Below are 144,179 nucleotides of genomic sequence, written 5' to 3'. Positions count from 1 at the left end.
TAACTTTTGCTTGGACCAGTCTCTTGCATTTCCCTTGGATTGATAATCTATATGGACCACACACATCCTAGCCTTACACATAACCATTTTTGGTTTAGATAAATGGCATTCGCCATTGGTAACAATTTTTGGTTTAGATAAATGGCATTCGCCATTGGTAACAATTTTTGGTTTAGATAAATGGCATTCGCCATTGGTATTGAGATGAGATTTTAGAGTTTAAGGTTATGTGTTTTTATGCTTTTAGAACTAGTTGCAAGAAATTTTGTGTAACAATGGTAGTTGTAATAGACGTTTTTGTGGTATATTTTCACAAACACACTTTTTCATTTTTCATGCGTCCATCTAGTATTGACATATTTTTTTAAATATACTCACTTCGTTTTTTGCTTGAAGAATAAGTTGTATAGATGATAAGTCTTTTGAACAGAAACCTGGTAGCCTAGAATAATTCTTGTTAATTAATGGTCAACTTCAGGGGATTCAGGGGAACTTCTATTATTAGACTACCAAACAGGTTCATAAGAATATGATTATGAGTTTGGATTACAGTGAAGTTGAGCATTTAAGTTAGGCATCAATCTCTGCAAATGGACATCGTGTATATAACTCTGAATGCTTTACACTAATTTCATAGTCATATACTATTTTGCAGACAACACTATTCTCTCGCGTTTTTGGAAAAATGTTCAAAGCCTTATGGTTATGCTACATAATGGTGGTACCAACATTTTTCATGGTGGAAATATCATGCTACTCTGCAACCGGGCAATTGGAAACATATTCAACAACTTTGCCCTTATTGGAGAGCCTCTCTTGTTCCTAATTGGATGCTCTTCACAACCAATGTTTGCATTCTCTTCCAATTATTTGCAATTGCCTTGGTATATAACATTCTATCTATTAATTTACACTTCTAATCAAAATTCAATGAGAATCCCATGTTTCAGGTATATTTGCATTTCACATTTGAAGTTTTGGAGGGGAAATAGGGAGGTGTGAGAAATGGAAGTTTTTCTCCATGTAATCTCATATCATAATTATTGTTACGCTTAGTATAAGTAAGCGTTGGCTACTGTGATTGTAGCAATGCCACCATTTTTGGAACACATAGGAGGTTGATCATGGGATGGATCCTCCTACTACTATACTCACTGGGGTTATTAATCTCCATTGCCAACCATCCATGTCAGCTGAGGTTTCAGGTAAGGAGCTTTCTACTCTCCTTCTATGTCGTTCGGCATGTTAGGTTTTGCTTACATGCTTGGTGTACTGGCTCATTATTTCATTTGGGCAGGTGAGATTTGTTTTCGTACTTTTGTTAATGTTGCTTGTTTGTGCTGTGTGTTTTCGGTTTTAGGATTTGTTCCACTTCGAAATCTATCTAGCAGGCTTGATACCTTGAATTGTTTTGCATTGTGGTGAATTGGTTTGTGTTTGGAGGCCAATTTAGTCTACTATTGTAACTGGGTTGTTTTGTTTCTTTTTCATTTTGTCTTCTTCATTCCATTTTACTACCAAGACTATTGGATTTTCTTGGATTTACCTTTTAGCCTTTTTGGGTTCCATTGTGCGGAAAAGATTTATTAAACTCTAAAAATGAAAAGTTAAAACCACTTCATTCTGGAGCAACTAGATCCAGTATTCCTGTTTTTCTTTGATTTTGAGTGGGCTTTGTCTATTTTGGCATTCAGTTGCTTGTATTTTTGGCTTCTCTTGAGAATAAATATCTACAAGAAGAAAAAAAGGAAGACTCTTTTATTCCATTGCAGCACCAAGGCTATTGTTTTTCACATTTGATATTTTAAATGATTCACAGGGATTCTTTATGTAGTTGTTCTAGGTTTTTATATTACTCTTTGTAATTAGGTCCATATTTACCATTTCTCCCATTATCTAATTGGTTTATTTTGGTTTAGGTTCCCCTATTTAGTTCATGTGGGCGATTAGTTTCTTGTGCCATTTATTGCACTTGTGCTACTATTTTATTCATTTTAGGATGGTCCTGCAGTAAGGATACCGAGACTTAAATGCCATCTCTAATTCAATACCCAAACTACTCTCTTTTTTAGACAACTTGACTCGCCGAAAGAGAATGAAATTAAGGATTCTAATCAATGTTCACTGCTAATAAGCATTGTATGAAACAAGTGGTGACAAGCTACCAGGTGGGTCAAGGGACTGACCTTGTAGCCACCACATTTGTGGCAGTGCTTCTTCCATTCCAAGGGTTCTTATTACTGTAACTCCTAGCTAATTGACTTAGACAAAACCTAGGAAGAAAAGGCTTCTCTTACATTACGATAAAACAAAATGAGTTTTGCAAGCAACTTGTCATCTTCTGGATTCATTTTATCTACTGTATTAACAGTTCCAGAAACAATTCCTATGCTTCAGTCTATTGGAATCAAAGTGTCTGCGTTTGATGCTCTAATTTGCAGCAGTGGGAGCCAAGAAGCATCTAATTTCCACTGCTTGGCATATCATGGCATATCAAGTCAAGAAGATATCCACTAAGTGTCAAATGTAGATATCATTTTCAACGACTGGTATATGTTCTATATCCAGAAAAACAATGGTTTTTTATTTAGGCACTTCTTTACTGCTTCCAATTGCATACGAGTTTATGAAATGTATCTATATAGATTTTTAACATTTTACTTGGGTATTGTTTTGCCAGGCTCCCAAAGCAAACTAGTTTATGAAATTTATTTGTATAAACTGCAGCATATAATGTTCTTTTACATGCGCTGAGAGACTCTGGATACTTTCTGCTCAAGGCAAGGACTAGCTGCCATGCAGCCTCTCTTGTTCTTTCTACATCTTTCCAAGCATTCTTGGTAAATGAACCTTCCAAGATGATATGCTACATAATTTCTTTTGCTAGATTATATGAATTACTCCATCCATACCCAATGAAATTTCTTTAAGGAGGCCTCTCATGTCAATGTGGTTTTATATGTGTGTATATGCCATGTGTTACTTCCAAGTTGAGTTAAAAGAAGTTACACATCTAGAAATGTTCACTTTTAATTATTATATTTATATAATATGTAAAATATTGATAAAAGAAATATTTTGTTGAAAATGAATATTAAAGTTTTTCAATTAATAATTAATTTTAAATGCAACATATTAATTTCATATGACAAAATTCTATTATATTAATATGGTGGAAAAAATGATGAATAAATTATATATATAAACTTAATGTTGATTCTTATCCGGAAAAAGTGGGGATTTTTTTGTTAGTGATTTTTATTCTAGAGATGTTAATGATCTTCTAGCTTTGATTTCTTCGAACCATGATTAATATAGTGGTTTCGGATCTTTTTGACAATGCCACTTGGTTCTCTAGATTTTGGGTGGCACTTTGGATGTTAGTTTTTATGCATTTTACATCGATCATGTTCTGGGTGACTCTTGCGGGTGTTTATTTTGGTTACCTTTCTCTCGGATATGGTGGACTGGTAATTGGCTCTATGGTTGTAGGTGGTTGTTGGAGTTTTTTTTGGGTACCATTCTCTCATGCACGATGGACTGTTGCTTGGTTCTATGGTTCTTGCAGCCATTGAGGTGTTTCAACATTTCTCAATTGTGGTGAAGCACCAAGATCGTTCTTGTTCTTCTAGCATATGATGCCAATGCACTGTCGAATGCCTATGGATTTTTCTCTTTACCTTTTTATGCTCTCCTTTGGGTCGACAGGGATTTGGATGCCTACATTTGATTGTCTTATGGGACTTTGGTATTAAATTGAATATCTTTGTATTACAGTGGTTTTGTATGGGTAAGGGTTGTTATGTATTTCCAAATTTATGATGGTATCTTGTTTTCTCTGGTGATAAGATTGGGACACTGGAAATTATCCTAGAATCATGGTTTTAATCCAGAGCTTGAATGTTTTTTGTTCACATGGGTGATGTCTTTTGTTGTCTAGAGGTTTTGGTGATTATAGTTTACATGGCATTCTCTAGGCCAATGCTACTTATGTAATCTTCAGTGTTTTGGAATGATATATAAAGTATTCATATTTACAAAATGGAAAAACTTAATGTAGATTTTAAATTTATCTTTTGTTTATTGATATTTTTAAAAGATTAAGTATTTAGTGGAATTATATATATTACATATATTGGATTGTAACACATACATTTCAGGATAATAAAAAAATCTTTTATTAAAAAAAATTAAATACTAATTTTTAATTAAAGAAAATAAATATGAAAAATGTGTGTAATATTCCAAAGCAGAAATTAGTAGTAAATAATAGAAAATTTAACTAGGAACAACAATAAAAATTTAAAACCAAAGTACACATATTGCAACACCAATGAAATATAGCAAAACAATTGAGAAATTTTATTAATGATGGAAATCTAGGTACAAAATGCATAATGTCAAGAGAACCTAGCCTTGTTATGTAAACTATGCAAAACCCAGGTGGAATTTTGCTGACTCAAATGTGGAAATGGCCCCAAACTGGAAATAGGCAGTGTTATCACTCTAGGAAGCTCTCCTAGGTTGTAGCTCGGAGATTCCCGATAACATATAATCTTCAATATTGTTCTCTGAACTATTGGAATGGATGAATGTTTGGATCAAGCCAGATAACCATTTCAACTCTGTTTTCACTCCAGGCATGCATGAACACCCTCAGCTTTACAAGGCTTTAGACCACTAATGCTCAATAGCTTGTAGATTCAATGGATAGATGGAGAATACTGACTGTACCAACAGATGCATATATAAACACATATGAATGGCTAGCTACAGGCAGTAAAAGAAGCTTGCAAATCTAATTTATCAACGCAGAGATAAGATGATAGTTATCTGGCATTAGACATAGAAGAAATATGAACAACCTATTCAATTAAAAATTCAATTTATCAATGCAGAGATAAGATGACAATTATCTGGCATTAGACACAAAAGAAATCATGAATAAACTATCTAAGTGAAAACTTAGAACATAAGAGAAATGGGTATTGAACATGTAACAACAAAAGAATCTTGTATTACTGGAATGAAGATGAGACGCTGCAAGGAACAGAGTATCAACAGGCTCCAGAAGTTGAAACCTTGTTACATTTAACTTTTAGCCATTTATAGGCCCTTTACAATTCTCCTGAGCTCTCAAAGGCTCGGAGGGTCTTAATCTATCCTCTCTATTCTTTCAACAACTTGATGCCATGACTAGGCACGCATGGGCTTGGAGGTTTCTTCTTCCAACAGAAGAGTAACCTCATTTTGATATGTTGCTGCACTAGAAGGGAGATCTCTTGTGCCAGAGATGCCCCACAATCGATTCTGTTGTTTTTGGCTGCGCTGCGCTATCGATGCCCATGATGTTTCTGTTTCGGGCTACCGAAAATGAAGCATTCGATACCCATCGTGTTGTGATGCTCCATGATCACTTTCCGTCCTCTATCTCTTGGAAACTGTTTCCCAGCCTCTGCTCTATGATGGAATGGCTATCGGGCCTCTGTAATCCCTTTAAAACGTGAACAGTGTCTATTTTCTGTTTAATACAGAAAAACATTGCAACTATAAAATCCCGCCCATCTCAGTTTATTTCGGACTTCAAAAGTCCTCAGATATGGCCTATTCATCTATCGGGTCTGCCCTTAGGGTCGCTATCGCATGTCGAAGACAACCTGTCCCTGTGTATTTTCTTTGTATTCTGAAATATGTAAAAAACACTTAAAATACATGAAAAATGGCATTGGCGGACTTGAAAATATTATAAATTTTCATTCTCAAACCCTTTCGGGTCTGGGTCTTATCACATCGGTGCCACCCTAAGGTTCCCTTTGTATTTTGTTAAATAAAGAAAAACTACGAAAATGCATTAAAAACGTCCTTTTTGTAGACTTCAAATTTTATGAAATTTCATATATAACTGTCGGGTCCGGTTAATCGCATTGCACATATGACTGTATAATGGCCCCACTCCATGGCATTTCCCCAATTGTGATCCACCAATGCGATTGATCGCAATCGCATATCGCTCGTGCCCCGGGCCCATGGTTAGTGCTCCTTGATTATCTCCGATAGTGATCCTGCGACGCGATGTGGGCCGTCGATCTACACGCTTGATCGACGGTCCACATTGCATCGCTGATCACAATCGCAAGTTCCATTGGTCTTCCCTTACTCCACCGGCTTGCCTCTGCTGATTGTGACCTACCGATCCGATCATCGGAGATCGCTGATTAGGGGTGTCTTCCACCCAAACTTAAGTCCTCTGTGTTGGCCGATTGCAATTTTCCTCTTATATTTGGGCCACTGATCGGCCAAATCTGATGGCTGCTATGCGTTTGACTATGTATGCCTCTGATACATGGTTTTTTCACTGTTTTCATGTGTTTTAGCCTCCCAATAGTGTTTTTCTGCCCTTTTTAGGGCTCTTCTCCTGCGTTCGTTTTCATCTCTGGTAGGATTTTGCTGTCTTTTGAAGGCTTAAAGGGCATATTTGGATCCATTTTTGGGCCATTTGCCAATAAGGCTAACACTAGCTCCTTTTGGGGATGAAATCCTTCCCGTGAGGTTTCAAGAGTCACAGAACAATGCCTTTCCTGTAAAAACAAAATCAAATCTTCCTCCTAGTGTTCCATTGGGCATGGAATCTATTTTGCAATGAAATAAAAACTAGAAAAAACGTATTTACAATACCAAGGCTTTAAAGCCTTAAATGAAATAAAGTTTCAAGAACAGTCCATTGACAGGGCTACCAAAAACACCTTCCCCCTCTAAATTGTGCAGAATGAAAATGTTGCTCATCTAATCTTGAGCAATGAAAAGTGGTCTTATCCATAAGGCATCAAATTTACCATGGTTACCCTTCTCTTCCTTCAACGCATCTCATTTGAGAACCGAGTCACCAAACTAAAAATTGTCCCATTTTACCTTTCTATCAAAGGTTTCTTTGATCTTCTTCTGATGACTTTCAGCAAATTCATCAAAGACTTGTAAAAGCCTATTAATTTCATCATCCTCCTTGAAAAATTTCCAGTATTTGACATTGCCAGGCAGCGATGGTCTATATTTTACCTCATCTTTGTATGCTTTTAGCCTTGGATGCTTTGCTTGGAAAGTTTTCTTGACCTGTAAAGTTAATATTAAAGATAAATGAATGCATTCCTATGTGGGGGACACAAGGACTACACCTGCCCTTGCAGCTTTCTTAGAGCAAGCCCCATTAAAGAACATATCCCAAATCTGTGGGCTTTCTTCCTCTGCAATCTGGAAAACTAGTTTTTTAAGCTACGTGGAGGCCAACTTAGATTCTTTGATCTAAAGAAAATAAGCTCCAAAATCAGTGTTGACAGCGTAGATGGGATGATTAGTGGGATTCCTTTCATCGCTAATAATATAATCCAACTGAGCTTCTCTGTACAATCTCCTATTTTCACCTCCAAAAACTGGGATAGTAGCATAGGACAGATCATTTTGCAATGTTCCACCTAATCTCTTGATCCAGCCTTTGGAAAGAAACATGCCAAACTTGGGGGGTACATCTGCTACCACAATATCCATCATCATAATTTTCATGGGCAGTTGAGACAAAGTGATGGCTAGGTCCTTGATTAATCCCAGACATTTCACTTTTATAGAGTCAAAAGAAAATAGGTCATGATAAGGCTTGGTAATGTGAAGACCCAATTTATCCATGACAGCCTTGGGCATTAGTTTATGGCTGGCTCCAGTGTCCAAAAGGCAGTTGTGAAGGATTTTGTCATGAATAGTCAGAGAGACATAGAATGATGGGGAGCTTTCTTCACAATTTGCAATCATTGGGCTGAGAATAACAGTTGGCTTTTCATCTTACAAATATACATAATCGGTGGAGGCTTGGATGGCTTTAGCCTGAAGGGCCTCGAGGATGGATGTTTTGAAGGACTTATTCTTCACTAGTTTAATCAGAGGCATAGGCATTCTTAGCTTCTGGATTTTTGATTCAAAACTGAAAGGAGAAGGAGACTTGTCAGGGCCTCTTACCTTGTGGGCTGGAGTTTTGAGGATGATAGGATCAACTGCTGGTCACTTCTGCTTATTAACTTGCTATACTGCAAGGACAACAGCTCTTTGAACAGGAGTTTCCTTGGCATTATTGATCTTCAACCTCAGGTTATATCTTTGCTGATCTTCAGTTTGTAGAACAGCTTCACCGTCCCACTCTTGGCTGAATAATGACTTTTCATAGGCATCCAAGGTCAAAAAAGGGGCACTACCTTTGTCTTCCATACAATGGATCTCATCATCTTCTTCAAACTACTCCTCTTCTATGACTACATTTTGAAAAAGTGTCTTCACCCTTTGGTCTTCATTGGCATCTTTGCTTCTTTGCAAAATCTGCAATTTCTCATTAGCTCTTCTATATGGATTTGGATTTTAGGGAGTAAAGGTATTAGGAACTCTTCCTTTCCCAGAGAGTTGCTCAACTTTTAAATTGGAGATTTCAGAGGCTAATGACTTTATCATCTTAGTCATTTTATTGATCTTGGGATATGAAGATGATAAAGACTCGCCCCTTTGTCTTCTTCTATCAAAATTTCCCTTGAGCTTCTCTACAGCCATGATGTTTTATTCTACTTCCAATGCTGCATCCTGCATATCAGCCAAAGTAGCACATCGCCTCTCCCTCATTAGTAGGAAGAAGTCAGAATCAAAGGCACTGGCATAGATGAGTTTAGCAGAGGTAGTGGTGGGTTTTACTTTAGCTGTATCTTGTTGTACATGCGGTTAAACCTCTTATTAAAATCAGACAAAACCTCACCATTTAGAATCTTTAAGTTCCCAAACTCGGTGTGGTAGTAGAGTAGATCCTCCTTATTCCCCCAATGCTTTAGGAATGCATCATCTAAAGCCTCAATATCTACTATAGATCTTGGGGTCAATTCTCTGAACCATTTTCTAGCTTCCCCATCTAGGCTTTGGACAAATACTCTCATCCAGAAATCATCTTCACTAATGTACAAGTTATCAGCATAGCTATAGAATGACTCAAGATGTTCCTTACCTGTAACACCTTTAGTCCTAGTGAACTTAGGCCTACATTTATGATATTCTCCAGTAGGCATGGCATTCAAAGGAGTGGGCAGTACTAGAGGCCCATACCTAGCAGCTATGATTCTTTCCATTTTGGTAGGTGCTTATGGACCTGCCATAGTTGTGGTGGCTATATGAGTACTGGCAGTCTGAATGATAGAGGGTTGAGGAGTGACTGATAAGACTAAAGAGGTATGATGGATAGGAGGTGAGGTTTCCTTTGGGCATACAACAAAAGGAGAACATAAAGAATAAGGAGCTTTATGAATTTCTGAGATTTTTTCTTCACTTCTAGTATTAGAAGCTATACTCTCAACATGTATTTGTTCTATTACAGGATTTTCTTGAAGAGATATAGAATATTGTTTAGATTTACCTGAACCTGATGCTCCTTTCTGCAATACCTTTCTTTCTTTGATGATTTTTTCAGGGTCAGGTACTGGGTTAGCTTGTGGCTTCTAAGGATTTCTCTGAGTATGCCTCACAAACTGAGCTAGAACTATGAAGTGGAGTCACCAAAAAGGTTCGTCCTTCAGTAGAGTCTGTTAGCACCCAGGTTGTTCCCTTTGACTCCCAAGGGAATACGGCCGGGGTAACCACTAACCAAGCTTTGGATTACAGATCCTAGCCAAACTATAATCAGAGAGGGCTCTCTCTTTAAGATTTATCTATTTTTTGTGAAGATTTTAGGCTAGTTATGAGTTCAGTTTTTGTTTGAGGTTTTGGTTGTGAACTGTTGATTTGAGAAGGGCATGAAATGTTTGAGGGATTTCTAGTCCATTGGGCTTATGGAGTCAGAGTGTGAGCAGGTCCTGATGTCTGTGATGGAGAAGGATTTACTGTAGAGCTAGACAGCTATTCATGATACAAATTTTTGGTTGATAAATGAAACAAAGTGAAATGGAAACTTATATATAGTGTGACTGTATGCCGAGGAAGGGCAGAATGTGTTCAGTAGCATCTAATAATTACTGCACATATTCTGTCAAAGATTTATAGTAATTTGGAGCATTTAAGAATTCCAATTTAACAGATAAACCTGAAGAAAACATTTATAACAACGAAAGATTGAATTCAGGGTGCCTCCATGGACAAATCCTGAGTTATTCTTCTACTTTCTTGTTAAGATTAGATCACATAAATGAGAAATGAAATACAAAAATAACACATAGACAGAGGTAGAGAAACTTATTGTATCAAAATATAGCACTAGAATTCTGCAGCATTCAATGGTTCCAACACAGTATACACCAGAAAAAGACATTCTCTGAAATTCCAAAAGCTCCTTTGTATTATCTCTCCAAAATACAGCCGAGTTCTCTTTCTGAACGAGTAACAACCACCTGCAAGCTTATGCGAGGGGGAATATATACAATCGGTTCGGTTCTACAAATATCTGAACCGCATGAGTCACTATGATAATTAAATACGCTCTTCAACTTTACAAAACAGCAGATAAGGAAGTTATTGCTGCTATGAATACAAAATGAATGCTCTTTAATACTGTCAGAAGACTTTTTGACCTTTGGAGGCCACTGAGTCGGTTTAGCGTTCTGAATAAATGCTGAATGATGTGTCTTTATGCTCTGTCATCCTGTAGCTTTCTCGACCCTGTCATTTGCAGCTGTCAGTATTGCTTTGGTGGCCGAATCTCTCTGCTGAGTTGGCTCAGTCCACTATTCTATAATCATACTGTGTGCATCACTTTTTCTGAAGGTGATGACTTATGTTTTTTTTTATGAAAAAACTTGATGAAAGGCTTATGATTACAATATCATCTATATCATTTTGGTCCACCATTCCTGTGTGGGTAGTTGATGTCTCAAAATTGCATCCAGGGTCTCATCTGCCTCTGTATATTTGTAGAAGTTTGGAGGCACTTCAAACAAATGCTTGATCTCATTCATAATAAAAAAAAAATTCTCTACTCTATCATAGAGATTTTGCCCCGATGCTGGCCCTGTTTCTTCTGAAGTACTTGGTGTTACAGTGATCTGATTTGAAGCAAATGTGTTGACCCTCTTTGCATAGTTCTCATGCGAAAGTAGCCTACCTGCGCTGTTCAGTAAGCCAGGAAGACCTCTGCCTTTTAGTACTGCAAATTTGTCCATGAACCTGTTTACTTCTGTCTGCGTGTCCTGGCTTCTTCTTTCCAGTGTTTGTACCAGGCTTCTTAATGTAAGGACCCTCTTTATCAACAAAATGGTTTCAGTTCTATTGGGAATTCCCATTGTTGCCAGCTGAGGACCTGTACGGTTGTTGAGCACATTAATCATTCTATTGGCTACCTCAGGCATGTTGCCTAGAGATGCCCTTGATCTCTGGACTTCTCTATGTGCTTTTCCTATGAGCTCTATTTGCTCATGAATAGTCTCAATATATTGCCACTGATCTATGATTGATTGGCCAATGTTGGCACATAAAACTGTCTTAAGCTCATCCACCACTTTGTCAAGGGTGAGCTCCTTCTCCAGCTCCTTTATCTTCTCCTTAAGGGCTTTTATTTCCCTTCCTTTTTCTGCTACATTCTGCTTGGATTTGTCATATCTTTCATTGAGCTTAGCTAGAATCTCCCTGGCCTCATTTAGTTCTGCCATTTGGGCTTCTAAGGCCTGAATTTCATTCTTGAGCTTCTGCATATCTAGGCTTGGAGCCTACTCTGTTGTTGGTGCAGTTGCTGATGTAGATGGTGCTGTCTGTTCAGTAGGAGGAGCAGTAGTCTGAGGAGGTTCCTCCAGATTGATTATTTCTGGAGGGGGCTGAGAAGTTTGGCCTCCTTCCCTCTATTGTAGTGCTGCCTGCAGTGCAGCCTCTGATTCTCCCAATTTTTCTTGTGTCTGGATCAGCTGTTTATATAATGATACCAGCATAGCTGCTGCATCTTGATCATGCCTCATCTGGGAAACTTCTTCAGTTTTTGGGTGAATGGTTGCTGGGATCTTAATCATTTTCTTCAATGCTGCCATATCTGCATCCCTCAATTTCAACAGTGCTTGTACGGCCTTGATGTCCTTGGGATCATGCCCAAGTTCTATGATGACATCCTCCAATGCTTTGATTCGGTTGTCTTTTGCCTGGGAGGATGCTCTCTCCAACTCAAGTTGGGCAGTTGTGTTGTTTAGGCTATTTTCCAGCCTGTAGTTCACTAATGTTTTGTCTGCCAAGGAGGCATACACCATCTCACCCGTTTGCTTGTGCAATTCAATCTGATCCATCGGGTGGATGTCCTTGGCAAGGACCTCAAGATTGGTCCTTAAATAATCTACAGGTGACTGTGGCTGCAACGCGGTTGGCATAAAGTGGCTCATGATCATTTTGCCCTCCTGGACATCATATGCAGACATTAATCTCTGCTGGTTAGTGGGAGCCATATTTAACAAATGATTGTACAGTTGTATTCTTATTGGCTCATTCCTCTTCTTTATATCAATAAACTGTTGTTTGATGCCTAGTTCACCTCCCCTTTGCTGGCTTGAGGAGCTGACTTCTCCTCCCACTGTCCTTTCTTGTTCCTGCTGGAAGGAACTTGCCGAGGCTTCCATGCTTGGTGGGCCCATGCCCAAAGATTGCCCTATAGGCATTTCTTCTTTTGAGAGGGGATTTAACCTTTGACTTTTCTCCCCTTGAGTTGTGGAGGTAGTGAGGGGAGTCTCCAGCTCTCTGTCCCTCTTTCTATTTATGTCTTCTTTTTGTGGGGTTTGGAGGACTGAGGCCTCCACTATTGTCTCCTGCCTAGGAGGCAGAGTGTCCTGAGCCTGCTGCCCGGTGGACATTGGGGCCTCTGATGTATGCTCTTGTTGCACTGGCTGCTCTTTTCCTTGCTGCCCCCCTTGTTGCTGTTGTACCTATTGCTGTTGCTGCACTTCCTGCTGTTGTACCTCCTCATGAGGTGGCTGCTCTGGCTCCATATCTTTCTCTTTGCCTTTGCTAGAAGTTTGATCAGTAGCTTTGGCTGCTTGCTGATGTGTTGTAGAGGATGAGGCAGCTGCTCTCACTTGAGTGCCTGGAAGAGCAAATACCTGTGAACAAAGCTCTAAGTCAGCCAACTTTTGGAGATTTTTTACTGCTCTTTGACTTAGTTCTTCTTGTGTGGCAGCCTCCTCTAAGGTGCCTTTCCTCCACTTTATTTGATTTGCATATTTTTCTATGTGAGGCAAACTTAAGTGGTCATAACTGGCCAGCCTATATCTGATCCTTCTTAAACTTATGAAATGATTGGGGTCGTATGGTTTCCAAAGGAAGCTGGTCTGTAAGCCAAGGGCTTCTAGCATGCTATCTGCCTCTTTCCAGCCTTCCTCCCTTTTATTGTAAATGAAGTGGCCTAATTGGTTTCTGACTTTGAGCTGTGCTTTCTTGCCTTTTCCTGAAAAATGGAGTACATCAGCATTCCCAAATTGCCTGAAGTATTCAAGGGCAAACAATCTCATAGGCACATATTTGGGTAATCTGTATGGGGGAAACTCACACCCATATATTCTGATAACTGTGTGGTTTTGGTAATAGTACCAATCCCCAATGCTGTATACCTTAGACAACTGAAGAATCCTCTGCATCTCATCAGTTAGTCTAGGAGGAGGTGAGCTCAGAAGCAGAGACATGGCTGGGTGGATGAAAAGGTCTATAAACTCACAATAAGTGTATGGAGAACAAGATCTGCAGTGGAAAACAGAGGACCAATAGACTACTGACCTTGGATTGCCTTGTGCATCCACTCTTTTCACAACAAAAGGAAATTTCTCATGTTGATAATATAGGATTAAGTGGTAGATATAGGAGGTGTATCTGAACACCCTTTCTCTTGACAAGTTCATCAATTGCTCATGTATTTTATCGGATATGTAAGTGGCATAGTCATAACAGATTGGGGACTTGCCAGGGGAAAACATGAGCATCATCACCAGCACAGTTTCATCAACAAACTCAATTGAATTATAGCCCAATATGGGACTAATCATGTCTACAAGGTCTCTGCCCAATTGGTTGAGGTATACATGAGAAATGGGAGGACACTTCATGGTGTCAGAGTCAATGTACAATTGATTCAACTTGGTGACCTGAGCATCTGTCAGTTTAGCTCCTTGCTTTATCAGATCTATCAATGATAAAGGAACTAATTTCTTAACAGTATTGAAGTGTAGCATCTCTCTGATGGCTTCAGGGGTGACATAAAAAACAATTGAGCCTGAAGGGTCAAGCACAGCTCTCTGAGTGGGGTCATAGCAGTCAGCACATCGGTGGATTAGGTCAGGAAACTGGTTGACCTGAGGGAGCTTGAAGATTGGGAGGAAAGAGTCCCAAATGCCCAATACATCCGTTCCACTCTCATGCTTAATCTTCAATTCATTTAGCAAGTGGATGTGGTACTTGCTATGCATTAGCATTTCCTCTGATATTTGATAATCTAGGTCTGCTAATGGTTTCCACTCCAATTCTCTTTGAGGGGCATTTAATGGAGCAATATTCAAGGCCACAGGTGCTACCGGTGCATCCATGGTTACTTTAGGACTCTATTTGTATGTGAACTGGTGTTACTGAACAGAGCGACACAGAGGAGTATTTTTTGGACCAGAGAAGTGACTTACTGAGGAACAGAGGGTAGAATGGCAGTGGCAGCAATTGAAATAGTGCACAAAGCACTGCTAGAGTAAATGCTTGGCCTTAAAAACTCTCTTCACAGTGAATTATAGCAGCTTGGGTTTTAAGTCCCCGAATGCGCGGACAGATTGCAGGTTTGGTGAAAACTTGGATAAACAAGGCTCTGCAGGTGAATTTCGATTCAACAGTTAAAAATGGAGGCTAAACACCGGGATTTGCTGGTAAATGCTGTGTTTTTTCACTCTTTTAAACTATCTTTGGAGATTTATGGACAAAACCAGGCGCAGGAGGAATAATTCGGATAAATACCTCGTGAATTGCCGGCAATGGTGACAAATGCAGGTGGATTTGGCGCGCCAACTGTCTTCAGGTCGATTCTTGCAGGTTGGCAACAGATTGGTCGTAAAATACATGCAGAGGTGAGAAACAGTCGTTTTTTGCAAAAGTGACAAAAACGACAATTTTAGGCAAAAATATGGACTTTTGGGTTATTTGGCGCTTTTTTTTGGATGACGTCAGCATGACGTCATCAAGTGGGATCAAGGTCGGATGACGTCAGCATGACGTCATTAGCTGGCGTGGCAGCCTGTGAGTGGTCCACGGGGGTGGTGAGGTGGCGGGCAGGTTGGAGCAGTGGCGGACAGGGGCGCTGCCGCGGAGGTGATGTAGCAATGACGTGGGCCTGACGTGGTAGTGACGTTGGCATGGCGGGTTCACACAAAACCAGAAACGGTAAGCGGTATGATATCACACCGCTCTTTATACGGAAGCGGGATTGTCAGAGGGCGACCCGATACAATTTGGGGGTGATGCGTGGCAGAGGCCTGACGTCACCCTCTGACAGATTTCGGAAGCTAACTTACGGACGTCGGGCCCGACCCGATATGCATGTGGGCCGTTTGATGAAAAGATCCAGATCTGACGGTCGACGGATCGCCAAGGTGCCAGGACAATACGGAAGGGGGCGGGGAATAAAATAATATTTTCTTTGGAATACACGCCCGGCGGGGACCTTTGGAGTTTGACGAATTTATATGGTTTCTCACTGTATTTTTATGAAAATATGTATTGCGCCCATACTTTGGGTAAGACGGAAAAGTGGGTTTTTTATCTATTTTTGCGAATAAAACGGGTTAGGGGTGAAAATGGGTTTTTTTACAAGGTTCTTTTGCAAATGAAAGGTTAAATGGTTTAAATGACTTCTGAAGGGGGAAGAGGGGTAGGGTTTGGGTTCTTAAACTAACCAGATGTCACTTTAATCCCTGACTATAAACATATGGCTATAATGCCAAAGGGGGAGGGATATTTATAGAATGCTTGGGGTTTATACACCATAGTGTTTATAATAGTGAGGGAAAAGGGTAACATAGGGGATTTAGATAATAAGAAGTTAGGGGTTAATATGAATGGGAGAAGTGAATGAGAAGGGATAACACTGAGTTTTGTATGGAATTAACTTAGTTTAGGGAGTAGATCAAAATGAAAAGAATTTTAGACAAGAAATGTGGCTCTTAAAGAACCAAGAACCAACACAAGACCTTGACTTCTTTCATGAACACAACTGGTGTAGGGGTGTTAGCAATGAATGTGGAGGGGGAAAATGGGAAGTTAGACATGCTCCATTGTGTTGCTGCAAAATGATAGAGAAGAGGAGCTTTTCTATCCATTGATGCTTCCTTTATGTTAGACCAGCAAGATTCAGTTGAAATGAATGACATTTCTGCAACCCCATCTACTTGTCTAGCAGTTTTTGTTTCTTCATGGAGGGTGCACTTAGACTTGCAGACCCTTATGTGCCTTTTCTTTTCTTTTGGCTTTTTCTTTTGATTTTCTATCTAAGGCTACCCTTATTGCTTCCAAGGTCCCAGATTAAGCAGTTGGGAACCTTAATTCTCTACCTAACGACTGGTCTGCCAAGATTAAACAGTTTGGACAGACTTCTTTCTCTATTCTACAACAAAAAATTGAAACATGGCATGATCCAGATTAGGCTGTTGGACCATCCATCCAAAATTGAGTCAACATCAAGCTTATGTACACACCTTTCTTCTCATGGAAATATGGGATCTTTGAATCACCAAAGCAGAGCATATTTGGAACTTTTATTTGCCAATCATGAAATATGAAACCTATTGATATAGGTAGCTAACAGTGGCTCCACATGGGGATGGTTTTTCCATTTGAAAGACCAAGAAAAGCAGGTCAGAATGCCTTGGTCCATGAGTTCTCTTACCAAACTTGGAGTACTTCTCTTTGAAATCTCAAAATTGTGCTCTTCCCCTCTTGGTGCATCTCTGAACTTATTTGCCTTTTGCTGATAATTCACAAAACTCGAAAAACTGCATTCTTTTACATGTTAACAGAAAGTAATATATACACCTGAAAGAAAGTAATATATACACCTGAGTATGTACAAGGGAGAATTAGGCTACACTCATGGATAGTAGTCAAAATAGTGCTTCAACATCCTGCCATTCACAGGACCTTCATCCAAATCAGTTTCATCAAGATTCCTAAGGAAGTAAGTATTATTTCCTTGCACTGCTTGAACAGCAAATGGTCCTCTCCAAAGGGAATCAAATTTTCCATGTTTTCCTTTATCTTCCCTTCTTGAATCCCACTTGAGGACTTTATCACCAATATTGAAATCTTCAGCCTTAGTCCTTCTATCAAAAGCTTTCTTTAACTTTTCTTGTAAAACTTGAACTCTGTGATAGACTTGGTCTCTAGTTTGCTGCAAACATATAATTTGATTTACCCTTCTTTGCACATCATTTGGTTCAGCCTGGCTTTCTTGAAGAATTTCATGACAGGGATCCCTAGTGATGAAGGAAATTTGGCTTCTAATCCATAAACTAACTCATATGGGCTAACCCCAATTGATCTCCTGGTTGTTAGTCTATCTGCCCATAGGGCATTGACAAGCTTCTTATGCCAATTATTCTTATTTTCTTCCAACACCTTCTTTATGATGTTCACAAGGCTTTTATTTGATGATTCAGCTAGGCCATTTCCTTGGGGATAGTATGCAGTAGAATGGCCCAAGGTAATGTGAAATTTGTGGCAGAAATTCACCATCTTCTTAGATCTGAAAGCAGCAGCATTGTCTGTTATTATCTTATCAGGACAACCAAATCTAGAAAGGATATTGGTCTCAAGGAACTGAATGATAGTGGAATCATTTGCTTGTCTACATGGGATGGCCTCAATCCATTTGGTGAAGTAGTCTGTGGCTGTGAGGATCCATCTATGTTGGCCTGAAGATGAGGGATGAATTTCCCCAATGAAATCCAAGCCCCATTGTTGAAAAGGTCTCTCTGTAGCAATAGGCCTCAGAGGAAGTGGCAGTAACTTTCTCTTTCCCTCAAACACTTGGCATTTATGACATGAGGTAGTAAATTTCTTGACATCAGAGAAAACAGTGGGCCAATAGTAACCAGCCCTCAGTATCTTATCCACAGTGGACTTCCAATACAAGTGTCCACCACAGTCACCTGCATGAAATTCCTTCATAACATTGTTAGTCTCATTCTCAATCAAGCAGTTTAACAATATACCCTCATGGTTTTTCCAAAGTAAATTGCCATCCATGACACAAAATCTTGAAGCTTTCATTTTTAAGAACCTACATTTAGTTCTGGACAATCCTGGGGGAGCACACAGGTTTTGCAATATATAACAGATGTCAGAATACCAGGGAGATTGTTCAAAGGCTACATTGATCTTTGGAGTCGCCAGCTCCGGTTCACTGTCCAGTTGGTTGATGTCTAAAGCTTGAAAGTTTGCCTCTGTCATTAATTTGGCCAAACCTTGCCCTTTTATCAGTTTTGTAGGTTTTATTTCAATATCAAATTCCAAGATGTTGGCAATCCATTTGCCTCTTCTGCCCTCTAGGTTTTCTTGGGTGAGTATGTCTTTCACAATGGGACTTGGCACATAAGCTATAACATGGGAGTACAGGATGTAAATCCTAAAGTCTTTAATGGCCTTGACCAAAGCATAAGCTTGTTTCTCCATGATTTGATATTTCATAGGTGCATCTCTAAGAGCTCTACTAAAGAAAGCAATGGGTTTTTCATTTCCTTGGTCATCTTTCTGTAATAAGACAGCAGCAATGGTATGCTGGGAGGCAAAGGAGAAAATGATAAATTCTCTGTCAAATTGAGGATTTGTTAAGACTGGTGTTTGGGTAAGGGCCAACTTTATGCCTTCAAAAGCTTGATTTGCTTCTACTGTCCATTTCACTTTTGAATCCTTCTTTAGCATGTTATTTAGTAATCTGATCAATTCTGCTAAGTTTGGGATAAACCTCCTTAAAAAGTTAATCTTACCTAAGAAGGCTTGCAATTCTTTGATGTTTCTAGGGTGGGGCATTTGTAAGATAGCTTGTATCCTGTCTGGGTCAATTCTAATGCCATCCTTTGAAATGATGTGACCTAACAGCTTACCTTCTTCCAATCCAAACAGGGATTTCTTGGGATTTAAGGAAATTCCATATTTCCTACAGGTTATGAATATTTGTCTCAAATGCTTCAAGTGTTCTTGGTCAGATTTTGAGAATGGTGTGAGGTCATCTAAATAAATGACAAGGAAGTCATGGATCTCTTTGGCAAAAGCAATATCCATTGCTCTTTGAAATGTAGCCCCTGCATTTTTTAACCCAAAAGGAATTTTGACATATTTGAAGGTTCCCCATGGGGTTGTAAATGCTGTTTTGTCCTGATCATCAGGGTGAACTAGGATCTGGTTGAAACCTGAGAATCCATCAAGTAAAGAAATTCTTGAGGCCCCCACTACTCTTTGCAAGATGTGATCCATCTTGGGTAAGGGGTAATTATCTTTCAAGGACACTTGATTCAAGTTCCTTAGATCAACACAAAGTCTTATCTCACAGGTTTTCTTTCTTGTGGGCACCAAATTTGAAATCCAGTCTGAAAACCTGATAGGTGCTATGATACCCGCTTTAAACATTTTTTGCAGCTCTTTTTCAATTGAAGGGAGAAGCATGGGATTGATCCTTCTCAATTTCTGCTTAAATGGCTTTTGATTAGGCTTGAGAGGGATAGTATGTTGGATAACAGAGGTGTCATAGGATTTTAAATCCTCATAACCCCATGCAAAGACATCTTGAAACTCTTTGAAGAGGTCAATGTATTTAGGTTTTTGATCGGGAGGTAAGGATGCAGACAATTTTATTATCTTGGGCTTTTCAACAGTTCCAATGTTGCATTCTTCAATGGCAGCATTAAGGGGCTGCATTTTTTGTTTTCTAGGGATATCATTTGAATAAAAAATGTCCTCCAATGGAGTTAGGCCTGTTGGAAGAAAATTGTCTTTCAGCTCTATGATTTCAGCCTCTGTACCAGTTATTTCTTCACAACTGATTTGTTGAATTTCTTGTATGTTGTCTTTGTTAAAAATTGTTGGATATAGCATTTGGTTAGCTGTTTTGGGTGATATTGCCTTATGGTTCTGTTCACTTAGTATTTGTGATTGACTTGCTCCCTCAGTGTCAATGTTTAGTCCTGCAAATTCTTGTTGCAAGGTCAAGGAATTATTTATTTGTGTATCATCTTCAAACACTTGCCAGTCTTTAACATTGTTTGGGAGAGAGGGTCTGTATTTTATCTCAGCTGTGAAGCAATGGCTAGGTTCAAAGGGTAGTTTACAGGTGCTTGCAAATGTGGCCAAACTATGAGCATGCAGGTTATGGGTTCTACGAATTTTGGTAATTTGAAATTCAGTGAAGGACTTTAGTAGTTCAGCAGCAGCAGATCTATAAGATCTCAGTCTTTTGTCATTGGTGACAAAATTACCCTTTACTTGTTGGACAACTAGGTCTGAGTCTCCTAGTATTGAAACTTTTATGGCTTGTAAGGATTTTACTAGTTTGAGGGCTAGTAAGAGAGCTTCGTATTCTGCCATATTGTTGGTGCACCTGAAGTTTAACCTATAGGCTCGGCCTTCTGCATGACTGTTTTGTTTATTATGTATCCAAACCCCTGCTCCTGCCCCTAATTTGTTGACTGACCCATCGAATTCAAGAGACCAGAGGACTTCTTGGTTAAGGGAAGAATTGTCAACTGTTGTGGGAGTTAGCATCAACAACTTGGGATCTTGGGTTACATTTGGTTTTGCTTCTTGAACAGTTTTGTTTATTGATTTCTCAATCATTATTTCTTGAACATCAGCTTCTTCATTCATATGTTGATCTTGTTTGAGTGTCTAGTTTTCTTCATCATTTGTGGGACCTGCATTATCATTGAAGAGAATATAGGAGTCTATGTCAGAATGGACAGCATATATGGGAAAGTTTTGAGGTTTTTCTTCACTGCTGACCATGTATTTCATAAGTGACTCTCTATATAACCTCTTGGGTTGACCAAAGACTGAGATGGTGGCATATGACATGTCTAATTGTAGGGAACCTTGGAGTTTAGCCCCCCATGATCTTGATAACAGCATCCCATATTTGGGTGGGATATCAGCAACTACAACGTCCATTAGAATTGTTTTATTTGGGTACTGAACAAGGGACACACATAAGTCTTTTATTAAGCCTAAACACTTAACTTGGCTGGAGTCAAATGAGAATAGGTCCTTATATGGTCTTGTAATATCTAGATTCAATCTTTCCGTGACTGATTTAGGCATCAAGTTGTGAGAGGCACCTGAGTCAAACATTGCATTGTGTAGTATCTTATCATGAACATGCAGGCTGACATAGAAAGGTAAGATCCCTGTAACTGCTGTCTTTCCATCAACCTCTGGACCGAAAAGCAATTCTGGGGTGTCATCCAACACATTGAAATTATCTTTATTACGAGTAAGTTGAAGGGACTTCTTGATTTGTTGTCTATAAATGTCATGCTTGGCTAGTTCTGAAAGAGGAATAGCTACCTTCAATTTGCCAATTTCAGCTTCTAAGTCAAAGAGTCTTTCAGATGGGCTCTTGGTGTTGTGGGTGACAGCCTTTTCCTTGTTCACTAAGTCTTCTTCTTGATTCTTTTCTTGATCTTGAGGCTTGTCCTTCTTACTCATCTCTTGAGGAGTGTTACTTAGATTAGGGTGCAAGGGTGATGTAGCCATAGGCTATTGTTTTGAGGGCAATGGTTCAGTGATTTCTTGAACGGTTACTTCATTTGTAACTGAATCAGTTGTGTCATTTGGCTCTGTGACAATGGCTCTTTTGGGCTGCTGGCTATCCTTTGTTTTTTCAGGCTGTGTTACATTTATAGTTCTGCTTCTTAGTTTGTATTGCTTATGAACTTCATAAACAGCTGTGTCATATCCTTGTTTAAATTCAAATGACTCACTTGACCTGGTTTGGAATTGCTGAATGTCATCATCCTTATGATCTTCTTGACTCAGAAAAACTTGTTGCTCATCATTCAGGCCCATCAGGTTAATGTGGGTTTCATTTGTTTGCTCATTCGAAGTGGATGCCTCAGTATAGTTTTCCTGGAAAGGAGGTCTTATGTTTGGATCAGAACCGGCCTTGCCAACGTTTGGGTTTTGATTTCTCCTAAAATTGGGATTCCTGATAGGGTTATTTTGTGGTGCTTCCCATGATGACTTTCTCTCAACTGATTCTACTCTATCACCCAATCTCTTCATACCAGTGAGTATTGCATCCAGTTTTTGATCAAAGGCTGAGGGTTCTTCTTTGAAGGTGGTTCTCTTTTCCAATCTTGCCCTGTTTCTTTTGGCAATCAGGTTAGCCTCTACTGTGACAGCAACCTTTTGGGCATCTTCAAGGGTTTCAGGGGCTCTTTCCTTCAACTGATATGCCATTTCAGGGTCAAAACCATCAGGAAATTTGTACAAGGCTAAATTAGGAGGAGGTCTTAAATTCTGTGGTATTGCGTTATATACGTTGTTGAATCTTACACAATACTCCAAAACGGTCTCTTGAGGACCTCGTTTGATTGTATCATATTCACCAAGTATGTGCAGGGGATCTTTCTTTTTCTCCCATCTGTTAGTAAAGGCTTGATAAAGCTCATCAGGAGTTGTGATGGTATTTACAGCCAGTGATCTAAACCAAGTTCTTACATCCCCTGTCAGGCTCTGAACAAAGATTCTCATTCTCACACTATCATCATCTATTTCATAGTTCTCAAAATGGTCTTGCATCCTTTTGGCATGCTGAATTGCTGTGAAATGGCCAGTGGAGTCAAAATATGAGATCTTGGATTGGTAGTCCTGAGGTAGAGCTGCAGCATTAGCAGTCAACTGCAGGGGTGCATATCTGTTAGCCATGTTTGCAGGATTTATAGGGTTGACAGGGATAATTGGGATAACATGAACGACTAGTACAATAGGGGTAGTGGGAACGGTAGAAACTAGAGTGTTGGTCAAGGGAATATGTGCAGTGGATGGAGGTGTGAAAGGAGGGCTTTGAGATGTGGATGGTGAACTGGGGGAATCAAGGGTAGACCGAAATAGAACCTTGATTGGAGTTGGAACAGGGTTTGGATAAGCTGTCTCAGGACTTAAATCAGCAAGAGTTTCCTGTCCTTCCTACTTCCTAATGATTTTAGGGATTGTATTAGGATTTTCAAAAATAGTTGGTCGATTGGGGTCAGGGTTTGACCTTGTATATCACGGATTCTTCTTGGGAGCCAGCTTCTGAACTTGTTTTTGAGTATGTTTTTGGAATATTTTTGTGTCTACAAGGGCCAGACAAGATTTTGGAGTCACTGTGTATATCTTAAAGCTAGCATGAAAATTGACTGAAGCAGCTTTAAGAAATATACAGAAATTAGAAAATCCTGAGGAACTCCCTAGTGGAGTCGCCTATTATGTTAGCACCCAGGTTGTTCCCTTTGACTCCCAAGGGAATACGGCCGGGGTAACCACTAACCAAGCTTTGGATTACAGATCCTAGCCAAACTATAATCAGAGAGGGCTCTCTCTTTAAGATTTATCTCTTTTTTGTGAAGATTTTAGGCTAGTTATGAGTTCAGTTTTTGTTTGAGGTTTTGGTTGTGAACTGTTGATTTGAGAAGGGCATGAAATGTTTGAGGGATTTCTAGTCCATTGGGCTTATGGAGTCAGAGTTTGAGTAGGTCCTGATGTCTGTGATGGAGAAGGATTTACTGTAGAGCTAGACAGCTATTCATGATACAAATTTTTGGTTGATAAATGAAACAGAGTGAAATGGAAACTTATATATAGTGTGACTGTATGCCGAGGAAGGGCAGAATGTGTTCAGTAGCATCTAAGAATTACTGCACATATTCTGTCAAAGATTTATAGTAATTTGGAGCATTTAAGAATTCCAATTTAACAGATAAACCTGAAGAAAACATTTATAACAATGAAAGATTGAATTCAGGGTGCCTCCATGAACAAATCCTGAGTTATTCTTCTACTTTCTTATTAAGATTAGATCACATAAATGAGAAATGAAATACAAAAATAACACATAGACAGAGGTAGAGAAACTTATTGTATCAAAATATAGCACTAGAATTCTGCAGCATTCAATGGTTCCAACACAGTATACACCAGAAAAAGACAATCTCTGAAATTCCAAAAGCTCCTTTGTATTATCTCTCCAAAATACAGCCGATTTCTCTTTCTGAACGAGTAACAACCACCTGCAAGCTTATGCGAGGGGGAATATATACAATCGGTTCGGTTCTACAAATATCTGAACCGCATGAGTCACTATGATAATTAAATACGCTCATCAACTTTACAAAACAACAGATAAGGAAGTTATTGCTGCTCTGAATACAAAATGAATGCTCTTTAATACTGTCAGAAGACTTTTTGACCTTTGGAGGCCACTGAGTCGGTTTAGCATTCTGAATAAATGTTGAATGATGTGTCTTTATGCTCTGTCATCCTGTAGCTTTCTCGACCCTGTCATTTGCAGCTGTCAGTATTGCTTTGGTGGCCGAATCTCTTTGCTGAGTTGGCTCAGTCCACTATTCTATAATCATACTGTGTGCATCACTTTTTCTGAAGGTGATGACTTATGTTTTTTTTTATGAAAAAACTTGATGAAAGGCTTATGATTACAATATCATCTATATCATTTTGGTCCACCATTCCTGTGTGGGCAGTTGATGTCTCAAAATTGCATCCAGGGTCTCATCTGCCTCTGTATATTTGTAGAAGTTTGGAGGCACTTCAAACAAATGCTTGATCTCATTCATAATAAAAAATAAATTCTCTACTCTATCATAGAGATTTTGCCCCGATGCTGGCCCTGTTTCTTCTGAAGTACTTGGTGTTATAGTGATCTGATTTGAAGCAAATGTGTTGACCCTCTTTGCATAGTTCTCATGCGAAAGTAGCCTACCTGCGCTGTTCAGTAAGCCAGGAAGACCTCTGCCTTGTAGTACTGCAAATTTGTCCATGAACCTGTTTACTTCTGTTTGCATGTCCTGGCTTCTTCTTTCCAGTGTTTGTACCAGGCTTCTTAATGTAAGGACCCTCTTTATCAACAAAATGGTTTCAGTTCTGTTGGGAATTCCCATTGCTACCAGCTGAGGACTTGTACGGTTGTTGAGAACATTAATCATTCTATTGGCTACCTCAGGCATGTTGCCTAGAGATGCCCTTGATCTCTGGACTTCTCTGTGTGCTTTTCCTATGAGCTCTATTTGCTCATGAATAGTCTCAATATATTTCCACTGATCTGTGATTGATTGGCCAATGTTGGCCCATAAAACTGTCTTAAGCTCAGCCACCACTTCAAGGGTGAGCTCCTTCTCCAGCTCCTTTATCTTCTCCTTAAGGGCTTTTATTTCCCTTCCTTTTTCTGCTACATTCTGCTTGGATTTGTCATATCTTTCATTGAGCTTAGCTAGACTCTCCCTGGCCTCATTTAGTTCTGCCATTTGGGCTTCTAAGGCCTGAATTTCATTCTTGAGCTTCTGCATATCCAGGCTTGGAGCCTGCTCTGTTGTTGGTGCAGTTGCTGATGTAGATGGTGCTGTCTGTTCAGTAGGAGGAGCAGTAGTCTGAGGAGGTTCCTCCAGATTGATTATTTCTGGAGGGGGCTGAGAAGTTTGGCCTCCTTCCTTCTGTTGTAGTGCTGCCTGCAGTGCAGCCTCTGATTCTCCCAATTTTTCTTGTGTCTGGATCAGTTGTTTATATAATGATACCAGCATAGCTGCTGCATCTTGATCATGCCTCAGCTGGGCAACTTCTTCAGTTTGTGGGTGAATGGTTGCTGGGATCTTAATCATTTTCTTCAATGCTGCCATATCTGCATCCCTCAATTTCAACAGTGCTTGTACGGCCTTGATGTCCTTGGGATCATGCCCAAGTTCTATGATGATATCCTCCAATGCTTTGATTCGGTTGTCTTTGGCCTGGGAGGATGCTCTCTCCAACTCAAGTTGGGCAGTTGTGTTGTTTAGGCTATTTTCCAGCCTGTAGTTCACTAATGTTTTGTCTGCCAAGGAGGCATACACCATCTCACCCGTTTGCTTGTGCAATTCAATCTGATCCATTGGGTGGATGTCCTTGGCAAGGACCTCAAGATTGGTCCTTAAATAGTCTGCAGGTGACTGTGGCTGCAACGCGGTTGGCATAAAGTGGCTCATGATCATTTTTCCCTCCTGGACATCATATGCAGACATTAATCTCTGCTGGTTAGTGGGAGCCATCTTTAACAAATGATTGTACAACTGTATTCTTATTGGCTCATTCCTCTTCTTTATATCAATAAACTGTTGTTTGATGCCTAGTTCACCTCCTCTTTGCTGGCTTGAGGAGCTGACTTCTCCTCCCACTGTCCTTTCTTGTTCCTGCTGGAAGGAACTTGCCGAGGCTTCCATGCTTGGTGGGCCCATGCCCAAAGATTGCCCTATAGGCATTTCTTATTCTGAGAGGGGTTTTAACGTTTGTCTTTTCTCCCCTTGAGTTGTGGAGGTAGTGAGGGGAGTCTCCAGCTCTCTGTCCCTCTTTCTATTTATGTCTTCTTTTTGTGGGGTTTGGAGGACTGAGGCCTCCACTGTTGTCTCTTGCCTAGGAGGCAGAGTGTCCTGAGCCTGCTGCCCGGTGGACATTGGGGCCTCTGATGTATGCTCTTGTTGCACTGGCTGCTCTTTTCCTTGCTACCCCCCTTGTTGCTATTGTACCTGTTGCTGTTGCTGCACTTCCTGCTGCTGTACCTCCTCATGAGGTGGCTGCTCTGGCTCCATATCTTTCTCTTTGCCTTTGCTGGAAGTTTGATCAGTAGCTTTGGCTGCTTGCTGATGTGCTGTAGAGGATGAGGCAGCTGCTCCCACTTGAGTGCCTGGAAGAGCAAATACCTGTGAACAAAGCTCTAAGTCAGCCAACTTTTGGAGATTTTTTACTGCTCTTTGACTTAGTTCTTCTTGTGTGGTAGCCTCCTCTAAGGTGCCTTTCCTCCACTTTATTTGATTTGCATACTTTTCTATGTGAGGCAAACTTAAGTGGTCATATCTGGCCAGCCTATATCTGATCCTTCTTAAACTTATGAAATGATTGGGGTCGTATGGTTTCCAAAGGAAGCTGGTCTGTAAGCCAAGGGCTTCTAGCATGCTATCTGCCTCTTGCCAGCCTTCCTCCCTTTTATTGTAAATGAAGTGGCCTAATTGGTTTCTGACTTTGAGCTGTGCTTTCTTGCCTTTGCCTGAAAAATGGAGTACATCAGCATTCCCAAATTGCCTGAAGTATTCAAGGGCAAACAATCTCATAGGCACATATTTGGGTAATCTGTATGGGGGCAACTCACACCCATATATTCTGATAACTGTGTGGTTTTGGTAATAGTACCAATCCCCAATGCTGTATACCTTAGACAACTGAAGAATCCTCTGAATCTCATCAGTTAGTCTAGGAGGAGGTGAGCTCAGAAGCAGAGACATGGCTGGGTGGATGAAAAGGTCTATAAACTCACAATAAGTGTATGGAGAACAAGATCTGCAGTGGAAAACAGAGGACCAATAGACTACTGACCTTGGATCGCCTTGTGTATCCACTCTTTTCACAACAAAAGGAAATTTCTCATGTTGATAATATAAGATTAAGTTGTAGATATAGGAGGTGTATCTGAACACCCTTTCTCTTGACAAGTTCATCAATTTCTCATGTATTTTATCGGATATGTAAGTGGCATAGTCATAACAGATTGGGGACTTGCCAGGGGAAAACATGAGCATCATCACCGGCACAGTTTCATCAACAAACTCAATTGAATTATAGCCCAATATGGGACTAATCATGTCTACAAGGTCTCTGCCCAATTGGTTGAGGTATACATGAGAAATGGGAGGATACTTCACGGTGTCAGAGTCAATGTACAATTGATTCAACTTGGTGACCTGAGCATCTGTCAGTTTAGTTCCTTGCTTTATCAGATCTATCAATGATAAAGGAACTAATTTCTTATCAGTATTGAAGTGTAGCATCTCTCTGATGGCTTCAGGGGTGACATAAAAAACAACTGAGCCTGAAAGGTCAAGCACAACCCTCTGAGTGGGGTCATAGCAGTCAGCACATCGGTGGATTAGGTCAGGAAACTAGTTGACCTGAGGGAGCTTGAAGATTGGGAGGAAAGAGTCCCAAATGCCTGTTAACACCCCAAGAAACTCACCTAGGTTGTAAATCAGTGATGCTCAGGAACATTAAAAATTTAACAGTTTTTGTTGGATAAAATGATGGATAAATGGAAGATGTGCAACACCTTTAAGCTGAATAACCACTCCTACTATGATTTACCCCAGGCATGGGTGAAGACCCCCAAACTACAAGGCTTTCAACCACCAACTACTCACAATTTAAGATAAAAGTGATAATGGAGAAGACTGATTGCACCAGCAGATGCACTGAACTCTGTGCTGGCCAGTTACAATCAGTTAGAGGATCTGCACGACTGTTATTTGATAGACAGTGAGGATGACAGCTCTCTGCTATTTGAACAACAACAACCTGCAAACAATTTCAACGAGCCACTAAATCATAATACAGAGGTGGGATGACAGCCCCTCTGATATCAAACATTCACAGCACATCAATAAATGCAAGCAGACACAGCCCAGAACAAGAAGCAGAAGTGAAAAGTGAGCAAGTGACAGCAAAAGAAGCTTGTATTAATGGAAATCAAGACCAGAAGCTGCAGGTCTCATAGTATTAACAGTCTCCAGGAGTTAAAAGGCTACAGTAAGCTCTCATTCATCAAACACTCATCAATCCATTACATCTCTGTTCTGGGTATATATACTGTTACAATACAAAATATCTCTGCTGAACAATGCGTGGAGGAGCCTATAAATGCCCACCAACCATATTTACATTCAAGAATGGGCCTCTGGTACAAATCTGGCAGTGCTTTGAATAGGTTTGTCCCTCTCTGGTGCTCTGCGATCCTTCTAGGGCAGGTGAGACGAAGTATGGGAAAATCCCATAACCACTGAATGCTTTGACTGGATCTGTGGCGTCCTATTTCCTCCTCGGCCATACTGCTGATTAAATGCTGCTGTTGAATTATTGAACGGCTCTAATATGACTGCCTGGCTTGGCGACACTGAAACACTGCTACACTGTTCATTCCCACCCACAATGCTTTATCTGGACTTGAAAGTCCCAACCACAGGTCAATCATGACTGATAAATGTTGATCTGTTTTGGGCACATCTTCTTTCCTGCTAGGCCATACTGTCGATTGAAGACAGCTACCTACTGCGCTGTACTGCTGCATGCTTGCATTAATCATTTACGCGCCATTTATAAATACTGCCCACCTTACTATTTTTTAAATGTCAAAGGCCCTCACACATATATCTTTTCTATCGGGTCCGCCCCTTGTATTTTTATATTTCATTAAACACAGAAAATGCGCCCAAAATCATTAAAAGTGGCTTAAGTGCGGATTTGAAATTTATAAAAAAGGACCTCAGTACACCCATCGGATCCGGCCCATCGCATCGGCAGATAACTGAAGGTAAAGACCTTGTCCACTTTGGCATCCCGACAGCGAAATGCCGATGCGATATCAGCGAACATTACGGATCCGAAAACACTATAGAAGACAACGCTGTATGGTCGCCGGGTCCGGCCCATCGGCGGTCACTCATATATGCCCAGGCCATGCTCCATTGTAATGCCGATAGCGATATGCCAATGCGATATCGACGATCGCTCATTGGTGATACCACATCACTGCCGCTGCCGCTTCCGATTGCAACCCGCCGATGCGATCTGGACCGATGATCGGCCGGATCAAACGGCTGTCGCTCATTTGAACTGCTAGGCCTGCGATTTTAAATTTTTGCTTGTCTCGAAGTGTTTCAGGCCTCCCGATAGATCATTTTGGCCCAACAATGAGGATTTTGACAGCATCGATGGTTCCTTGGGGATGATTATGAAGGTATTTGCAGCCTTCGAGAGTGTTTAAATTCATTTTTTATGCCTTTTGCATAGCAGCGCTAACACTGGCTCCTTCTGGGGATGAGATCCTCCCTGTGAGGTCTCAAGAACCTGCAGATCAATGCCTTTTCAGCAGCAAACAAATTAGCCAAAATCCCTAGTGTTCCATTGGGCATGGAGTCTATTACAGCTACACTAAAAACTGATAAAAGCAGAATATTTACATTTTTTTTTTTTTTTAAGGCCAAAAGACCTTAAATCACATAGTTCTTCAGAAATCGCCCATTAACTGGGCCATCAAAGACTCTGTCTTCTCCCATACTTTTCAGTATGAAGGTATTGTTCCCTTGAATCTTTGAAATGATGAAAGGACCTGTCCAGAGAGCATCAAACTTCCCATGATTGCCTTTCTTTTCTTTAAAAGCATCCCATTTCATGACCAAATCCCCAACCTGAAAGTTGTTACTTTTTGTGTTCTTGTCAAAGGCTTCCTTGACCTTTTGTTGATGTGATGTAGCCTTTTCAATCAGCTGCTCTCTGATCTGATATAATTCTGTTAAATCAGTGATTCTATTGGCCATGTTATCTTCCTCATTATGCGCTGTTTGGAGCAACTTTGCCACAGGGAGGGTAAGTTGAATGGGAAAAACGACATCAGTACCATATACCAGCTTGAAGGGAGAGCAACCTGTGGATCTTTTGATAGTCACTCTGTCTGCCCAAAGTGCATATTTGAGCTTGGCATCCCAATTCTTCTTATTTTCCTCTAACAGCTTCTTTATAATCCTAATCAGACTTTTATTAGAGGATTCTGCTAGACCATTCCCTTGGGGGTAATAGGGGGTGGAATGAACAAGTTTAATGCCCATTGAATCACACATTTCCACCAATTCTTTTGCCTTGAAGGCTGCTGCATTATCTGTTATAAGCTTATGTGGGCAACCAAATCTGCTGAAAATGTTTTCTGATAAAAATTTCATTACCACATTATGATCAGCCTTCCTTGTTGGGATTGCTTCAATCCATTTTGTAAAATAATCAGTGGCGACTAATATCCACCTGTGCTGGCCACTGGAATGTGGGTTGATTTCACCAATGAAATCCAAGCCCCACTGCTGAAAAGGTCCTTTCGCAATGATTGGCTTTAGGGGTAGGGATTTCAGCTGCTGCTTACCTTCAAATCTCTGGCACCTATCACAAGATTTAACAGAAGCAAATACATCAGAAAATAGAGAGGGCCAATAGTACCCGGCTCTGAGAATCTTTTGGGCTGTAGTCCTCCAATAATGATGTCCTCCACACATGCTGTCATGGAACTGCTGCATAGCTTCTATTGACTGTTGTTTATCCAGGCATCTTAAAAGCACTCCAGATGGATCCCTCCAATAAAGCAAGCTACCATTGATGCAATATTTCGTTGCCTTGAGCTTTAACGTTCTTGCTTGACTTTGAGAAAATTCTGAAGGAACTTCTAGCTTTAGCAGGAAATTAATTATTGCAGCATACCAGCTACATGAGGCTATGTTCTTGGCCACTGACTGTCCTTTCTGTGCTTCGGTTGTTTCATGTTCTTCTATTTGGCCAATTTCTGCTATATTGAACAAGAAATCAATGTCCAGAGATCTGCAATTTTCTTCAGCCAACAGCTTAGCAAGCCCCTGACCTCTTACCAGCTTGGTGGGCTTCAGCTCTATGTTGAATTCTATTATTTTTGCAATCCACTTCGCTCTTCTTCCATCGGCATCAGGTTGCGTTAAAACATCCTTTATTGCGGCAGAAGGGACATATGCAACTATTTTGGAATGCAATATGTATACTCTGAAAGCCTTTAAAGATTTGATAAGCGCATAAGCCTGCTTTTCAATAATATCATACCTTAGTTCAGCATCCCTCAGATTTTTGCTGAAAAAGGCAACTGGATGCTCTTGACCTGCTTCATCTTGCTGCAACAGGACAACTGCAATGGTATCCTTGGAGGCAAATGAAAACAGGTGAAACTCCTTGCTATAATCAGGGCTTATTAAAGTGGGAGCTTCCACAATAGCCATCTTAATGGACTCAAAAGATCTTCTGGCCGCATCAGTCCACTTTACCTCTGCTCCTTTTTTTAACATGGAGGTTATGTGCTTGACTAGCTCTGCAAAATTAGGAATGAACCTCCTTACAAAGTTGATTTTGCCAAGAAAAGACTGTATATATTTCTTTGATCGTGGAAGAGTCAAGGCCTGAATTGCTTTTACCCTTTCTGGGTCGATCTGAACACCTGCAGCAGACACTACATGCCCCAACAGTTTGCCTTCTTCTAAAGCGAAATGAGACTTTTTGGGATTGAGTGAGATCCCAAACCTTCTGCACTTCAAAAACACCTTTCTCAAATGCTGTAAATGATCATGGTGGCTGCCAGAATAAACAGTTATGTCATCAAGATAAATCAACACGAATTTATACTTTTCACCCACAAAAGCAATATCCATAGCGCGTTGAAAGGTGGCTCCAGCATTCATTAGCCCAAACGGCATTTTTGCATACATGAACGTGCCCCAAGGAGTAGTAAATGCTGTCTTTTCTTGATCGTCTGGATGCACAGCGATTTGATTGAAGCCTGAAAACCCATCTAATAAAGACATCACTTTGGCACCTGAGACCTGCTGCAACAAATGCTCCATTTTGGGCAAGGGATAATTATCTTTTTTGGAGCACTTATTTAGATTCCTGAAATCAACACACAGTCTGATTTCTCCATTCTTCTTCCTCACAACAACCAGATTGGCCACCCATTTAGAATATCTGAGAGGCACTATAATTTTGGCCGCCAACAACTTCTTAATTTCTTTCTCGACCAGAGGAAGGAGCATAGGGTTCATTGGCCTCAGCTTCTGTTTGAAAGGAATAGTGCCTTTTTCAAGCGGAATTTTATGCTGTATTATACTCCTGTCATAGGTTTTCAGATCACTGTACTCCCAAGCGAACACATCAGCAAATTGCCTCATTAATTTGCAATATTCACCATTCTGATCAGCAGATAGCTTAGTGGACAAATTTATGAATTTGGGCTGACCTGGACCTCCTATATCATGCTTGCATGCTTGAGACTGATCTTCTTTTTGGGCAGCTCTGTAAGGCACATCATTGTGGTCAAAAAATTTCTCCAGAGGAATTAGACCCTTAGGAATATGGTTACTAGGAAGCTGGACTATGCTATTCTTGCCAATTTTATTTCTAAGCTGGGACTTGGGATCTTCTAACAAAGCATCATCGTTTCGGTCAATTTGCATTTCAGAGAACTCATCAATGACTTGAAGGAAACTACTTAACTCATTATCATCATCAAAAACCTTCCAATGGTGGACATTATCAGGCACAGAGGGCCTATACTTCATTTGTACCTCATAAACTAGTTTGGGAGGCGATGGAGGGATGAACCAACTAGCAGAGACAGCAAGGGAATCAGCAAGCTGATTTTGGGCTCTAGGAATATATGAAATGCAGAAAAAATCAAAGAACTCTTTGACTCTCCATACCTCATCTCTATAAGCTTTCAGCCTTGGGTGCTTTGCTTGGAACGTTCTGTTTACTTGCTGAATTATCAGATCAGCATCTCCAAAAACCTTCAGATTTTTTATTCCTCTATCTTTGGCTTCATAAAGGCCCAGCAGCAGTGCTTCATATTCTGCTACGTTGTTTGTCACCTGAAAAACCAGCTTTAGAGATAACTGAACTGTTTCTTATTGTGGAGATACTAGCACCACCCCTGCTCCTGCAGTCTCCTTGGTACATGCTCCATCAAAAAACATTTCCCAAATCTGACCACCCATATCATGTTCAGCCTGAGCTGCCGGTTTCCGGATATGCAATGCAGCCTTTTGAGATTCTTCTATTTGGAGGATGCAAGCCCCAAAATCAGTGTCCACTGCATATATGGGATGGTTTGTAGGATTCTTCTCATCACTAATAACATATGCCAGCTGTGCTTCTCTATATAACCTCCTGCTTTCTCCTCCAAACACTGGGACAGTTGCATAAGATAGATCATTCTGTAATGTCCCTCCTAGTCTCTTAATCCACCCTCTAGACAACAGCATACCAAACTTAGGAGGAACATCGGCCACCACTATATCCATCATCATACTTTTCATGGGCAACTGGGTTAGGGAAATGGCCAGATCCTTAATTAATCCAAGGCATTTCACCTTCCTTGAATCAAATGAGAACAAATCATGATAGGGTCTGGTGATATCAAGGCCTAGCTCTTCCATGACAGTTTTAGGCATTAAATTGTGACTGGCCCCTGTGTCTAGCAGGCAATTGTGGAGGATTTTATCATGGATAGTTAATGAAACATAAAAAGATGGAGAAGTATCATCTGCAGGTTCAATCATGGGGCTAAGCACAATAGCAGGCTTGTCGTCTTGCAAATTGACAGAGTCAATGGAGGATTGGTTAGGCTCTAGCTCAAGGGCTTCAAGGATGGGCTTTCTAAACAATTCGCTCTTGACCAACTCAGCCAGAGGGACAGCTATTTTCAATTTCTGAATTTCTGACTCAAAACTAAAAGAAGAGGATACTTTATCAGCAGTTTTTACCTCTTGAACTGGAGCTCTGAGGGTGACAGGATCAGCTGCTGGTCTTGTTTGCCTACTATTTTGTGGCACTGTTCGAGCAGCTGCTTCTTGCGCAGTATTTTCTTTGACATTCTTTGCATTGGATCTTAGATTATATCTTTGCTGCTGTTCATCAGATTGCAGAATAGCACCACTGTCCCACCTCTGGCTGTTTTGCCCTTGCAGCAATGACTCTTCATATTCGGCCAATGTTAAAAATGCAGCATTCCCTTTATCCTCCAAGCAGTGAATTTCATCCTCGTCTTCTTCGGATCGTTCACCCTCCATGACTGCATTCTGAAAGGGAGCTTTTACTTTATGATCTTCTCTTGCTTCTTCACCCCTTTGCATAACTGCAGCTGTTCATTTGCTTTTCTGAAGGGGTTTGGATTTCTTGGGACAAATGTGTTTTGCTGCCTTGTTTTGCCTGAGGTCTGATCAACCTTTAACTTAGAAATTTCAGCAGCCAATGACTCTATCATTTTGGTCATTTTGTCTAACTTAGGCTCAGAAGTTGATGCAGTGGAAGAAGAAGCCTCAGCTCTAGGCCTTCTTCTGTCACCTTGACTCTTTAACTTTTCAGCTGCCATAATATTTGATTCCACCTCCAAGGCTGCCTCTTGCATATCACCCAGCGTAGCACATCGTCTTTCTCTCAATAATAAGCAAAAGTCAGAATCAAAAGCATTGGCATATGTGAGTTTGGCAGCAGTAGGGGTAGGCTTTACCTCAGCTGGTATTTTACTATACATTCTATTAAATCTTTTATTGAAGTCAGGCAAAGACTCACCTTTTTCTCTTTTCAAGTTTCCAAACTCTGTATGATAATACAGCAAGTCCTTCTTATCTCCCCATTGCTTCAAAAATGCATCATCTAATGCTTCTATATCTGTTATAGATCTCTGGGGTAGTTCTCTAAACCATTTCCTAGCCTCTCCATCAAGACTCTGAACAAAAACTCTCATCCATACATCATTCTCACTTATGTCTAAATTATCAGCATAACTATAAAAAGCTTCAAGATGTTCTTCTGCTGTAACTCCTTCTGTTCCAGTGAATTTGGGCATATATTTTTGATATTCTCCTGTAGGCATGGCATTTAAAGGTGTAGGCAATATCAAAGGTCCATATCTAGCAGCAACAATCCTTTCAATCCTAGTAGGTGCTTGCTGTCCTGCCATGTTTGGAATATGCGGAAGAATACTAATAGATGGAGCAGTAGGAGATAATGTAATGGATGGGAATGATATTGGGATGTTTTGGACAGTATGGGAAACTTTCTTCGGACTCAGATTCAAATGGGAACTAAATGGAGAAGGAGCTTTATGAATCTCTGTATGTATTTCTCCCTTAATAGTACTAGGCTCTAAATCCTCAGACTGTGTATCTTCAACTAAAAACTCCTCATACAGAGATAAATTAGATTTCTTGGGCTTACCTGATCCCGATGCTCCTTTCTGCAATTTTTTCTTCGGGTTAACAATCTTTTCAGGGTCAGGCACTGGAACAGCTGGAGACTTCTGCGGATTTCTTCTAGTATGCCTCACAAACTGCGCTAGAACTTCAATATGGAGTCGCCAAAGGATGGCCTTCCTCCAGTGGAGTCGCCAGACAGATGATTACAACCAAAATCTGTGTTCAAACCTTGTCTGTCATCAAAGTTTGAAGCTGTGTCGTCTCCCAGGGAAGTTGAGCTTCGATTCTCCTCTCCCCGGCAACGTCGCCAATTAATGTTAACACCCCAAGAAACTCACCTAGGTTGTAAATCAGTGATGCTCAGGAACATTAAAAATTTAACAGTTTTTGTTGGATAAAATGATGGATAAATGGAAGATGTGCAACACCTTTAAGCTGAATAACGACTCCTACTATGATTTACCCCAGGCATGGGTGAAGACCCCCAAACTACAAGGCTTTCAACCACCAACTACTCACAGTTTAAGATAAAAGTGATAATGGAGAAGACTGATTGCACCAGCAGATGCACTGAACTCTGTGCTGGCCAGTTACAATCAGTTAGAGGATCTGCACGACTATTATCTGATAGACAGTGAGGATGACAGCTCTCTGCTATTTGAACAACAGCAACCTGCAAACAATTTCAACGAGCCACTAAATCATAATACAGAGGTGGGATGACAGCCCCTCTGATATCAAACATTCACAGCACATCAATAAATGCAAGCAGGCACAGCCCAGAACAAGAAGCAGAAGTGAAAAGTGAGCAAGTGACAGCAAAAGAAGCTTGTATTAATGGAAATCAAGACCAGAAGCTGCAGGTCTCATAGTATTAACAGTCTCCAAGAGTTAAAAGGCTACAGTAAGCTCTTCATTCATCAAACACTCATCAATCCATTACATCTCTGTTCTGGGTATATATACTGTTACAATACAAAATATCTCTGCTGAACAATGCGTGGAGGAGCCTATAAATGCCCACCAACCATATTTACATTCAAGAATGGGCCTCTGGTACAAATCTGGCAGTGCTTTGAATAGGTTTGTCCCTCTCTGGTGCTCTGCGATCCTTCTAGGGCAGGTGAGACGAAGTATGGGAAAATCCCATAACCACTGAATGCTTTGACTGGATCTGTGGCATCCTATTTCCTCCTCGGCCATACTGCTGATTAAATGCTGCTGTTGAATTATTGAACGGCTCTAATATGACTGCCTGGCTTGGCGACACTGAAACACTGCTACACTGTTCATTCCCGCCCACAATGCTTTATCTGGACTTGAAAGTCCCAACCACGGGTCAATCATGACTGATAAATGTTGATCTGTTTTGGGCACATCTTCTTTCCTGCTAGGCCATACTGTCGATTGAAGACAGCTACCTACTGCGCTGTACTGCTGCATGCTTGCATTAATCATTTACGCGCCATTTATAAATACTGCCCACCTTACTATTTTTTAAATGTCAAAGGCCCTCACACATATATCTTTTCTATCGGGTCCGCCCCTTGTATTTTTATATTTCATTAAACACAAAAAATGCGCCCAAAATCATTAAAAGTGGCTTAAGCGCGGATTTGAAATTTATAAAAAAGGACCTCAGTACACCCATCGGATCCGGCCCATCGCATCGGCAGATAACTGAAGGTAAAGACCTTGTCCACTTTGGCATCCCGACAGCGAAATGCCGATGCGATATCAGCGAACATTGCGGATCCGAAAACACTATAGAAGACAACGCTGTATGGTCGCCGGGTCCGGCCCATCGGCGGTCACTCATATATGCACAGGCCATGCTCCATTGTAATGCCGATAGCGATATGCCGATGCGATATCGGCGATCTCTCATTGGTGATACCACATCACTGCCGCTGCCGCCTCCGATTGCAACCCGCCGATGCGATCTGGACCGATGATCGGCCGGATCAAACGGCTGTCGCTCATTTGAACTGCTAGGCCTGCGATTTTAAATTTTTGCTTGTCTCGGAGTGTTTCAGGCCTCCCGATAGATCATTTTGGCCCAACAATGAGGATTTTGACAGCATCGATGGTTCCTTGGGGATGATTATGAAGGTATTTGCAGCCTTCGAGAGTGTTTAAATTCATTTTTTATGCCTTTTGCATAGCAGCGCTAACAATGCCCAATACATCCGTTCCACTCTCATGCTTAATCTTCAATTCATTTAGCAAGTGGATGTGGTACTTGCTATGCATTAGCATGTCCTCTGATATTTGATAATCTAGGTCTGCTAATGGTTTCCACTCCAATTCTCTTTGAGGGGCATTTAATGGAGCAATATTCAAGGCCACAGGTGCTACCGGTGCATCCATGGTTACTTTAGGACTATGTTTGTATGTGAACTGGTGTTACTGAACAGAGCGACACAGAGGAGTATTTTTTGGACCAGAGAAGTGACTTACTGAGGAACAGAGGGTAGAATGGCAGTGGCAGCAATTGAAACAGTGCACAAAGCACTGCTAGAGTAAATGCTTGGCCTTAAAAACTCTCTTCACGGTGAATTATAGCAGCTTGGGTTTTAAGTCCCCGAATGTGCGGACAGATTGCAGGTTTGGTGAAAACTTGGATAAACAAGGCTCTGCAGGTGAATTTCAATTCAACAGTTAAAAATGGAGGCTAAACACCGGGATTTGCTGGTAAATGCTATGTTTTTTCACTCTTTTAAACTATCTTTGGAGATTTATGGACAAAACCAGACGCAGGAGGAATAATTCGGATAAATACCTCGTGAATTGCCGGCAATGGTGACAAATGCAGGTGGATTTGGCACGCCAACGGTCTTCAGGTCGATTCTTGCAGGTTGGCAACAGATTGGTCGTAAAATACATGCAGAGGTGAGCAACAGTCGTTTTTTGCAAAAGTGACAAAAACAACAATTTTAGGCAAAAATATGGACTTTTGGGTTATTTGGCGCTTTTTTTGGATGACGTCAGCATGACGTCATCAGGTGGGGTCAAGGTCGGATGACGTCAGCATGACGTCATTGGCTGGCGTGGCGACCTGTGACTGGTCCACGGGGGTGGTGAGGTGGCGGGCAGGTTGGAGCAGTGGCGGACGGGGGCGCTGCTGCGGAGGTGATGTAGCAATGACGTGGGCCTAACGTGGTAGTGACGTTGGCATGGCGGGTTCACACAAAACCAGAAACGGTAAGCGGTATGATATCGCACCGCTCTTTATACGGAAGCGGGATTGTCAGAGGGCGGCCCGATACAATTTGGGGGTGACGCGTGGCAGAGGCCTGACGTCACCCTCTGACAAATTTCGGAAGCTAACTTACGGACGTGGGGCCCGACCCGATATGCATGTGGGCCGTTCGATGAAAAGATCCAGATCTGACGGTCGACGGATCGCCAAGGTGCCAGGACAATAAGGAAGGGGGCGGGGAATAAAATAATATTTTCTTTGGAATACGCGTCCGGCGGGGACCTTTGGAGTTTGACGAATTTATATGGTTTCTCACTGTATTTTTATGAAAATATGTATTGCGCCCATACTTTGGGTAAGACGGAAAAGTGGGTTTTTTATGTATTTTTGCGAATAAAGCGGGTTAGGGGTGAAAATGGGTTTTTTTACAAGGTTCTTTTGCAAATGAAAGGTTAAATGGTTTAAATGACTTCTGAAGGGGGAAGAGGGGCAGGGTTTGGGTTCTTAAACTGACCAGATGTCACTTTAATCCCTGACTGTGAACATATGGCTATAATGCCAAAGGGGGAGGGATATTTATAGAATTCTTGGGGTTTATACACCATAGTGTTTATAATAGTGAGGGAAAAGGGTAACATAGGGGATTTAGATAATAAGAAGTTAGGGGTTAAAATGAATGGGAGAAGTGAATGAGAAGGGATAACACTGAGTTTTGTATGGAATTAACTTATTTTAGGAAGTAGATCAAAATGAAAAGAATTTTAGACAAGAAATGTGGCTCTTAAAGAACCAAGAACCAACACAAGACCTTGACTTCTTTCATGAACACAACTGGTGTAGGGGTGTTAGCAATGAATGTGGAGGGGGAAAATGGGAAGTTAGACATGCTCCATTGTGTTGCTGCAAAATGATAGAGAAGAGGAGATTTTCTATCCATTGATGCTTCCTTTATGTTAGACCAGCAAGATTTAGTTGAAATGAATGACATTTCTGCAACCCCATCTACCTACCCATCTACTTGTCTAGCATTTTTTGTTTCTTCATGGAGGGTGCACTTAGACTTGCAGACCCTTATGTGCCTTTTCTTTTCTTTTGGCTTTTTCTTTTGATTTTCTATCTAAGGCTACCCTTATTGCTTCCAAGGTCCCAGATTAAGCAGTTGGGAACCTTAATTCTCTACCTAACTACTGGTCTGCCAAGATTAAACAGTTTGGACAGACTTCTTTCTCTATTCTACAACAGAAAATTGAAACATGGCATGATCCAGATTAGGCTGTTGGACCATCCATCCAAAATTGAGTCAACATCAAGCTTATGTACACACCTTGTCTTCTCATGGAAATATGGGATCTTTGAATCAGCAAAGCAGAGCATATTTGGAACTTTTATTTGCCAATCATGAAATATGAAACCTATTGGTATAGGTAGCTAACAGAGTCACTAGATAGATGATTACAACCAAAAAAAGTGCCCAGACTTTATCTATCATCAAAGCTAGATCTGTGTCGTCTCCCAGGGAAGCTGAGCTTCAGTCTCCTCTCCCTGGCAACGATGCCAATTATGTTATCACTCCCAGAAGCTCTCCTAGGTTGTAGCTTAGAGATGCCTGGTAACATATAATCTTCAATATTGTTCTCTGAACTATTGGAATGGATGAAGGTTTGGATCAAGCCGGATAACCGTTTCAACTCTATTTTCACTCCAAACATGCATGAACAACCCCCAGCTTCACAAGGATTTAGACCACTAATGCTCAATAGTTTGTAGATTCAATGGATAGATGGAGAATACTGAATGTACCAGTAGATGCATATATAAACACATATGAATGGCTAGCTACATGCAGTAAAAGAAGCTTGCAAATCTAATTTATCAATGCAGAGATAAGATGAAAGTTATCTGACATTAGACACAGAAGAAGCATGAACAACCTATTCAATTGCAAATCCAATTTATCAATGCAGAGATAAGATGATAGTTATCTGGCATTAGACACAGAATAAATTATGAATAGACTATCCAAGTGCAAACTTAGAACAGAAGAGAAATGGATATTGAACATGTAACAACAAAAGAATCTTGTATTACTGGAGTGAAGATGAGACACTGTAAGGAACAAAGTATCAATAGTCTCCAGAAGTTGAACCCTTGTTACATTTAACTTTCAGCCATTTATAGGCCCTTTACAATGTTCCTAAGCTCTCAAAGGCTCGGAGGGTCTTAATCTATCCTCTCTGTTTTTTCAACAACTTGATGCCATGACTAGGCACACATGGGCTCGGAGGTTTCTTCTTCCAACAGAAGAGTAACCGCATTTTGGTATGTTGTTGCACTGGCAGGGAGATCTCTTGTGCCAGAGATGCCCCACAATCGATTCTGTTGTTTTTTGCTGAGCTGCGCTATCGATGCCCATGATGTTTCTGTTTCGGGCTGCCAACAATGAAGCATTTGATACCCATCGTGCTATGATGCTCCGTGATCACTTTCCAGCCTATGTCTCCCGGCAATTGTTTCCCGGCGTCTGCTCTGTGATGGAAGGGCTATCGGGCCTCTGTAATCCCTTTAAAATGTGAACAGTGATTGTTTTTTGTTTAATACAAAAAAACGCTATAACTATAAAATCTCGTCCATCTAAGTTTATTTCGAACTTCAAAAGTCCTCAGATATGGCCTATTCATCTATCGGTCCGCCCTTAGGGTTGCTATCGCATGTCGCAGACGGCCTGTCCCTGTGTATTTTCTTCGTATTTTGAAATATGAAAAAACACTGAAAATACATGAAAAATGGCTTTGGTGGACTTGAAAATATTATAAATTTTCATTCTCGAACCCTTTTGGGTCCAAGTCTTATCACATCGGCACCACCCCAAGGTTCCCTTTGTATTTTGTTAAATAACGAAAAACTGCGAAAATGCATTAAAAACGACCTTTCTGTGGACTTCAAATTTTATGAAATATCATATATATAACCATCGGGTCCAATTAATCGCATTGTACATATGCTTGTATAATGGCCCCGCTCCATGGTGTTTCCCCGATTGTGATTGATCGCAATCGCATATCGCTCATGTCTTGGGCCCATGGTTATCGCTCCCTTATTATCTCCGATAGCGATCCTGTGACGCGATGTGGGCTGTCGATCTGTGTGCTTGATCGACATTCCACATTACATCGCTGATTGCACTTGCAATTTCCATCAATCTTCCCTTATTGCGCTGGCTTGCCTCCGCGAATTGCAACCCGCCGATTCAATCATCGGAGAACGCTGATTGGGGGTGTCTTTCACTGGACCTTAAGTCCTCTATGTTGGTTGATTTCAATTTTCCAATTAGATCTAGGCCGTTGATCGTCTAGATTTGAGAGCTGCTGTGCATTTGATTATGTATGCCTCTGATACATGGTTTTTTCATTGTTTTCATGTGTTTTAGCCTCCCGATAGTGTTTTTCTGCCCTTTTTAGGGCTCTTCTCCTACGCTGGTTTTCATCTTTGATAGGATTTTGCTGTCTTTTGAAGGCTTAAAGGGCATATTTGGATCCATTTTTGGGCAATTTGCCAATAAGGCTAATAAGCACTACCCAGAAATTTTGTTACTGGTTTCCTACTAGAAATGAATATTCTTCCCTATATACTCCTCACAAAATTTTGAAACTTCAACTATGACCTCTCCTCCAGATACCCACAAAAACCCAAAAAAGGTTTGCGTTGATTCTGGCTTATGGAAAAACCATCCAAGTGGTGCAAGTGGCTCTTTGGCTAGCAGTACAAATTGCTAGAATATGTCACTCCTTAAAAGTCCCAAATTACCCCACTGAAGAGACCTTCAATGTTGCACTAAAAAATATCTCTGAAAGTCCAACTTCCTTCAGCCCTAGGCCCTCCAAAACTCCTCTTCTACCCCTGCGCATACTCTACCCAGAAACCCTTGCGCACTACCACAAATAGTTATATTTAACCCATAGAATAAGATCTCTCCATCCTTTTAAAATAACCACCAACACTCTGACATCAAATGGGAAAATCCTCCTACAGTTAGCTGACTTCTCTAGCCCACCATCCCTCCTAAAATAATTTCCCCTATGCCTAGGATGTGCATAGAACTGGAAATCCTACTACAATGTAGCCCTGTAAGAGTCCAAAAGTGGACTCCGCTTAGTCCCAACTAAGAAGACACTCAACATTTTCCAAAGAAAAGGTACAATTTTGCCTAAAATCCCTATGCTAATTAGCACTCCAATTCCTTTGCTAAACAAATCCAAGAGAGGTCAAATTTTTGAACATTGATAGTCGAAATATGCCCCAAATTTCTTCCTTTTAACCTTAAGTACCATAGGCCCATGTGTTCCCCTTGATGGCACCTTCAATCCATTAACTCGCCTCTTTTTCCTTGAGGGTCGAATTGTCCACTAGTGGCCCCCACCTTCTACTATGAACCCGATTTTCACCTTTTCTCCTAACTCCAAAAATGTGTAGAAATTTTGAATAATTTAACACATATTCACAGAGATTATCCTGATCATACAGTTATAAGCGGAACATGTATAATACATAATCTCCTCTACGTTGATCATCAATTTACAGAAGCAGAAACATTCACAGGCACACATAGAAGCATCAATCAAACTCATTAACACAGTATGTATCCCGGGGAAAGCATCTCGCTAAAAAACCCCTCACTATATGTATATTATATTGATTGAATCATGTAACATTACAAATTACAATGCTTATCACAAGAAATCCAGTACCAGCCCCACCTGTTACACACAATACAGCTCAGATCTGATCTCCAAATCTATTCCACTGCTTGCCTGCCTCTCCAGCTCAATACCTGCTCAAGAACTGATGAGAATGGCTTACCAAACTCGTATTTGACCTGCAAATAATCACTCACACTCTGTTGGACGTGAGCACAGGCTACAATTATTGGTATTGACCAATTCATTGGCATACTCAATCCCTCTGATTGTGCAAATCATCATGCACAACTATAGTCACAACTGATAGCAATCTGATCCTCTAACACCTGTCCCTGTTGAACTGAACATGCATTGACATGCAACTGAGTTAACTGATGTATTCTATAGTTGCATCATGAGTTAATAACTTGTGAATTAATTAATAACTAATTCACCCAACTCATCTCTAGTCTATTGATCAGTTAGACTAAATACAACTAGTTTAACAAAGCTAAACTGAACACAACTCCATCAACTGCACCTCCAGTCCACTAAACTCAACTCACTTGAGTTCTAACTGAAGTCCTGCATGAAAATATTAGTCATCCCATAAGTAACCACGTATTTCCCTCTGGGATCTACATGTACCACATCCGTAACTCATCCTAAAGTGCTCCAAGAGAATAAGATCAAGTTTATAGTCCAAATATTATTATGAGACAAGAATATTTGACTTTTCTATTTTTGATAGCTAGTCTAAAAATAGAATTTGATCACTCACACTGTGATCACTCACACTAGTGGTCACCCACACTGTGATCACTCATATTGTGATCACCCACACTATGATCATCCACACTGTGATCATCCACAATGTGATAAAAAATAGAACTTGCGCCATAATTTTCCTGCGGGCCCACTTAGTGAAGGCGACTCTTTTCACTAAGCTCCATCATCTTGTTGCATTCTCAACAAGCATTTCTTGTTGCACACTTTTCAACACTCCCTCTCAACAAGAAAGGCTTCCTCTCAAACCCGATCCTGAAACTCTGGAATGTTCTCCATGCAACACATCTGGCTGGTCCACTTGCTCTGTCATCAAAGTATTTGACTGCTATTGCCTCTACCGACTGAAGACTCTGCATCTCTGTGCTCTTCAGTATTTGACTGCTCTAGCCTCTGTCACTTTGATCTCTGACTACATCCGTGCTACTGCTAGTTCTATCTCCCAGCATTACATCCGCACTGCACTTCCCAACTGACCTCCCTGTTGGGCTAGAAACATCCTCTGATGCTGAAGCTCTACCTGCTGTTGACAAGTGCTCCCTCTCTGAAATCTACGCTACTGCAACATCTCCATGCATCTCGCACCATTGCACACCTCTCTGTGCCACCTAGTACTGTGCAAAACACTTGTGCCTCTCGCATTGTTGCAGCCTGCTAGCTATGCGCTGTCCTGGGATTCCCTGCACTGTCGCTCTCTCTGCCGCTCCATCCGCATCTGTCCCTACCCAATCAGTCAGTTCCTGCTACTACACATTTGGGGCTCCCGTAGCAAGGTCTCATCCAAGAGGTTGGGTACCTCAAGGATCCTGCCCCTCCTCCTTGGGACTATCAATCCACATCACCCCACCTCCTACCTGGAGGTATGGCTGCATGCGATCCCTCAGCCCACCTGGCTCGAAGTTTCCCCCTATTAGAGGTCTCTGGATGAGTAGATGTCTCTACTCGATCTCCTCTCAGCTTCCCTTGTTGTGGCTCCTCCACAACCTCCTGAAGTTGTTGCACCAGTCGTGGCTCCTCCACAATCGTCTGAGACTTCTTCTGGCTCTCCATGTTGAGAGGTAATATACGCTGCCTCTCAACCACCAAGTCTCCATCAGTTGCCTCGCTGCTCAAGGCTTTGCATGCATATTGAACCTCAAGAGCATACAGGTTCTTGACCCGTGAACCAATCTGCTTCACCTGTCTAGTGATGATGTGTCTAAGGAAAACCTTTCCCTTACTGAAGACTACATCATGGCCTCTGTCCTCCAGCATCGCGATCGACACCAAGTTTCTCTTCAGTCCTGGTACATACTTGACATCTATCAAGGTAAGGCGAGCTCCATGCTCCCTATGAAAAATAACCGTGCCTACACCGGAGACACTATACTTCTCATCATTACCCATCCCTATGAGTATCTGGAGATCTTTCTCCTCCAAAGTACTGAACAAACTTTTGTCACCGGTCATTTGAAAAGAAGCTCCACTGTCAAGAAACCAACCACTTCCCATCATAGATGAAACCATGCATGCGAAGAGTGTGAAATCCAACTCAAACTATGAAGCAAGTGCCTCACCTTCAGATCCTTCCCCGGATCCCTTCTTGGACTTCTTATTTGGGCAATTAGTAGCATAATGACCCAACTCATGACAACGAAAGCATCTCACCTTCGCCTTGTCAACCTTCTTCCCATCATTGGAATAATTGGATTCAGAAAGAGAAACCTTCCCCTTCCCCTTCTTCACCTTACTCGCTAAGGCACAGTTCTCCTCATCATGCACAAATGAAGAACTGTCTCTGGTGCACCGTCTATTCTCGTCCTGCATCAAATCCGACCATAGTCATTCCCAATTTGGCTGTTTCTCCCTTCCATTCACCGAGTCCTAGTAGCTATGCCAACTCTTAGGAAGGTCAAGGAGTGCTAGACTCACCATCGTCATCCAACAGTCACCCCCACACTTCCCAGCTCATCCCGGCATTAGGTGAACTTTGTGCGATACTGGGGCATACTGTCTCCATTCTCACACTGAATGTTTCTGAGTTTTATCTCTTGCTTTGGAATTAAATTCGAATTCCACCAGCTCAAAAACTCAACCACTTCCAATCTAGAATTCATGAGAACAAAGTATTTCTTGTACAGAGATCGACTGTATGGGCATTCACCGGATATTTCACCTTCCAAAAGAAGGATGAATCCAGAGGCTACCTGGCCCGATTACAGACTCTGCCTGAAGAAATAGAATGTAAACACTTCCTAAATAATAGATCAGATGATCAATCTTCGCTTGATATCCTGTCAAAATCTCTTCTACAAATCAAGCAGCTCCAATACCATGTAGAAACTTTTTCTACAAATCATCTAGCTCTGATACCATGTAGAAATTTTGAATAATTTAACACATATTCACAAAGATTATCCTGATCATACAATTATAAGTGGAACATGTATAATACATAATCTCCTCTACGTTGATCATCAATTTACAGAAGCAGAAACATTCACAAGCACACATAGAAGCATCAATCAAAATCATTAATACAATATGTATCCCGGGGAAAGAATCTCGCTAAAAAACCCCTCACTATCTGTATATTATATTGATTTAATCATGTAACATTACAAAGTACAATGCTTATCACAAGCAATCCAGTACCAGCTCCACCTGTTGCACACAATACAGCTCAGATCTGATCTCCAAATCTATTCCACTGCTTGCCTGCCTCTCCATCTCAATACCTGCTCAAGAACTGATGAGAATGGCTTACCAAACTCGTATTTGACCTGCAAATAATCACTCACACTCTGTTGGACGTGAGCACAGGCTACAATTCTTGGTATTGGCCAATTCATTGGCATACTCAATCCCTCTGATTGTGCAAATCATCATGCACAACTATAGTCACAACTGATAGCAATCTGATCCTCTAACACCTGTCCCTGCTGAACTGAACATGCACTGACATGCAACTGAGTTAACTGATGTATTCTATAGTTGCATTATGATTTAATAACTTGTGAATTAATTAATAACTAATTCACCCAACTCATCTCTAGTCTATTGATCAGTTAGACTAAATACAACTAGTTTAACAAAGATAAACTGAACACAACTCCATCAACTGCACCTCCAATCCACTAAACTCAACTCACTTGAGTTCTAACTGAAGTCCTGCATGCAAATATTAGTCATCCCATAGGTAACCACGTATTTCCCTCTAGGATCTGCATGTACCACATCTGTAGCTCATCCTGAAGTGCTCCAAGAGAATAAGATCAAGTTTATAGTCCAAATATTATTATGAGACAATAATATTTGACTCTTCTATTTTTGACAGCCAGTTTAAAAATAGACTTTGATCACTCACACTGTGATCACTCACACTATGGTCACCCACACTGTGATCACTCATATTGTGATCACCCACACTGTGATCATCCACACTGTGATCATCCACAATGTGATCAAAAATAGAACTTGGCCATAATTTGCCTGTGGGCCCACTTAGTGAAGGCGACTCTTTTCACTAAGCTCCATCATCTTGTTGCATTCTCAACAAGCATTTCTTGTTGCACACTTTTCAACACTCCCTCTCAACAGGAAAGGCTTCCTCTCAAACCCGATCCTGAAACTCTGGAATGTTCTCCATGCAACACATCTGGCTGGTCCACTTGCTCTGTCATCAAAGTCTTTGACTGCTATTGCCTCTATCGACTGAAGACTCTGCATCTCTGTGCTCTTCAGTATCTGACTACTCTAGCCTCCGTCACTTTTATATCTGACTACATCCATGCTATTGCTAGTTCTATCTCCCAACATTGCATCCGCACTGCACTTCCCAACTGACCTCCCTGTTGGGCTAGAAACATCCTCTGATGCAGAAGCTCTACCTGCTGTTGACAAGTGCTCCCTCTCTGACATCTACGCTACTGCAACATCTCCATGCATATCGCACCATTGCACACCTCTCTGTGCCACCTAGCACTGTGCAAAACATTTGTGCCTCTCGCATTACTGTAGCCTGCTAGCTATGCGCTATCTTGGGATTCCATGCACTGTCGCTCTCTATGCCGCTCCATCCGCATCTGTCCCTACCCAATCAGTCAGTTCCTGCTACTACACATTTGGGGCTCCCGTAGCAAGGTCTCATCCAAGAGGTTGGGTACCTCAAGGATCCTGCCCCTCCTCCTTGGGACTATCAATCCACATCACCCCACCTCCTACCTGGAGGTATGGCTGCATGCGATCCCTCAGCCCACCTAGCTCGAAGTTTCCCCCTACTAGAGGTCTATGGATGAGTAGATGTCTCTACTCGATCTCCTCTCAGCTTCCCTTGTTGTGGCTCCTCCACAACCTCCTGAAGATGTTGCACCAGTCGTGGCTCCTCCATAATCGTCTGAGACTTCTTCTGGCTCTGCATGTTGAGAGGTAATATACGATCCCTCTCAACCACCAAGTCTCCATCAGTTGCCTCGCTGCTCAAGGCTTTGCATGCATATTGAACCTCAAGAGAATCCAGGTTCTTGACCCGTGAACAAATCTGCTTCACCTGTCTAGTGATGATGTGTCTAAGGAAAACCTTTCCCTTACTGAAGACTACATCATGTCCTCTCTCTTCTAGCATCGCGATCGACACCAAGTTTCTCTTCAGTCCTGGTACATACTTGACATCTGTCAAGGTAAGGCGAGCTCCATGCTCCCTCTAAAAAATAACCGTGCCTACACCGGAGACACTATACTTATCATCATTACCCATCCCTATGAGTATCTGGAGATCTTTCTCCTCCAAAGTACTGAACAAACTTTTGTCACCGGTCATGTGAAAAGAAGCTCCACTGTCAAGAAACCAACCACTTCCCATCATGTATGAAACCATGCATGCGAAGAGTGTGAAATCCAACTCAAACTGTGAAGCAATTGCCTCACCTTCAAATCCTTCCCCGGATCCCTTCTTGGACTTCTTCTTTGGGCAATTAGTAGCATAATGACCCAACTCATGACAACGAAAGCATCTCACCTTCGCCTTGTCAACCTTCTTCCCATCATTGGAAGAATTGGATTCAGAAAGAGAAACCTTCCCCTTCCCCTTCTTCACCTTACTCGCTAAGGCACAGTTCTCCTCATCATGCACAGATGAAGATCTGTCTCTGGTGCGCCATCTATTCTCATCCTGCATCAAATCCAACCATAGTCATTCCCAATTTGGCAGTTTCTCCCTTCCATTCACCGAGTCCTAGTAGCTATGCCAACTCTTAGGAAGGTCAAGGAGTGCTAGACTCACCATCCTCATCCAACAGTCACCCCCACACTTCCCAGCTCATCCCGGCATTGGGTGAACTTTGTGAGATACTGGGGCATACTGTCTCCATTCTCACACTGAATGTTTCTGAGTTTTATCTCTTGCTTTGGAATTAAATTAGAATTCCACTAGCTCAAAAACTCAACCACTTCCGATCTAGAATTCATGAGAACAAAGTATTTCTTGTACAGAGATCGACTGTATGGGCATTCACCGGATATTTCACCTTCCAAAAGAAGGATGAATCCAGAGGCTACCTGGCCTGATTACAGACTCTGCCTGAAGAAATAGAATGTAAACACTTCCTGAATAATAGATCAGATGATCAATCTTCGCTTGATATCCTGTAAAAATCTCTTCTACAAATCAAGCAGCTCCGATACCATGTAGAAACTTTTTCTACAAATCATCTAGCTCTGATACCATGTAGAAATTTTGAATAATTTAACACATATTCACAGAGATTATCCTGATCATACAATTATAAGTGGAACATGTATAATACATAATCTCCTCTATGTTGATCATCAATTTACAGAAGCAGAAACATTCACAGGCACACATAGAAGCATCAATCAAAATCATTAACACAGTATGTATCCCGGGGAAAGCATCTCGCTAAAAAACCCCACACTATCTGTATATTATATTGATTGAATCATGTAACATTACAAAGTAAAATGTTTATCACAAGCAATCCAGTACCAGCTCCACCTGTTACACACAATACAGCTCAGATCTGATCTCCAAATCTATTCCACTGCTTGCCTGCCTCTCCATCTCAATACCTGCTCAAGAACTGATGAGAATGGCTTACCAAACTCGTATTTGACCTGCAAATAATCACTCACACTCTGTTGGATGTGAGCACAGGCTACAATTCTTGGTATTGGCCAATTCATTGGCATACTCAATCCCTCTGATTGTGCAAATCATCATGCACAGCTATAGTCACAACTGATAGCAATCTGATCCTCTAACACCTGTCCCTGCTGAACTAAACATGCACTGACATGCAACTGAGTTAACTGATGTATTCTATAGTTGCATTATGAGTTAATAACTTGTGAATTAATTAATAACTAATTCACCCAACTCATCTCTAGTCTATTGATCAATTAGACTAAATACAACTAGTTTAACAAAGCTAAACTGAACACAACTCCATCAACTGCACTTCCAGTCCACTAAACTCAACTCACTTGAGTTCTAACTGAAGTCTTTCATGCAAATATTAGTCATCCCATAGGTAACCACGTATTTCCCTCTAGGATCTGCATGTACCACATCCGTAGCTCATCCTGAAGTGCTCCAAGAGAATAAGATCAATTTTATAGTCCAAATATTATTGTGAGACAATAATATTTGACTTTTCTATTTTTGACAGCCAGTCTAAAAATAGACTTTGATCACTCACACTGTGATCACTCACACTATGGTCACCCACACTGTGATCACTCATATTGTGATCACCCACACTGTGATCATCCACACTGTGATCAAAAATAGAACTTGCGCCATAATTTTCCTGTGAGACCACTTAGTGAAGGCGACTCTTTTCACTAAGCTCCATCATCTTGTTGCATTCTCAACAAGCATTTCTTGTTGCACACTTTTCAACAAAATGCTACAATTTTTCCTCCAATGTCAAAATTGTAAAATTTGCTATACTTAGAAAAATTTATAAAGTTGGGGATATCACAATCCTCCCCGCCAAAATTTGCTTGTACTCAACCAACTACAATGCTAAGTGTTGTAATACCTACTCACCTCCCATGTAGTGTCCTCCATAGGTAAGTCATTCCATTTGACCAAGAACTCCCCAATGACCCTATTCCCGAGTTTCCTCTCTCTCACCTCCAAAATAGCTTCAGAAACTAGTACTAGATGTCCCTCCTCATGTAAGGGTGGAAACTCTATAGAGGCTGATACTTGCTATCCCAAACCCTTTTTCAAGCATTGCACATGAAATATGTTATGAACTCTACTTCTTGCTAGAAGCTCCAAGTCATATGTCACCTCCCCTACATTCCTAGTCACCCTGTATGGTCCATCAAAATGAGGCTTTATTTTTTTATCCCCCTTCTACTTGAGAGTTGATTTCCTATATGGTTGTAGGTGCAAATAGACCATGTCCCCAAACTCAAATTTATTCTCAAATTGGTGGGGATTTGCATAAATCTTTTTTTGATTCTGGGTGGTCTACAAAGTTTCCTTGAGAGCCTTGAGTGTCTCTTGGATCCAATCTTTGGCTCTTGGGGCTCTTCTGTCTCCAAACACCATGTTAGAAAAAAATAAAGAATCATAACTGTAAAGAGGAAAAATATGGGACATACCAATGGACATATGAAAGGTTGTGTTCTAGCAGTACTCCCCAAGATGTATCCAATTCACCCATGCTCACTACTACACTTTCACATAATTCCTCAAGTATCTGTCCAACCATTTGTTCACCACCTCTATCTTCCCACCTGTCTAAAGGTGCTAGCTAGTGTTGGGAGAGAGTTATGTGCCCACTAATCTGAAGAGCTTATGCCCAAACCTCCCCATGAATCTACCATCCCGATCATTAACACTGGTCTTAAGGAAACCATGGAGTCTGAAAAACTCCATGAAGAAAAACTTCACTACATGTGAAGTTGAATATAGGGAAGGAATAAAAAAGAAATGGGAAAACTACATCACCACTATACCACCACGTATATGCAATTTTGTCCCTAAAAAAATTGAATCCCTATGATGAAATCCATCGAGATACTCTCCCACTTCTGTTCCGAAATAGGTAGAGGCATAGGTAATCATGTGAGGTATGCATGCTCTATGATATTCCTTTAGAACATGCTAAACTCTTGCACATATCATAGCACGTCCTCCTTCAGGCCTATCCATGTAAAAATACAATAACCTCTAGTTTCTTTTCCATGTAAATAAAATAAAACCAAGGTCATGGGACACATATTCCAAGTTGAATAGTGGGAAAACATTATAGTGGGAATCACTTGTGGCTTATTAATGACTATGGAAGAGGGTAACGAAATTAGAAAAGGAAAGAGGAAATAAATGACATTTAATTAAAGGAAAATAGGAGAAAAGGAAGATTAAGAGACAAAAATATGCATGCAAGGGAAATTAAAGAGAAAATGAAGGAAAATGAAGAAAAGGGAGACATCAATGATAAAAAGGCATCAAAGAAATAGTTCATAACTTTTTTTCATCTTTTATCAGGGTATCAACAAAAGGGAGAGATGAAGCACTTGGACAAGCGAGCAAAGAAAACCATGGTGCACAAGAGGAATTTTGAACAACGATAAGGACATATATTAGTTATGGATTGCACGTATCAATGTGCATATGAAATTTAGCATGTTGGGATTCGAATGCATGGTGCATGCATTGGTTTATTAATTATGTTTGTTGTAATTGGCATGGAGATTTTCCTCGAGGGATAATGGTTTCATCCTTGCCTTGCCATTTCCTGGATATCCATGGTGTAGTGGGTTCCCCATTTGGTTTTCTGATTGGTTCTTACATTCCATATGGTTGTAGGTTGGGATAGAGTATCTGTAGCCCTGGAAGAACTTGGGTCCCTAGAGGCTTTTTGTTGAGATGTTAGTTCTTTATAGCCCTATAACAACTTGGGTCCTTAGAGGCTGTGGGTTGAGATGGAATCCATGGAGCCCTAGAGAGCTTGGGAAGAGATCAGTCTCGTGGATGTTAGTGATTTTTGGATTGGTTAGGTGAAATCACTTTGGTTGAGGGTTGAGTTTGTTTGGCCTCTGGAAGCCCTAGTTGGTTTTATTTTGGTTTAAACCTTATGATCCCACATTCATGTTTGGAATATGGCGTGGGGGTGATTGGCTAAAAGAGAGATTTGGTTCAGCCCAATCTATGATCATGTGGTACATGGAAGTCCTTGACCTGGTTGGGTTTTGCATATGTTAATATAAGCTATATTATTATTATGATTGATGAGCACTTGTACTACTTATTATGTTGATCTTATGAATAAGTTTTCATGGATTCTATTCTAGTTATATGTTTGTTATATGCATGGTTCTATTATGTTCTCTAGCTATGGATCTTATTCATGATTTGATAAGTTATTGGATGGTTGATGATTGCATGGACTAACAAGTGTTGTTGCAACTTGCTTGAGAGGGCATTGAGCTTTCTTGGTGATTTTCAGATGAATTTTATGAGTTTATGATCAGATATGCATTCATGACCTTGTTGATGCCTCTAAAATTGTTGCACCAACAATGGTGATAACCACCCAGTCTGGCCCTTAATACAATTCCTTTTCCATTTGGGATGGTGGCTTCGACTAGATAATATGGGACCAGTTTCACAATCAAATGTGTTTTGATGAATGAATATTTTGAGTACATAATGAGATAATAGATGGTTTGAGTTGCAAACTTACAAAAATATACAAATAAATCTATATATAAATAACCCGGGTAATACAATATCAATGTGATTTATAATGATTCCTGGTAATTGAATGCTGATAAAGATCAATCACTTGAATACAGAAATTTAAGCATGAATGATGACCACAAAGTGCTATAAAACATATCGCATCTCATAATAACATCAATTGTCAGCATTTGTGTTTATAGAAAACCAATTCCAACTTACTCAAAAGTGATGTAATGCAGAACTGTATGAACATTCACACATAATAACAACATTGAATCAAAAGACTGTTTATTTGCATAACATGTAAGAAAAAGACATTTGATAAAAGTACCATATGTATTTGAATCCTACTACGAGAATAATAGTCTGGTTCGTTCTTATTTTCGAAAAAATCCAAAAAGATACAGAAATGCAAGTCCTCTTGAATACTCCTTTATAACAAGTTTGAACCTTGATCCTTTCCTTCTACAAAAATAAATCTAGAAGTGTCGAAGTGCTATCTTATTAAATCTAATTTAATACAATTTCAGGACCCTTTCTAAAATGACATGAAAGGGCCTTTATAGTAAAAATAAAACAAATTGTTCGTAAAAAATGCTTAAAGTGGTTGGAACAACCCCTCTCAAAATATGGGATTTCATGATAAAAATAGAATTGCAATAACTCTAAAAAGATGCATCACATCTATCATTCCTCCTGTGACTTTAATTGACAAATCTCGAGCATAGTTTGGGCTTCTGGTGGATGACTCATCCTAGCATGCAACTGACCTGTGTACACTGCATCCGAGAGTTTTGGCATCATGTGATCGGCTACATTAGCAATACATTTGATTGTCATTTGTTGACTATGTAGTTTGACCAAGTACAACGAATGTGCATCCCAATTGAGACTTTTTTATTTTTTGATTTGCTCCTCCCGGGTATTCAAATCTTTCTTCCATTGTTTTTCCAACACCTTTGCTTTTGGAAGGTTTTCTGAGGAACACTCAAAAATTAAGTTGGCACTGTGTAAGTTATCATTTATCAGTTCAATGATATTATTCCTCACTTCCCTGGCCCTGGAAGTTGCTCTTTCTACTTTGATCAGCTGTGTCTCCCATTCTGAAAATAATATCTCTTTGTGAGATTCTTCAATTACTGGCGATTTAGTAGCCCTTCCCTTTCCTGTGTTCTGAGAAGAGATGTAATCTATAATCTTGTCATCTGCATCTTCGAATTCCAACCTGGAATTGACTGCTTGATCTATCAACGTGCTAGTTTTGATACATAGTGGATGAATGAGAGATATCTTTTGGTAGAGTTGGGTTAGCTATTGAGACAAGAAATTATTTACTTCTAAGGCTTCCTTTATAAACTCTTCAATTTTGGGATTGTCTTTAAATTGATCCATTGAGAGTTGTAGCTGCTTTATTTGCTCATCCTTAGATTTGATCTCTTCATGATGTGCCAGTTTCAGCTGTTCGAATTCTTGAGATAGGTGTTGTTGTCTTTCAATAGCTTGCTGATCAATCCTCTATTTTTCCACTCTTAACTGTTCTTCTAGTTGTTTAACCCTTTGATCCTTTTCCTTGATCAATTGATTAACTTCGGTTGCTTTATCAATTGCGGCAGGTGTATATGCTCCTGCAAATTGAGATAATTTGGTCAAGTCCTCAATGGGATTAACTTCTGAGTCTCTGAAAATGATATTCATGGATTCATTTTGAGGAATTGTCGTTGATACTTGATCTATATTTCTCTTTTTCTGCTGCCTTTTGACTACAGTTCTGTGTTTAGGGCTATAGAACACATCCAATAGTGGAATTTCTTCTATGCTGAGTCTAATCTCTGACGAAGGATACTCAAGGATTACCTCGATTTCATTTAGAGGTGAGTCCATGCTGAATGGTCTATCAATCACATGCTCATGAATCATGGGCTATTATTTTAAGGGAGATTCTAGCGCGATAACAGTTTGGGTATTACTGTGACCTTTAATCTGTTGATCAAACTGTTCCCATTCTTTAATCAATATTGGATCAATGTGAACATTTGTGTCCAACTGTTCAATTGCCTTCTCGGTCGTCTCGGTCGCCTCAACATTTTTCTCCTGCTCTGTGCTTTGCACTATTTGCTGGATGACTGGTGTAATGTTCAATAAGTCCAATGGTACTGTTTGAAGCCTTTGCATCCTGTATTGGATGAATTGATCCATTTTCCCTGGTCCCAGCTTAATCTTTGCTAGTGTGTACTGTGAGAAGGTCTCAACTGACATGAAGAAATCATCGAATTCATCTTTCTCATGGATGAATTGTTTAACTTTTGCTTGAGTAGCTAAACTATAAGCAACATTATTTGGGTCATACTACCTTCTGGAAATAACCGCTAGGTTCAAACCCCCTATTTTCTCGGCTTCAATTTGGGTGTGCTTATAACCATGCAATGAATAAATGTCGCAATGAACCAGAAAGGCATGCCATAACTGTTTCTTGGCATCTTTGATATTTTTTGTAAACCCTTTTTCAACTGTCTGACAGGCTATTTCCGTAGCCAATCATTTATCTAGGACATGCGTGTTGGTAATGCTGCCTAAAACCCTAATGTATGTAAATAGCTCTTCCCAAAACCAACTGCCAATTGAAGTTAAATCGATGCTAGCTTCCTCGGACAGCTGAGGGGCTAGTCTATTAAAAATGGCTTGATGAATGGGTAGGATGAAGCCATGACAAATTTTGTAAAAATTCTTCTTATATTGTTTCTGCCACAGGTATTTATGGTAAATATGGATAGGGGTTGGGTCCTGAACAGTCCATTTCCATCCCATGATGGGAAAATCGGAATTGAAACAAATGGTATCGACTATGTAGGCACTCATATAGAATGGGGGAACAACTCGAGTGGTCACAAACCTATTTTTCCTATAATCAAGTATTTGGACTACCATTTTGTCTAATAGGATAGTAGCCCAATCCATCACAAAAGAATTCAATGCTGCTTCTATTAACGGAACCATTTCAATGGAAAACTTAGTAGAATTGGGGCTTCCAAATAGTCTACACATCATTGTGGCAGCATAACAATATGGAGATGCTAGAGAGTCCACTAAATACATAACAGATGATTAGTGCTTGTGTTTTTTAGGGAAGTGCCTCCATTGTTTAATAGGGTCCGATTCTATTTCGTTTTCCTTCGTGAAAGCGTCAAGGAATGATTTGTTATAGTACTTCTGAGGCTCTAGAAAATGATACATTTTTTTCAAGTCTTCAGGCTTGAAGTATCCAAACATTCTTCCGTCGGCTATGAATAACGTCCTGTCTGTTATATTGATTCCCTCAACTACCCATTTTACCATGTCATTGTATGGAAAAATCTTTGGTCGAACCGCTATTCTATGAAGAAAAGAGTCGGCTAGATCACTAAGTGTTTTCTCAGATTCTGCAGGTCCATCCGTTGTTGCCTGTCTTTTAGTTACCTTAGGCTTTTCCTTTTCCAACATATCATATATGCCTTCCCATAAAATTTTCCCACAATATTGGCATGTCGTATCTGAGATCAACACAACTTTTTCCAGTCCTTCGGCTACTACTAGGGAAGCTTTTGTCTTTCGAGCTTTCTTTGACATTTTAGCTGGCTGGTTACTTCCAGATTCAAACTGAAATTATATGAAATAGAGAAGAGTGATAAACTAAAACTTTCAGAGCATCTAATGTTTGAACAGATAGTGGTGATAATAGTACAATTGAAAATCAGGGTAGGATCATTTGGTGTGAAAGATTTCGTATTATGAAATAATATTAACACGAACCACAAAATCTTGAAGGACTAAAGTCATTACTGTTCTTAATGTTTTGCCGTATTCAACGATGTGAAACTTAAATGTTCAATAAATAGATCACATCGCAGTTTCCTTAAGGCCTAATTAGAATGTGTGCCGTAAATTTTCTGATTTTACGATGAGAGATTTCAATATATATTATTTTAATATTCTAAGAGCCATCGCATATCGCAAGTCGGGAGGTGTAAGAACCATGTTCTAAGAGTATTTCGAATTTCTGCAATTGCGATTAGTGATGACCTCGCACATAGAGTTGGGAAAATCTTTATTTAACCGCCTGCATCATGTTTTCTTTGTATTATCATTAAACCACTTTATTATATTTTAACATCGCATCGTGCATCCCCAAGGTGATTATCACTTATTTCCGCTGGGATTGCGATATGCGAGATGCGAGAATCTTATCACATCGCAAGTTTTCGGGTGTGGCTTCTTTTGGTTTTTGGCGATATGCGAGATGCGATAATCTTATCACATCGCAAAGTTTCAATGTTTCGTTAAACCTATCACTTGGAATCTGCGATGCAATAGGCGATATGCGATCGCTTTATTGCATCACATGTTTGTCAATGATTTTCTTAAGAAGCTCTAAGATTGAGACTTTTGGATCGCAACAATATTATATGGATTGTATGTTCCTTAACCTTAAGCGATTGCAATTTGTGATGTGTATTGTTTTTAGAGGGTTTTTTGAAGCACTTTTATTTAAAAAGCAAGAAACAAATAAATTGATTTCTATGTAAAGGTTTTATTTCTTTTTACAAACTAAAAGGACCCTATTTCCTTTTTAGCATCTTAGAATAAAATTAAGAAAAATTTTGAAATGTGAGGGGGTTGTTGAATAGCACAAAAATTAGCGATTCATTGAAAGAACCAGTTATCTCTGAATAAAAAAGATGAAATTTCTAACACTTTCTTTAGTACAAACAATTGAGGAAAAGGAAACTATTTTGGAATATGTTAGATAAAGAAAATTACTCTAAATAAGAAAAATTGATCAATTTTGCAATTTCTTTTACAAACCCTTATTATCAATGAAAACATTTATAGTTTCTTCAAGCCTTGATTGATTGTTAAAAATAAAGTAGGGGGATTCTCCAAATTAGCTTTTGAATTTACTCTTTTGTCATAGGTAGAGCCACTACTGCCAGCAAACGTCTATAGTCTCAACAGGGTTACCTTTTAACCATCAATTACTCATTATCCCATCCATCTAAGAATATAATCTTTTAAAGATAAATTCAGAAAGATATATCTATATATATTTTCATTTTTTATTTTTACTTTTTTCCTTTTTTCTTTTCTGGATAAAAGCCATTGTCCTGGTTTGGGAGCCAGAAGATGACAATGCCATTCACTGGTTGTAATTGAATTGAACAAGCTGGCTCGTAATGAGACCTCTTATCTTTTAAATCAGATCTATTTTAGAATTACACTCTAAAAAATCATAGTCCTAATGGATGGGGTGAATCTTTGACTCCTTAAGAGTTATTGGATGACAATTGTAGAGACGTAGATGCTCAGTCATAGAAAGTCTTTACTTTTTACAAAATAACCTCTCTCAACTGATAAAACTAAAAATGATTCACTATGTTTTCCTGGTTCGAAAGATTTCACAATTTCAAAGAACATCTCAGAGTTTTATGATGCTTATCTAATTTCCCAAAACTATAGTCACTTCCTTAAAAGTTTCTACTTTCTAAAAGTGGATATTCACAATATGTTTTCAAAGAGATTTCAATAGTAGAAATCCAATAGTATACTATTTACAACATTATTGAAAGAAATCAAAATTTGCATAAAAAGAATATGTACAGATAAGAAGGGGTTACCTCCTTAGGGAAAGAATTTCTTTAAGATAAGCCCATTCACGGGAAAAGCATCTCTCTTTCCTGTTAAGTCTTGTAGTAAAAATGTTGATGAGCCTACCTTTTTGACGATCTGAAATGGTCCAAGCCACATCTTTTGAAATTTGGTATGTTTACCTTTGTCTTCATGTGCTTTGTCCCATTTCAAAACGAGATCACCAATTTGTAATGTTTTTTGCGCTGGTTGAACTTGCATAAAAAGAGGATTTAATGTCTTGCTGATGTTTGGCATGAGTAATCTTAGCTCTTTCTCTTTCCTCATCTAATTTAAGAATTTGATCGAACCTTAATTGAATAGAGGAAGAAGGAGTTTCTTTAATGAATTGTACTAGGTCTAGTGATGGGAGGGCTAGATTTGGTGGAATAACAACTTCTTTCCCACATACTAAGTTAAACGGAGGAGTACTTATTGAGGCCTTCTGAGTTATATGATCTGCCCATAGTGAAAATATTAAATATTTATGCCAATTCTTTTGGATTTGATCAACAATTCTTCTAATAATCCTTATGAGATTTTTGTTAGTTGACTCTGCTAAGCCATTTCCTTGAGGATAGTAATTTGCAGAGTATTTTAACTTCAAACCTCTCTTAAGAGCAAATTCAACTATTCTATTTCCAGAAAAATGAGACACATTATCAAAGATAAGCGCATTAGGTAAACCAAACCTGGTGATGATGAAATGATCATTAAACTCAATAATCATATCAACATTTGCTACCTTTAGTGGAATTTCTTCTACCCACTTTGTGAAGTAGTCCGTGGCTGTAAGGTTATATCTGTGTTGCTTGGAAGAATGAGGAACAATTTCTCCTATAATATCAAGCCCCCACTGCTCAAATGGTTTCTCAATGTTAACTGGTTGTAAAGGAAAGGCTGGTTTCCTTTGCCTCCCACTAGTAATTTGGCATATCTTACATTTCCTCACATAGTCATGGGTATCTTTGAACAAAGTTGGCCAATAATACCCAGCATGTAGTATTTTGTGTGTTGTAGTGTCTCCTCCAAAATGTCCACCAACTGGGCCATCATGCAATTCCTGTAAAACCATTTGCGCTTCAGATTTTTCAAGGCATCTTAATAGAATAGAATCATAATTTCTCCTGAATAACACATCATCAATGATTTCATAGTTTTTGGCTTTTAACCTTAGAGCATGTTTGTTTTTGTAGCTAAACTCAGGGGGAGCATATCCATTCCTTAAGTAAAAAATTAGATCAGCATATTGAGATTTAGAATCAATCATACTTATCTCATTTACTTGTGCAGTACTCCCTGAATCTTCATGATCTGGTATGTTGGAATCTCCTACTAGCAACCTTCAAAAACCCTGTCCTCTAACAATTTTCTCTGGTTTAATATCAATATCATATTCTTGTAAAGCTATTACCCAGTTAGCTCTTTTCTCTCCTACTTCTCTTTGAATTAGCAATTGCCTCACTGCAAAGAATGGGACTATTACTTTTGTATGTGTTTTCAGGAGAAAAGGTCTAAAATGTTTAACAGACTTAAACATAGCAAAGGCTTGCTTTTTGACTTCTGAATAATTAAGCTCAACACCTTGTAAATTGGAACTAAAGAAAGATATGGGTGCTTCCACTTGCTGATCATTGATTTGTGTTAAAATAACAGCATAAGATGATTCAGTGGCCAAAGTATATAAAATAAAATGACTAGAAAAATTCGGAGTATTCAATGCAGGAGCATTAATGATTGCTTGCTTGATTGAGTCAAAAGCTTCCCTTTCGTTATGTCCCCATTTGAAGACTTAATTTTTCTTAATCATGAATTGCAAGGGTAGAACAATATGAGAAAAATCAAGAACGAATCTTTTTACAAAATTTATTTGTCCCAAGAATGATTGCATAGATTTCTTATTATGTGGTAAAGGAATATCAGAAATCTCCTTTATCCTATCAGGATCAATATATATGCCATTTTTGGATACAATAAACCCTAAGAGTTTACCTTCGTTAAGAGCAAAGAATGATTTCTTGGGATTTAAGGAAATCCCATACTTTTTGCAACGTTCAAAAATTTGCTTTAAATCATGCAAATGGTTGCTCTTTTTCTTAGAATAGACAGTTATGTCATCCAAGTAAACAATGACCATTTTATTGATCAAACCTTTGAAATCTATGTCCATGGCTCGTTGGAAAGTAGCTCCAACATTTATCAAACCAAAAGGCATTTTCTGATAAGCATATGTTCCCCAATTAGTTTTGAATGTAGTCTTTAATGTATCATCTGGATGAACCAGGATCTGATTATATCCTGAAAAACCATCAAGAAAAGACATTAATTCCAAGCCAGCTATTGATTGAAGTATTTGCTCCATTGTTGGTAATGGGAAGTTATCTTTTTGACATGCTTTGTTGAGATTTCTAAAATCTATGCAAATCCTAATATCGCCATTCTTTTTTCTAACAGGTACCAAATTTGAGACCCATTTCAAATGTCTGACAGGAAAGATTATTTTGGCTTTAAGGAGTTTATTCAACTCTGCTTTGATTTGACTCTCAAGATTGGGGTGAATTTTCCTTAATTTCTGTTGTACAGGTTTCTCGTCAGAAATCATTGGAATTGTATGTTGAATAATAGAGGTATCACAAGTCTTCAGATCCTCATAATTCCAAGAAAAAACATTTTTGTACTTCTTCAATAATCAGATGAAAGCAAATCTTTCCTTAGGTGAAAGTCCAAGCCCTAGATTGACATTTTGTGGTTTGGTATCTGTACGAAGGTTTACTAATTCAAACCTTATAGTTGAACTTTGAAGTTTTGCATTAGTGAGCTTTTTGAATCTATCCTTAATATCATACAGATCTTCTAGTTTAACCACAAACTTAGGAATAGGATTTTCATTGAATTTTTATTTTAATTGAAGAACATGATTGCTTTCATCAATGATTTGGTCATCATAAGACCCTTCAGATGTCAAGAAATTTATGATATCCTCATCATGATTGAACACACGCCAATTGGTGACATTACCTGTGATGGATGGTCTAAAAATTAACTAAATAGAAAATCTATCTGGACTATAATCCTCAGATGGAAGGACTTTAGAAGCTACATTAGCTAGGAGATATGCTACTGCATTCTGTGATCTGGAATAGGAGAGATATCAAATGACAGAAAATGAGAAATATGATCTTGAGCGAGTGATTGATAGTGTTTGAGATTTCCTAACAGACAATGAATAGTATTTCTTACTTGTTTTATCACTATTTCAAAATCACCAAACACTTTTAAATATTTCACATAAAGACTTATTGCTTTATAAAGACCTTGAGTCAAGGCTTCATATTCTGTAGTATTATTGGTACACTCAAATTCTAACTTGCATGATAACATTGTTTTCTCTCCTTCAGGACTGACTAAAATACATCCTGCTCTTGCACTATCATTGGATTTAGATCTATCGAAATACAAAGACCAAAATAAAGGCTTATTTACATGTTTATCTACAATTTTATCTACAATATTAACACACTTAGAAGTATCAGTCTGTGAAAAATTTTCAACTTGTGAGGTGACATTACTAGCTGAGAAAGGTGATTGCTGAGCATTGAAGTTCCCAAAAAATGATTCAGCCGAATATTTACCAAGAATATTATTATTGAAGGCTACTGGTTCATTTTCTTCTTCAAATTCAGTTACTGTGTGAGCGATATGCTTTCCAAAGTCGATTCTGATTTGATTTGGCTTCCCATTATAAGGAAGCCACATGTGAGACCAATCCGTTGAAATATAACCATGGAGTTTTTCAGACCAATCTCTACTAAGAATTAAACCATAAAACTCAGGGATGTCAACAATCAATATATCAATTATTTGAACAACCCTTGGATCAGCAGATAGTCTAATAGTAACTGAATTTATTTCTCCTAAAACTTGAACCTTAGTCCAATCTAACTGAACAATATGAACTGCAGACTTCTGGGGTTCAATATTTAATTTGGAGCAAACTGATGTTGACATTATATTTGATGAAGCCCCTGAATCAATCAAGCAGTTATGCAAGTTTCTATTGTAGATCTCATAAGTCAAAAGAAAAGGATGAGTATGATAATTTGATATATCTCCCATTAAAATGGCATCGGTAGCATCCACCTTATCATATGGTGGCTTACTTGATCCTCTGGCAGCCTTGGATAATACACCAGTCGGAAGAAAATAAGAAGGTACTGCATTTAATTCCTTAAGCAACAACTTTTGTTGATGTTTGAGCTTGCTAAGTTCATGCAAAGAAATGTTTGCTCGAGTCTTCATATCTTCAACTATGTTATAATCCATGGAATCTGAAACCACTAGAGTATTTGATGATGATGGAGGATTTGATGAAGATGGTTTTGTTTGAGGAGATGAAATGGGAGTTTTCTTTGCGGGAACTTTCTATTTAGTAATAGGATTTGAGTTTTTCTTCTTTTGATTTGACTGATTAGGTTCTGTAATACTCTTACTTCTAGTGTTTACTGGTAAGGCTTCCTGTTCAGTTTCATTATCAGAGTTGGGTAAAATAAAGTCCCACATTCCATGACATTCAACTGTTTCTTCTTCCTCTATTTCATCAGCTGATAAAGCTGTATCTTCTTCTTCATCATCATCTAAATCAGATTCTTCCTTTGATATAGCATTTGGTGGTTTAGGATCAGTTGCCTGATTTCTTTTAAAATTCCTAAATGATCTTTTTGATGAGGTTTCAACTACCTTCCTTTTGATCTCTACAATTTCATTTTACATAGTTTTAAGAACTTTTTGCAAGCCTTCCATGTCATATGGATCTTTCGTTACTTTCTTCTTTGATTCATCTCTAAAGGTTACTTTTTTGGATTTTCTTTCCTTTAGTGCATTTTTCTTTTCTAAGGCCACGATATGTTTTTCAATAGCTATTGCTTCTTTCATATTTTCTGCTAATGTTTCTTTGGCAGCTATATCAACAAAGATGGTTGTGTTTGAAGGTAGTGCAAAAATGTACCATTCATTTTAGACCTCTTCACTAGGCTTGGATGCCGTAGGCATTTTATTTAATAACTTATTGAAACGTGAGTTGAAGTCCTTAATGGGTTCTTTGGGCTTGGCTTTCAAATTGGAGAGGTCATTTATCAAAGTTGTTGTAGACCTATCATCTCTAAATTTAAATAAAAATTGCTCTTGAAAAGCATCCCAGCTATTAATCGAGCCTAATGGTAATGAGAAGTACCATGATCCAGCTGCTCCTTGTAATGTATATGGGAATAACCTTACAACTGTGTCCTCCTCTGTTACTCCATTCAAATTAATGGACAACATGAAATTATTTATATGTTCTTCCGCTAACAGACCATTATTAGGGTTGAATTTAGGTAACCAGTTTTCTAAATGAGCTGGCAATTGTGTCAAAGGTGCAGGCATTGTCATAGCTCCTGGATTGGTCCATGGCCTTGGTTGAGGTTGATTATGTGCCATTATTGAGCTATTAGTAGAAGAGGGTGAAGAAGTGGTTGAAAGTGATTGGGTAGAGGATGTTGAAGCTCTTGTACCTGTTTGGACTATGATTTTAAGTTGAGAGATGGATGTGTGACCTTGCAATGGTATGGATGATGATGAAAGAATCTCACTATTGGATTCTGATGGTGTCTTCCTAGCCCTTTTTCGACTTGGCAGAGGGAATTCAACTGGTGGGATTCCAAGTTTTTCACTCTTTGCTCTAGTTAATGGTTGTGATGGAATATACTGGAAAGTGACACTGCCTTGGGATAACTCAAATTATTCTTGAGAAATTGAAATCCCCTGCAATTTGTGGATCAAATATTGTACTTCAGAGGTTTTAGAAGGAGTAATGTCTAGCTTGTTTAGGATTTCAGCAGTGATTTCTGTATTTTTCTTTTCAACTTCTCACTTGGGAATAAGAGATTTAGAATGTTAAGGAGAAGTTGGAGGTGATGGTGAGGGAGTTTTACCCTTAGAATGGCCTGTAGATTTGTATTTAATCACCATTCATAGTCAGGCCCTCCTTCTAGCGCCAAAAATGTTGATGCCTCTAAAATCGTTGCACCAACATTGGGAATAACCACCCGGTCCGACCCTTAATACAATTCCTTTTCCGTTTGGGATGGTGGCTCTGACTGGATAATATGGGACCAGTTTCCCAATCAAATGCATTTTGATGAATGAGTGTTTTGAGTATATAACAAGAAAATAGATGGTTTGAGTTGCAAACTTATGAAAATATACAAATAAATCTATCTATAAATAACTCGGGCAATACAATATCAATGCAATTTATAATGATTCCTGGTAATCAAATGCTACTAAAGATCAATCACTTGACTACAGAAAGTTAAGCATGAATGATGATCACAAAGTGATATAAAACATATCACATCTCATAATAACATCAATTATCAGCATATGTGCTTATAGAATACCAATTCCAACTTACTCAAAAGTGATTTCATGTAGAACTGTATGAACATTCACATATAATAACAACATCCAATCAAAAGAGTGTTTATTTGCATAACATGTAACAAAAAGACATTTGACAAAAGTACCATATGTATTTGAATCCTACTACGAGAATAATAGTCTCGTTCGTTCTTCTTATTTCCAAAAAACTCCAAAAAGATACAGAAATGCAAGTCCTCTTGAATTCTCCTTTATAACAAGTTTGAACCTTGATCCTTGCCTTCTAAAAAAATAAATCCAGAAGTGCAAAAGTGTTATCATCTTAAATCTAATTTAATACAATTTCAGGACCCTTTCTAAAATGACATGAAAGGGTCTTTATAGTAAAAATAAAACAAAGTGTTTGTAAAAAATGCTTAAAGTGGTTGGAACAACCCCTCTCAAAATATGGGATTTCATGATAAAAATAGAATTTCAATAAATCTGAAAAGATGCATCGCATCTATCATTCCTCCTACAGCTTTAACTGACAAATCTCAAGCATAGTTTGGACTTCTGGTGGATGACTCATCCTAGCATGCAATTGACCTATGTACACTGCATTTGAGAGTTCTGGCATCATGCGATTGGTTGCATCAGCAAGACATTTCATTGTCATTTGTTGACTATGCGGTTTGACCAAGTAGAACCAATGTGCCTCCCAATTGAGACTTTTTAATTTTTTGATTTGCTCCTCCCGGTATTCAAATCTTGCTTCCATTGTTTTTCCAACACCTTTGCTTTTGGAATGTTTTCTGGGGAACACTAAAAAATTAAGTTGGCACTGTGTAAGTTATCATTTATCAGTTCAATGATATTATTCCTCACTACCTTGGCCTTGGAAATTGCTCTTTCTGCTTTGATCAACTATGTCTCCCATTATGAAAATAATATCTCTTTGTGAGATTATTCAATTACTGGAGATTTAGTAGCCCTTCCCTTTCTCGTGTTCTTCCAAGAGATGTAATCTGTAATCTTGTCATCTGCATCTTCGAATTCCAACCTAGAATTGACTGCATGATGTATCAGTGTGCTGGATTTGATACATAGTGGATGAATGAGAGATATCTTTTAGGAGAGTTGGGTTAGCTATTGAGACAAGAAATTATTTACTTCTAAGGCTTCCTTTATAAACTATTCAATTTTGGGATTGTCTTTAAATTGATCCATTGAGTGTTGTAGTTGCTTTATTTTCTCATCCTTAGATTTGATCTCTTCATGATGTGCCAGTTTTAGTTGTTCAAATTCCTGAGAAAGGTGTTGTTTTATTTCAATATCTTGTTGATCAATCCTCTATTTTTCCACCCTTAACTGTTCTTCCAGTTGTTTAATCCTCTGATCCTTTTCCTTGATCAATTGATTAACTTCAGTTGCTTTATTAATCGTGGCAGCTGTATATGCTCCTGCAAACTGAGATAATTTGATCATGTCCTCAGAGGGATTAACTTTCGAGTCTCTCCAAATGATATTCATGGATTCATTTTGAGGAATTGTCACTGATACTTGATCTATCTTTCTCTTTTTCCACTGCCTTTTGACTACAACTCTGTGTTTAGGGCTATAGAACATATCCAACAGTGGAATTTCTTCTATGTTGAGTGTAATCTTTAATGAAGGATACTCAGGGATTGCCTCGATTTCCTTTAGATGTGAGTCCATGCTGGATGGTCTATCAATCACAGGCTCAAGAATCATGGGCTATTGTTTCAAGGGAGATTTTGGCACGATAACAGTTTAGGTGTTACTCTGACATTTAATCTGTTGATCAAACTGTTCCCATTCTTTAATCAATATCAGATCAATGTGAACATATTTGTCCAACTATTCAATTGCCTTCTTGCTTGTCTTGACTGCCTCAGACATTTTCTCCTGCTTTGTGCTTTGCGCTATTTGTTAGATGACTGGTGCAATGTTCAATAAGTCCAGTGGTACTGTTTGAAGCCTTTACGTCCTGTATTGGATGAATTGATCCATTTTCCCTAGTCCCAGCTTAATCTTTGCTAGGTGGTGTACTTGTGAGAACGTCTTGGCTGATCTGAAGAAGTCATCGAATTCATCTTTCTCATGGATGAATTGTTTAACTTTTACCTGAGTAGTGAAATTATAAGCAAAATTATTCGGGTCATACTGCCTTTCAGGAATAACCTCTAGGTTAAAACCCCCTATTTTCTCGGTTTCAATTTAGGCATGCTTATAATCATGCAATGAATAGATGCCGTAGTGAACCATAAATGTAGGCCATAACTATTTCTTGGCATATTTGAGATTTTTTGTAATTCCTTTTTCAACTGTCTGACAAGCTATTTCCCTAGCCAATAATTTATCTTGGACATATAGACGAAGGACATGCGGGTTGGTAATGCTGCTAAAAACCCTAATGTATGTAAACAGATCTTCCCCAAACCAACTACCAATTGAAGTTAAATCGATGCTAGCTTCCTCAGACAGTCGAGGGGATGGTCTATTAAAAATGGCTTGATGAATGGGTAGGATGAAGCCATGACAAATTTTGTAAAAATGCTTCTTATATTGTTTCTACCATAGGTATTTATGGTAAATATGGATAAGGGTTGGGTCCTGAACAGTCCATTTCCATCCCATGATGGGAAAATCAGAATTGAAACAAATGGTATCGACTATGTAGGCACTCATATAGAATGGGGGAACAACTCAAGTGGTCACAAACCTATTTTTCCTATAATCAAGTATTTGGACTACCATTTTGTTTGATATGATAGTAGCCCAATCCATCACAAAAGAATTCAATGCTGCTTCTATTAACGGAACCATTTCAATGGAAAACTTAGCAGAATTGGGGCTTCCAAATAGTCTACACATCATTGCGGCAACATAACAATATGGAGATGCTAGAGAGTCCATAGAATACATACCGGATGACTTGTGCTTGTGTTTGTTAGGGAAGTGCCTCCATTGTTTGATGGGGTTTGTTATACTCCTATACCAATAGGTGTCATATTTCATGATTGACTGGTTGAGCTCTGTAATATGTTCATCCTTTCTTTGCTGTAAAGGTTTCCATATTATCAAAAAATCTAAAAATTTTAAAAATGTAAAGAAGGTATACCCTAAAAGAAAAATCAAAGGGTAAAAAGAATAAAATGGTCAAAAAAGTGAAAAAAATGAACCCCAAATAAAGAAAGACCAGGAAAGTGTGCAAGTCCAAGAAACCACTACTTTTTCATTTTCTGTAAATAAAGCATTGTGTGCAGCTTGTTGAATTTTATGCCACAATTGATGAATGGCCAAATAGCATAATCTTGGCCAGTTCATGTTTGAATTTCCTGTTTTAGAGATAGAGAATAAAATCTGACCAAAGTGTTTAATCTTGGCAGATAAGTAGATAGGTAGAGAAGAAAAGGAGCTCAACTGTTTAATCTGAGCCCTTGGATGTAATAAGTGCAGAATTAGATAGGCTTGCTATGAAAAGAAAAGAAAAATTGATGAGGGTTTGCCAGTCCAGGTGCACCCAAAGAAAGAAGAGAAAATGCTAAGAAAAGTAGGCAGGGTAGCTAGAATGGCGTTGCAGAATGAGACTTGTGATAGATTTTGTCTCTCAAAGTGTTAATCTTACCTCTATCACAAGTGCCATGACATTATTTTTGATGCAGCTCAAGCCAGGTAGATTCATAACTAACTTCCCTTCACGTCCTTTCCCAAATCATTTACTAATTCCCCCCAAAGGTATTAAGATTTGTTTAAATATCACTAAAATCACTCATTCCATTTTTAAAGTGATTGCCTAAGTAAAAATTTGTTTTACTTAGGAAAATAGTCATATTTCTCATATAAAACCACTTTTCTCTTTTAGCCTAAGTATTTAACCATATAACTTAGCGCTTCCCACTTCATAAATCATATTGACTTCAAATTTTTTATTATTATATAAATCCCATATACATAGTTACCTTTACCGTAATATGTATATATAATAAAAACCCCAAATAATTAAGATCCCCACCCCTGTCGATTATGACCATAGCACTATTTGAAAGAAATTAACGGATTTGTTTTTTCGTTAATAAACTCCCCATCACCGCGCTCATGTGATTAATTAACCTCTGGTTAATTAATAACCAAACTAAGCCCTGAACCAATCAAATCCGCCCTGATAAAGTAAAAACCTTGGTTTATTACACAGGGCCCGCTGCCTAACTCCTCGCCTTCTCCACTGTGCGTCCACCGTCTGATCAACTAATCCTCCATCTGATGGTCCAAAACCATATCGCGACCACCCTAGCTGCCAAGCGTTAACTCATGGGGAACCGTCAGTTTTTTGTCGTACCAAGGACATGTGTCACGCTCCCACCATGTTCGCTAGCTCTCCACCTAAAACCACCCAGCCTCAAAAGCGGTGCGGGCGAAACCGCTTACCACCCGCCCGGTGATGTCATCTGCTGACGTCAGCTATCCTTTGCTGATGTCACCACCACATCATCTGCCCCGTACTTCTGCTGACGTCGTCCATCCTTCAAATCATAATTTTCCCGCCAAAGCTTCGTTTTTCAAATAAAAAGGGAACAAGGTCATTTTTGTTATGATTTTATGCATATAGTGGCCAGCGCGCTCCAAGCATAAAATCGGTCGAAATCAAAATTTCTAGTTTCAGACTGCCTTTGACCAGAAAAGCTCCAGCAACGAGCTCGCGGCCTCAACCAAGTTTCCATTTTATAGTCTTCTTCCTTTTAATACAGTTCGAACCAGCGCCGAGGGACATTCAAGCTCGTGAAAAAAGAAATAAAGGATTAAATAGGGATATCTGCTACCTTAACCAGTAGACCTTTAGAAGACACAAGTTGCCAGAGGAAAGATGATCTGAGGACACGTTAATAGTTTTATCAGATCGACATTAAAGGAAAATCACAAAATAAGTCAAAGAGTATTAGAGTAGAATTAAAGGCAAAGCAGATCAGAGATAAAGACTGTCAGAGCAGATTTAAATAGTATCAGGGCGGCGTTGAAGAAAATCACATCAGAGTTAATACACAGTTAAGATAGGCAGTCGACGCAGAGCTACTACAACAGAGAGCTGCAAGCCGAACCCTAAAGGCCTGCCTCTAGCACAACATCGGTTATCTTTCTCGGGCCGCTTCTATATTACTTGTAAATTATTTTAGGTTAAAACTAAATATTATCTCACAGCTGTGATGAGATATTTTTTGTACACATTTTGTTGTATATATACCCCCTCCATTAGAGTAGTGAAGAGGTTGGTAGTGTGAGGAGATTTTCTTAGACTGTGCTGTAATACTGAAACTTTGGAACAAAGAGCTGTTGGAAATCATACTGTTGTTTGGTACACTGGATGAAGAATTGAAGCAGAGGACTTGTCACAGAATTCTTGAATCAAACTCCGGATCAATAAGTCTCCTATATCTTCTGTTTTACAGTTTTCTTGGTTATTATATCATCTGTGTTTCATAAATCTGAATGGTAAAGAAAAAGGTTCATTTTATAATTTTCTTGACTGCACTCTGTTTTCACTCTTTATCATTCTCTATATTTTCTTCGGAATTAGAATAAACAGTGAATTCTTAATTGCTTCTGTTTCCTGATTCTTTCATGTTGTTTATTTGCTAAGGAATTCTTAACTGCTCCTTACCAGTAATCATCCATTTTCCATCTTTCAATATGTTGAAGGATTCTTAACTGCGCTTCACCCATTTGAGCCCATTCCATCTGCTTCAAGTCTTTCATTTGCTCCCTATTTGACTACCTTGCTCTGTGAAGCCATCCTTTGTTAAGAAACCAAATCCAGAAACCATCTTCTTTGACTCCATCATGCCCAATGGATTGAATTGTTCTATTTTACCTCACTATTCTATTGAATCTCACCACCCAAACTCAAAAAAAAACCCCTGAACTTCATAACTAGCCTAATACTTCTAAAAAACAAAGCTAAATCATAAAGAGAGAGCCCTCTCTAGATACAGATTGGCTAGATTCTGTATCTAAAATATTTGTCTGTGGTTACCTCGACAGTATTCCTTTTCTTACAACTTTTGGGAAAAACCTGAGTGATAACATCATTGGCGACTCCACTGGGGATCTAAATAGTTGTTTGTTACTATTGTTTATTTCATAAGCTACAGATGGAGCTTGAAGTAGGCCAGGTAGCCTTTGAAACTGCTTTTTTCTTTGCAATTGCAGAAGTAAATAAATGCTGCTTTAGTCTATCTACAGTCTAGTTTATGGACTGAACAGTCGGTTTCAAATACTTGATTAATTCCTCTCTTCAATAAAGTCTATAGGAAATTCAAAATTCCCACATCTAAAAACTCCTAGAACTGACTATTAAAGTTGTACCAAAAAACCAAAAACATACCTAGAAAGTGGCTTTAGAAAGGATTCATTATACCATATCAAATCCTGATCCAAATCCTCCACTTGTGTTTGAAAATACTAATCTGATTCCCAAGATTCTTAGAAGTGAAGAGAGCCAAGGAAATTCTGCTAGTTCACACCTTGACAAACATTTGCAGAACTCCATTCAGTCTGAGCTTACCTCCAAAAAAACACCAAACCTTTCTGTGATTGTTGTAGCTTCTCCAAGTTCACCATCAGCACCTCCAACTACCCTTTCCACTCCTCCATCTACAAGTCACGTTCCCATTGTCATCTCTACTCCTCTAGTTGTCACACTCATTTCTGCAACCATGGCAAACCGATCTACTCCCCTAAACTTACCTGCTAATCCAGGGGCTATGACCCAAGACTATCAAAGTAAAATCCATTCTTTTGAAGGTACTGGCACTTACACAGCTCAACAACATACCAAGAAAATGACCAACTATTTTGAAATTTATGAGATTGATGATGATGATGTCAAAATGAAAGTATTTGTTCAAAGTTTAACTGGAGATGTCAAAACCTGGTTTAGAGCCCTCCCTGCAAATAGTATCAATGACCCACAAGCTCTTTATTAGAACTTCTTGAATAGATGGCAAAAGAAGAAGGATCCTCTCCACATTTTATCAGAGTATGAAAACCTAAGAAGAGGCACACAAGAAACTGTCCAAGATTACTGTACCAGATTCAATAACATCTACAATGCTATTCCTCAAAATCTCAGACCTCCTCCAGATTTGGCCTTGATCAAATTCCCTGATGCATTTGATTTTGATATGTCATACCAACTTAGGGAAAGAGCTCTTCGAAACTTAGAAAAGATGCAGATTATAGCTGTCAGCGTTGAGGCCAACCTGATATCTAAACTATCTAGAGCCAGAGCTGAAAGAAGAACACCTTTCAATGAAGAACCTTTTGCCTTTGAACAGAAATTAGATGCTATCATTAAAGGAATGGATAGACTTGGAGATAGAGTAGAAACAATCGAGAGAAACTCCCCTTGGGATGGTCAACCAAGCAACACTGGGAGAAATCCAAATTTCAGGAAGAACCAAAATCCTAAAACTTGAAAGACATGGCCTGACCAAAATATTAGGCCCCCATTTCAAGAACACTATGTTGAAGCCTCAACTTCTTATGAACCAACAGAAGACACTCAAATAAATTTGATGGGACTCAACAATGAACAACAAGTTTTCTTGACCCAAGAGGATCAAGAAGCTCACATTTTGAAACAATTCCAAACTCAGTCAGGTGAATCATTTGACTTTAGGGAGGGATATGACATAGCCATTTATGAAGTCCATAAACAACACAATTTGAGGAGCAAAATAATAGATGTCCTTGAAATAAAAAAAAAAAAAAACAGAAAGATACCAAGCAGCCCAACAAAGGTAAGGTCAGTAACCCCCTTGTACATATTCTTGCTAGAACAAATCCTAACCTTAACAACCCAATTGTTGAAGACATGTCAAACAATCAGCCACCTAACAGAAAACCTTCCACTGCTATTCCTGCTAAAGAAAAAGAAGAACAACCTCTAGAGCATGATTTGGAAACAACTTCAGCCCTTAATCCCATTCCTAAAAAGGAGAAAAACGCAGAAAATTCAGTTGTCCGAAATACAAAGACTCAGACCGAAAAAACTTTTAATCTTGAGACAAAAGTAAGAAAAATAAAGATAGTCGTTCCATTATCAGAATTAGCTAAACATGATGTCTATAGAAGTCAAATCAGCAGATCACTCAAAATTTCTGTGAACGAAGATTCAGTAAATGTTTTTGATGACCAACCTGAATTGATATTTGGCCCTGGAGTAAATGGAAAAATAGTAGAAGGAGAAATTCCTCCTTTCTATGTGGGTTTAAACATACATGATAAAATACTTCATAATGCCATGTTTGATTCAGGTGCTTCTCATAACTTAGTGCCTAAATCTATAATGAAGAAATTTGACCTTGACATCACCAGGCCATATAAGGACCTTTTCTCTTTTGATTCAAGTCAGGTCAAATGTTTGGGTTTAATCAAATATTTATGTGTGTCCCTAGTCCAATATCCTACCAAAACCATCTTAATGGACATAGTAGTAGCCAATATTACACCAAAGTATGATATGTTATTGTCTAGATCTTGGGGTGCAAAATTATAAGGATCTCTACAATTAGACATGTCTTACGCTACTATTTTAGTGTTTGGTCAACCCAAGAGACTATACAGAGAAACCTTAATGAAGTATGTAGTAAGTAGTTAAGAGAAACCTCAAAAATTCCCTATCTACTCAGGGCATTCAGATATGGATTCTTTTATCCTATATAATGCTGAAATTGATCCCCCACATACAATAAAAAATGAAACAGAAAAATTGCAAAGGAAAAGTCTAGGGTTTGAATCCAAGAAATTTCTGAAAATAATGAAATGTTAGATAAACCAAAAGAAACTGAAAAACTAGAGCTCCCTCTTAAACAGATCCCTAAAGCTCTAGATGCTAATTATAAGCAGGAAATCCTTTGGTACTTAGAATTTGATGGTTCTGTGAATAAAATAGGAGCTGGGGTAGGAGTCTGGGTGCACAGTTTTGAAAACAATCATGCTGAAGGCCATGCCTACAGGTTAAACTTTAGGTTCACTAATAATATGGCTGAATATGAAGCTCTGTTGCTAGGTCTTAAACTGGTCAAGAAATTGGGAGCAACCAGAGTGTCAATTTTATGAGATTCTGATTTAATCATTCAACAGATAAAAGGGAAGTTCTTGACAAATGATCCTAGGTTAAGAGAATACAGAGGAATAGCTATAGAGATCCGCAATACATTTCTAGAAACTTAGCTTGCCAAAATCCCAAGAAAACATAACTTTCAAGCTCACAGCATAGCAATGTTTGCCAGCACCTGTAAACTACCATTTGGAACAAATCATCAATTCACAGCTGAAATTAGACACAGGCCAGCCATACCTGATAATGTAAAGAACTGGCAAGTGTTTGAAAGTGATAATCAGATCAACAATTTTTTGACCCTAGAAGAAGAATTTTCCAGCAAAAACGAAGATGGAGATACGGTTAGTGAGCTTGATCAAACAAATCAGATAGAAAGGGACATTTTAGCAGAAATTCCAAATCAAATGCTTCATCCAACAAAATTTACAAAAAAGTAAATACAGGATCTTAAAGAAACAAATGTTGATGAGATTCATGAAGGAGAATCTGAAATTATCAATTTGAAAGACAATCATTTGCCCAAAGGATTAACTCCTTTAGAAGATCTCTTTGATTTCAATGATATTCCAAAGAAACCCCAGATGGAACCTCTAAAAGTAGACATTGAAGACTATAACATAGGAACTAAAGAAAATCCAAAAATGGTAAAATTATCCAAATCTTTGCCCCCGGATCAAAAGCTGAAGTATGTTGAACTGATCAAAGAATTCCAAGATGTTTTTGCCTAGAGCTATGAAGACCTGAAATCTTATGACACCTCTGTAATTCAACATACTATACCCCTCAAGGAAAATAAAAAATCATTCAAACAAAAGCTCAGAAGAATCAACCCTGTACTGCTTCCTTTAATAGAAAAAGAAATCAAATGAATGCATGATGCAAGGATAATTGCACCAATAAAATTTTCAGAATGGGTATCTAATTTAGTGCCTACAAGGATTAAAACAGGAGAAATCAGATTATGTGTTGACTTAAGAAATGTAAACAAGGTTTCTTTGAATGACAACTACCCTTTACCTAAGATGGATCACATTTTACAAAGAGTAGTAGAAGCCTCTAGGATTTCACTGTTGGATGGATTTTCAGGTTTTAATCAGATTCTGGTTCATCCTGATGACCAAGAAAAGACTGCATTTACAACACCATGGGGCACCTTCAAATATGTTAAAATTCCATTCGGACTTAAGAATGCAGGGGCAACCTTTCAATGAGCAATGGACATAGATTTTGCAAAAAGAGATTCACAATTTTCTGGTTGCATATCTAGATGACCTCACTGTGTTTTCCAAATCAGATTAGCAACATTTAGATCATTTGAGACAAGTGTTTTTAAAGTGCAGAAAATATGGTATTTCATTGAATCCTAAAAAATCTGTGTTTGCTCTAGAAGAAGGAAAATTGTTAGGCCACATCATCTCCAAAGATGGCATCAGAATTGATCCTACTAGGATAGGAGCTATTCTGCAAATACCCCACCCCATAAATGTCAAAGAACTTCAAGCTTTCCTAGGGAAGATTAATTTTTTGAGAAGATTCATATTTAATTTGGCTTAATTAATTAGATTGCTGAACAACATGTTAAAAAAGGATTCAAAGGTTAAATGGATAGTAGAAACCAAACAAGTGTTTGAAGAAATTAAATTGACTTTGACAAGAACACCAGTCCTTACAAGTCCAAAGTTTGATAGAGACTTCATAATTTTCTCATTTACATCAGAACACACCATAGCAGTTGTTTTACTGCAAAAAGATGATCAAGGATGTGAAAAACCCATAGCCTTTTTCAGTAAAGCACTTAGAGATGCACCTCTGAAATACAAAATCATGGAAAAATAGGCTTATGCACTTGTGAAAGCCATTCAAGACTTTAGAGTCTATATATTGTACTCACATGTAGTAGCTTATGTACCAAATGCTGTTGTCAAAGACATCCTGACTCAGGATGGAATTGAAGGCAAACGAGGTAAATGGATAGCTAAAATATTGGAGTATGACATTGAAATAAAACCTACAAAGCTTATAAAAGGACAGGGATTGGCTAAACTCATGACTGAAACAAACCTTGAAGCCCTAGATATTAATGAAATGGATAATGAACAGGAGATGGCGACTCCACAAATCAGCCAGGCCTTTTTAGAATCACCTTGGTATGCTGATATAATTCATGTATTATTAAACCTGCAGGCTCCTTCAGGGTTATCTAGAACAAAGAAAAGGTTTTTAAAGATGAAAGCTTCAAAATTTTGTATTTTAGATAACGCTCTTTTCTGGAAAAATCATGAATGTGTTTTATTGAATTGTTTAATAAAAGAAGAAGCTAACAAAGTTCTCAAAGAATTTCATGTAGGGGACCGCGGTGGACACCTCTACTGGAAATCAACTACAGACAAAATCCTAAGGGCTGGATTTTACTTGCCATCATTGTTCGATGATGTAAAGAAGTTTGTCACTGCTTGCCACAAATTCCAAATTTTTGAGGGCAAGAGAAAATTGCTACCCTTACCATTGAGACCAATTTCCACTGAAAAACCCTTTCAACAATGGGATTTGGACTTCATTGGAGAAATACACCCTTCCTCTTCTAGCCAACATAAATGGATCCTTACTGCCACAGACTATTTCATCAAATGGATAGAAGCCATTCCTTTTAGACAAGCTAATGATACAATTATTATAAGATTCTTAGAAACCTACATATTGCCCAGATTTTGCTGTCCTGAAAAGATCATAACCGATAATGATGCTGCCTTCAAGTCCAAGAAACTGATAAATTTCTACAGCAAATACCATATCACTTTAGGCCATTCCACAGCCTATTACCCTCAAGGTAATGGTCTAGTTGAGTCTTCCAATAAAAGCTTGATTAATATCATTAAGAAACTGCTGGAAGAGAACAAGAAAAATTGGCAAAAAAATCTTACAAATGCACTATGGGCAAACATACTTACTAGAAAAAGATCTATTGGAACTAGCCCTTATGAGTTAGTTTATGGCATGGAGGTTGTATTTCCTTCATCTTTAGGAGTTCCTGTAATGAAATTGCTGCAAGAAGCTCAGGTGTAACCCAATGGCATTCAAAGGAGAATAAATCAAACCATCTATTTGCAGCAGACCAGAGAAGAAGTGCACCACAGATCCCAAGTGTTACAAGAAAAACTCAAGAAAATATTTGATAAAAGGACCAAAGTAGAAGACTTCTACATTGGAGACAAAGTTCTAAGGTGGGATTCCAAGAGAGAAGACCAAGGAAAACATGGGAAGTTTGACTTCCTATGGAAAGGGCCATTTATCATCCATGCATTGCAAGGGAACAATACTTACTTTCTCAAGAGCCTGGATGGTACAGAAATAGAAGAAGGACCAGTTAATGGTCGAATGCTGAAACATTACTTTGATCCAGTTTCTTGATGAATCCTGACTCTAACATGTATACACAATATTTTAATAATGTCATAGTTTGTATTGGATAGTAACTTGTTGCAGTTAAAGCCCGAAGAGAAGGCCCTAAACTTCACAAGTATGTTGTAATATATACAAATAAAGTAACCAGCAGAAGGAGATTTCAGAACACAGTAAAAGTTATTCACAAGGCCATCTGATCTGCTGTTCTTGACTTTCCACCAGGGAAAGCCATCCCCATGTGGAGCCACTGTTATACTCCTATACCAATAGGTGTCATATTTCATGATTGACTGGTTGAGCTCTGTAATATGTTCATCCTTTCCTTGCTGTAAAGGTTTCCATATTATCAAAAAATCCAAAAATTTAAAAAATGTAAAGAGGGTATACCCTAAAAGAAAAATCAAAGGGTAAAAAGAATAAAATGGTCAAAAAAGTGAAAGAAATGAACCCCAAATAAAGAAAGACTAGGAAAGTGTGCAAGTCCAAGAAGCCACTACTTTTTCATTTTCTGTAAATAAAACTTTGTGTGCAGCTTCCTGAATTTTATGCCACAATTGATGAATGGCCAAACATCATAATCTTGGCCAGTTCATGCTTGAATTTCCTATTTTAGAGATAGAGAATAAAATTTGTCCAAAGTGTTTAATCTTGGCAGATAAGTAGATAGGTAGAGAAGCAAAGGAGCTCCACTGTTTAATCTGAGCCCTTGGATGTAATAAGTGCAGACTTAGGTAGGCTTGCTATGAAAAGAAAAGAAAAATTGATGAGGGTTTTCCAGTCCAAGTGCACCCAAAGAAAGAAGAGAAAATGCTAGGCAAAGTAGGCAGGGTAGCTAGAATGGCATTGCAGAATGAGACTTGTCATAGATTTTGTCTCTCAAAGTGTTAATCTTGCATCTATCACAAGTGCCATGACATTATTTTTGATGTAGCTCAAGCCAAGCAGATTCATAACTAACTTCCCTTCATGTCTTTTCCAAAATAATTTACTAATTCCCCCCAAAGGTATTAAAATTTGCTTAAATATCACTAAAATAACTCACTCCATTTTTAAAGTGATTGCCTAAGTAAAATCTGTTTTACTTAGAAAATAGTCATATTTCTCATATAAAACCACTTTTCCATTTTAACCTAAGTGTTTAACCATATAACTTAGTGCTTCCCACTTCATAAATCATATTGACTTCTAAACTTTTATTATTATATAAATCCCATATACATAGTTACCTTTCCCATAATATGTATATATAATAAAAACCCCAAATAATTAATATCCCCACACCTGTCAATTACGACCATAACACTATTTGAAAGAAATTAACGGATTTGTTTTTTTGTTAATAAACTCCCCATCATCGTGCTCATGCAATTAATTAACCTCTGGTTAATTAATAACCAAACTAAGCCTTGAACCAATCAAATCCACCCCGATACAAGTAAAAACCTTGGTTTATTACGCCGGGTCCACTGCTTAACTCCCCGCCTTCTCCACTGTGCGTCCGCCGTCCGATCAACCAATCCTCCATCTGACGATCCAAAACCATATTGCGACCACCCTAGCCGCCGAGCATTAACTCACGGGGAACCGCCAGTTTTTCCACCGTACCAAGGACACGCGTCGCACTCCTGCCATGTTCGCTAGCCCTCCACCTGAAACCGCCCAGCCCCAAAATCGGTGCGAGCGAAACCACTTACCATCACCCCCCAGGTGACGTCATCCACTGATGTCAGCTGTCCTTTGCTGATGTCACCGCCACATCACCTGCCACATCACTACCACGTCACCTGCCCCATACTTCTACTGATGTCATCCATCCTTCAAATCATAATTTTCCCGCCAAAGCTTCGTTTGTCATATAAAAATGGAAAAAAGTCATTTTTGTTATGATTTTCTACATATAGCACCCCGCATGCTCTAGGTTTAAAATCGGCCGAAATCAAATTTTCTAGTTTCAGACCGCCTCTGACCAGAAAATCTCCAGCAACGAGCTCGCAGCCTCAACCAAGTTGCCATTTTACAGTCTTCTTCCTTTTAATACAGTTCGAACCAGCGCCAAGGGACATTCAGGCTCGCAGAAAAAGAAATAAAGGAATGAATAGGGATATTTGCTACCTTAACCAGTAGACCTTCAGAAGACACAAGTTGCCAGAGGAAAGATGATCCGAGGACACGTTAGCAGTTTTATCAGATCGGCATTAAAGGCAAATCACAAAATAAGTCAAAGAGTATCAGAGCAGAATTAAAGGCAAAGCATATCAGCAATAAAGACTGTCAGAGCAGAGTTAAAGAGTATCAGGGCGGCGTTGAAGAAAATCACATCAGAATTAATACACAATTAAGACAGGTAGTCGGCGCAGAGCTACTACAGAAGACAGCTGCAAGCCGAACCCTAAAGGCCTGCCTCCAGCACAACATTAGTTATCTTTCTCGAGCCGCTTCTATATTAATTTTAAACTATTTTAGGTTAAAACTAGATATTATCTCACAGCTGTGATGAGATATTTTTTGTACATATTTTGTTGTATATATACCCCCTCCATTAGAGTAGTGAAGAGGTTGGTAGTGTGTGGAGATTTTCTTAGACTGTGCTATAATACTAAAACTTTGGAACAAAGAGCTGTTGGAAATCATACTGTTGTCTGGTCGACTGGATGAAGAATTGAAGCAGAGGACTTGTCACAGAATTCTTGAATCAAACTCCATATCAATAAGTCCCCTATATCTTCTGTTTTACAGTTTTCTTGGTTATTATATCATCTGCGTTTCATAAATATGAATGGTAAAGAAAAAGGTTAATTTCAGAATTCACTTGATTACACTCTATTTTCACTCTTTATCATTCTTTGTGTTTTCTTCAAAATTAGAATAAACAGTGAATTCTTAATTGCTTCTGTTTCCTGATTCTTTCATGTTGTTTATTTGCTAAGGAGTTCTTAACTGCTCCTTATTAGTAATCATCCATTTTCCCTCTTTCAATATGTTGAAGGATTCTTAACTGCCCTTCACCCATTTGAGCCCATTCCATCTGCTTCAAGTCTTTCATTTGCTCCCTATTTGACTACCTTGCTCTGTGAAGCCATCCTCTATTAAGAAACCAAATCTAGAAACCATCTTCTTTGACTCCATCATGCCCAATGGACTAAACTTTTCTGTTTTACCTCATCGTTCTATTGAATCTCACCACCAAACTCAAACAAAACCCCTGAACTTCATAACTAGACTAATACTTCTAAAAAACAAAGCTAAATCATAAAGAGAGAGCCCTCTCTCGATACATATTGGCTAGATTCTGTATCAAAAAGATTGGTCTGTGGTTACCTCAGCAGTATTCCCTTTCTTACAACTTTTGGGAAAAACCTGAGTGATAACAGGGTCCAACTCTATTTCGTTTTCCTTCGCGAAAGCTTCAAGGAATGATTTGTTATAGTACTTTTGAGGCTTTAGAAAATGATACATTTTCTTCAAGTCTTCAAGCTTGAAGAATCTAAACATTCTTCTGTCGGCTATGAATAGTGTCCTGTCTGTTATATTGATGCTCTCAACTACCCATTTTACCATGTCATTGTATGGAAAAATATTGGGCGGGTCGGTATTCTATGACAAAAGAGTCGGCTAAATCACCAAGTGTGTTCTCAGATTCTATAGGTCAATCCTCTATTGCCTATCCTTCAGTTACCTTAGGCTTTTTGTTTTCAAACATATCATATATGACTTCCCATGAAATTTTCCCATAGAATTGGCATGTCGTATCTGAGATAAACACAACTTTTTCCAGTCCTTCGGCTACTGCAGGGGAAGCTTTCGTCTTTCGGGCTTTCTTTGACATTTTAGCTGGCTACATACTTCCAGAGTGAAACTACAATTATATGAAACAGAGAAGAGCGATAAACTAAAACTTTCAAAGCATCTAATGTTTGAACAGATAGTGGTGATAATAGTACAGTTGAAAATCACGGCAGGAGTATTTGGTGTGAAATAATTCGTATTATGAAATAATATTAACACGAACGACAAAATATTGAAGGACTGAAGTCATTACTGTTCTTAATGTTTTTCCGTATTCAACGATGTGAAACTTAAATGTTCAATAAATAGATCACATCACAGTTTCCTTAAGGCCTAATTAGAATGTGTGTTGTAAATTTTCTGATTTTGCGATGAGTGATTTCAATATATATTATTTTAATATTCTAAGAGCCATCGCATTTCGCAAGTTGGGAGGTGTAAGCGCCATGTTCTAAGAGTCTTTCGAATTTCTGCGATTGCAATCAATGATGACCTGGCACATAGACTTGGGAAAATATTTATTTAGCTGCCATCATCATGTTTTCTATGTATTATCATTAAACCACTTTATTATATTTTAATATCGCATCGTGCATCCCCAAGGTGATTATCACTTATTTCCACTGGGATTTCAATATGTGAGATGCGAGAATCTTATTGCATCACAAGTTTTCGGGTGTGGCTTCTTTTGGTTTTCGGCGATATACGAGATGCGATAATCTTATCACATCGCAAAGTTTCAATGTTTCGTTAAACCTATCACTTGGAATTTGCGATGCGATAGGCGATATGAGATCGCTTTATCACATAGCATGTTTGTCAATAATTTTCTTAAGAAGCTCTAAGATTGAGACTTTCAGATCGCAACAATATTATACGGATTGTATGTTCCTTAACCTTAAGCGATTGTAATTTGTGATGCGTGTTGTTTTTAGAGGCTTTTTTGAAGCTCTTTTATTTAAAAAGAAAGAAACAAATAGATTGATTTCTATTAAAAGGTTTTATTGCTTTTTACAAACTAAAGGGACCCTATTTTCTATTTAGCATCTTAGAATAAAATTAAATTAAAAATTTGAAATGGGGGGGTTGTTGTATAGCACAATGGACCTGTAGCTTATATGTTTTTTATATGTTTCACGAAATGTCTATCATGTATTAGGAATGTCTAGGTCAATATATTTCTCAAGTTTTGAATGGATGGCATTTTTATCATAATAGTTATGTCTCTAGAAAGTCATAGGCAATTCTGAGCAGTGGTATGGAGGCTACCCTGAAAAAGTGGCATATATCTCACCAACGCATGCATATAACAAGGGAATTTTGGTCATAACTGCATGAAGGAAGGTTTATGGGTGTGGTTGGAGCCTCATACCCACATGAACAATGTGTTATGGTTATGGTTGGGGTGTCAAGCTTGTGAAATTGAGTTCTAGCTCAAGGGGTGGTTGTCAGGATGCTAAGTGATCTAATGTCCCCAAGGGGTGGTAGAATGTGCTCCGCTTTGCAGGCCCCACTTCCATAAATGGAACTTGGAGGTCAAGTCATGTCATAATAACACTCAACTCATGTTTAACCTAGATATCTTGTAAAAGTGGGTAAATTTGGGAGGAAGTGTTACAAAATTTCTCTCTAATATCCTAGTAAGTCTTTAGGAATATGGGGTGCCTTGCTAAATGTGAATCATGTGTTTCCTTTAGAACCTTCTCTTGATGCTAAGAACTAGAAACTAGATAAATCTAGTTCTTGTATTAAATGACATCATCCATGACCCTGTACCTGTCATCCCCAAAGGTCGCATCCAAAATCTCACACGCCTACTGGTTCTTAGAGTACTCTACCAATAGCCGTTCCTTCCAATATTGTGCAACATCCATGAGAGAGAGTGTCCGGGGTGTCCTTGAAAGTGCATCAACTAATACATTGTGCTACCTATTGACATACTCTATCTCAAAGTCATAAGATTATATCTTACTAACCCACGTCTATTGCCTCTTGTTGATAAGCTACTACTCGAAGAAATACCGCAAATTGTTTTGATTAGTCTTAACCTGAAACGGTTTACCCACCAAGTACTACGAGAATTCAGCTAATGCATCCATTATAGCCATCATCTCCTTATCATATATAGAGAGTAATATTTCATAGTCCTAGAGATCCTGACTCTCATTGGTGATAGGATGTCTACCCTGCATCAAAACTGCTCCAATTCCCTCTCCTAATGTGTCATACTCTAATATGAAGCGCTATGAGAAATATTGTAGTGCTAAATCTGGGTAGGAACTCATCAATACGTTGAGGCACTCAAAAGCTTCCTATTTTGTATTGGTGTTGGGCCCTATGATTGTTATACTTCTCTTGATCAATTCCTTAGTTTGTATATTAATATTTTATCCTTTTTTATCCATATTTATATTATTTTTCTCAATATGTTGTAGATCTTCGTAGAATCTATTTTTTTATATAATTATTCTTTAATAAGATGAACACTGTTTTATTTATTTATTACTTGAGCTAACGATCTATTGGATGATATGGATATAGGGAGAGTGCATCCAAGATGGTTCATGGTCAATTCAAGTGAAGTTGTTCCCAAATATGGAGTTAGTTATAGTAAGAAGAACTTTTGGTTCTTTCGTCAAAGCTAGAAGAGTCACCTTAACATAGGAAGAACGCCTTGAGAAACAAAGATTCTCAGGACATTTCTTATCCAGGAATATCTTCTTCTGTAACTTTTGTTTTGTACTATAAAAACAGAAGAAGTTGCCTCTAATAGGATGATGAGCAATTGTAATTTCAAAACAAAACAGTGAGCTAAGTCCCAATTTTATTTACTATTTGATCATCATAATGATAATACTTATCAACTACTTTTAGTTTTCATCGATTACATCTTGATCCGAGTCTCTTTTAAAAGGAAATCTAACTCCTAGTGGTTTGGGCCCGATTTCTAGACAAAGCTTTGTCTTTCATGCATATAGTAAATTAGCTTAATTATGTATTGTTTCCTTTTTAAAATAGTTAATGCACTTTTATCTAAGTAATGAATAGTTATTAGGAAGCTCATTTATATTTTTGACAATAATAGTATTTAACATATTGCTCTTAATTGTTGTTTCCTGAATAGGTAGTTGTTGTTCATTTAGTTTTTAGTTGTTGTTCCTTTAATTTTTTATTGTTGTTTCTTCATTTTCATATTGTTGGTTTTTGATACACTCTCATTATTTAATGGTTGTTAGATTATTTCAAGAATAGTTAAATAATTGAAAGTATTGATTTAAAATTCACATGTTTTTTCTTGATTTAAGCTTGATTTAGAGTAATCTGAACAACTAGTTGTGCATTTGAATTCCAGTTTTGCAAGCAAGATTCGATTTCATTTAGATATAAAAGTTTGTTTTTTAGATTAGTTGATAGCTTTGTTGCTAGAAAGATCAATTTTATTTTTACATAAATATTTTTATTTTAGTTCACTTCATATAGCACCAACATTCATTCTCGGTAGAACCTTGCATAGATTTTGTCAACTGTCTTGAAATAAAAATACAAATTCCTAGGTTGATAGATTAATGTTAGATGAATAGTTTTTTTATTTTTGAACAATTAATAGTCCCAACATTTTGGCACCATTGTCAGGGAGGCTATAAAAAAGAGTGCTACCATACTAATGAGTGGTCTTAGATGCATACTTGATTCCGAGGGGGTTGCATATTAAAAAAGAAGGTAAGAACTTGCACACGCGCCTTGGATAAACTTGTGGTGGAGTTTTCCCTCAGCTGATAGTTTTAGGTCATATAGTATGCATGACTAGAAATTGAAATAGAGGCAGGAAGAAAGACAAAATAAATTGAAAAACTACTCCATTGATTAAAAAAACCTAGGGGGAATTCATCCTTGGGAGATCAACCTTTATAGATGAAATAATATGGAAAGTATAATATCAAACTTCAGTAGGACCCCGACCAGTAACCATAAAAGAATCTACTTCTCTTATCAATCCTATGGCATAATCCTTTGTTGTAACAGAAGTTGATATTCATGATAGAATTTTTGGATCTGTAGCAAAAGAAGAGAGTTTCCAATCCTCATCACTTGGGCATACTGATATTTGTGATAAGAGTGTGGAACTCTTATAATTTAAGATAAGGAGGAGGTGAAACAAGTAACCCAAATTTTCAAGCTCCTAAACAAGAGGTTCCCCTAACACCAATATCAAGGGAAGGAATTGTGATTCCTGACTTAGGTAGTGTTGTTAGGCCTAGACATGGTCCAAGATATCAATATCACATTGGTCCCTTCCAATTAGTGTTTCCTGACTTTGGAATCCCAAAAAGATATTGGAAAATCTTCAACCAGATGGTGGGACAACTAAGAAGATTAGCCACATCGATTCAATAATAGAATTTCCTATCTTTGATCCATAGAAAAATGCACCTATGAAAGCAATATCACTTCAAGGTCTTCCAAATTTTCATGGATTGGCCTCCAAATACCTAAATGCATTCTTGTTCGAATTTGATGTCTTGTGTCATGGTTATGACTATACCACCAATTCACAAAATTTAAAGTTGTTCCCTTCTACCTTGATGGGAGAAGCACTACTTGTTCAGAACTCTAGGGCATCAATAGATAGGTGATTTCTCAACTTTGATAATTGCTTGTGAGTTTCTTTTTACTTCTTGATTATGATATTCTCTTTCTTATGTTATTATTGTGTCCTTTTCATCGAGACAATTACCAAGGCATGAATAATAAAGAGATAAGAGATATTGTATATAGGCTATCAACTAGGGCCAAAACCTCTCACTCTTTCAGAGGAAAACCCAAACAAAGTCTTCTTATATAAAATTCAATTGATGAATACCAAGACCATCACAAAGACCCTTGACACTAGAGCCCTTCCAAGACCAATTCACAAGCCTCCTCTTCACCCTTAGGTCAATGTTGCTCTTATTATTCCTCTTCTCAACTTCCTTCAGAATAATGGCCTCTTCTTGTAGGGCTGCAACTTTTTTCTTCACAATAGAAACCCTAGATCATCTTTGATCCTTGAATAATATACTTTTAGAGGGAAAATCTTTTCACTTCTACTCAAATTCCCTTCAACTAAGTCTTCACTCAATCTATATCACCCTTATATGATTGCAATCTTCAGTCTCCCTTTGCAAACTTCATATCTGTAATCTTCACATGTGTGAGGGTAGACTAGCCCAAAAACAGTTCCACAATGATGTCACTATCTTCATTATCCCTTATTCTTCATTCGTTGATGTTAAGGCTCCTTCTAAGATGATTTTCACTCTTGGTTATTTAAGCCACTTCCAAATGAGGCCGAGCACTACTATATATAGTGGTTTTTCCATGATTATTATGCCACATGATCATTGGAATAGGTCGACATCATCCTTCTAGTATTATCCCTTTCATTGTAGGCCGCCATCATATTTCTAGTATTATCCATTTCATTGTAGGCTAACTTGAGTGAAGAATAGTGACAAGGTCTTTAAGGATGAATTACAAAAACAAAATTGACTTTTACAATGTGTAACATGCCTTCAATGCATGACAATGACTCTTTAGACTTTTATGACTAGATGAAAAAATCCCTAAGGGCTCACAATGGGAGCCTTAACTAAAAATAAAATCTCTTACTCATGAAACCCATGAGGGAATCATTACAATAATTTTATTTTTCTTCTTTACATATTTTATATAAAATCACAATTACATGTCATTATGAAGATTGAACCTAGTTACACTTTTCAAAACTACAATGATTTATTGGATTAGGAGGTGGTATCATCAATTCTTCGCATGGATGAAGGAAGCATTTCTTAAAAAATATCAGGATTATTGTCAACCTAGGGATTTAAAAGAAGAAATATCTAAGATGAATTACAAAGAGGATGAGACTTTAGAAGGATGCAAGAAAGGTTTCAATATAACCTACAAAGGTCACCATACAACTCTCTTCCTAAAGAAGTATTGGATACGACTCTTATTAGAGGAATGAAAGATGAATAATTAAAAACACTTAATTTGATGGGACAAGGGAATATATCTAAGGAAAAATATGATGCTATTGTTAAACCATGTATTAGGTGCTCCCGAGGAAGGGCAAGGAGCAAGCATGGAGTATGCAATCCTCTGAGGAGAACTAGCAGGGTTACTGGTGGAGGAGTCATTGATGTAAATATCAATAATTTGTTAGAAAATTTTAAAATTGATATTTTGACTAGCTTGACCATACAGTTTGATGTTTTGTAGGTGAAACAAAAATAAGCAAAGGTAGAGCAAGCATTAGCGATTTTATATCGTTGTTGTTGTCAAAAACATGGCCACAAGGAATGCCTGCTAGATGCGATTGAAGTTTGCACTATCTATGCAAAAAAACATTTGACTGATTGTTGTCCATCCATTCTAGGATTAAAAAGCAGTTTACAAAGAGGCTAGGGAGGAACTTGAACTAGCATACTTTTTGGCCTAGAAATGAAAATGGAAATCTCATGCTCCAGGTATGGCCCAAAGTCCTTCTATTTTTTTTCCTAGTCGATATAATCAACCAAAATATCTTGAACTAACTTGAAAGATTCAATAATGTCCTGGATCGCCCTGGAAGAGTCAATAATATTTTGCACTATCCTGGCCAAATCAACCATACCTTGGATTTTTGTGGAAAAATCAAAAATATTTTGGGTCATCCTCGCAAAGTCTCCAAAAACAAAATACTCTTCCCAATGGACAAATCAAGTTTCTCAGGGGACACTATGGCTTCAAAATTGGAAACGCCCTTCTAGTCTTATTAGGCAATCTTTAGGCCCCCCTCAATAATAACCAGCATCATAGTTACAAACATTGTAACCAATCTTCTCAAGAATCTGGGTGTTCCCCTAAAGATGGACTCACATAGAAGTCTGAAACGTTGGGTTTAACAAAACCTAAAACATGTTATTCCACACTTTTCAAACCCAACTTCAATTACCTCTAAACACCCCACTACCACTATGCCCTCAATTACCTACACAACCTAAGCCCAATCTAAATAACAAACCTGTTCAACTAATAGAAATATCATATACTTATGAGTATTGTCTTCCCCCTATACAACGTATTGGGATTCAATTAAGATCGGGTAGGACCATATTTACAGAAATTTCTCCAATAAATTTTGTGCAATTAGAAAATGGAAAATAGAAGAAAGAGTAGAATCAAATTCAATCTGAAAAATCTTCAACAACTACAACCTATGGTAGGTCAGTATCATGTTTTCCGCCAACATTATATTCACTTCCCATACCTATAAGAAATTAGAATACAACTAAGGTTATAGCTAATGCTACCCCATTTCCGAAAAGTTTGACTGTAACTAAACAACCAACACACACTGAATTTGATTTAATAAGGGAATAATGAAATATTTGTGTCAATATTCCTCCCTTCTAGGCTATTAAATGCATGTTTATCTATGCAAATACTATCAAGTAATTGTGCGTTAAGAAGCATGGTAAGAAACCTAAGGATCCTCCCATTGTCCATGTGATTGGGAAACTGTTTGATCTAATCCTAGCAAAATAGTTTCCTATGAAATATGAAGACCTTGAAAATCCTATAGTCACCAAATAAGTACAACGCACCGGTTTTCCAAATAATTTGGAAGACATGAGAGCTACTCTCAATATTATGAAATTAAAATCCTATGTTCTGATTGGATTGCATGAGATGAGACCAACTCCTGTTACGGTAGAATTAGCTGATAAATGTGTAATTAAATTGTAAGGAATCTTTAAGGACATAATTGTTTCTATGGACCCTTGGGAGTATCCTGCCAATTTTCTGGTTCTTAATATCAAAGACAAACTTGAACTAGGACATCCTCTTATATTGGACATGCCTTTGCTTACCACTGTTGATGTATATATCAGATGTCAAACTAGGAATATGAAAATTGCGAGAGGAGCAACAATCATGAGTCTTACCAATTATCCCCCTGCTAAACCTAGTGTAGAGACATGCAACCCAAAATGGTTCTCTCCCAATTGTGAAGGAAAACTATACCCTATCCTTACTATTGAAAATGCCCTTACCTTCAAGTAGTAGATTGAAGATGATACCATCAGTAGCTTCTTTAGTCAACCATTTGAAATAGAATATCCAACTTGTCAAATTCTAGAAGTTGTGTTGGATAATGAAGCTCGGGGTAACCCTATGGAGGAGTCCACCAATTATCACATTCCTATGACAGTGGTTCACAACAACATTCTATTGAAATCGAGGCTGCTAAAATGTTAAATATCAATGCTAATCTTACCAGCTCCCAACGTGAATGATTAATACAAGTCCTCCAGAAGAATAAACAAGATTTTTCCTAGTATTACACAGACATGAAGAGCATCCATCTTGAATTATGTACACATTTCATTTATACAGAGAGAGATGCTTATCCTATGTTTTAAACCCAACGAAGGTTAAACCCACACTTTAAGGATATTGTGAAACAAGAACTTCAGAAATTGATTGATGCTAATTTCATATATCCCATATAACACAGTCAGTGAGTATCTCCATTAGTTGTTGTTCCTAAAAAGAATGGGAAGTGGCACATTTAGATAGATTATATGGAATTGAAAAAAGATACACAAAAATGCCATTTCCTTATTCCATTTATTGATCAAGTCCTTGATACTCTTGTTGGAAAGAAATATTTTTCTTTCCTAGATGGATTCAGCGGATATAACTAGATTCAAATTGCTCTGGAAGATCAAGATAAAACCAAATTCACGTGCCCATGGGGAACGTTTGCATATTAAGTTCTTCCATTCAGTCTCTATCATGCACCCACAACCTTTCAAAGGTAAGTTCTTAGTATATTCTCTAATTTAATTAGTTAAGGGTTTGAAATTTATATCAATGACTTCACACCCTATGGCGGTGAATTTGAAGAAACGTTGAAAAATATGGAAAATTTTCTCATTGAATGTGTTGGGAACAGGGCCCCTGGGTCAATCTTAAGGTTAAAAGCCCAATTTTTGGGGTAGAAAGCCCGAATTTTGTATAAAGGAATGTAAATTCTCCGCATTTTTTGGTTGCAGAGTGTGAATATATCAAGAGTCAAAAAGGGTTTCCACCCTTAGTTTAGATAGGTTTTGTCGGCTTGATGAGATCTGCCCTTGGTCCGCGGACCATGGGATTGTATAAAAAGGAGGTCTTAGAGGAGTCTAAGGGAATATAGTTCATAGATAGTCATTGATGAGTTTGTAAAGAGCTAAGAGTGAGAGTCTTAGTGTAGGAAAGAGGCTCTACAGCTGAGTGCACAGAGGCCTAGGGTGGAAGTCCGCAGCTGAGTGCATGGACCCCTGCAGCTGTGTGCGTAGGGCAGTTAGAGTCCATACTGGAAATCTGGATCATCAATAAAGAGAAGTATTCTGAAATTACTGTGTATTTTACTTCTGTCAATTGCATTTGATTATGTTATGTTAAGCACTGCGTTTATGTTTTAATGCTAATTTGATGCGCAAATCTATATGTTTTCCTCTGTTATATGAACGCAAGTAGAGATATATGTTTATAAAAATATAATATTAATTGCATGGTAGAGTTGGCAAACACTTAAGATAATTTGGGAAACTATACAAAAAAGTAGTTAGAGAGGCGCTTAAGTTCCTGAATCGCTTGTTAGGGTTATGCGAAGGACGATCGCAAACCTTTGCAGAGGTTCTGAAATACTAATAAAGAAGTACATCGATAAGCCCTAAAGGCTTATTGATCTGCGTGAAGGTAGATTTAAAGTGTAAAACCAACATCACAAGCATATAAGGGTGCAAAAACCTGGTTCCTGCATCCCCCCATACTACTTCAGTTGAGACTTTAGTCTGTGCTTCGTGGATTGATGCTGAAAGGGCCAGTAGTGTAGGGATTTGCTTGGCTAACTAACGTTGAACCTGGGTCAGGGCCCATCAAGCCAAAAAATGGTTCTGTCTCTGGTACCGAGATCTCCATAACAAGATGTGTGATGTTGCATCATTGGAATCAAAATAAGAAGGAGATTGAAGAATGGTTGGATAGAAAGATCCATGAATTCACGGCACAAGAAAACAGGAATCCGCAATTGATGAAAGAATAGTGGTTGGACAAATATTTGTACACTGAGATACATGAAATCTTCTTTTGTTCCTTCCCTATTGAATTATATGAGTGGATCTTAAAGTTGGCAAATGGCCAAGGGAGGTGGAGGCTTGACGGTCCAATTGTCTAGACCCCAGAGTTAGTGCGGAAATTGGAAGCCTCTGAAGATAAGATCGTGCATGTTTTCGATTAGTGGCTCGATTGTATCATAGGAGGGTTTGTGACAGAGTTCACGGTCAATACTTCAGTTAGTTACAGTGAAGCAGAGCGCCGCTTCTTCAAGGGGCTGCGAGGTAAGTATTTGAAATTGTTAAATACTTGGATTAATATGCTCTTGTCTGAAAAGTGGGTCATGCAGTTACCTTGATGTTTGGGGCTATGTGAAGTGGAAGGACTTTCAGGGACGGAGGAAGAAAAGGTTCTAAATATAGCCCGCTGATTGAGCCTCCTCTGAGTGACGATGAAGGAGAAGCATAGGCTTCTCCACTGAGTGCTATTCAGTTGATAAGACAAGGGTTCCCACGAATACCTACACCGCCTCCATCCTCATCTCATTCATCCAAACTGCCTCCATCCTCACCTCGAACGCTTACCCCTTCACCCACACTGCCGCCACCTCCACCACCGTTCAACATGGTGAACTCCGTAAAGCTACCTGTGTTCAAGGGCATAGGAAATGAAGATCCAAACTAATTTTGGTTCATCGCAAAGGCTATATGGGAAGCTCAAGGTATCACGGATGATACAATGAAGAAAGAAAAGTTGGTTAGTTCTTTGCATGACCGCGCACTAACGTGGCATATTAAGTAAAATATTGATAACCCTACGTCGACGTTGGCAGATATCTAGACTGCGCTAAATAGGGAATTCAGTAGACATAAGTCTCAAGCGAAATCCATTGTGGGATTCAAGGAGATCATGATGAAGCCTGGAGAGACACCCTGTGATTTGGATGAAGGATTGAAGTGTATGATCCGTGAAGCCAACATGAATCTAACTGATGTGCAACACCATGAATGGTTTGTGGCCTCGCTCCTGCCTCACCTAAGGGATGCGTTATCACAACAGAAGATCAGGACCTAGGTAGAAGCTCTAGAAATCACGTTGAGATTGCACAAGACACCAATGTAGGATGCTAATATGGGGGTTCAATAGATTCACGTGCAGTTGCAGAACCTTTGCTTTGAAATGCAAAGTTTAAAGAAAGATAGAATGGCTTGGCCAGAGGCACATGAAGAGGTTTGGTGCCTGAAATGCAAAGGTCAGGGGCATGACAAGGATCATTTTCCAGTCTTTGTGAATTATGTTGTAGCATGGGGACCAATGCCCCTGAGGCCAGAGGTTGTAGCAAATCCAAGTATAGGGCCCATGCTATGGTGTGATATCTTCCAAGTAGCTGGGAAACGTGTGACTGACAATTGCCATTTGCTGCAGAAATTCGTACAGACACCACAATATCTCTTCTGCAATTTCTATCAATTAGTATGGCATGACCAGCGTAATTGTCGTAGTTATGAATTTATGATGGACAAGACACTTGTATACAGGGTGCTAGTAGAAACACGGCCTTTGGACGAAGAAATTAGAGGAGTGCGAGGTGAGTATGAGGAGCACGGATGAGGAAAGCTTATTTGTTACAATTTTGGAGGACCACGATACTATGCGAGAGACTGCTCGAATTCGATGGAGCTGTCATGCTGCTATTGTACTCAGTTTGACCATGCGATGGAGGATTACCCTATATTGTTAGCTAAGATTCACGAAAAGGGGGCGCAACCTCCACAGCCAACTTAGAACCTATAGATGATGAGGGCTGAGCCTCGTGAGGAACACCCTAAGGTAAAAATTATGCTGTGAAGTGGAATGACAACTAGCGAGGATAAAGGGAAGCAGCCTACAGAAGGTGAGTGGGTCCGCAAAGCACCAGAAAAGGAGACTAGGTTTGATCTGGAATGCACAAAAGAAACACTTATGGAATAAAAGAAAAGCTTCGCTGAGGCCTCTACCTTAGGAAGTCAGGAGAAACCTGTTGAAGAAATGGGCCTGTCCATGATTAGCACGTTCTTAGAAACCTCCATGAAACTGCTACGTGATAGCAAGGTAGTGAAGGGATTGTAGGAACTGATAAATCAGTGCGCTGGAAAAGAAAATTCTACTGATGAACTGCGTGTAGTCAGGAAACTTGGTAAGCATAAGGTGAGGATTGGACGTGAGATGAGACTCATCGCGCAGATAGGAGAATACGAAATGGACCAAGTTATCTTGGACCTAGGGTCCGACGTGAATGTTTTACCAAAACAAACATAGGAAAGAATGGGGAGACCTGTGCTACAGTGGTATTTGATTTAGTTAAGGATGGCGAGTTAGTATAAAATCATCCGAATGGGGAGGTTGCAGGGGGTAACAGTTGACATCGAAGGTGTGAGCGCACTAGCAGATTTTGAAGTAATAAAGATTGTGGATGACAGCAATCCTTACCTCGTGCTCCTTGGGATCGATTGGGGCACTAACATGAATGGGGTAATCAACTTGAAGAAGCGAAAGATGATATTTGAGAAGAAATCGCTCCACCTAATGGTGCCATTGGATACTGTAGAAGGACCGTGCTATACAGAACTGGTCCGCGATTATGAAAGTGACGATGATTTGGACCAGATTTACAAGATAATGGTGTGAGATTAGGATTGGGTGAATTCGATAGTAGACAGACGTATTGCATGGGACCATGAGATCTCCTGCACATCAGATTTAGATGGGGAACTGGAGAACTGGAAGAACTGATTGCATGAAGTATCTACACTACGCTATAATATGATGACCAAGTCATTGCATTGTGTATCATCAAAGATAAGAAATCCACCTCACTATGATGGGTTAACTGATGTTCATCACTTTTTGGATGCATTTGAAAGGGGAGTACTAGAGAAGCATCGCTCCCAGGCATTAGATTGGGTGTTGTGCACTAGACCCTCAAGATGGTGGGGTACGCACAAGGACAATTTTGAAGATTGGTGTGAATATAGAAGAATGATGAGAATATGCTTTGGCCACCCGAAGGTACTACTAACAGGAAAGTATGACAAGAGAAATGATCTGTGTGGTCATTTGGCCAAATGGACTGAAGTATATGGAGTGAATTCTTAGCTGGAGTGGGTCCATATATTTTGTCATACCTTGGATGTTATACTAATGAATTGGTACTTGGAGACATAACTCCGTCATGGCACTGAATAATGGGATGTTTTGCGCTAAAGATTTCTGATGACGTTCAGTTTTAAGGATGGATTTGAATCTATCAATGAAGTGTTGCAGGAGGTTAAGATAGCCATATTTAGGATACTTCAGGATCCTCTAGACCTGATTCAACTTGATTGGACTACCCAGCTGAGCCGCGACCTGTAGTGTTATAATGTAACAATGGAAGAAGAAGACGAAGACCCAAGAAATATTAGTATCCTTGAGATTGAAGGTCACTGCAGATTTGAAGGACCATAACTAGAGAACCTGGACATAACAGAGCCGTTTAGAACTAGATAGGTGAACATTGGCATAGAAGCAGAGTTGAAGTTTGCAAATATTGGGGACTATTGGGATGATGCAACAGTAGATAAGGTTGTCGAACTGCTCCGCGGATATCAGGATTTGTTCCCCATGAAGTTTTCTAATCTGAAAGGAATAATAGGAGACTTGGGTGTCATGAAGATCACCCTAGAATGGAATGGGAAACCTGTGAAACAAAGACCTTATCGCCTCAATCTGAAGTATAAAGAAAGGATCCGCTTATAATTAGACAAGATGCTCGTGGCAGGTATTATTGAATTGGTGGAAGAATATGATTGGGGAAGAAATAAGGATATTTGTAGATCTCATGAAATTGAATGATGCCTGTGTTCATGATCCCTTCCCAAACCCATTCACCGATGAGGTCCTGAATGATGTTGGTAGCCAAGAAGCATATTTTCTCACTGATGGGTTCTCTAGGTATCATCAAATGAAGACCACATCAGAGGATAGAAGTAAGACGACCTTCGCTACTGAATGGGGATGCTTCCAGTATATGGTGATGCCTTTTGGGCTAAAGAAGGCGTCAGTGGTCTTTTCTCTTATAGTCATTGCGACGTTCAAGGATTTCATTCATAAATTTCTGGAAGTATACTTTGACGATTGGACAGTGTTCGGACTGGTGAAGCGCCATTTGGCCAGTCTGCGGTTGATGTTAGATACATGCCAAAGGTTCCAGATCGTTCTCAATCTGAAGAAATGTTTGTTTTGTGTCCCTTTTGGGATCTTGCTAGGCCATGTGGTATGCAGACAAGGCTTGATGGTAGACCCCGGGAAGTTCGCGGTCACAATCAATTTGGAGGGGCCAAGGAGTGTGAAATAGTTGCGTGCAATGTTGGGTCATATGGGATACTATAGTAAATTCATCAAGATTTACGCCCAGATCATTGCGCTGATGGAGAAACTATCAAATAAGGATGTTACGTTTTGTTGGAATGAAGAATGCCAAAAGAGCTTGGATGTGTTGAAGGAGAAAATGGTCACCGCGCTGATCCTAGTCTTCCCAGACTAGAAGAAGAATTTCATGTACATGTGGATGCGTCATGTATTACATTGGGAGCAGTAATGACACAGGCCAGTGAAGGGTACTTGGATCATGCTATAGCATTTGCAAGTGGGAAGCTGTCCAAAGTGGAGAAAAATTATTCCACAATAGAGCGCGAAAGATTAGCTATGGTGTATGCACTCTAGAAGTTTAGGCACTACTTGTTGGGCAGACACTTTAAGATGTATATGGACCATTCCCTTTGAAATACCTGGTCAACAAACCTGTGTTGGGGGGAAGATATGCATGTGGTTGTTGTTGTTCTAAGAATATGATTTTGAAGTTATTGTGAAGCCAGGACGCTCGAATGCTCGACTGGATCATGTGTCACACATTGAGATGGGAGAGGAACCTACTAATTTGGAGGAAGGGATATTTGATGTGTAGCTCTTTGCAGTGTGCATTGCGAGCAGTCACTTTGAAGATATTATCCACTTCCTGATGACAGGAACGGCTCCATACAATTATACAAGTCAATAGAAGAAGGAACTGGTAGTGCGCACGACATATTTTTCTGTCGTTGCAGGGCACCTGTACAAAATGGGATCAAATGAGATATTGCAACGTTATGTGCCAGAGTTTGAACCAAATGAAATCCTTTCTGAGGCTCATGATAGATCTGCAGGAGATCATTATGCAGGAAAAGAAATAGTGCATAAGATTCTACTCGCTGGGTTATTGTGGCCGACCTTGCATAAGGATTCAAAAGCGTATTGTAGGGCATGCAACGCATGCCAGAGGATGAGCAGACCCTCGTGTAGGGATGAGCTATTGCTGAATCTGCAGATATCACTACAACGCTTAGAGAAGTGGATGATTGACTTTATAGGACCAATTTAGCCTCTAGGGAAGAAGACGGGTGTGATCTATCATCACCGCGACGAAGTATTTAACTAGATGGGTGGAAGCGCATCCTGTGAAGGATTGTACAAGCGCGATAGTAGCCAAATTTATCTTCGAGTACGTATAGACACGGTTTGGTTGTCCAAAAATTCTAATGAGTGATTGCAATACACACTTTCTCAATGAGACAATCAACGCGATGATGGAGGAATTTTAGGTTTGCCATCAAAAGAGCACGCCATATCACTCGCAGGTTAATGGAACGGTAGAAGAGTTTAATAAAATATTGGAGAATGCGCTCACAAATATTTGCAATGCTCAAAAAAACGACTGGGATTTTCGTGTGTCTGCGATGCTATGGGCTTACAGGACAACTTGCAAGAAGCTGACTGGTCAAATGCCATTCAGACTGGTTTATGTCATAGAAGCTATGATGTAGATGGAGTACATTGTACCTAGTCTGCGCATAGCAACATTCACAGGAATGGTGGATCACAGAGCCATGGAAGAGAGTCTTGCATAGCTAATGGAACTAGAGGAGGATAGATTTATAGCTGGATTCCATCAACAAGTTCAAAAGGAGCATGAAAAGGCATGGCATGATTGGCACATCAAACTACGCACCTTCAAGGTAAATGATTTGGTTTTGTTATATGACAGCAAGTTTGATAAATTTCTAGGTAAATTTAGGATTCATTGGATGGGGCCCTACATCATCAAAGAGATTACCGATGGTGGAGCATTTTAGTGGTAAAATTGAATGGAGAACCATTCATAGGACGTGTGAATGGCAGCAGATTGAAGCCAGACACTAACGATCTGGCTAGAGGACCACATGATGGTAGCGTAGTCTTAGCGCTCCAGGAAGTTGGAACGAGGCACGAGACTATAAACTACACCGCCTGGGTTGGGGAACTGCTCAATTGCGAAACTGCACGGAATGAAGGAATGTCACAATGTCAGCAGAAATGTGCAGGGAGTTGTGCTATCCAAGAACGAATCGCTTAGGGCAATTGGAAAGTGACCATTATGGTCACCATTCATGAATTGACAGTGGGAAACTGGCCAAATGGAGCGGGGAGGCGACATTTGAGTCAGAATTTAAGGGCAAGATATGTGAAAATATGCCGCCAATCCAGCATTTATGAATGAGTTATAGGGGGAATGATCGTATTTGAATTTGAAAATTCCTATAAATTACAGGTGGCTGCCCAACGAAAAACACTTGGCATTTTGAGAATTGAGGTATTAAGCTCTCAGGCGCATATGAACCCTGAGATCTTTGAAGCCCTGATAGCGAGTTCAATGTTTAAGAAGTTGCCAACAAAGACACAAGTGTTGTTGTCTAGCATTATGTTGGCACCTGCAGAAACCGTGAGCGCAGGAGAAGTAATGGTAGCTGAAGGAACTGCCCCGGAGGTAGTAATGGAAGCTAAGGGAGCTACCCTAGAGGTTGAAAGCATCAAAGTACTGGTAGAAGTGCCTAAGTCACCAAGGACACCTAGGCCAAGGCCTACACTGACCAAGGAGGGTCAAAAATCAAAGAAGGATAAGCAGAAAGTGCAACAACCAGTGCACGCATCACCCAGAAAGCACCCATAGACAAGAAATCCCACCGCGTAGGAGAAGGGCAAGGTGATTGACCTAGAGCCTAAAGCCAATATTGAAGGACTACATGTGGGTGCAGATGACATTGATATGGAGGGGGTGGAGGACGATGATGTGGAGGGGTCTGACCCCATTTCTAAACTGCCTGAGTAAATTCCTCCGCACAGAGGCAATAGTAAGGTTCCAAAGGATATTGATGAAAGTAAGGTCACACTGCACACACCCTTACTACCGGACCAAATCATTTTTGAAGGACTGCGCCTGGGGTGCATCCCCCTTTTAAAATTGGAGGACTGGGATTTGGCTGATGCAGAATGCTTTCCCCATTTAGCGAATGACCAACTCATGCACCATGCCTTCTACAAAGACTCTAGTGAGACCACACTAGAGCCAAGGAAGTGGGTAAAATACGTGGATAAGGTGGGTCTATTAAACATGTTGTGGGTACCGCATTACAACTGCACACCCATAACCATGGTAGTGATCAAGCAGCTGTTGTGCTTGGTGCATGATGGGTGTATGTGGCTAGAAGAGCTGATACCCATCACTGACATATTGATCCATATGATCACTTGGTTGTCACACTCGAGAGAAAATCTGGCCATGGCATTTGGCGGAAAGACGGGCGAGCGCGACCTCGATGAAGCAATGAAGGACAAATTCAAACTCGCCAAGAAGTCACACAACTATGCCATCACAAGTATAACTGACCCCGTGGTCAAAGTAGCAATGCAAATCTTGGCAGGAAAGATTATGCGGAAGTGTCACACAGAGAAAGTTCCAGCACTAGTAGTAGCCTTAGCGGCCCAGTGCACGAAGGGCGTACAGCTTAACTAGGTGCGCTACCTCTATGGGGAGTTCCTCATGAATTTCAGAGAGGTGCAGGATCACAGCAAAACATTCCACTATGCATGGATGTTGTTGTCTATAGTGCTGGTCATGTGGGAGTTACTAGAGGATAACCAGTTTCCTCCGGTCGTGCTCGACCTACCAGAAGTAGCGACGTTTGCTTCGCTATGGGCTACGAAGGATCCTCAAAGGGTCAAGGACAGCAAGACCTTTTGGATCTTGATGGAGATGAGTATCCATATGGCCATCAACTGCAAACCACAACTATTGCCAACTGTTTTTGAGAAGCCGCAAGAGTATGTGAAGTTCAAGGCCAACTTACACCGTATCTTGATATGCACGCGAAATGATCTTGAGCAGAAATGGTATGACTTTCCATACCTTGCCACAGATGACAGGATTACAATGGTCCTCGACCACTAACTGACAGATTGGCTCACTGCCTCAGACTTGACAGCTGGGTCTAGCAAGACTGCAGTGTAGCGGAAAAAGGACGAGTCCAAGCTAAAGATGCAACAGTTTGCCACAAAGCTAAAAAAAGGAGGTTGAGGACAAGGCCAAGGCAGAGCACGCCGCCGCGAAGCAGATGAGAGGACAGGTGGAAGAAGAGGACCACGACTCTAACAGGAGTCAGAAGTCGCCTTCCCCAGAGATAGAGGAGGAGGACCAGTAGTCGAAACAAGGAGCAGTGGACCTAGAGACTACTCCATTCTGCGTTAAGCACAATAGAGATACAGATAATGTAGTGTCGCACAAGAATTCTAAGGCCAGCAATACTTCTCTCCATTTGATCACCTTAACAGAAGGTGACTTGAATGATATTAGTGATACGGTAAGGGATGCCACCGCGAAACTACTGCAGCAGTTCAAGCTATAGCAGAAGCAGGCCTTGGGTGCCATTTAGATGGGTCTGTGTGAGCTACAGATCCAGGCATCATCAGTCGAGACCAACATGGGATGAAGCAGCGCGACATCAACTAGTTTGGCATCTGGCACATCGGAAGTAGCATGGATGGTGTGCACAATGGATCCTCGGGCAATAGTGCTGCTGGAGGGAGTGCTAACAACAAAGACTGAAGCTGACAGGCCTGCTATCTGTGCCCTCAAAGGATTTGGGCTCAATTTGGCCGCGCTTCCCAGTGAGGCACTTCACATTTTGCAGGATGGCATGATCACAAAATTTCGGGCCCGCGAACAGCGCACGTTACAGGTAATCAGTGAGTAGAAAGTCAATAACTCAGATGACTGTATAAAGAGATTCCTCTATTGACCTCGTCAAATCTATCACAGACAAAAATGAGCGCATGACCAAGGTAGTGGTTGAGGCATGCAGGTCTATCCCAGAGTTGGACATTCCCAATGATGAGCAGATAGATGTGCGGATTTGAAAGCTCGCTGACGGAGTGTACGATGCCATAACAGAGTTGGCGAAGGTTCAGTTTGACATGAACCTCAAGATTGTAGAACTGGAGTTGAAGGCCCAGCCTTCAACCCTACCAGAAGTCAGAGAGCAGCACGAGACAATGGTGAAAGACGTTGTGGCAGCAGTGAACATCGCAGAAAAGGATTCCACTGTGCTCTTCAAGAAGTCACTCGAAGTAGTCACTAGCCTGCAAGAGGACCCTAATGTATAGAGGCTAGAAATGAAGGCATGGGAGCTGCAATAGCAATATGATGAAGTTAAAGCGATGACGTGCACCGTCACCATCACAAAAAGGTTAGCAAAGCTACAGTAGGCAAAGGCGCTGAAAGAGCAGATGGAAGTAGCTTAGCACAAGGCTCACTTGAAGCCTTGGATGGACGAGGCATATTTGATCACAACCACTATTGAAGGCAAGTTGGCTAGTCCACAGGTGACTTAGCAAAAGATACAGTCAGATAGTGCAGGGCCAACGACGGAGTAGATGGTCAAGGAGATGAAGCAGGTGGCAACACAGTGCACTGCTGAAGTTGTAGTAGTCCAAGTGGAGCTAGGAGGTCTTCGCACCAGCCGAGTGACTTGAGGGTGCCTCACCATTATTGTGTTGGGGGCCTATTGGGAATGGGTCCCCTAGGGTCAATCTTGGGGTTAAAAGCCCAAGTTTTGGGGAAGAAAGCTTGAATTTTTTATAAAGGAGTGTAAAGTCTCCACATTTTGTGGTCGTGGAGCGTGAAGATATCAAGAGTCAAAAATGGTTTCTACCCTTAGTTTAGATAGGTCGTGTCGGCTTGATGAGATTTTCCCTTGGTCTGCGGACCATGAGATTGTATAAAAGGAGGTCTTAGAGGAGTCTAAAGGAATACAATTCATAGATATTCATTGATGAGTCTACAAAGAGATAAGAGCGAGAGTCTTAGTGTAGGAAAGAGGCTCTATAGCTGAATGCGTAGAGGCCTAGGGTGGAAGTCCACATCTGAGTGCGTGGACCCCTACAGTTGTGTGCACAGGGCAGTTAGAGTTTGTACTGGAAATCTGGATCATCAATAAAGAGAAGTATTCTGAAATTATTATGTATTTTATTCTATCAATTGCATGTGATTATGTTTTGTTAAGCATTGGGTTTATGTTTTATTTCTTATTTGATGCGCAAATCTATATGTTTTATTTTGTTATATGAACACAAGTAGAGATATATGTTTATGCAAAGATAATATTAATTGCACGATAGAGTTGGCAAACACTTAAGATAATTTGGGAAACTATACAAAAAAGTAGTTACAGAGGTACGTAAGTGCCTGAATCGCTTGTTAAGGTTGTGCGAAGGATGATCGTAGACCTTCGTGGAGGTTATGAAAGAATAAAAATGAAGTAAATTAATAAGCCCTAAAGGCTTACTGATCTGCATGAAGGCAGAGTTAAAGTGTAAAACTGACATCACAACCATCTCAGGGTGCGGAAACCTGGTTCCTGCATCCCCCCAGACTGCTTTGTGTGAGACTTCAGTCCGTGCTCCGCGGATTGATGCCAAAAGGGCCAGTAGTGTAGGGATTTACTTGGCTGACTAACGTTGAACCTGGGTTAGGGCCCATCAAGCCAACATGATATATATTAACTAGATTATTCCTTAGGTGTGAAAATTTTCATATGATGATGACAACAGTCATGGTTTTGGGACATTTCATCTGTACTGTAGGCATCTAGGTGGACGCAGTGAAAATTGATGTAAGTCTAAAATTTCTTGTTCCTCAGACACCAAAGGAGGTAAGTATCTTTCTTGGCTATGTCAATTATTATCGATGGTTTATAGAATATTTATCAAAAATTGCAGCACCACTATATGTATTAACAAGAAATGTGGAATTTATTTGGGCTGATAAATGTGAAAATACTTTCACAGAATTGAAGAGATTACTATCAACAACACCTGCATTATGTGGTCCTAATTGGAAACTCCCATTCCATATATCCTTTGATGCATCCAACATGGGCATAGTAGAAGTACTCAGGGAGGAAGATTATAAGAAGCCTTATTCTATTTACTACAACAATAACAACTTAACACCAACCAAGCCATATTATATAGTGTGGAGAAAGAATTCTTGGTTGTTGTTTATGTTGTTAATAAATTTTGTCATTATATTACTGGATATCCTATCTTCCTATATGTGGACCATTTTTCTATTAAATACTTATCTAATAAACCAATTATTAATGGTAGAGTTACTTGTTAATTTCTTTTGTTGCAAGAATTCGATATCGCTATGAAAGATAGAATAAGAAAATAAAATCTCATTGCAGATTTCTTATCGATGATCCCACTTATAAATGATTCCTCTCCTATAGAAGACCTATTTCCAAATGAATATTTTCTTCACAGTATCTGTTAAAACCCTGTGATATGCAGATGTTTCAAATTATCTTTCAACAAGAACACTACCTTCATATCTATTGCCTTGAGAGAAGAAACACATCATTCAATGTAGTGCTCAGTTGTCATGGCTAGATGGTTATGTTTTTCACACAGGAGTAGACCTTGATATTTGCAGATGCATAAGGGAAGACAAGGATTATGATATTCTCAAATCCTTCCAGGATGATCCTTGTGGAGTCCATTTTGTTGATCGTAGAATAGGGCATAAATTACTGCAGATGGGTTACTTCTAGCCACCAATGTTTAAGGATGCTGAAAAATAATTTCAAAGTTACGATAACTGCCAAAGAATGGGGCATCCAAAAATGCATCTTTATACGTAGTTTCCGCTGGAGCCATTTAAAAAATGGGCTATGCATTTTGTGAGCCCCATTAATCCTCCTTCAAATCCAAAATCACATATTCTGGTTTGTACTGACTATGTCATGAAGTGGATGGAGGCGATACCTATTTCCAGAGCTACAAAAGAATTAGTTATAAATTTCTTGTTTGATCTCTTTGTCCTATATGGCCTACCTAGGGAAATCATCTTTATTGGAGGACTGCAATTTGAAACTCATAGGGTCTCTGCAACTTTACAGAAATATCACATTAAACTTAGAGTTACCTCTTGTACCATTCGCAAGAAAAATGGTTAGGTAGAGAGAACATACAAAGTTTTGGAAAATATTATGAATAATGTAGTGGCTACTAATTACTGAGACTAGGCTTCCAAACTCCCTAAAGCCTTATGGGCTTACTGTACTAGTTGGTGTAAAACCACATGATTCTCACCTTACCAACTTGTTTATGGTAAAATTCCCATTTTCCTAGCTGACTTTGAAATCAAGATGCTTAAGAGTGCCCTAGAATTTGGCTTGGATCTCTCGGAAGCACAAAGACAATGCTTGGAACATCTCAACAAATTAGACAAAATGTGCCTCGCTACTCTCCAAACAAACACCCATAGTTTAGCAACAGAGAGCTAAATGGAACGATCATCACATTAAAAGAAAAACTTTTCAAAAACATGATTGGGCATTATTATATGGTTCTAAGTTTCAATACTTCCTTGGAAAGCTTCAAATGAGATGGTTAGACCCTTATGAGTTCAGTGAAGTATATGATTATGGGACAATGCGCATCACTATCATCGACAACTCTAGTGTTTCATTTCTTTCCAATGGTCATCGCTTAAACCCATACCATCAACCAGTCACGAAGGAGTATTTTGTTCATAAAGTCACAAATGATGTTGATTTGTAGATTGTAGGTGCATAGGGGAATTAAAAAATTTCACTACTAAAATCCTATTATAGAAATTGGAAATTATTATTTTAATTGTTATTTAATTTAACAAATTGTCTTCTATGAAAAATACCAAATAATTCACACTACAACCTTCACAAATAAAATTGTGGAAAATAATAGTGTTGGAAACTAAGAAATGCTAACACACACACATAAAAATTGACATAGTTATTTTTGGAAAATTTTCCCTAGAAAAACCAAAATTGGGAAAACTGATGCAACAACTGAGGGTTTTTGTTATTATGCAAAAATGAAATTCTAAGTACAATATATGTATGCCTAACTGGCAATCCAAACAGTAAGAAAATCTAGCCAAAATTATCTAAGGGAATTTTCCTTCCTCCACACACAACTGCGATACAACTTAGCTTCATAAACTCATCCTCCTGGACCTTTCATGTTGGCTTCTGCATAGTACTTGTTTCGACCCTTGGACATCTAGATTGCAGCTATCTTTGATTAAATTTTTCCTCCTATCTCTACTGAGGAAAATGATTCTCTGGCCTTCTTAAATACTTTCTACGCCTATGGAAGCTGAATCTATTTTGCCTCCAGCTAAATCAAATTTCTCTATGCAATTGACTTTGTAGTCCTATGCGATGCCTCATTGGGAATAACTTGGCCTCTTGTTGTTGCCTCTCCACATCTAGAAAACTTCCTCTGGATCACTATCCTTTCCCCTCACTTTCTCTTCTTCCTTCTCTGACTTTATGGCAATTGTTGCTACTCTCTAGAAATCGCACTGCCAAGGAAATAAAACTCCACAAGTGTATTCTCCATCTACCCATCAATTTCTTCTTATAATCCTTTGTTGGACCTCCAACGACCTAGATTAAAACTTAATCAAGGGCCCAAATGATTTCCCAGTCGATCCATGTGAGTTTCTAGATGATTCACACCCCATCTCAATTAATTCTGATTAATTAGCCACTTTTCCTAAGTTTAGACTTAGGAAATAATTAAATATAGGCTAATAATCTAATTGAGACACTTCTAGGTGGAAATTCCAGAAACGATATCCCGGTTATGTACAACTCCTATATTTTAGCCTCTCCAAAACATTTTGAGACTAGAACACCTCCGATGTTACAAAAAATAACAATCCCTCTTAGTGAGAAAGGTGTTATGTCTAGTGTTTTACATTCTTACACAACACTCTATCTTTGTACCACCCTCTATCATGCTAATGATGTCTAGCCATGAATTCCAACCACTGTGTTGTGGCCACAACCACCACCCTATTAAAACTTGCCTTGGTAGCAATATTGAATGGGTCCCCTAAAAAAAATTGATCTTTCATCTCTCTGAATTTATCCTAGGGATTTTAGTTCTCTACCATATGATTCATCCATAACCCTCTCTAACCCTTCATCCATTTCCTTCATTGGGACATTTTATCCCCATAAACCTTCATGGTGCTCTACACCCACGCACATAACCAATCCCCACTCTTCACCATGGTTGTATTTGAATTCAACCCATGAAACCTTCCATCGCACTTTCATTCCTATTATAACTCTTTATAATGGAAATACTCGAAAAAATACCCAACTTACCGTTTTTCGCTTAACCGCAATCAACATTAGAACACAACGCTTACTGTAATACACCGGACTCGATGGTTTTATTAACACAAATGTATATATTTCGGGTCTGGAGCCCCATCGCACATCGCAATTGGCGGGATTCCCGGGCTATATATATAAGGCGCACATGTCTTCTGGACCCAATGGATTTATTAACCAGAATATATGTGTTATCGGGTCTAGATCCCTTCACATATCGCAATCAGTGGAATTCGAAGCCCATACATAAGGCCGATGTGATATAGCAGACCCAACAGGACTATAAAGTGAAATATATGTGTTATCGGGTCCGCTTCCCCATCGCATATCACAATTGACGTGGGTTCGAGGGTCATATATAAGGTGCGATATGATATATCAGACCCGCCGATAACTATGAATTCAGATATATAAGATTTCAAGTCCAGCCTTATGACTAGACGCGAGTTTTTCTGTATATTCCTGTGTATTCGATAAAGTATTGAGGCCCGGGGTTTTTCAAAGGGAAGTCATCCATTGCGGACCCACCGACAGTATTAACATATATATATATATATATATATATATATGTCGAGTCCACTTTCCCAATCACTTATCGGAATCGGCGGAGCTCGAGGGGTTATGCAATATGCAAAGGAGCGATATGGAGGACCCAGTGATGATTATATGCCCACGTCCATAATTTTTCAAGTCCGGCTGTATAGCCCGGCCGTGGGTTCTTCCATTTTTTCCTATGTATTCGATAAAACGTTGTAGTCGCGGTTTTGAATGGAAAATCCCATATGGCGGACTCGATAGGGTATAGGCTCCTGCCTATAATATTTCAAATCTGAATTTTGGATCTGGTATGTGTTATGCAGTGATTTTCAGTGTAAATCAGATTTTCTCTTGTAGGACTTAATCAATGCATGGGTTAAAAACCAGGGGGCGATTCTTTCACGCTTGTTCCTTTTGATGTTATAAACGCTTCATGAAGGCAAGGTTTGTGTTTTTAAGCATTTTTGTATATTTTTATATATCCATAGCTAATGATTAAATATCTCTGCAGGCGAGGATCAAGAGATGAGAGGTGAAATTGAAGCACTCGTGGCAGCGCTAATCCATCAAGATGTCAGTTCCTCAAGATACACCTCAAGGCATGCCAGATGTGGGATGATGAGTGTAGCATATTTAGTTTCCTTTAGGAAATGATAGGGAATAATAGCCACTCCACACAGGTGAAAAGAAATGATACGCAGTCATTCTCTGTTCCAGGGCATACATTTCATTCCCCCGGGAAGTAGAATGCTCCAACAAAGGTGACTTCGACGTGTCAGCAGTTTCATCGACCGTTCTCATCTGTGTATGTTGATCTATGTAAAGACGGGAGGTGAAAAGTCATGGAAGATTGAGGGGCATTTCCTGTTGCATAAGTATTACCTATGGATAGGAGAAAGGGGCTTTTTGTTTGGAGAAAATAGCTTTGATTTATTGTGAATAAAGAGGACTGTTTGGTTCAAGGACCCTGTGTTTCAGATTTATCCTCCTTTTCTATCATATGTTTAGAATTAGTGTGTTGTTACTGGCACAAAGATAAATGTGATTTGCTTTGTGCATATTTTTAACTACCAGTTCATGGTTGTTATTGGTTATTTGAATGTAATTCAATAGCATTGATAATTAATGAAAGGTTATTGATTCCAGACTTTGTTAAACATCAGTTGCAAGTGTCCTTTGTATGGAAAGGAATGTATATTCCTGTATAAGCAATTGGATTGCGATTAGGATTTAATACAACCTTGTTCTTATGTGGACCAGTAATTGATTCATTTGGACTTGGGATTTATATATGATGTTTAACCTCCTTTTGTATTTCTTTTGCGGGATAGATTAGGATAGTTAGGACTTGATTAGAGTAGCTTAAGTAGTTTAGATAGGATTTAATACATATAGGTTAGCTATTTTATTTTGTTGATTTAATTGAAGTCTTCTTCCCAAAAGTAATCTTTCAACGCATTTAACAGTTTATGGGGTCCCTTAAAACCCGTTGGAACTAGCCATTCCAAACGAAAGCAGGCCTAATTGGGGTCTGTGATCGGGTTAGTTCCCCTTGTTGGTATAGTGAAAATTCTCTATGTCAACAAATTGATGCTAGAAGGAGGGCTCAAACTGCCGTCCACAACTTTTTATGATTTCATCTATAAATGTCACGCATGGACTTGAAAGGATTAATGCATGGATCGTGAAGGTCGAAAAGACCTGTCCACCCATTCGAAAAGACCTCATTTCAAAGAAGAGACACTGTGGGAGTATCCTGTCACTCAGGAACAACCAGTCTGAATACTTACTCGGGCTTACACTCGTTCCCTCTCTCAACTCCCCATCTTTCACTCTTTACCTCTGACAGCTAAAAGAAAGCCAAGGATCTGTTCCATAAATGAAGAGACATATGTAGCATTGTCTCTTGAAGATATTGTGCTTGAATCCTTGCAAAGTATCGACACTCCTTGGGAAGAAATTCTTGAAGATCTACTCTCTGAAGGTAATCCCTGGCCCGATTTGGGAAGTCTTAATAAAGAAAGCCTTCAAGAAATCTTCAACCAGAACATCCCTATCCGTGATATGGCTAATATTCCTCAACCGGGTGGGAACCAACTCCCACCTCCTCCCAGATCACTTCTTCCCTGGCTCGCTCAGGACGCCATAGCGATACGTGGGGAGCATCATCTCTTACCCAAGAATGCAGAAAGAGTACTACCTAAATTTGAACCTAAGAAGGGAGACACCACTGATAACCATGTTCACTCTTTCTTCCTAGCCATGCGCATGTTGGAAGTAGCTGATGAAGATATAGTATGTTGCCTATTCCCTTTCACCCTAATTGGTGTAGCTTCCACGTGGTACTTTAGCTTGAGAACAGGATCAATCACCTCGTGGGCTGCCTTTCAACAGGCCTTTTTAGACAAGTATGGCAATGAAAAAACCCCTGTGGCCTTAGTTCTAGAACTATCCCATTTGAAAATGGAAACCAAAGAAAAGGTCAAGGATTTTAACATCTGGTTCAATACCCTGTTTAACAAAATCTCGGATAATGCTAGACCTACTAAGGAGGTGCTCATGGAATTCTACATAACTTCTCTCCCTATCCCTACTGCGATGTGGGTCAAAAATAGTAACACACAAACCTTATAGGGTGCCATCGATGAAGCAGTAAAAGTCGAGAATGAAATGATCAGTATCACAACATGTCATCCTACAACTGGAGAAAAGAAAGCCTCTCAGTCATCCAAGAAGAATAATGGAAGTGATAACAAAGTGGCTGAGGGAAAAGAAAGGGACACCACAGATGTGGAAGGTTTGCATCGGATCATTAAGAAGTTGACAAACACAGTCATTGATATGAAAAGTAATTCTGGAGAGAGTAGAAGCGAGAGTGGAGGAGAGTATAACAACAAAAAACCTTTTAAACCATTCTACCGCAAAAGGACAGAAGGTGGTCATGGTTCACTTGCATTGCCAGATCCACCCAATGAAGCGAATTTAAATATAGAAGAGCTGGATCTTATCAGATCTCTCATTAACCAAGATGAACCTATAGTGGAGCTAGAGCCAGAACAAGAAACTGAGGAATAATACCAAGTAGAAGAGCCATTGGATGAAGAATCTCAAATCAATGTAATGCGGGATTTTTACATGAATGAGTACGATGATGATGAAGGAGCTAGTATGGAAGAAATCCAAACTAATGAAATCCATACAAGAAGTAAAGGGCCACTTGCAGGTGTGATGAGGCCTGTAGACCAGACAAAGAAAGATGTTCACCCTTTGAAGGCACCCACTCCCAAAGTTCCTATTGAGAAGGGTAGACCTAGTGGTCAGTCCAGGAATACCCCAGTGCCAAACCATCCAAAGAAAGATAATACGCCTCCCACCGTGACAAAGGCAACTCAAAATGGTAAACTCCCACCTAAGAATAGCAAAACTGGTATGTTTACTCTACCCTATCCTATCTATGACATTGATTATAATATTGTGGATGATCTTAATAAATCTAGGGCTAATATCACATACTTTGATTTGCTAAAATTAATGCAGCAAAGATATTTGCTCTTGAAAGCTATGAATGAGCGGAACTGAAAAATTCTCACCATCCCAAGCAGCCAAAAAAATAAGTTGGTGTCCAGGCCTATCAAAACCTCCATTATAGCCGAAATGCCATCAGCTATGGAAGCCACTCTGTCCAAAATGAATCGAAACCCCCAAGATGTTAGTGCAACCATGATAGGGAAGAAATCAAAATCCATGATTCCACCTTTCCTTATCACATCTGAAATCCTCAACATGAACGTACACAATTGCTTAGTAGATTCTGGTGCCTCGTCCACTATGATGCCTTATGCTGTTGCTAAAAGACTGCATGCGATACCCAAGAAAATTGGGACTCGAATTATGTAATTAGACAGGACAAATGTGAAAGTAATTGGGGAACTTAAAGATGTATTGATTCGGATGACTACTAAACCATAGTGCACACAAGTCATTGATATAGTTGTAGTCGACATACCTGAGGCTTATGGAATGTTTCTTAGTAGGGAGTGGTCAACAAAACTCAATGGATATTTCTCAACTGATTGGTGCCATCTCTTGCTACCTTAGAAGGGAAAAGGTGATATGCTGAGAGTTGATCGAGAAAGATACATGAAGCATGTGGTAACGGAACTAAATGGTCCCAATGAACCTGTAATGTTTACCAAATCTATCCTTGGTAAATATAGTTTCAATGTTTATGCTACGAAGACCTGTTTTGGAGAATGCCATGCAGAAACAGTTGAAGAAACTTTGACAAACACCCAGTTGGAAGCTCCCCCCCATAATCCAACTGATGAACTATCTTGTATTATAGTAGATGGTAGGACTAATTTTGTATGTAGCATTTCAATTGATGTAACATTAGATTCTATATTTTGGAGACTCTACTTTGATGGCTCTAACTGCTTTGAAGGTGCAGGTGCTGGGAGCATTCTAATTGACCCGCAAGGGAACCAACATTTGATGTCCAGCCGGTTGGAGTTCGCATGCACCAACAACATGACATAATATGAAGGCTTGTTGCAGGGCCTGAAGAAAGCCATTGATATGAAGGTGAAAAATCTTAAATTTTTTGGTGACTCATAGATAATTGTGGATTAGGTAAGGAAAAGGATACACTGCAATCGCCACACTTGATAAGGTACCAACATGAGGTATGGAGCTTAATTGACATTTTTTATTCTTTTAATATCACATACATACCTCGAGGGAAAAACCAAGATGCTGATCTGATGGCTAGTAAGGCTACTAAACTTTTGCCTGATTTTAGATTGAGGAAGAATAAATGTTATGTTGAATTGATTTTTAGACCATCTGTGCCTGATAACATCTCAAATTGGTAGGTGTTCGAAGGTGACGAGTGGATCCTTGAGCTCCTTCATTGCGAAAGGATATTCAAAAATGCACTCATTGATGAAAAAGAGCATGACAGGCCTATGAATGAGATTGAAGAAGAGCTAATATCTTTCATGGAGAAATTTATCGTTAATAGGTTTGGCATCCCTGACATTCTCATGTTTGATAACACTTCTTATTTCTCATCACTAAAGTTGACCGAATTTGCTATCAATAAATCAATTCGCATAAGGCATGCATCAAGCTATTACCCCCAGGGAAATGGAGTTGCAGAGTTCTCAAATGAAAACATCATCCGCGTAATCCATGCATCTCTCACCGACAACCAGAGGGAGTGGCACAATGCTATAAAAAATGCTCTCTGGGCTGATAGGGTCACCCCAAAGGGTAAGCACATAAAACTTCAATACTTATGGTTGGGCCTGTTCCAAGTTGAAGAAAAAATTGGTCAGGGAACTTACAGATTGAAAACTTTACAGGGAGACACTGAGAAACTCACTGTTAATGACCAACCTCTTAAGAAATACTTCCAGTAGCCACCACATGGTGGTTACCTCCTGAGTAGGTTAGAATTCATTTTACTTTTGCTGTTAGTTTAGTTACATTTCCGTCTGTTCCTTTCTGGTTTTTCTGCAAAGTTTATTTTCCCGTATGTTTTGAATTGCAGTCCATTTAGCCAACTGATTTCGGTCCTCCAATCTTGTTTTACCTTTTTCAGATTGCCCCCATTCACCACCTTCAACTTTTGCCTTCCTCATTAACCTGTTGATGAGTCTGCTGATTCTGAATCCATCGTTTCCTTACAAATCAAACAAATTTTCAATCAGCCCATGAGAACTTGAAAATCAGCTGTGGAATTCAAACCAAATCCACTCATTGGCATTTGTTGGGAACTGGGTAAGATCTGTTGATAACTTGGATATCTGGAGCATGTAGGGGCATCTTTACAAAACAAAAAAATGTGTAACTACCTGGACTGGCATGGAGGAACGTTGCATTTTTAAACAAATCCCACTTAGACCTATCCTATACTTGCCTGTAAGGTTTATAGTTATTCTCCAATGGTCCCATCCACCACACTAAATCGTCCAATACCTGTTATCTACAAGTAAATCTCTTTTCATGGGCTAAACTCATTATCACATACCATGTGGCAAATCCAATTGTGCTCAAGTCCTTGTGCCAATATGGAAGGATAGGTTGTTTGGGAAGCCGGTTAGAGTAAGGAATGTTGTTGGGTTCAAAGTACCGCTTGACATAGCAAGCCCAACCTTACTTAAGTGGTTTAAAAATATGGCATGATCCATGACTGCGCCCCATTCAATCATATGAAAACATGGCACTGAAATTCTCATATAAAGTGCAGATAAACATAGCTACATCAAGTTTGATGAGCAATAAAGAGCTAAGGTACACACCTGAATAGGTATTGACATACCAATGATGACCCCATAAGGATTTTTCAATGTAGGAAATAGGTAAAGGAAGGTCAATAAATTCCATAATATTTCCATTAGAGAATGCCTGTCAAAGCCCTATCAGTAAGTAGAAGCTATTTGTATTTATCCCACCTGAAGCAATTAATGTTGAAGTGGAACCCATGCCTGTCCATCTGTACAGTTTGCATTTCAAGTTTATCTTAACACCCTGATGTTCTATTGATCCAAGGTTTATTTCGAAACAGAGATAACTGGTTCGCCCAACGGTTTGCCATTTGTTGTGGCCACAACCACCACCCTATTAAAACCAACCTTGGTAGCAATTTTGAATGGGTTCCCTAAAAAAGTTTATCTTTCATCTCTCCAAATTTATCCCAGGGATTTTAGCTCTCTGCCATATGATTCATCCATAACCCTCTCTAACCCTTCATCCATTTCCTTCATCGAGGCTTTTTATCCCCATAAACCTTCATGGTTCTCTACACCCATGCACATAACCAACCCCCACTCTTCACCATGGTTGTATTTGAATTGAACCCATGAAACCTTCCATCGCATCTTCATTCCTATTATAACTCTTTATAATGGAAATACTCGAAAAAATTCCCAACTTACCCTTTTTTTTCTTAACCGCAATCAACATTAGAACACAACGCTTACCGTAATACACTGGACCCGATGGTTTTATTAACCCAAATGTATATATTTCGAGTCCGAAGCCCCATCGCACATCACAATCGGTAGGATTCTCGGGCTATATATATATATATATATAAGGCACAAATGTCTTCCAGACCCGACGGCTTTATTAACCAAAATATATGTGTTATCGAGTCTGCTTTCCCATCGCATATCGCAATCGGTGGGGTCTGGGGGTTGTATATAAAGCCTATTATGATATACTGGACCCGCTGATAACTATGAATTCGGATATATAAGATTTCAAGTCCGGCCTTATGGCTGGATGCGGGTTTTCCCGTATATTCCTGTGTATTCGATAAAGTATTGAGGCCCTTGGTTTTTCAAAGGGAAGTCATCCATTTCAGACCCACCAACAGTATTAACATATATATATTGCATATTGCATAACCCCTCGGGCTCCGTCGATTGTGATAAGCGATTGGGGAAAGCGGACTCGAAATATATATATATATATATATATTTCGAGTCCGCTTTCCCCAATCGCTTATCACAATCGACGGATATATATATATATATATATATATATATATATATATATATATATATATATATATATATATATATATATATATATATATATATATATATATACCTTGGTTTTTCAAAGGGAAGTCATCCATTTCGGACCCACCAACAATATTAACATATATATATTGCATATTGCATAACCCCTCGGGCTCCGTCGATTGTGATAAGCGATTGGGGAAAGCGGACTCGAAATATATATATATATATATATTTCGAGTCCGCTTTCCCCAATCGCTTATCACAATCGACGGATATATATATATATATATATATATATATATATATATATATATATATATATATTTCGAGTCCGCTTTCCCCAATCGCTTATCACAATCGACGGAGCCCGAGGGGTTATGCAATATGCAAAGGAGTGATATGGCGGACTTCGCGATGATTATATGCTCACGTCCATAATTTTTCAAGTCTGGTCGTACGGCCCGACCACGGGTTTTCCGTGTTTTCCTGTGTATTTGATAAAACATTGTGGTCACAGTTTTGAATGGAAAATCCCATATGGCGGACTCGATACGGTATAGGCTCCCGCCTATAATTTTTCAAATCCAGATTTTGGATCCGATATGTGTTAAGCAATGATTTTCAGTGTAAATCAGATTTTCGCTTGCGAGACTTAATCAATGCATGTGTTAAAAACCAAGGGGCGATTCTTTCACGCTTGTTCCTTTCGATGTTATAAACACTTCATGAAGGAAAGGTTTGTGTTTTTAAGAATTTCTGTATATTTTTATATATCCATAACTAATGATTAAATATATCTGTAGGCGAGGATCAAGAGATGAGAGGCGAAATTGAAGCACTCGTGGTAGCGCTGATCCATCAAGATGTCAGTTCCTCAAGATATACCTCAAGGCATGCCAGATGTGGGATGATGAGCGCAGTATCTTCAATTTCCTTTAGGAAATGATAGGGAATAATACCAGTCCACTCAGGTGCAAAGAAATAATACGCAGTCATTCTCTGTTCCAGGGCATACATTTCATTCCCCCATGAAGTATAACGCTCCAGCAAAGGTGACCTCGACGTGTCAGCAGTTTCATCGACTGTTCTCATCTGTGTATGTTGATCTGTGTAAAGAGGGGAGGTGAAAAGTCATGGAAGACCGAGGATCATTTCCTATTGCATAAGTATTACCTCTGGATAGGAGAAAGGGGCTTTTGTTTGGAGAAAACAACTTTTATTTATTGTGAATAAAGAGGACTGTTTGGTTCAAGAAGAAGCTTGTGTTTTAGATTTATTCTCCTTTTCTCTCATATGTTTAGAATCAGTGTGTTGTTGCTGGCACAAAGATAAATGTGATTTTCTTTGTGCATATTATTAACTACCAGTTCATGGTTGTTCTTGGTTATTTGAATGTAATTCAATAGCATTGTTAATTCATGAAAGGATGTTGATTCTAGACTTTGTTGAACATCAGTTGCAAGTGTTATTTGTATGGAAAGGAATGTATATTCCTGTATAAGCAATTGGATTGCAATTAGGATTTAATACAACCTTGTTCTTATGTGGGCCAGTAATTGATTCATTTGGACTTGGGATTTATATATGATGTTTAACCTCCTTTTGTACTGCTCATGCAGGATAGATTAGGATAGTTAGGACTAGATTAGAGTAGCTTAAGTAGTTTAGATAGGATTTGATACATATAGGTTAGCTGTTTTATTTTGTTGATATAATTGAAGTATTCTTCCTAGAAGCAATCTTTCAATGCATTTAACAGTCTACGAGGTCCTTTAAAACCCGCTGGAACTAGCCATTCCAAGCGAAAGCAGGCCTAATTGGGGTCTATGATTGGGTTAGTTCCCCTTGTTGGTATAGCAAAAATTCACCATGTCAACACGTTGTCTACCAACCACTACACAAATATGATGTTGCATCTGTGTTGCTGTTGACACTATTGTACTCCTTCCAACTCTACATCTACACTGCAAATCCCTCTCATTTTTTGTTGCTGCAACTATAGCTACTACAATTGAGAAGCATCCGAAATACTGAATAAATTGTGTATGTTTCATCTGTCTCTTGAGCATCTAAATGCTACTATATTCTACACTGTCCACTACGGAATATACGTTTATGTTGAATCTACTACTGAGCTTCCTGCTCTACTATCAACACTGCACTACACTTCTCAACATTTGATGGCAACTAGCCTGCAACTGTCACTATGAATCTAACTGCATCACTAACATTGATCCATCATGCTACTGAATACTGTGGGTCCCCATAGCCAGATAATGATTCATGAGGAGGACACCTCAATGGACCCTTCCCATGTCTGCTCTACTCTAGGACTATAACTCCATGTCTCCCCCCCCAATCTTGTAGGTATAGATGCAAACATGGAAAATTGATCTACTCATACGGTTGTTGCTACTGCTCTGTTGATGCTTCAACACTTCTATTGCAACTGCTGCAATAATGAGTCTAATCTCCCCAAATCTTGAAGCGCTAGATTCCATAGGGTTTCTCTCTTTGAAAGTGTGCTCCCTCTAAGTCTCAATCTCCCTATCAAAAATCTCTCGGCTCCTTCTTGGAAATTCACACTGTCCTCCCGTACTGGAAACTAGACTACGTAGCTCTGCACTGGGAATTTGTTGGCTAGAATTGGAACTACAATTCATACTAAGAACAATGTAAACTTTGAAACGGGAACTATAAACTCAAAATGGGAACTCTGGCAAAAAAACCCCCAAAAAATATGAAAAATAGTGCTAAAAAGGAAAAGTGTGTATACTGGAATGATGGTTTTTTTTTAGGGTCAATTTTCAACATTTTAAAAAAATGGCAGTAAAACCGATTTTTTTTGTGAAAAAAACAACTGTTTTGAGAAAAAAAAAACACTAATATTTTTGGTAGAATAACATTTTTCTTTCCTAAGCACAATTTCAACATTTTTTAGTAATGACGATAAAGATCAAATAATGGGATCTAAAACACATTAAAATTCTATCAGTTTTCATCCATGTTGTTAAACATATAATAAAATGACACTAAAGATTGCTAAAATTCTAATTGTTTTCAACCATAACGTTAAAGATACAAAAAAAATTGGAAAATTTTCAACCATAAAATTAAAAAAACGATGACATTATGAACAAAATACATGACTAAATTAATCAAAATGTCATTACTTGTATATTGAACGAAACATACATTATATCTCTAATTTATTGTTGCATTGTAGATATTCTAAACAATAAAAATCATCATAATTAAAACATATAACCCAACAAACATAAAAATGACTCATAACTTCATTTAACACCATATGGAGATAAAAAAAAATATTTCAAGATACGATGCAAACATCAATTATATAAATTGTCTTAGAAGATTATGCAAAACCACTCATATTTTCTTTCACACCATCAGAATTCACATCTTCAAATGAATGCATGGATGCAGATGAAGATGTTTCATATGCTTCTCTTTCATTAACTAGTACCCCATCCGAGTCCACATGCATGACCACCATTTCAGGTTCCAAAATTCTTCTAGATCTATGAATGGTTTCAACAGACTCCCATCTCAACATTGTTCCTTTTGGTAACAACCTCTTCAAAATCTCTATCGTCTTCAAGCGAATAGTTCCTCTCTTTGTTAAATTGAAGTCGTAAACAAGTATGTCAACATCCTCTAATTTTAATAGGTTTGTGTGGCGACGCTTTATATTTGTATCCTTTCTTTTTCTCTTTCCACCAACTTTTTTATCAACTACCATCTCTAGCTTATACACACCTGCAACATCTTCATTTTCTGTAATGACCTTTATAACCTTAGAAACCTAGAATGGATAGCCATTGGGATCTCCATCTGCTAGCACTACGATCATGCAACCCTCCTTAATATCTTGTACTGAACCCCTGTAAAGGTCTTCCATGGCTTCACATTGTGCACAAGATCTTCTGGAACCAATATACATTTCTCTTTCCTCTGCCTGTGAAGAATTAATAATACCTTGAGATTGTTGTTATTCAACAATGTTTCTTTCCTCATGTTCATTTGACACATTTTGTGGCTAAATAAATGGATTTTCAAAGGTATATATTCATTTGTTGTTATTTAAATGACATCCCTTTGATTATTGAAAAAAGACTCCCACCAAACTGAATCAGCAATATCAAAGTGCTCATATGTATATCTAATACATTTTTTAATTTCTTCTAGGCAATCAGAATAATTTATATCTCTATTCTATCTGTGTGTATTATGAACTTCAGCAACGGATTGTAATCAAAATATATCTGATGCAAATATTGGATGATCTGGAATGAACTTCAAAAATGCCAAACCTAATGACGGTGCCAATTCTGCAATAGTTGTATACTTCTTGCCCCATATTAGTGTTTTCCCATCAATTTTTTTGATACAAAATTGATGTTGGAACCTAATGTCATTAAGTTGTTCAATGCATTTCTCCTCACCATGCGATCCCAGAGTAAACCTTCGCATGTCAACAGTTTCTTCCAACACATTAAAACTAGGCTCTGACATGTATGATTTCTTAATACATCCAATCTCGATGGAAAGCTCCCAACTTCCTTCCTCCTTAATGTGACTAAAAAACGACTGAACATCTGATCAATATGGTCATGAGTGTGCCCAGCAAGAAGGAAACCAACCATTACCTTTGGAAAAATTCTCAATTCAACATGTTCAGATATCCAAAAACAATTTGATTTTTGTTTTCACGACAAGTGTTGCCCAATTGTAGATACAAAACATTAGGAATATTACTAGACCAATGAGAAAGCACATCATGAATTATGGTTATTGTCATATTTTCATCATTATGAATATTTGGAGCTGTGAAGTATACCCTTGGCAACATATTTGCATTGAAGACCATACAAATGACAAAGTGATACTGGATAAAATTTTCATCCTGTAAATTTTTGGGTGTGCGAACAAAATGTGGTAGAAGTGTTTTCTTCTGGTCCATACCATAAATTATCAAACCAAAATATTTATTTGGATTATCATAACACTTCTTTCAATGTTTGTACAATTTTTTTCCTTTCACTTGTTTGTTGTTCATGATGCTCTTGAAGTGCTTTAACAATGGAATCTACACAACATAAAAGAAAGTCATTAAGAAATACATTTTCATAGTTGATGACTATACAATTTTAAAAGTTAAAGTTATGAATGCTTACCTCTTTCCGACCCTTCACATTTATGCCTTTTTTTATTTAAGAGAAGCACATGTACTACAAATCCCCATCATTATCTTCTTAGGAATATGGAAATTGTTGAATTCTTTCTTCCATATCTTCACAAAATATTGATATGTAATAAATCGACCATGTCCCTCAGCACCTTCTGCATATTATTTGTATAAGTTGTAGATTTCTTGTCTTGAGAAATTATTTGGAATATTTATTGTATCTCTATTTAGCATACACTCTCCATGCTTTGAAAAGAAATCTTTCATCCATGACATTGCAGTATTTGATAATGGCCCAAACTTTCATTTATGACGTACTTATAAATAAAATGTGGGATCCTTGTCCAAATTTTCTTGGATTCTTGACAGATAAAAATTTCCCATTGAATGAAACATTTTGAAAGCCTTTCTGTAGATAAATAAAGACCCAATATGATAATCATAACCTGACAATTTAGATTGCGTGCACCACACTAAATATGAATTTTTCATGCTTTTATTCATTGACAAATATCCCTTCCTTTTCTCTAATGCAAACTTCGAATCCATATATTTCAAGCAATCTTTTTGACAACATTCACTTGAAATGAGAGCGTTGATAGAACTTTTTCTCGTCAAATATTCTTCTCTACCCATTGTATAACCAGAACATCTTGGATTGATATGAAAAGTTCTGCTCCTACTCCTCAATACAATATTTCTGGGAAACATATCCATCATTGGATCATCATTTGTATAATAATTGTCATCATCATTATGAAGAATGTTATCCTCACTATGATCATTTGTGATTTTGAAATACTGACTTGGAGAATATTCCTCATCTTGCCCTTCTTCAGTGCTACTCTCATAGTCCTTAGAATTAGGACTAAATGGAAAATTTGACTCGATGTTTATTGGATATTCTTCATCATGTGCATTGTCAGTGTTTCTCTCATAGTCCATACGATTAGGACTATGTCGAAAATGTGACTCTTTACTTACTTAAAATTCTTCATCCTACCCTTTTTCACTGCTACTCTTATAGTCCTTAGGATTAGGACTAAGAGCTTTATCTTGTCCTTCGTCACTACTGATCTCATAGTCCTTAGGATTAGGACTAGGTGGAAAATGTGACTCTCGATTTATTGCAAATTCTTCATCCTGACCTTCATCACTGCTATTCGCATAGTCCATGGGATTAGGACTAAGTGGAAACCGTGACTCTTTATTTATTTGAAAATCTTCATCATGCTCTTCATCACTACTTCTCTCATAGTCCATAGGATTAGGACTAAGTGGACACCGTGACACTCTATTCATTTGAAATGATTCATCATGTTCTTCATCACTGCTGCTCTCATAGTCCATAGGATTAGGACTAAGTGGATACCATAACACCCTATTTATTTGAAATTATTCATCATGTTCTTCATCATTGCTGCTCTCATAGTCCATAGGATTAGGACTAAGTGGACACTGTGACACTCTATTCATTTGAAATTCTTCATCATGCTCTTCATCACTGCTGCTCTCATAGTCCATAGGATTAGGACTAAGTGGACACCGTGACACTATTCATTTGAAATTCTTCATCATGCTCTTCATCACTGCTACTCTCATAGTCCATAGGATTAGGACTAAGTGGAAACCGCGACTCTTGAGTTATTTTAAAATCTTCATCATGCTCTTCATTATTGCTGCTCTCACAGTCCATAGGATTAGGACTAAGTGGAAACCGTGACTCTTTATTTATTTGAAATTCTTCATCCTGTCTTTCGTCAGTGCTACTCTCATAGTCCTTAGGATTAGGACCAAGTGGAAGATTTGACTCTCTATTCATAGTGGAATAATTTCCGTTATATTCATCAATATGAATAGAGTTGTTACACGACGAAGATGTTGATGCTTCACAAAGTGAAAATTCACTATCAGAAGAATCCATGCCTTTCAAACAGAAGAGGTTGAATGATACAAATGCACTCTCTCCTAATGATAATATATAGATTAAAGAATGAAATTTTTCCTCTAAATTTTCCCTCCAAAAAATTTCGCCGAAACGTTTCCCTCCAAAAATTTTGTTTCATGTATTTTCCTCCATAATTTTCTTCTACAATTTATTGAAAAATTTTAACTAAAATTTTCTTATGAAATAAATATTTTAAACTAAATATTTAAATTAAAATTGTAAACTAAATCTTTTACCTAAATTAATTTTTTACTTAAACTATATAATATTTACTAGAAAATTGAATGTTTTTTTTAATTTTTATTATATCTTCTAAAACAAATTAATCCCACATTCACCATGCGGTAAAACAATTCTATAATGTTCACTTTATCATAATTTACTATATTTCCATAACAAGAATTATACATTAAAGTATTTATAAAAACAAATTAATCCCACATTCATCGTGTGGTAAAACAATTCCGTAATGTTCGTTTTATCATAGTTCCCTATATCGCCATAATAAAATTTACATGTTAAAGTTTTTATAAAAACAAATTAGTCCCACATTAACTGTGCGGTAAAACAATTCCATAATTTCCGCTATAACATAAATTTCATTATCACTATTCCTCACATCACATCAAGGTTTTTCAAGGTTCGTTAAAAGGCTTGGAGTGAATTTGTGGAGCAGCTACATTGCTATCAACAACATATTCAATAGACGATTATCGCATTTGAAAGGTTAGTTTCCCTTTTGCTGTGTGAAAGTTTTAAAATTCAATAGGTTTAATAAAATTTAATTTTTTTTAGAAATAAAAAATTTAGATGAGACAGATTTACCCACTACGTCTGCAGTGGGCGTGGTGGGCCTAACGGGTTCGTGGGGGAGGGGTACCCAGCCCCCCGTCCCACCCCGGTGGCCCAATGGTTAGTCAATGTGGGGGGGGATGGTTCCTAGCCCCTCGCCCCACCCCAGTGGCCCAAGCGCTAACCGGGGTGGCGGTCCGATTCTGGGCCACTGGGGTGGGGCAGCAGGGGGCTGCATTTTTTTTATTTCTTGTTTTAATTTATTTTTTAAATGGTTATGTTCTATAATAATATTTATCATTTATCGTTTTGTTTGTTAATTTAAGCTATTATTTTTTTGTAATTTACTAATTTATATATATGTGTATTTTTTTGCAGGAAAATGGCATCAAAGAAGATTTATGTGAATCTTTCTGGACCAAAGACTGCTAAAATTAAAGGTGGATCCTCAAAAAGCACTGTTGAACAAACCAAACCTGAGTTGATAGCTACAAATCTATCAAGTGCCTCAAACAATAAGAAGATGATTTCATATTGAAAGAAATCAAATGAAGTGAAACTTCTAGAAAATGTATGGTATGTGAAAGAAAGAGAAGGTGAAGATGTGTAGGTATATCTAGATGTTGATATCCCTAATGATAGTGGAATTTATGAGGTGTTGGGAAAGGTCATAGACATGTGTTTCATACTGGACACTTAAGTTGTTTACTTTAAAAACCGCCCAAGTCACATGAAAAGCTTAAATATTAGTTATCATATTCATTGTAAGACGCAAGAGAGGTATCTACAAAGTTGTCTAAACAAATCGTAAATGAGATTGCACAAAATATCGTAAGTATTGTTATTTATATTTGTGTTTTGTGTTATTTTAACTGTTTCATTATATTTTTATAACTTAGTTTTTATTGACATATGATATTTTGTTTGACAGACTTTTTTTGAAATTCATTCAATTATGTTGGGAGGCATTCATTTCATAGAGAAAGATATTATGAATGTTGTGAACAATTTCTACTCAGGGTCAGAAGAAGATATGGAAAACAAGCAAAAAGTAGTAATCCATGATGCTACAAATCTACATCCAAGTGATCAGAAAAAAATGCCTCTAGTGGATAAATCTAGCAAAGGTAGACAGGTTACTTTTGAAGATGAAGAAGTTGAAACTGACACTGAAGAATATTTTTCCATTACTGAGGATGACATTGGAACCGATGTTAGAAAGGAGAAGAGCCATAAAAGACAAAAGGTAACAATGCCCAAGAATGTCTTTGTTCTAGCTAATGATGAGAATGTTAGGAGGAAAAAAAATAAAGTTGAACATTCTCAAGTAGTCATTACCAACAGTGAAGATCCTAGTGAAACTTCAAAAGAAAGTAGGGAAATCATTACACGAGGAGATGATTTAGAGGATGGCATTATTAAAACAAAATAAAATTCCATTCGACAGAACTTGACAAAGAGAAAATTAATTGAGGGTGGTCGTACATTTCAGCTTAATGTGAGACAAATATATAAGGCAAGTGAAATACAATGTAAATATTAAATCAGAAATCCACACCACCTGCATGTTCACAACTTGAAGACATTGATGAGGTATAATCCATATGCTCATGTGGTTAATTATGTGCTTCTTGTTGATCCAATTCAAGTTACCAACAAAGAAGCATTTGATTAGTCAAAAAAAATTTAATACAATTATTATGTGCTTGGGGGGAACCATTCTGTAGAAGCTCAAAGGCAATTGATGGAGGAATATCCCAATAACCCACATTTTGAAACAATGAAATGTATCATTTATGCGGGTTTATCAGATACAAAAACAAATTTATTAGCATGGGATCATAATTCTGATAATGAATATAGGATGTCTATGACTTTCATCCAAAGGGTTAGATTTATTCATAGTGAATTTGAAGAAAAATGTGGTGGGGATAAGATAAATGTCACTGTAGGTTTCTGAAAGGAATGTTGTATGGAAATAGGCTATCAAATTCAGGAGAAAATCAATTCAAAAGGTGGCATAGTAAATACTCATATATTCAGAGGTAATGATAACATTTTCCAGTTGGCATTTAGAACTGGAGAGATATGGGAATTGATTAATGATATTTTTAACATGTGGGAGAACATTGGCATTAAAAAACAGAAGGTCAAAATGTCTAAACCATTGATATGTAGCAACAATAAATCAGGTCCTGAAATGAAGCAGCTTCCATAAGATATGACTATCACACCTTAGATAGAAATACAAGGAGTGAAGAATGAAAAACTTGTCAAAGCAATATTATTTCGTGTGAGGTTAGGGGAATTATCATTGGAGGAAATGTCTGAGGAATTTCAAAAGTAAGTTTGTTGAATTATTTTTACTTATTTCTAGATTAAAATTTTATTTTAAGCATAACATATTGTTCTTGGTAGTATTTGTTATACATATCATTATATTAACTTTTTTAACTTTATCTATTCAGTCACAAAGTGTACATGAAAATACAAGAACAAATGGTTAAATTGTTGAATAATATAGTTGGGATGATGTCGTACGCAACTATCCAGATTCAAGTTCTACATCAACACTAAAAGATTTTTATATTGCATTTAAAAATGTATGTTGATTTATACATTCATTTTTATTCATCTATATACTATTTTTATTTTATAACTTATACATATATTTTTTTATTTTATTAAACATGATGAAGGATGCAAATGGAGCACTAGATAGTTTCAGAACCTTTATTGAAAAAATTAAGATCGAAAGATTAAGGAAGTAGTGTCTTAAGAATGTTAAACTTGATCCAACTCTTACCCACTTCATTTGGAATGGGTTTGACACTATTCAATTTCAAGTAATACAAGGCGACTATGAAGACATTACTAAACTCACACCTAAAAGTGATTATTCCCTAGTTATTGCAGATATTCCCCATGGTTTCAATATCCCAAACATTGACTATGATAGTGACCCTTATACTTATCAAGCTCTTAGTAAAGTGGTTGTGGGATTTGTAGAAGTCACATCATCACTATTATGGATATTTGTGACATTTCATTCAGACACACAATTAGCAATTTTATTGTCAAGCTTCAAGGGGAAAACAATCTCAAGGATGTAGCTTACATGGTAAGACATTGGAAATGTATGTTTGATTAATGTTAAAAAATTCATTTATGTACAAGTTAATTGAAATTTTACTACTTCATGTTATAGGCAAAATTCAAATCTTTTTAAGCGTGAAGATCAGCCATTTATAAATGATTGTAAGTTCATCCATATTGATAGTTGGGCAAATATGATAGCTATATGTCTATGCCTTTTAATCAGGTAGATGGAAAGAGTCATAGCCAAGTACTAGTGTATGGTGATATTGTGAAAAAGCTATCATATGAAGACAAAGAAGAAAAAGGAGAGATAGTTAATATTTATCAAAAGCCATAGTCATTGATTAACTATCTTATAGACATATGTTCAAATGAAGGAGATTGGGTTCTGGATTTATTTTTTGGCTCAGGTAAGTTTTATTACATAGAATTGAATTTCAATATCTTCTTTCTTAATTTATATGTCATTATACTAATTTACATCATTATTTCTTTTGTGCTTGATAATTAGGTACAACACTAGCATGTTGCCTACAAAAAGGAAGAACTTGCATTTCCATTGAAAAAGATTTAGTATAGTGAAAATTTATTTAGAAAAGAATTAATGCTCTTCAATTTCTTCCAGATGCAATGCAAGAAATTGGGTTGAAGAAAGGGGATTTTAGTGAAACACGTGGCAAAAAAGGAAAAGGAACCTCAAACACCATTACATGCAATGATAGGAAAGACATACATTGGGAGATTCACAGACATCATAGATCCATTAGAAGAGGAAAACGAGAAAAATGAAGTAGAAAATTTTGTGGGAGAAGACAATTATGAAACTCTAGAGGATGAAGAGTTTGGACTACGTGATATTGTTGATTAAATTTAAGTTATGTTTGGAAATCAAGCTCATTTTTTGTAACTATTAATTAGTTATACTTGTAACGTTTTTGAATTTGACATTTTATGAGAAGAATAAGAATTCAATTAATGTTGTTATGTGTTTAATAGTTGTATTATGTGATTTTTGCTTTAATTTTTATGTGAGTCATTATTTTTTGAAAAGAAAGAATTTTTGATGTAGGTGACTGGGTATTTTCATGGATACAACCATACAAACAAATGTCCCTCAAGTAAGCTAAGACGAATAATAATATATCACCAAAGTATTATGGTCCTTACAAGGTGTTGCAAAAGATTGGTACTATGGCATACAAATTGGAGCTTCCTGCATCTTCCTGACTGCACCCAATTTTCCATCTTTCATGCTTCAAGAAGGTTATAGCTGACAAGATCCTAGTTGAAACAATAATTCCAGAACTTGACGAGGAAGGAAAAATCATATTGGAACTTGAAGCAGGCATAGAAACAAGAAATTGAAAGCTACAAAATCGATAAATTTCAGAGTATCTCATAAAGTGGAAGAAATTACCCACTGAAGATCCCACATGGGAGGATGAGAATTTTAATAGAAGCATCCAGAACTACTCAAGAATTGAGGACAACAGTTTTTTGAAGGAGAGGAACATGTTAGGTCCCTACAATAATAGTGTATTCCCTCATTGTTATTGTTAGTGTAGTCCCCTTATTGTCATTGTTGTGCCCATGTATTCCCAATATTTTTATTATTGTGCCCCATAGAAGCCCACTATGGTTATTTTTTCACCCCCACATTATTATTGTTATGTCGGCTCTAATTATATTGTGACCCCTTAGACTCCTATATATAGAAAGGAGATTTTGGCATTTGAATCATCTAGGGATTGTTCATTTATGTGATTGCTGACGGTGATGGACCCGCCAACCTGTCAATGGATCTCCCTGGTAAGAAGTCCCAATTAGACCTCAGACCATTTGGTGTAGGAGTCCCAACAGTGGGTCGTACGGTAATGCCTTGACCACGATTTCACACAAAGACAAGTAAGATGTCCCTATTGGTAGTAAAGGTGTGACAGTTGCGGCAAGACAAGGAAGGTGCATGAACGGTTCTAACACACTGAGAGTGGGGTGAGTGTGCCCCTTGGAAACCTATAATAGTACGCGGCTTGGAAGGGAACACACAAGTGAAGATGAATCACAAGCTGGAAAACAAGTTAGCGAGTAGTCCAAAGTGATGGTTAAACCAATCAACACGTTTTAGTAAGATTCATACATACTTATGCAGAATAGTCCATACATGCATGCGTAAGAAAATAGATACATATATCATTTAGAGTAAACAAGATAGCTGGAATAAAATACGACATATGCATGAAATGTGTTGGCTCTATTATATTAAGAAGTGTAAGTTCCAGTCATACAATACATTCATGTCCAACCACTAGTTCCAGTAGAGGAATGTTACAGCCACACCCTCTTGCTCCTCCGAAGAGATATACTAGCTCTGCACAGTGGAGAAGCCAAGGTGCATTACAATACTGTCCAAACTATCTCTAAGATAGTCCTATCAGAAGCTTGGCTGACCAAAAGACTCTACAATGAGTTATGAGGTACTATTTATAGTAAAGGGTTGGGTGACCCTTGAAATTCCGCTTTGAGACCGTTCATCTATCCTCATGACTCTTCAATTACTCTATGATTGTTACATTCAACTATCAACACTTGAACTTCCACTTGACAAGACGTTACATTGCAATTCACATGTGACCATGTGAGACAAAATGGCTTGAGAAGCCATGCGAGACATCACTGACACTCGAACCCTTGTGGTGAGACCAACTCTTTGACATGCTTGTGATGGTCGAAGGTGGTGAGATGATGCCAAACTTGGTTGTCCGTGATGGTGTCCGTTCACTCAATCGTGAAATCTTGCTGAAGTGAACTCTTGCCTTCATTGCATCCAAGTGCATTAATATGGCTCCTCTGTCCAACTCATCTGATAGCATGTGCATAGTCATCCTGGTGCGACTGGACAGACAACATGTTGATGCATAGTGTCTAAGATACTCTCCAAACATGTGCTGGTGGCCATGCACATCAACTTATTGAAGTACATGTTCAGCTACAATTGGACTTTCTTCTTGTCTTTGCCTCGGTGAGTGTGTCGAGTGGGTGGGATCACATGCATGCGCATAGTGACATAAATTTTGTTGCATTCCATTGCAAGTGATCAACGACACTGCTCACCTTGTATTCTCCGTGCTAGTTGCTAGGATGGATCTATAACTTTTGTGGGTGTAGTTTCATCCGTGAGTGCATGTGGCATCCCCTGTTGTGCCTGTTCCTATTGCAACTCATTCTCTCGTCTATGTAGCTCCTATTCTTCCTTGAGTTTTTGCTTCAGCACATGAAAATCCTTCTCTATTCCATTCTCTACCTTCACGCAATCTTCATGTCACATCATCACCTCATAGCCTAAGTCTCAAAAGTTTCTTTCAATACAAATGGATCTCCTTGAGCTTGCAACTTTGTTCCGCCTCTGTGTTATCAACAACCTTCCTCTTGCGTTCGTTGCATCCGGTATTCTGCCTTCAGCTACTGTTGATGGTGTTGCTCGTTGTGATCATGTCGGCATCATATCTCGATGTCCTTGTCTACGATAAACTTGATGTCTTCATGGGTAGCCATGCTCGTAGACACTTGATCGACTACATCCCCAAGTGTGTTCTGAATGGTGTCTTTGAATCTACTCTCCTAGAGACCATTGTACTTGTGCTGTTGAGAGGTGGATGAACACCTGTGATACCTAGAGACATGGAAACACTCATGGCAAGCAATATATAAGTCGAAAACCAAACGAACTTGAGAACTGACTTGCAACATCCCTGTGTGATTGATCATGAAGGTTGCACAATTTCTGTCGAGAGGTTGGGAGACTGATTGCCAAATCTGCAGAAGGCGCAGTGCAGGTTGTCAGGAAGCTGAATGACTATTGGAACTGTGAAATTCACAGGCCAGCCTAGCCTAATGAGGACTGAAACTGCGCAATGCACAATTTCAGTCAGCAGTGACATGCAACCACCAAACTGCATTGCGCAGTTTCTGGGGCCAACGAGACACTCCCTCCAAGAATTTCCAAATGCAAGCTTGGAGGTTAGTGCTTGGTTAGACTTGCGTAATTTTTGGAGGGAAGGCGAAGCCTTCGCTTCTAGAAATCCGCAGTGCTACCCGGGTAAGGCACGGTCTGGGCCAAGGCAGCCCAGTCCAGCCAATGGGAAACTAAAAACATGAGAAGTGTGAATTCATGATGAGATAAGTGCAAATAAGAGTGAATGATCATTCATGAAAACAACAAGTGTAGGATTCAGAAAACAGGAAAGCATGCATGTGTGTGAAGCGAGTCGCCCCAATGGCAACCATCTGTGCAAAACAGTGTCATGCATGTGACAGTAGTGAGATGTGAACGAAAACTAAAATAGTGCTTCTAGAGGCTAACATATGTCAAAACAACAACAATATCTCACTGAAATCAAGAATACAACACTTACACGAAGCGAAAGACAAAAAGAGACAAAAACATAATGCAAGACATGAAAAGCGGGCTTACCCCAAAGCAACTGAGCTGAATGTGCTGATGACTTCTAGATGCAATGTGGGATGTCAAAGCTGTAAGGTCGATGTGAGCAATGAGCTCTCCAACATCTGGTTGATGAGTTTTGATAAAACCGAGGTTGCGACGCACATGCCAAAAATCTAGGAAAAACAACACTTGGGTGGAGGTTTCTGAAATGATCCTTGCATGCAACCTCCCACTGCTAAAAATAGATCCTGAATCAAGGGATGCCTTTGCATTCTACCTAGGGAGAAATAATCCATGCATGCAAATAATTGTTTCTCAGTCCCGGATGGAACTAATCAACTCAACTGCACATGCAACAGTCTACTCAACTGGGAGGAAGAAATGTGCATTTCTGGGAGGGAGTTGGGCTGGCTTCTGAGAGGATTTGCATAATTTATAGGTAGAGAAGCTGACTACTACCCAGGATTGTGCAATTTCTAGGCTGAGCAGCCCTGCTAAGAGGAATTACGTAATTTTTCTAGTGAACAGTGACAGGTATATTTGTGTGATTTTAGAGCCCAGCAGGCTACCGATAGAATTGAGAAATTTCTCGAGGGAAGGATGGTTACCCTCCACAATTTCGCAATTTCTTAAGGGATTTTCTCAGCCTGTAGCTAGACCAAGTCCGTAGAAACAACCTGTGAGGGGGATGCAACAAGCTCTGATGCACAGGTTATCATTATGCAAGAAAAACACTAAAGCTTGTGTACTTGACAAGGCAAGACATGTTGCTATGAAAGGTTGGTAGGGAGGCTCCAAAACGAAGCTAAGGAAAAAAATTGGAGGGTGTTGTAGCCGCTACAACACTTCATGACACACTGGTAGAACTCCAGTTCTTTAAATGAACCTTGTTAGTGAAAAGAAAGTCTAACACCTCTGGAAGTGTTGTTCAGTTCTCAGTTCGTCTTGGTTTCCACACTAGCTTAATTATAAGATGCAGCATCTCCCAAGCTCTTGGTCGATTGACACACATTCCAAGCCCAGTCAACACAATTGTTTCAATTGTGGTTGAGGGGTATATTGGTGCATAAAAGTATAGCCGTCGGAGTCTTAGTTGCATATCTATTGTTGCTTTATTGCCAGCAGGCCTAGAGAGTACCTTGGGAGAGTCACGCAGAAACACAAGCATCGCTTTGCTGCTAGCGAGCCTGGTCAGTACCCCAACAGAGTTACTTGCATCACCTCTCTACGCAGGAAGCATCTCTCTCCTTTCGCCTTATTCATTTTTCATTTTTTCAAAATTGTGCATAACACTTTTCATTTCAGAGGCAGAAAAGGGATCCCGACTTATTGAGAGCAGAAGAGGTTGTTCCTTCAAAGAAGTAGTTTATTATATACCTCTGATGTGCTTGTTAAGGTTTCCCCCCTCACCTTAATTTACTTGACTAAACTGTTAAGGGTCAACCCAAAAACAACCGACTAGAGTACGTGACACTAGTGAGCATGCAAGCGTTGTGTTTTCACCAAGTTTCACTTTGAACAATACATATTTTCGATCGACGTATCATGGACCAAAAGTAACAAGTTCATCATACAGAGGCACGATGACAGATAACCAAGTGGTGATAGCTACACAAGGCCTCTTGTACTTTACCCAACTTGTTTCAAGAGTCACACACAGTTCATGTGAAACTAACCTACGGACATAAACATGCACACAAACAAAAAAACAAAGCGGACGCATAAGTGAAAGCAAAGTGAGTAAGAAAACAAGAAAACATGCAAAGAAAGAAACCAAACAAGCATGCAAGCAAACAAACTAAAAGCAGACACTACTCCTACTCCTAAGCTAATGGTGTATGGGCCTGATCACATGAAGTGATACTTCCAATGCATCCACTGGTGCATTGGTTGACCCATGTCGGTGAAGGCATGGTTCGTGAACAACACAGTTGTGCGAACCAGAAGATGTGAAAGATACAACAATGAAACAGACACACTCTAAGCTTACAAGCATCCACAGAACAAAAATGAGTGAAAGCGCATGACATGCACTCTGTGGACTTGCCATGGTGTTGTGCTACACTACATGCAGATGTTGAGTGTATGCATTCCCTTGACCATGATGTGCAAGCAAATGTGAGAAAGGTATACCACATACGTTGCACAAGTGTGCTTGCTATGTAAGATTCCTACAATGCATGAGTGATGGGATTGTGTAGTTCGAGTGGAGGAAGTAAAATATGAGTGTTAGGTTGATCTTGAGTGCATACAGATGAGTTATGAGGAGCCTTGAGTGTTTGAAAAATTTCCTGATTAGAAGTGAAACCAACCTCAAGACAGCGAGGGCTTGACATAACCATCAGCTCGGGCTGAAGTGCCTCGACAGTCTATGAGATTTTGACTTTGTTGATAGATGGATCATCATAGACCAGTGACTTAAATATATTAAAACTGAGTGAACCAACATCGTGACCCGATGATGAGGTAAAGAGATCACGAAAACCAAGATCAGAAAATTTAGGATGTTGGTTGACATCCTCATGACTTGATGAATCACACAGAGGGGTATATGAGAAGCAAGGATGTTCACCCTCTGCGATTCTAGAAAAAGAAAATGAAAGATCAGGTGAATTCTCAGTGAATGATTGGCCCTCTCCATTGTTGGATGATAGGCTGACATAAAGTGTGTCCTATGAATGATCAACAATGGGTGCATCCATGGGCGAAGATGCACATGAAAAATCAGGGATGGCAAGATCATCAAGGATGTCAGAAAAAATGGAGGAGGTATGGATAGATAGGGATGGTCCTCTACTACCGGTGGATGTTCAAGCTCCCTGTCATACTCCTCATGAATGCCAGTGCATGTTGGTTGTGCAACACCAACTTCGTCGATAGATCGATTCTTGTTCAAAACAAGTGTAGAGTCTGGAATGGAAGAACACAAGACAATGTCATCCAGAGGATGATCATAATACAAAGATGGAGGTTGAGGTACAAAATACATGTGACGAGGTATGGGACTCACAAGTAAGTCTGCGTGAAAATCAAAAGGAGTGATGTTAGGAGGATGTGATGTTTCAACAAATGTGTGTTCATGCTCTCCAAAATCATTCTGCAATGGTGGAGCTGTTTGATGAGAGCAATGTAGACAATCACTTGTGACAGCAATTGTATCCATATGTGATTGTGCAGCTCCATCACCAAATTATGTTGAGCGGGGCTTGACCTTGAACTTCTTCTTGGGATGGACTGATTTGTTAAGACAGTACTCAAATCTATACCAAAGATAAGGAAATTTCATCTAGCTTTTCAGAGCTTGAAATTGCAAATCATGGAAGCGCTGCCAAAAATTCATAGGTGATTCATGCAGAGCCTTCCGTTGTTGTAACAGTTTTTGGTCAAGATGTTATCGATGAAAATGATAGAAAGTATCTTCAATAAGATCAAAGAAGTGCTCAGGTGAGTGCACGTTGTTAGCTCGTAGGCTGCAAAGCCACCAATGTGGAGTTTCGCGACGTGTATATGCAAGCAGCAGGTTGGCCTGTTCATCAAAACATCCTTCATCCTCGTGAGGCATGGCAAGGAAGTCATGTATGAAATCTAGCCAAGCCGCTTCGCCGTCACCATCATATGTGTATGTGGACAAGAGAACGAAAAACTCCCTCGTAATGGTAACAAATTCGGCATGCAAAAAACATCTTGGAGGGAGGAGAGTGCAAGACTCCATGATAGATATGTAAAGGTTCAAAATAGGTGATGAGGGTTCAGCCTATCATCTGGACCTCATTCTAGCACCAAAAATGTTGACAGTGCTAGACCCGCCAACCTGTCAGGGGATCTCCTCAATAAGAAGTCCCAATTAGACCTTAGACCATTTGGTGTAGGAGTCCCAGCAATGGGTCGTACGGTAATGCTTTGACTGTGATTTCGCACAGAGGCAAGTAAGATGTCCATGTTGGTAGCAAGGGTGTGACAGCTATGGCAAGAAAAGAAAGGTGCATGAATGGTTCTAACATGGAGAGTGGGGTGAGTGCGCCCATTGGAAACCTATAATAGTACGTGGCTTGGAAGGGAATACACGAGCGAAGATGCATCACAACCTAGAAAGCAAGTTAGCGAGAAGTCCAAAGTGATGGTTAAACTAATCAACACATTTCAATAAGATTCATACATACTTATTCAGAATAGTCCATACATGCATGCATAAGAAAACATATGCATATATAATTTCGAGTAAACAAGATAGCTGGAATAAAATACGACATATGCATGAAACATATTGGCTCTATTATATTAAGAAGTGTAAGTTCCAGCCATATAATACATCCATGTCCAACCACTAGTTCTGATAGCGGAGCTTTACAACCACAATCGCTTGCTCCTCCAAAGAGATATACCAGCTCTGCGCAGTGGAGAAGCCAAGATGCATTACAATACTATCCAAAATTTCTCTAAGATTGTCCTATCCAAAGCTTGGCTCACCAAAAGCCTCTACAATGAGTTATGAGGTACTATTTATAGCAAAAGGTGGGGTGACCCTTGAAATTCCCCTTTGAGACCATTCATCTATCCTCATGACTTTTCAACTACTCTATGACTGTTACATTCAACTATCAACACTTGAACTTCCACTTGACAAAACGTTACATTACAATGCACATGTGCCCATGTGAGACAAAATGGCTTGAGCAAGCCGTGTGAGACATCACTAACACTTAGACCATTGTGGTGAGACCAACTCTTTGACATTCTTGTGGTGGTTGAAGGTGGTGAGTTGATGCCAATCTTGGTTGTTCGTGATGGTGTCCATAGATCAATGGTGACATCTTGTTGAAGTGAACTCTTGCCTTCATTGCATCTGGGTGCACTGATATGGCTCCTATGTCGAACTCATCTGATAGCATGCACATAGTTGTCCCGGTGAAACCGGGCCGGAAACATGTTGATGCATAGTGTCTACGTTGCTCTCCAAACATCTGCTAGTGTCCATGTGCATCAACTTGTCAAAATATATGTTCAGGTCTAGTTGGAATTGCTTCTTGTCTTTGCCTCAATGAGTGTGTTGAATGGGTGGGATCGCATGTGTGTGCACAGTGACATTCATGTTGTTGCATTCCCTTGCAAGCGATCAACAACACTACTCACCTTGTCTTCTCTGTGCTAGCTGCCGAGATGGATCTATAACTTGTATGGGCATAGTTTCATCCGTGAGTGCATGTTGCACCCCCTACTGTACCTGTTCCTGTTGCAACTCATTCTCTTGTCTATGTAGCTCCTGTTCTTCCTTGAATTACTGCTTCAACACATGAAACTCCTTCTTTGTTCCATTCTTTGCTTTTGCGCGATCTTCATGTCGCATCGTCACCTCATAGCCTAAGTCTCCAAAGTTTCTTTCAACACAAGTGGATCTGCTTGAGCTTGAAACTTTATTCTGCCTCTATGTTGTCAACAACCTTCCTCTTGCATTATTTGCATCTGGTATGCTGCATTCAACTGTTGTTGATGGCGTTGCTTGTTGTGATGTTGCTGCCATCATATCTCGATGTCCTTGTCTATGTAAAAACTCAATTTCTTTGTGGGTAGGAAAGTTCATAGACACTTGATCAACTACATCCCCAAGTGTGCTCTGAATGGTGTCTTCGACTCTGCTCTCCTAGAAACCATTGTACTTGTGTTGTTGAGAGGCAGATGAGCACCTATGATACCTGGAGACATGGAAACACTCATGGAAATAAATATGTTTGTCGAAAACCAAATGAACTTGAGAACTGACTTGCAACATACCTATGTGACTGATCATGAAGTGCGCAATTTTCGTCGGGAGGTCGGGAGACTGACTGCCAAAAATTCATAAGGTGCAATTCGGGCTGTCAGGAGGCTGACTGACTATTGGAACTGTGCAATGCATAGTCTAGCCTGGCTTGCTGAGGACTGAAACTGTGCAATACGCAATTTCAGTCAGTAGTGACATGCAACCACCAAACTTCATTTTGTAGTTTGTGGGCCAACAAGACACTCCCTCCAGGAATTACGCAATTCAAGGCTAGAGGTTAGTTCTTGGCTAGACTTGCATAATTTCTAGAGGGAAGGTAGATCCTTCGCTTTCGAAAATGTGCAATGCTAGTAGGCAAGGCATGGTCTAGGAAAGGCAGCCCAATCCAGTCGACAGGCAACTGAAAACATGAGAAGTTTGAATTCATGATGAGGTGAGTGCAAACAAGAGTGAATGATCATTCACGCAAAAAAAAAGCATAGGATTCATAAAACGGGAAAGCATGCATGTGTGTGAAGCGAGTCACCGTAATGATGACAGTCCGTGAAAAACAATGTCATGCATGCAACAATAGTGAGATGTCAACGAAAACTGAAACAGTGCTTCTACAAGCTAACATACATCAAAATGACATCGAGTGCTCACTGAAGTCAAGAAGACAACACTCACACGAAGTGAAACATAAAAAGTAATAGAAGCACAATGCAAGAAATGAAAAGTGGGCTTACCCCAAACAAACTGAGCTGAATGTGCTGACAACTCCTAGATGCAATGTGGGATGTCAGAGCTGCAAGGTCAATGTGAGGAATGAGCTCTCCAGTATCCAGTTGATGATTTTTTATAAAACCGAGGTTATGACGTGCATGCCACAAATCTAGGAAAAGCAACACTTGGGGGGAGGTTTCTGAAATAATCCTTTTATGTAACATCCAACTGCTAAAAATAGATCCCTGAATAAAGAGATGCCTTTGCATGCTGCCTTGGGAGAAACAATCCATGCATGCAAATCAGTTTTGCTCGGTCCTGGAGGGAACCGATCAACTCAATTGCACATGCAACAGCCTTCTCAGCTAGGAGGAAGAAATGCACATTTATGGGAGGGAGTTGGGCTGGATGCCTTGAGGATTTGCATAATTTCTGGGTAGAGCACCTGACTGCTGCATAGGATTGGACAATTTCTGGGATGAGCAGCCCTGCTAGGAGGAATTGCACAATTTTTCCAGTGAACAGTGACAGGAAGTTTTGTGCAATTCTGGAGCCAGCAGGCTACCAGACAGAATTGAGAAATTTCTCGAGGGAAGGCTAGTTACCCTATAGAATTACACAATTTCTTGAGGAAGTTGCTCAACATGCATTTGGACCAAGTCCAGAGAAATAGCCTGTGAGGGGGATGCGACAAGCTTTGATGCACAAGCTATCATTCTATAAGAAAAACATTGAAGATTGTGTACTTGATAAGGCAAGACATGCTGCTGTGAAAGGTTGGTAGGGAGGCTCCAAAACAAAGCTAAGGCAAAATTTTGGAGGGTGTTTTAGCCGCTACAACACTTGGTGACACACTGGTAGAACTCGAATTCTCTAACTGGACCTTGTTCGTGAAAAACAAGTCTAACACCTTCGGAATTATTGTTCAGTTCTCAGTTCGTCTTGGTTTCCACACTAGCTTGATTGTAAGATGCAACATCTACCAAGATCTTGGTCGATTGACACACATTTCAAGCCAAGTCAACACAATTATTTCTATTGGGGTTGAGGGGTATATTGGTGCACAAGCAGTATATCTGTTAGAGTCTTAGTTGCATCTCTGGTGTTGCTTCGCTGCCAGTAGGCCTAGACAGTACCCCGATGGAGTCATGCAGGAAAACAAGCATCGCTTTGCTGCTAGCGAGCTTGGTCAGTACCCCGGAAAAGTTACTTTAATCACCTATCTACACAGGAAGCCTTTATCTCCTTTAGCCTTATTGATTTTTCATTTTTTTGAGAGCAGAAGAGGTTGTTCCTTCAAAGAAGTAGTTTATTATATACCTCTAACGTTCTTGTTAAGATTTCCCCCCTCACCTTAGTTTACTTGACTGAGCTACCAAGGGTCAACCCAAAAACTGACTAGAGTAGGTGACACTAGTTAGCGAGCAAGCATTATGTTTTTACCAAGGTTCACTTTGAGCAGTACGTATTTTTTATTGACGTATCATGGAGCAAAAGTAACAAGTTCTTCATACAGAGGTAGGATGACAGATAACCAAGTGGTGATAGTTGCAAAAGGCCTCTTGTACTTTACCCAACTTGTTTGAAGATTCACGCACAATTCATGTGAAACTAACCTACGAACATAAACAGGCACACAAACAACAAAACAAATCAGAAGCAGAAGTGAAATCAAAGTGAGTAAGAAAACAAGCAAGCAAACAAACAAACATGCAAAGAAAGAAACCAAACAAGCATGCAAGCAAACAAACTGAAAGCAGACACTACTCCTACTCCTAAGCTAACGGTGTATGGGCCTGATCATGTGAAGTGATACTTCCAATGCAACCACCGATGCATTGGTTGACCCATGCCAGTGAATGCATGATTCATGAACAACACAACTGTGTGAACGAGCAGATGTGAAAGATACAATAATGAATACAGAAAAACTTTGAGCTTATAAGTGTCCACAAAACAAAAATAAGTGAAAGCGCATGACATGCACTCTGTGGAATTTCCATGTTGTTGTGCTACACTACATGCAGATGTTGAGTGTATGCATTCCCTTGACCATGATATGTAACCAAACGTGAGAAAGGTAGACCACTTACGTTGCACAAGTGTGCTTTCTGTGTAAGATTCCTCCAATGCCTGAGTGATGGGATCTTGTAGTTCGAGTAGAGGAAGTAAAATTTGAGTGTTAGGTTGATATTGAGTGCATACATATTAGTTATGAGGAGCCTTGAGTGGTTGAACAATTTCCTGATCAGAAGTGAAACCAACCTCAGGACAGTGAGGGTCTGACATAACGATCAGCTCTAGCTGAAGTGCCTCGACAGTCTATGGGGTTTCAACTTCGTTGAAAGATGGATCATCATAGATGGATTAACAATGAGTGAATCGACATCGTGATTGGATGATGAGGTAAAGAGATCACAACAACCAAGATCAGAAAATTCAGGATGTTGGTTGGCATCCTCATGATTTGATGAATCACAAAGAGGGGTAGATGAGAAGAAAGGATGTTCACCCTCTGCATTTCCTGAAAAAGAAGATGAAATATCAGGTGGATTCTTAATGAATGATTGGCCCTCTCCATTGTTGGATGATGGGCTGACATACGGTGTGTCTTGCGAATGATCAACAATGGGTGCATATGTGGGCGAAGATACACATGAAAAATCAGGGATGGCAGGATCATCAAGGATGTCAGGAAAAAATGGAGGAGGTATGGACATATAGGGATGGTCCTCTACTATCGGTGGATGTTCAAGCTCTCTGTCATACTCCTCATGAATTCCAGCATGTTGGTTCTGCAAAATCAACTCTGTCGATACATCGATCCTTTTTCAAAACAAGTGTAGAGTTCGAAATGGAAGAACACAAGACAGTGTCATCCAGAGGATGATCAAAATACAAAGGCGGAGGTTGAGGTACAAAATACATGTGATGAGGTATGGGACTCACAACCAAGTTTGTGCAAAAATTGGAAGGAGCGATGTCGGGAGGACGTGATGGTTCAACAAATGTGTGTTCATGCTCTCCCACAACATTCTATGATGGTGGAGCTGTTTGATGAGAGGACAGCGGACAATCACTTGTGATAGCAATTTCATCCATATGTGATTGCACAAATCCATCACTGAAGCATGCTGAGCAGGGCTTGAGCTTGAAATTATTCTTGGGATGGACTGATTTTTTAAGATAGTACTCGAATCTATCCTAAAGATAAGGAAATTTCATCTGGCTTTTCGGAGCTTGAAACTGCAAACCATGGAAGCACTACCAAAAATCCATAGGTGATTCATGCAGAGCCTTCCGTTGTTGTAACAGTTTTCAGTCAAGATGTTCTAGATCAAAATGATAGAAAGTATCTTCAGTGAGATTACAGAAGTGCTAAAGTGAGTGCATGCTGTGAGCCGGTAAGATGCACAGCCACTAATGTGGAGTTTCGCGAAGTGTGTATGCAAGCAGCAGGCTGGCCTGTTCATCAGAACATCCTTCATCCTCATGAAGAAAGGCAAGGAAGTCATGTAAGAACTCAGGCCAGGCCACTTCGCCTTCACCATCATACATGTATGTGGACAAGAGATCAAAAAACTCCCTCGTGATGGTAATAGATTCGGCATGCGAAAAACATCTTGGAGGGAGGAGAGTGCAAGACTCCATGATAGATATGCAAAGGTTCAAAACAGGTGATGAGGGCTCAGCTTGTCATCTAGCCCTCCTTCTAGCACTAGAAATGTTGACGATGCTAGACCCGCCAACATGTCAGGGGATATCCCTGGTAAGAAGTCCCAATTGGACCTCGGACCGTTTGGTGTAGGAGTCCCAGGAGTGGGTCATACGATAATGCCTTGACCACAATTTCACACATAGGCAAGTATGATGTCCCTATTGGTAGCAAGGGTGTGACAACTGCGATAAGAAAAGGAAGGTGCATAAACGGTTCTCACACACAGAGAGAGGGATGAGTGCACCCATTGGAAACCTGTAATAGTACGCGGCTTGGAAGGGAACACATGAAAGAAGATGCATCACAACCTGGAAAGAAAGTTAGCAAGCAGTCCAAAGTGATGGTTAAACTAATCAACACATTTCAATAAGATTCATACATACCTATACAAAATAGTGCATACATGCATGTGAAAGCAAACATATACATATATCATTTAGATTAAACAACATAGCTGGAATACAATATGACATATGCAAGAAACGTGTTGGCTCAGTTATATTAAGAAGCGTAAGTTCTAGTCATACAATACATCGATGTCCAACCACTAGTTCTAATAGTGGAATGTTGCAACCACAACCACCTGCTCCTCCAAAGAGATATATTAGCTCTGGGTAGTGGAGAAGCCAAGGCGCATTACAATATTGTCCAAACTTTCTCTAAGATTGTCCTATCGGAAGCTTGCTAACCAAAAGCCTCTACAATGAGTTATGAGGTACTATTTATAGCAAAGGGTGGAGTGACCCTTAAAATTATCCTTTGAGACCGTTCATCTATCCTCATGACTCTTCAACCACTCTATGACTTTTACATTCAACTATCGACACTTGAACTTCCACTTGACAAGACATTACATTACAATGCACATGTGCCCATGTGAGACAAAATGGCTTGAGAAAACCATGTGAGACATCACTGACACTTGGACTGTTGTGGTGAGACCAACTCTTTGACATGCTTGTGATGGTTGAAGGTGCTGAGCTGATGCCAAGCTTGGTTGTCCTTGATGGTGTTCATGCGCTCAATGGTGACATCTTGCTAAAGCGAAATCTTGCCTTCATTGCATTCAGGTGCACTAATATGCCTCTTCCATCCAACTCATCTGATAGCATGCACGTAGTCATCCTGGTACGACTGGACTGGAAACATGTTGATGCATAGTGTCTACGCTACTCTCCAAACATGTGTTGGTGGCCATGCACATCAACTTTTCGAAGTACATGTTTAGCTCTAGTCGAACTTGCTTCTTATCTTCACCTCAATGAGTGTGTTGCTGCATTCCCTTGAAAGCGATCAAAAACACTGCTCACCTTGTCTGCTCCATGCCATCTACTGGGATGGATCTATAACTTGTATGGGCACAGTTTCATCCGTGAGTGGATGTTGCACCCCTACTGTACTTGTTCCTACTGCAACTCATTCTCTTGTCTATGCAACTCTTGTTCTTCCTTTAGTTGCTACTTCAGCACATGCAACTCCTTCTCTGTTCCATTCTCTGCCTTCGCGTGATGTTCATGTCGTGCCATCACCTCATAGCCTAAGTCTCAAAAGTTTCTTTCAACACAAGTGGATCTGCTTGAGCTTGCAACTTTGTTTCGCCTCTGTGTTGTCAACAACCTTCCTCTTGCGTTCATTGCATCCGGTATGCTGCCTTCAAGTATTATTGATGGTGTTTCTTGCTATGATATTGCTACCGTCATATCTTGATGTCCTTTTCTATGAATAACTTGATGTCTTCGTGGGTAGGAAAGTTCATAGAAACTTGATCGACTGCATCCCTAAGTGTGCTCTGAATGGTGGCTTCGATTCTACTCTCCTAGAAACCATTCTACTTGTGCCGTTGAGAGGCAGATGAACACCTGTGATACCTGGAGACATGGCAACACTCATGGCAAGCAATCTATAAGTTGAAAACCAAATGAACTTGAGAACTAACTTGCAACTTACCTGTGTGACTGATCATGAAGGTTGCGCAATTTCTACCAGGAGGTAGGGAGACTGACTGCCAAAACTGCGGAAGGCGTAGTCTGGGTTGTTAGGAGGCTAACTGACTATTGGAACTGCTCAATGCATAACCCAACTTCACCTAGTGAGGATTGAAACTGCGCAATGCGCAATTTCAGTCAATAGTGACATGCAATCACCAAACTGCATTACGCAGTTTCTAGGGCCAACAAGATACCCCCTCTAAGAATTGCGCAATGCAAGCCTGAAGTTTAGTGCCTCGCTAGACTTGCACAATTTTTGGAGGGAAGGTAGAGCCTTCTCTTCCAGAAATGTGCAGTGCTAGCCAGGCAAGGCATGGTCCGAGCCAAGATAGCCCAGGCCAGCCGACGGGCGACTGAAAACATGAGAAGTGTGAATTCATGATGAGATGAGTGCAAGAAAGACTGAATCATCATTCATGCAAACAATAAGCACACAATTCAGAAAACGGGAAAGCATGCATGTGTGTGAAGAGAGTCACCGCAACAGTGACCGTTTGTGTAAAATAGTGTCATGCATGCGACAGAAGTGAGGTGTGAACAAAAAATTAAATGGTGCTTCTACAAGCTAATATACATCAAAACGACAGCAAGCACTCACTGAAATCAAGAAGACAACACTCACACAAAGCGAAACACAAAAAGCGACAGAAACGTAATGCAAGACATGAAAAGAGGGCTTACCCCAAAACAACTGAGTTGAATGTGCTGACGACTCCTAGATGCAATGTGGGATGTCAGAGCTACAAGGTCATTGTGAGGAATGAGCTCTCTAGCGTCCAGTTGATGAGTTTTGATAAAATCGAGGTTGTAACGCGCATGCCACAAATCTAGGAAAATCAACACTTAGGGGGAGGTTTTTGAAATGATCCTTGCATGTAACCTCTAGTTGCTAAAAATAGATCCCTGAATCAAGGGATTCCTTTGCATGTTGCCTTGGGAGAAAC

This window comes from Pinus tabuliformis, chromosome 5_1 (genome assembly GCF_031772625.1).
Source record: "Pinus tabuliformis cultivar Carrire ecotype Pingquan chromosome 5_1, CPIR1, whole genome shotgun sequence".
Lineage (NCBI taxonomy): Eukaryota > Viridiplantae > Streptophyta > Pinopsida > Pinales > Pinaceae > Pinus > Pinus tabuliformis.
This window is presented reverse-complemented; position numbering follows the sequence as displayed.